The sequence below is a fragment of the Telmatherina bonti genome (assembly GCF_933228915.1).
Source record: "Telmatherina bonti genome assembly, chromosome: 15".
Lineage (NCBI taxonomy): Eukaryota > Metazoa > Chordata > Actinopteri > Atheriniformes > Telmatherinidae > Telmatherina > Telmatherina bonti.
In genome coordinates, this window is record NC_136613.1 from 16,933,523 (window position 1) to 17,077,701 (window position 144,179).

Sequence of the window (144,179 nt, forward strand, 5' to 3'; positions counted from 1 at the left end):
GTATTTGAGTTGTTTATGTTGACACGGGAAAATATCTAAACGTTTGAGATTTGTCATTTCTAGACAACAAACCATATCTAACTAAAACCTATTTGTCAGATGAGACTGAATTTGGTTGAAAACATAAATGTGTGCACATAATTTTGCTACTTGGACGTAAAAAAGAGTGCAAGTCCAGAGCCAAATGTTTTATCCTTATGCATCATATGCTAAGAAAATATGTTGCTGCTGGAGACTTTGAGATGCTGTTTGTCTTTTTAACCAATTTGTTTTTGCGCTCAAATGATAATGATGTTTGATTAATCAATAGAAGACATGACAGACCAATGTCCTTTAGTGGCGCTTATATCACCCTTCTTCTGTCAATTTACAACATTCAAGCTGGCGCACTAAAGCCTGGGCTGAGGGTGTTGTCGGTTCCAACCAATCAGAGGCGTCTCTGTTTTCTCTCTGACGTCAGACAGATGAAAGCCAAAAAAAGCGAAACAGAGTGGAAAGAGAGGAAAAGGGGTTGACAGTGAATGAGAAATATGGAAGACGTCCCTGAATCAGTGTAAAGAAGGAGGAGTACAAGAAGGGATAGTAGGAAGTAGAGAGATGTAGCTTCAAGAAGAGGACGATAAAGAACTCGAAGATGACTATGAGGAGGAGGAGAACACACATTTTAAAGAATCCACAAGGGTGGCAAAGAAAATGAGTGTCAAAATCTGAAGAAGCTCTTTTCCACACTGACTTGGCGCATGGGAGGTGTGAAGGTTGTCAATATCACACAATTTGGCAGATGGACATGTGGACATGTTTCTATGAAGTCACCTGTTTGTTTGTTTGTTTTATCTCATGTTGTTTTGCCCTGGCACAAAAAAAAAACAAAACAAAAAACCTGAAAAAACAAACAATCATCGAGCTGTTCATGCAGTTTAATTTGATTTATTTTGGTTTTTAAATAAGACACTTATAAAAAAGATTAATGCAAGCATGATGGCTTCCAGTTGCCTTTGATGAGGCAGGTAATTATTTCCAACTACTGTGTTTCCACGAACTTACAAGACAAGGCCTTCAACTGTGCAAATGATCTGCCATTTAACATGGAGATTTCACTACTGTGAGGCAGTACAATCAATTGTACACGTTGTTTAAAAGAAGACACACACACACACACACACACACACACACACACACACACACACAGCATGGATAGTGGATGAGTCATGTTAGCCAGCCCATACTGTTACTGTGATGGCTCCAGATTTAAGAGCCAGTAATCTGCATTCATCTCACAGATGCTCTATCTTTCCTCTTCCCTCTGTCTCTCACTCTTGCCTTCGCATGACTTGCATCTCCTTCACACTCACAAACACGCAAACAGGTAGGTATATAACCGAGGTGGTGTGAAACTGACAGCTCTCCATATGTTGCACACCGGTCCCCTCCAAGTATCTGACATAAGTCAGCCGTTCCGCTCCAACCTCTCAAGCTGAAGGTGATGACAATTATTTTATAATGCTCCTGGCTCGGCCCATGCACCCATACATCTACACTAGCCAAGAACAGGGAGACAGGTACACACATGCAAAAACACACAAACATTACAATCAGGGTCAAAGACAGCGTGAAACTGAACGACTACAGTAAAGGCAGACTAGACAATCGCACTCGAAGTAGGACATCTTTCCCCAAAAGGCATGATCACAGCGTCCTGCGGTGACATAATGTGAGAGAGCCATGAGTGATGTATGAATGTGCAAGCACCCGTAGCGATGACACAACAGATGTTTACCTTATAGCACCATGGCCTGTTTCAACTCTAGATAATGTTCCTACTAAAAATCTGCCCATTGCACATGGAAGTTTAGCTGCCATTAGTAGCAGATGCAGATCAGAGAAAAGGGTTTAAAAACATCAGACTAACAGATTTTATTTTTGTGTGTATGTGTGTGTGTGTGTGTGTGACATTTTGGTAATAAAAGAGCTAATTTGTTACTGACTGGAATCCCCAGGAGAGCAAGAGCAGGTGACTGTATGGTAGCCTAACATTGTCTCTGTGCAGCTATACCAGGCAAAAGGCCCTCATTCTTTAGCTCAAACTCAGTGGAACATGTTACTTTATCATCAACACAACTAGAATGACCTAAGGAATATTTTTTATGTGTTTATGTGTGTGTGTTGATGTTTTATACAGTAGTAACAGGTGAGCTCTCCATGGTGCTGAAAGACTTTTTTTTTTTTTGTTTTGTTTTTTTTTTTTTTGTAAAATCTTTATTACATTTCCTACGCTTGCATAAACTGCATAATAAACTGTTTTGAGCAGAAACTTATCAGGTAATCATGTCTTATCTTTCCCCCAAATCCAAGCCATAAACATTAAGCAGCACTTTCTTGGCTCTTTCTTCGTACTCACGCCCATTAATGCTGGCAATTATGGGTAAGTTAAAGGACGAGAAGATAAATACTATCATTTACTCCCGGCAGTTTAACAGTTTCACAGCTGCAGCCGTTTATTTCGCCATCTTTCTCTCTTCCCCTCAGAGTCAAAGAACAATTACCATCGCTTATGGAACCCACGTGCTTGCGTTAAACGCACAGCAGATAAAACGGGACCCACTTGCAGGGAAACACAACACTGTCTAACCAACAAGAGCATACCTTATGCATGTCTTATGCTTGTTCAGCTGTCCTGTGCCTGTTGAGGTCTTGACTTCTCTTCCACAGAGGTAAATGATTTGCGCATTTACAGTTATATTTGTGCATCACGGGACAGTTTGTTGCATGTTGAAAATAGGTCTTATCATTTTAATGACGATGTGAAAACGGTGTAATCTCCTATAACTGCATTGTTGTGAGTGGACTTGAGTCTACCCTGCACCAAAGCAAGATGTCGCCACAAGTGTGAGTTGGTTCCTGTCAGCAAAATATTGAACTACTGCAAGGAAGAGTTGAGTTTCCGAGCCAAAAAAAAAAAAAAAAAAAAAAAAAAAGAAAGAAAAAAAAAACACCTTAAAACATCAACACCTCTCTTTGGCCATCATCTCTCCCTTACCCTCCACGTGTGTTTATGTGCATGTGTGGTTTGGATACAGGTAATAAGCAGCTCCGCCACTGCGCAACGATGGAGCTATCGCAACGATGGAGATGACGCAAACAGACCCAGCTCTTCGAAAAAGTGTTTCAAGACGAACATGGCGGCAACTTAACTGCGGTCCAAGATGACAATGGCCATCAGGAGAACGGATTCAAGGCTTTCCGCTCAGGAACGGGACAGAGAAACCAATCTGCCTGCGTCGAAAGGGCTCCTTGCTCTCCTTTAGGTGAATCTGCGGAGCTGACGGCGGCAGACGCGCAGCATCAGTACCGCGAGGCTCGCAACAGCTGGTCTCCCCTGCGCCCCTGACGAGAGAACAAGCCCGGGGAGGGACGTTTGACAGAGGGGGGCATGCGGTCAAAGAGGACGCCGTTTCCCCCCGGAGAGCCATGGAGAACCGGGGTGCGGCAGCGCGAAGCTTAATCTGTGCGAGCACGCAAATTGGATCAGAATAGCGCTGATTGCTACGGGCGCGATCGTGGAGCGCCCTGGACCGGCGGAGGCACGGCACCCCACCGTTACAGAGGAGAACCAACCTGAGTCGATCTCCCAACAAGTCAATGAGTATTGTGGCAGAGCAGTCCCCGCGGTGGAGTCGGGCCAGGGCAGCACTTTCCTAAAATATGACCAGGGGTGCTTGGATGCGTCGGCAGCATGATGAAGGCTTAAAATACTGGTTTGCACCCCGAGAGAACGAGAAGCCATTTACGGAGTCGGAGAGGGCCCAGAGATGGCGACAGTCGCTGGCCTCTCTGCTGTTCATCACCGTCCTGCTCTCTGATCACTTGTGGTTCTGCGCCGAGGCGAAACTGACGCGAACCCGAGACAAGCGGTCGAACGAGGGGCTTAAAATCACGGACATGGGCGAAGACCCAAACTCCCTCCACCAACAACACCGTCCCCAAACATTACCCGGCCCCCACCGTCTCGCCAGAGAGCAAGATGTTATTTTTATAGGGAATTCTACCAAACCTCTGTGGCGAATGGACACCTGTCACCCGGACAGCGTGTCCAAAAACTGCTTTACTTTCTCAGACGCGAGGACCGTGTGCCTGGGCCTCTCTGATGGAGGGGAAGAGGGGGCACAGTCGGCGTACGTGAATCTGAGCGATTTGTACCTTTCTTTTTGTAATTCCTACTCACTTTTGGATTTGTTTTACGGGTTTACGAGTCCGGACGTTATGAATTGCACCCTGGATATGGCCATGGGGGTGGATCTGCTGGGATGCAGGGAGTGTGTCCAGGCTTATCAGCGCCTCGATCAGCAGGCGGAGGACAACTACCGGGAGTTTGAGCTGCTGGTACAGAAATACGAGACGGATGTTTACTCGGTTAGGACGTGCATGGAGGAGTGCAAGGTAGGACTAACGAGGCCGGGTAGCGCTCGCGCACACGTGCACGTGCAGTAAAGAAAAAAGCACGGGAGGGTGTGGGGGAGGATGAGTTGTCATGACAACCACATATTCTGTGGGTATTTATTTTGTTTCACAACAGTTCAGTCTACCTGAACACTATCAGTCTGATCATTCTGTGGGTCATCACGTGGCACGTCAGCGTTTGCATGCACGCGCACAGATGCAAGTTGTACACCGGAGGAAAGCTCCAAATAAACATCTTCCTCTCTGAGGACAGCTCCTCTGACTCAGACTGTTTTGTGAGTTAGGACTGTGGACGTGACGTTGGACATGTGGAGCGAGCTCCAGGCTTGTGTCTCCACAGCTCCGTGAGATTCAAAGACTGGGGTTGTTGACTGGTGCACATTTCAATATGGATAATAGCACTCTTGTGATTTCTGCTCTTAATCCAGGCTTAGTTTGCAGTGTCCTGAGTTTACTGGTCGCCCCAGTGGCACAGCAGTGGTACAGCACATGTTGGGACTTGCATCCAACCAATGGTAATACACAGCACAGGTTTCGTGCCTTTCATGTGTTGTGCTGAACAATAAAAACTTGTAGAATAACAGCGTGGATTATCAGTCCAGTCTGTTTCATCTGTTGTGCACAGGGCTGACTCTATGTTTCAGCTGCCCGTGGTGCTGAAATAGGCAGAAGGCTTTTAGATGGGAAAACCACTCTATTTAATCACATTTTAGGATTTGCACATATTCACTTTTATATATCATGCTCATTTGGTCGTGGTCATGTAGTTTATCAGTTCACCACTTTACTGGTGAAAAGACTCGGATCAAACTAATTTGTTACTTTAACAAGAAATATTTCTCATCCAGGGTAACTTGTGTCCATATGATGTTTGTTTTCTTGGCTTAATGTCCTACAGAGAGACACAATCAGCATGAACAGTATGCAGAATATGAAAATACAGAAAGCTGGGTAGAAAAAGTGTTAAGGGGGAATTCAAGATCTAGCAGACCGATGTATGGTCAATGCATCAATAAACTGCAGCTACTGCATTATAGCTTGTGTGTACTGTGTGTACTGTGGTAGGCTACTGTGTTGGATGCACTATACATTAACTAAATCTGTTATCTTCATCATTTAGATGACTTTGAAAATCCAGAAATCATTTTTCATATCTGATGTTATAATGATCCCACTAACAGAACCAATTTGTGCAAGATAGATGTTGTGCAGGGGCAGATGGTTGGAGTGTTTGACTGTGGATGCTGATAATCCATGTTTGTGAGGTAGAATAGCTAGTGCAAGGATGCTCCAAGGATAAGGCCTCTATAAAGAGATCGGGAGCCGTGGTGGCTTGTTTGCTCACCGTGAATCCTGAAATATTCTAATGGTTGTTTGTCAGAGTGCAAGTGCATATTTATGTTCATATACATTATGTATGTGTAAATATGCCTTCTATGGCATCTTATAGCCGCATTATTTGTACACCATTGAATCAGCAATGTGGTTTTTTGCACTGCAGCTGCTTGCTAATGTAATAAGACTCAGGCAGGGCTACATCAGCCTTTTAGCCCCTTAAGTTCAATCTGAATTGCTAATCCGCTTCAGCATTCGCGTGACCTTTGAGAAGGCACAGCACCCCACGCCTGCAGGCCTGCATCACAAGCTCCTCCTTGAAAAGCCACTCTGTTGGACAATAAAAAGAATTTTGGCAACTTGAAATAATATTTATTGACCCTTACCTGTCAAATTTCTTAAGCCATTCTTTGAGATACTTCTTCCAGCTCTGAAAGTTTGAAACTTTCTTCTCTAGCTCTAAGTGCCATATGGTGTCGGTGTGTTGTTCATTTTTGCATTTGCAGTATTAGATTATTAATGTGATGTGTTTAAAGCTAAATAACAAAAAAATACAAAGAAGGACAAAAATAGTAATGTTTCAGCAACAATAACAAGATACTGTACAGTACCAGTAATTGGAAGCGTCCCACAAGTAAAGGCATAACTAGCCCACTCATCTGCTTTAAACAAAAGGAAACAGTGCTTATTGTTATTCTAAAGAAGTTTTCATGTTTTCGTAATTCATACTGAGACTTTTTTTTTTTTTTTAGTTTGACGCAAAATCCAACTAGAAAAAAGACTTAAAAAGTAACCAAATCTAAGTAGAGGAAATGAATGCAGTCAACCCTGTGATGAAAAATCTCACTGAGCAAAGTATCTCACAGAGATCCTTTAAGACATGGACTGCAAGTTTCCACAAACTGTGCTAGGTTGATTCTACCATGGGCTGCTGTCATCTCTGTTGTAGTCACCCTGAGGCCAGGAGTTTGCTATCAGCAACAACTTTGGAAGTCTGAAGCCCACCCACATATGGATACATACTTTCATATATGACCACTGGTAAAATCAAGAGAAGCTAAAACTTTTGTACGGACTTCCTGTAATTCACGACTATTGGAGCTTATAAGATTAATGCACACAATGTTTTAATGTGACTCTGTCTTGTATACATAATGCAGAACTATCCCGCTAAATCCCTTATACGTGCTTAATCCTGAAACTTTTAATTTCTGTTGAATGTGACTTTAGACAAATTGAATTGAATTTATCTTTAGACAAGCACACTGATACACATTTAACTTTAATCAGGTGTTATCTTTGTGATATGTCTCTTTTGAGACACCTCAGAGAAAAACTGTTTGCTGTAGCTTGACAGGTAGATTCAATCAGTAGATTGTTGCTTTAATGCCTGACTTTCCCAATGAAGAATCAGTGGATAAGATTCTGAACCCTCAATGTGGGGGTTCAATGAAAAGCAATGGGGGGGGGGGGGGGGGGGGGGGGCAATGAAAAGGTGTGTTTATAACCGAAATGTCACTTTGGATAAAAGCATGTGCAAAGTGAAAGTAATGACACATGACATTGTCATTGTATTACACCGTGGATTACACATATTATGTACGCACACACAAACACACACAAGCAGAGCCTGATGTGCAGTGTTTCCTGCAGGTCCAGACCTGACTGTCCCTTCCGGTGTAATTTAATTTGCACTCCCATAATTCTCTGCTTCTCTAGTGGCTCTGTCTCCAGGGCTCAGTCTCAACATGTTGATCTCCTTTTTCCCTCCATCATCTCTCTTACTTTCACATCCTATCCCATCTATGTCAGAGCGCCGTGGAACCTTCATCACATGTACAAACATGTTTAGTATCTGTCTCTGCATCACCCTCGTCTATGTGCAGTGGACGTTTTTTCCGATCAGGACATGCACTTTTCTTTCTCCTCCGACTTTCTGAAAACCTGGATGTTGAGGCTTTTTATTCTGCTCGAGTAAACACTACTAATCTAGTTTAAGGTTCTTTCCTCCCCTTCAATTACAGACCTGTCCACACAGATCCTTTCCTGTGTTCTTCCACCGCAGCTTTCTGATCCTTTGCTTATTCAATAATCTTTACTCTGTTTGTGCACAACCGCTCGCTTTCAGTAGGTTTATGCGTTACCTCCACAGCAGCACCGAACGCAAGTTTATAGGGAATTGTTCTTTTTAAAATGTTTTCATTATTTATGATATTAGATTCTTGGGTCATATTGATTAAACTGAAATCTTACTGGACTCTACTGGACCACTGGAGATCCACCTACTGGAGGATTGATTTAGGCAACACTAGATCACAAGTCAGCTAGCTGAGGCAAAGTTCTTTGTTTCTCTGCATCACTTTGAGATTTCTATCCCTGCTTTTATCACCACTCATTTAGACCACTGCAATGCACTTTATGCTGGGCTTAGTCAGGTGCCACTTGCTCGACTACATGGGTTCCAAATGCTGCTCTTTGGCTTTGAACTGGTACAAAAAAACCACAAAGGCACATCAGTCCAATTCTAGCATTGCTACACTGGCCTCTGGTTCAGGTTCGAATTTAAAAGTCTATCGCTTGTTTTTAAAGGATGCCATGACAGGACCCAAAGTATCTGTTTGATCTGCTTCAGCTGGATGCTACTTCATACTCTTGTTGTTGTTGTTAGTTGTCTCTTAGACATAGAGGAAGTTTAGAGGTGACCAGGCATATTCAGCTGCTGCCACAAAACTGTGAAATGAATTGTCACTGTTAAGTTTTCAGGTTGAGGTGTTGGCTTTTGTTGTTACCTTTTTGTGTTGTTGTTTTATTTAAGTTCTTGTTCTTTCATTGTTTTGCATTTCACTTTTATCTGTGTAAAGCACGTTTACCCACAGTGTTGTTTTAGAAGTGCTTTATTAAATAAAGATGGATTTAAATGGAGCGCTTGAGTTTTACCAGAAACTTCATAGATACTTTTTTTTTCTTTATCAAGAAATATTCATCATGACAGTCTTCACAAGAATAAGCATCTGTTTAATTGAGCCGTACTGCTAACATGGCTTTGAGGTACTGTTAAAACAAATTGTGTCCCTTAATGTGATATTTACAATATCTATATTCTACACTAAGGGTTGACCTCAGTCATGCATAGATAATAACAGCTGAACAAAGCTTAATAGCACAGCAGTATGTGTTTGTAATAATATTTAAAAATTCATCAGCCTTTGAATCATTTCCAAAGGAACAACTTTTAAAAAAATGCAGGTTCCAAAGTAAAAGTTCCTTACTGAAGTAGTCGTAAATATACTTGTAACCGAAGTTAGAAAATCAGAGATGTATGAATACAAACTATTTGGAACACATTAACTTCCTTAGTTTTGGGGAAACTTTTTCTTCCTTCATGCATCAGGGAGAAAAAAACAAGACTGTCTGGACAAACTTGTCAGGTTGGTTAAAAAAAAAAACAGCCTAACAAATGCTTAAGACTGGGCTCACACATTTATTTTTAGAACAATATATCAGACAGCTGAAACACTGCAAGGGACACTGCAAAATGCCAACCTCAATGTGTGCAAGCAAAGAAGCCACAGTTGATCGTCTGCAAGAATAAAGGGGCTGAAGATGATGAAAAGATATCTGATGAAGGTTACTGTTCACCAGACATCTGTTACTGTTAAGCCCAGATGGAGTCCAGGACTTTTGCCATAACCCTACTAGGAGTACCGGACGTGACTCGCACTCCAGTTGGGGGCTGGTAATTGTTTCAAAATTGGTTCCAAGGTTAGATACTGATACAATGTGATTGTGAAGCATCTTCTATGCTTCTTGAAATGGTTCTGTACTTCCCATTGCAAGTCATGCTAGTGCAGCTAAGCGGTGGATCCAGATCAGCAATGCAAGATGTCAATTCATTCAAATGAAATAAGATGAGAGTCTGTTAAAAGGGGATGCAGATATGAAACCACTCTTATTGGAAACAAAGGGAACATCTGTTCTAACGAGCACCTACTGGTACCAGTATGTTCTGCCCTTAAGTAAAAGATAGACATCATGACCCAGCCAAGTGAATTTTGTGAATTAGATCCAGTACAACACTTTTGGGTATCCTGAAGAGAAAGGTAGAGCTATCCAGAGCCCATCCCGCATCAAAACATTCTGACTCTGAAGAATGGCCAAACATTTTTTTTGAGCCATCAAAAATAATTTTAGGAATGAAAGTTGGGATTACATTGTGTTTCTTCTGTAGGAGTCACTTGTTTATCAGAGTCTATACCCACATGTTAATATGGAGAAGTATTATAAATCTTTGAGGTCATTAGACATCTTAATGACATCACACTTACTTTTTTTGTTCTGCATGCAGTAAATAATCCAACGTAAAAAGCCTTTGCCAGCAATCAATGTTTGAGTTGTTCTGCTGTTTGCACAGATGGCATGGTCCAAGTGGATGCCCTGCACTTTTGTCCCCTCTGCTCAAATTCAATTATGACTCTGCTGCTTGTCTACACAACTCCCCTCCATATGATCTGTTGGTGTTTATTTCTCCCTAGGCAGGAGATAAGGATAATGAAGAACACAGGAGCACTCTGAATGGAACCTTCTGCATTCAACCTCAAACAATTACTGTCTATGCAAAGCAAAACATGCTTTTTGCAAGTTTTTTGCATGCGGCAACGACTGTAAAACATGGTCTTACTCCTCTTAAAACGTCAAAGTAGCAAAAATGTTGTCCACATGATCATTTTAATCAAATCATGAACATAAAATGTAGACTTTTTGCTTTCTATCTCTTCGCTCTTCTCCACTGTTATGCTGCATTAGATGACTTGATGAGTGGGTGATGTGTTATTTTCTCTGACAAACTGAAACGAGAAGGGGCTGGAGAGAGCGGAAATGGCTTCATCAATCCATACAAAATGCATTAAACACAGGAGCTATCAAATCGGTAAACAATGCGCATTTGTGCTCTGAGGAAAATGATATTTTGAGGTGTCTAACATCATCTATCTATTAAGGATCTGCCATTTCGATTTTATGCAGCTTTAGCTGATGGTGTGAAAAAAAGGAAGAATAGATGAACAACACCAGTAATACTAGGAGCCCGATTTTCAAACAGCAACCATCTGAGAAGTGCTACCAGGACTCTTTTGAGATGCACATGATCATTCAGTTCTTGTGCATCACACAGTGCTTGACAGTGATCAGACTCAACTGTTTATTCGAAGGGCTGAAAATTTGCTTTTCAATGGAATGAGTCATTGATAAAAATGGAACCCATTTTGTAAGAGGTTCATTGAAGCAGCTCTGTGGCAGCTATTTACAAAGCAGGGAGTTTAAGTGTGATATTTGTAATCAAGTCAGTGGAATTTAATAGTGTTATAGACATGGAGTTGTATTTTATCTAAATGTAAATTAGTTTGAATAAGGAATTAATTTGGACCAAGCTCTCTGTGTAAAATATTTTGATGTTGACAGGTTGAAGAGTAAACAGTTAAATGCTTATCTCATTGCAGGATTTCTTTCTAATATTTATGTCACTTGCTCATAAATCCCAAAGTGAGATGGAATGGCCAAATAGATGTTATGTTACTTGGTCTAATTCTAATGATTATGTGAAAGAGAAACTAGAAAAGTAGATTTTTCAAACTGTTCACAGTTTTTTGTCTTTTACCTTAGTGCTATTCACCAGCTCTTGACCTTGTTCCATGCAAGGGAACAAGGAGAAGATATGAAGAGGACATCTCAAAAGCTACACTTTAACCTAACTGTCTCACTGGTGGTGGGGTAAGATGGTCAAGTAATTTGGTTTGTATGGTAGTTTAACACAAGTTAAACATAATGACCACTAAGTAGGTATAAAAATATAGATATGTATATGTATATGTATAACTTGAAGTATGTAATGGCTTTATCTCTGTGTGCATGTGGATATGCATGTATGCATATCTGTGGTTTAAATGGGTATGTGAATATGTGTGTACACTAAGGTATGTAAACATATCTAATCTTACTCATTTTCTTTTTGTAATTTTTTCTACAAAAAACCCCAGTTTTTCTCTTCTTTTGGAAACTGACAAGGGATTAGTGCAACGACTAAAAGGAAGATTATTTCTGACTGTAAAGGAAGCAGGTGTAAATAGTTTTTCTTTTTTCTTTTACTTTATTCTGCTCTTTTTTGGACACTATAATAACTTTTACTTTAAAACTTTTTCTTATGCAACACAATTTGACAATTTTCAATTTTCAGTTTGATTGATTCAATCAATCAATCAATCAATCAATCAATCAATCAATCAATCAATCAATCAATCAATCAATCAATCAACCAATCAACCAATCAATCAATCAATCAATCAACCAATCAATCAATCAATCAAAGATGAGTGTTGTCAAAGTCTAAATTCATACATCTCCTCTAATGCAGTGGAAGGAAATAACGTGAAACAATATGGGTTAATTAGATTATAAAAACAAATGTGATTGTAATTACCTATAATAAGCATAAAAAATATGTAATTAGACTAACAAATTAATGCCTAGGTGATTACAATATATTCATTAGTTACGACATATTAATTTTCTTAGCAATCTGCACACAAGGAATAATTGTGGTGGTTTTCTTGTTTTAATTAAAAAAAAAAAAAAAAAAGAAAACTTCCATTTTAACAAATGCATTAAAGCCCTGCACATGTGTCGTTGAAATGACATGTTAACATTTAAACAAATAATTTGGAGCAATTGCTGCTATTAAGTGAATTATGTATGTTTGTTTGTGTGTGTGTGTGTGTGTGTGTGTGTGTGCGTGTGTGTGTGTGTGTGTGTATGTGTGTGTGTGTGTGTGTGCTTGCAAGAATTGGTGCCTCATTTTTCTTCCTCAGTAACTTTTTTCCGCATCTTATTATTATGTCTATGCTGAAATCCACATTGTATTGATATCCACAACAAGGAACCTCGCTATTTTCACCATTTTCAACAATGTTAGAAGGATTTCCACACTTTTTGTATTACATTTCCTCCTTTATGCTCCAGACAGACACTCCCCTCTAGCCACTCCTCCAGCAGGAAGGCTCCCACTGTGTTCTTGGGTGATGAGCCACTGCGGAAAAAAGACCAGACAGCTCATGACTTTCTCAGTCCTTCTCTTCATGGACATGATTTGCTTGCATATTTGTGCTCATATGTGCACGCAGGTGTATGTGTGGCTGGACTGTTTTGTGACCTCAGAAGACATATGAGCTGAAATATGAAGCATACCATAAAAATAACATCAATGCATTGATATGATGCCATTTTAGGGTTTAAAATACAGTTTATTGAAATTTTCAAGCAACAGGAGCTAAAACAGACCATTGAATGATCATTTACATGCCAAGTGTTGAAATAGTGTGGAATAGTATAAGAAAAAAATATGGGTCTTTAACTAGCATGAAAGCATACAAATATGCTTCAGTAGCAAGTCAAGAATAAAAGTGAACCTCAAAATTAGCACAGAAGCATCTGTATGCACCGTGAATAGTAAACACACAGCATAAAAACTAATAATCGCTGAACTATAAGATTTAAACATTGCTGTTATCTGCAAAGGAGTCTGCAGTAACATAAAAACTGGTCCTGCCACGGTCACCCAAGTGGCTAAATCTGTTTTTGACATGTTGTTGTCAGTCTATAATCTGCAGATACTGCTAGCATCATACTACAAGTCACAAGTTCTTCTTCTGTTATCTCTTTGTGAGACAGCCTTGGTTGCATTATCACCAGTTTCTGAGCTGAAGCACAGCCAGCTCTAATTTGCATGTGTCCTGGAAAAACCTGGGAATGCAGTCAGATTTAGGATTACGCAAGAATGAAATCCCATCAGTATTTTGCCTGCATGCGAGACTGCTGAAATGTGGCCACAAAAAGTGAAAAGGAAAAAACAAACTCTTTCCAGCAGTAGTGAAGTACGGCGAGAAAGCTACAGACTAAGCAGGGAGGCAGAAACCAGTCACAGCTCCCAGACGCTGGTGACATTCTCACATTACTGAATCATCATTATCATCATCAGTCGCTCACAGCATGTCCTGATTTGGAGAGAGCAAAGCAGGACAGAGAGACACAACACATGCAGACATGTTATAATGTCTGTAAAATTTTTTCTGTACAGTAGCACGGGAAGATTTATATTGTAGCATGACTGACACACAAAGGAGAGGCTGACAGCAATCACATGAAAGAAGCAGATAGAGCCGTGTTTGATAGAAAGAAAGAATGACTAATGAAGGGGTAGATCAGAGGAAATAGCCAGTCATGTGTGCTGAATGATGGGCTTGGGTCAGACAACCCTGACATACTGTAATTTCTCAGGGTTTTACACAAACAATTGATTTGAGCACCTGGTTCAACGTAATCCTTTCCCATTTTAATCAGCCTAGTGTCTTTTTTTTCTCGATGACTTTGTGTGTGTGTCTTTTTGTTGATAGAAGGAAGATGAAGGCATGTCCCTGCCTATGCAGCGGATGGCTGTGTTGTAACTAGACAAATAACTGTCGAGGAACATTTGATATGAAAGAAAATGTCCTACTCTGTGATGAAGCACTGAAAACAGCTGCAGCCAGATGTCTTTTAGCTCATTTCAGAGGGACAAGTGGAAGAAGGGAGGGGTTCTGAATTTTGCAGATATTTACTGCTTTTTGGGTTTACATGGATTAATGTCAAGTTAATTTTAGAGGTAGTCGCAGTTTCATTTTATCTGTGGGCAAAATATATATTTTTTTCATTTCAGGAGTAGCTACTTGAGCTTGCTCATGTTTTCCATACAGACATGAGCGTGGTATTGGTCGTTTCATCACATATTTACCAAGAAAACTAATAGACTTTTTTTTTTTACCAAGAACTCAGCTGTATTCAGTATGGTCTCAGCTATATTGAGTAAGGTATTAAATTATTATATGATCATAATGTCTTTATGATTCCATGAACTTTTTTCATTGTAAATTGCAAAATCAGTCTGATTTTTCTTCCTTGTTTTTTTTTTTTTTTTTTTTTTTTTTTCAAGATTGAAAATTGAAAGCTAAATCAGAGTAGGTGGTAATTAATCAATATTACCTTTCATTTAACATAACCTTTGCTTAAAAATACTAAAGGACATTTTTTCATATCACACTGGAAGCCAGGTGGACAAATGATCTTGTGACAGTTACAAGTGAAGACCCCACAGAGGAAGTCATGAAAAATCTTTAAACATCATAACTTTCACCAGATTAAACTGATTTACCACGCAGCATAAACATCCAAGACAACAGGCGTATGCTGTGAGTCTTCAGAAGAAAAAAAAACCAGGAAAATTTAGGCAATAAGCCCATTAAAAGAGGCGTTTACAATCTTACCTCAGAATGTACTTGTAATAAATAACAGGCTAGTAGACGTGTTTACTAAGATGAACAGGAAACTAGGTAAACATGACTACATTGAGCTACAGTGATGAATTGACCTGTTTCTATAATCACAGGCATGCAGCTGCAGCTGCTGGTAAGTTTTCTAGCTCTTTGGCTGGAGTTTTGCAAAGCACTGAATACACAATATTTCTGAAGTTTTCTTACATCTTGTTAAGATGCTATTACAGTTTCACAATTTTACTCTTTCCCTGTTGCTTAGCAACTACTATATATTCTTTTTCACTTTATTTGGTAGCCTTTTCCTTACACCCTCAATATTTGAACATCAGTTTAAACTTGACTTGGCACTGTGTACCTGAGATGATTTATATTCAGTGTGAATGCAATTCATCCAGCATGTAACATAGAGCTTCTTGATGGCCAATGTTAGGTTATTATGAGGCTCATTCAGATGCTTTTGACTGGTACTGTTAATTAACTGCCTCCAGCTGTGTGCTGCACAGACTGCAAGTTGCAGTCTAAAAGGAGGTAAAATGTACTTTAGCAGTGCAGTATAAAACGCAACATCATTATTGCTGTTGATAAAATAGAAAGTGTTTCCATTGGATAACACAGGTACCACACAAGCAGCTTTAAATGATTGTTTACAATGATTTCAACAACCAAACACAAATTTTACTGCTGACTCTAAATTTATAGTTATATCTAAACCTATTGTCAAGACAAAAGTTTTTAGCTTGTTCAGAGGTCTGCACGAGTTCTCAGTGTCCGGTAAATTGTGGTCCTGACCCCCTTTTTCTTTTCTGAAAACTTCCAGTTTTGTATCACCTTGGCAGTATATCACAACAGCCATGTTCACATAGAGATGCTACATGTAACGCACTGCTGTTTAGAAACCAGCAAGTTTTACATAAATTCATGGTGCAACTTGTTTAATTGATTTTTTGTTTTTTCATTTGACCCACATTGGTGGGTGGACCTTCCCAGCATGCCTTGCTGGATCTCTTGCTGTTTACACCTGTTTCCAGTGTCCTGTACATGGCAGCCCTATTAATACTGAAAACATTCCATATTGTACCATTTTGGTAGTGTCTCACAACAGCCATGTACACACAGAGATTATCCGATATGTAACTCTGACCTGTGCTATTCAAAAGCTTTTGAGCTTTACATAAATTCATTGTGGAACTTTACTTCTTATTGAAGCTACTTCCATTTACACTGTGTCAAATTACTTGATTTCACACATTGCTCCCAGCTGCGTGGTGCAACCAGCAACGTCTGTTTGTTACTAACTCAATCAGCACAGTTAGTATCAGGTGAAACTATTTGTAATTTATTTCTGAAAAATAAAATGGGAAGACCTTCGTATATCAAGTCAGGTCAGTACCTCTTAATAATACCTATTAATAGCACCTAAAAATAAAAATGTTTCTTTAAATGGCCAACAGATGGCACTAGACCAGGAATTAAAAGAAACCGCGTGCTTTTCAGTCTATGGTGCTTTTCAGTCTATGGTGCTTTTCAGTTGATCAGCAGGTCAATGGCAAAACAAATTGCTGCCAGGGTTCAGCTAAGTCTTCTGGTGGTATAGTGGTTTAATGAAAGAGCTGTGGATTGGAAGGTCACAGGTTTAAATTCTGGTACTGCATTATGTAAAAAAGCTATGCTTCTTCTCCTAATGGTTACACTTATGCTCAGAAAACCATGGTTTCAATCTTCTACGTCTGTTGTGCTACTTCACCCATTTAGATATTAAACTCCCCAGCTCATTCTCATAAATGTGCTTTAGCACTATTTATAACTTGCTGACTTATGAGAAAGTTCTCTTTCATAATATTTCACTCGATGTCTCACTATGGGATGCATGCCTCTGTGCAGCTCTCAGAAGCATTAATCTCATTACGCCAATCCTGATTGGCTGGTGAACGTGTCCGTCCGCACCAGGTAGTGCCATCTACCTTAAATAGCTCATGCGGACGGCACCGCCTCATTCAAACACCTCTTCTCACTCGGAGCATATCACGCGTCTGGGCTAGCTAGCTAAACTGTCCGCAGACTGACCTTTTAGCTTCGGTCGCCGGGCGCTACCTAGCCTTTAGGCACATTTTATCGCTTCGTTTGGTCACACCAGACCATCTCCTGTGCTTCCTTGCCCCACCACGGCTCGGTCGTCACCATTTTTCAGCCTCACCACGGCGAAAAATAAAATTTACTGTCGAGCATTAGCACACCAGCTAACTCCTCGGCTCTCACGGTTAGCACACCAGTTAACCACCTCAATTCCCCGCTCGCTCACCAGCTCGCTGGGAATGGAGGCAAAGAACCCTCACACCAGAGGTGATGGAGACTCTGGGGCCCGTTCCTGTCGATGCGGGAATAAAATTTCGAGCAGAGACCCACACCAGGTCTGCTCGTGCTGTCTGGGGCTGGAACACGCCCGGCTAGCAATAGATGACCCGGGCTCGTGTCAACACTGTGCGGTGTTCACGGTAAAAAGTCTCCGCAGACGGCTAGCTCGCCAAGCTAGCCTGTCTGGACATGACCCTTATTTCACCTCCACCGACGTTGCCGTCAAAAGGGGAGGGGATGGCGGGTCCACTGCGGTAGTGGTACCGGAGGCCAGTGTCAGCTGGGGCTCCCAGCTCGACCTGGCCACGGACCCCCCACAGGAGGAAGACGTCCTGGACCTGGACTATGGAGAAGATGAAGATGTCGCCTCGAGTCTCCTCATATCAGAGGACGAGGAGGAGGACGACATCTTTAGTACTTCGGCCCGGGCTGCAAAGCCCACGGCCTCCACCACCACTTGGGATGGAGGCGAATGTAGCACACCAGCTTCTCCCCTCCCCAGTTTGGACATGCTCGACGTGTGTAAACGCGCTGCTGCCCGTCTGGCTATCCCCTGGCCGGCTGTTGTAGCGGAGACCGCCAGGTCCCGCTACGAAGGGAAGAAATTACCCTCAGCTAAGAGTGTGGCAAAACAACTTCTCCCCGTCTTCCCGGAGCTGCTGGACGAGGTGACGCGCTCGTGGAGGGACCGCCCGTACAGCAGCAGGAGCCCGGTTCCCGGGGCCTCATCCCTCGACTGTGAGGCGATGGAGAGCTTGGGCCTGCTCTGGATGCCTCCAATGGAGCCACTCATGGCAGCTCACCTTCACCCCAGGCTGTCAGCAGTGTCTTCCAGGAGCCCCAGCCTGCCATCCAAAACTGAGCGGCTGCGCTCTCAGCCAGAGCGCTCAATGTTCTCTCCCTGCTCACAGCGTATCAGGCTGAGCTGTGTGAGGACTTTGGACAAACCCAGGACCCAGCAACGTGGGAGGAGATTCCGGTCATCACCGACCTGTGTCTCCGCGTCCAGCGCTGCGCGGTCCAGGCCACGGGGAGAGCGCTGGGAACTATGGTGCTGCAGGAACGGGCGCGGTGGCTCAACCTTGCCAACCTGTCAGACAGGGAGAAGGACGACGTCCTCGACATGCCCATTGTTCCGGAGGGAATTTTTGGCTCAGCATTGGCCTCAATGCAGCAAAGATGTGAAGCCAAAAAGAAGGAAGACGAGGCTCTCCGGCTCTGCCTTCCCCGAAAGCCTCCTGTTCCCGCCCCCTCTGTGCAGCGCAAGGCCCCTGCGCCTGCTGCCCCCCATGTTTCGCAGTTTAAAATGCCTAAACAACCGAAACTTCAGCCCGCCCCACCAATTTTGCCCGGTCGGACAAGCTGGCCTAAGAAACCAGCGGCTACAATCGCAGCTGCACCGGCAGCCCCCGCGCAGGCTGCCACTTTCCAGGCCAGGAAGAAGAAGCGAGCAGCCTGAAAGTTGCTCTCTTCACCGGTGCAGCTGGCAGTTTCCCGTTCGCCAGCTCCACCTGTTTGGTGTCCGAGTGTGCGTCCAGGGCTTTCCCACGCCCCCACCTTCTTGCTGCCACGGACCGTGCCGAAGCAAGGCGAGGGAATTGGACATTGGACGACAGAGGTTTCAGCGGTTGCTCCTCTCTCATGTCCACAAGCACGCACACACACACTTTTATTAAAGAAAATAAAAAGTGTTTCGCTGCAGCATCCAGGCAGAGTGCCGAGGGGGCAGCTAATAAAAAAGAAAACCAAAGCTGTGAGAATAAACAGCGTGGGTGCGGGACCCGCAGCTTCCCCTCGGAAGAAAGCTTCAGCTTTCTCCGGTGTGGGAGGGGCTTCGGCTCCGTCACTGCGCTGTCAGGGAAGCCCAGTGCCGCCGACGAGTCACTCCCCTTCTCCACCAAGAGAGGGCGCCAACGCTTCGCAGGAGTTTTCTCTTTCGGTGGGAGGCCTGCAGTGTGTGTCTCCGCTCTCCCTCCGAAGGGAGAGATGGGCCACGCACGGGGCGTCGCCCTGGGTATTAAGGACGATCTCGAGGGGATACAGGCTGCAGTTTGCCACTGTTCCCCCGAGCTTCGCCGGCATTATACACTCCCAGGCTCCAGGGGAGACCGCTCGAGTTTTACAAGAGGAAATTTCCTCCCTGTTAAACAAAGGAGCGATCTGTGTTGTCAGTCCCGCACAATGTCAGAGCGGTTTTTACTCCAGGTATTTCCTGGTCCCCAAACGGGGCTCTGAACAGACACCTGAGGAAATACAAATTCCGGATGCTGACACATGCATCTCTGCTGCGCCTTGTTTGACAGAACGATTGGTTCACTTCTGTCGACCTAAAAGACGCGTATTTCCACATCCCAATTTATCCTCCCCACAGGAAGTACCTGAGGTTTGCCTTCCAGGGGATCTGTTACGAGTACCTGGTACTCCCCTTTGGCCTGTCTCTGAGTCCGCGAGTGTTCGTGCGATGCACAGAGGCGGCGATAGCCCCGCTCAGGTGGCAGGGCGTCCGCTTGGCTACATACCTGGACGATTGGCTGCTTTTGGCACAATCAGAACAGGAAGCCAGGGCTCACACACAGATTCTGGTGTGGCACCTGTCGGACTTGGGTTTCAGGTTAAACACCGAAAAGAGCAGGCTGTCTCCGGTGCAAAGCATAATCTTTCTGGGATTATCGCTGGACTCGGTGACCTTCACAGCGCGCCTCTCGGCAGAGCGGGTGAGAGCTTTCAGGGCGTGCCTCGCACTTTTTCGTCTAGACAAATCTGTTCAATTCAGATTATGTCTTCGATTACTCGGACTGATGGCATCTGCAATTCTTGTAGTCCGACTTGGCCGCCTCCACATGAGGGAGTTGCAGCTTTGGGTGGCCTCGTCCGGCCTAGACCCCGTGCGTCATGGCGCACGGAAAGTGCTGGTCACTCCGAGTTGCGTCAGGACTCTGCGCCACTGGCGGGCTCCGTCCTTCCTGACCCGGGGAGTCACTATGGGTCCAGTTCTGTCCAGGAAGGTGATCACCACGGACGCAAGCCTGACAGGCTGGGGTGGAATCCACGAAGGCCAGCCTGTGAGGGGGCTGTGGAGTGCGGACCTCCAGAAAACTCACATCAATTTCCTGGAGCTTTTGGCGGTGTTCCTCTCCCTGAAACACTTTCTTCCGTCTTTGGTCGGACATCATGTTCTGGTCAGGACGGACAATACGACGGCGGTAGCGTACATCAACCACCAAGGAGAATTACGCTCCCGTCAGCTACACACGCTGGCACGCAAACTGATCCTTTGGAGCTGCGGCCAGTTTCTCTCCTTGAGAGCGACGTATGTACCGGGAGCTCTGAACACGGGCGCGGACCTGTTGTCCAGGGGCGCGCCGGTTTACGGGGAATGGACTCTGCACCCAGAGGTTGTGCAACAGATCTGGGTCCGTTACGGTCGGGCCACTGTGGATCTGTTCGCTTCCAGGGACAACGCGCAGTGCGCGATGTTTTTCTCCCTGCGCAGCATGGATGCTCCCCTGGGCATCGACGCGTTAGCGCACGCCTGGCCGCCCGGTCTTCTTTACGCGTTCCCTCCCCTGACATTGATACCTCCCACTCTGTCCAGAGTGAGAGAATAGGGTCACGACCTGATATTGATAGCTCCGCATTGGCCTGCGATGCATTGGCTGGCAGAGATATATCAGCTGCTGTGCTTGCAGCCCTGGCAGCTCCCGCTGCGCAGGGACCTGCTGCTGCAGGGGGGAGGGTCGGTCTTTCACCCACACCCAGAACGCCTGGCACTGTGGGCTTGGCCCCTGAGTGGCACAACTTGTCAGCCGTGGGGCTCCCACAGCACGTAATTTCCACTATACAGAGTGCGCGGGCCCCCTCCACTAGGTCATTGTATGACCGTAAATGGAGGGTGTTTGAGGAATGGTGCCGCAAGTACAGCCACATTCCTTTTCAGTGGTCGGTGGGGACGATCTTATCTTTTTTACAGGATCTGATTGACAAACGGAAAGCCTTCTCCACGGTTAAAGTGTATTTGGCAGCTATTGCTGCCTGCCACGTGGGGTTTGGAAAGCTGACGGCAAACCAACATCCGCTGGTCTGCCGTTTCATGAAAGGAGCACGTAGGCTTCTTCCTGTATCCAGACCATTGGTCCCACCATGGGAATTGGCCGTGGTCTTGGAAGGGTTGAAGGGTCCCCCTTTTGAGCCTCTGGAAGGAGCGGATTTGAAACACGTGTCTCTCAAGACAGTGTTGTTGCTGGCTTTGGCTTCAGCGAAACGGGTTAGCGACATCCATGCCCTTTCAGTGCATCCTTCGTGCGCTCAGTTTTTCCTGGGTGATGTGAGGGTAATTTTGAGACCCAACCCGGCTTTTATGCCCAAGGTGGTGGGCTCCTGTTCCCCTATAGACTTGGTCGCCTTTGGGCTCTCTGCGGGAGAACAGAGGTCGTTATGTCCAGTTCGTGCAGTCCGCACTTACATGGATAAGACTAAGAGTTTCAGAAGGAGCGATCAATTGTTCGTGTCCTGGGTTAATCCTCATAAGGGAAAGCCCGTCACGAAACAGCGCCTGTCCCACTGGATGGTGGAGGCAATCGCTCTGGCCTATACGAGTCAGGTTTGCAGCCTCCTGGGGGCCTGCGAGCACACTCGACTCGGGGCTTGGCTGCATCATGGGCCTTATTCAGGGGAGTTTCGGTTCAGGACATCTGTGCCGCAGCGAGTTGGTCCTCGCCTCTCACTTTTGTCCGGTTCTACATGATGGATGTCTCCGCCCCGTGCTCTTTCCTGTAGGTTGGTGGACGCTGGATAAGCTTGTCTGGCAATACGGGAGCTACCACATCCCATAGTGAGACATCGAGCGAAATATTATGAAAGAGAACTTTAGGTTATTTACATAACCCCGATTCACTGAGTAATATGAGTGAGATGTCTCACCAGACAACCCTTCTTGCTTGGGCGAGTGAGAAGAGGTGCTTATCTTGAATGAGGCGGTGCCGTCCGCATGAGCTATTTAAGGTAGATGGCACTACCTGGTGCGGACGGACACGTTCACCAGCCAATCAGGATTGGCGTAATGAGATTAATGCTTCTGAGAGCTGCACAGAGGCGTGCATCCCATAGTGAGACATCTCACATATATTACTCAGAGAACCGGGGTTATGTAAATAACCTAAAGTTATGTATGTGTGCTCTTACGTTAATGTCACAGTTGTGTGTGCATGAAAAGTATAAATAAAGGAGGAAGAGAGGGCACTTTCTTCCGGTTCAGCAGCACCGATGGATCAGTGTGTGTGATCTTTTACCTTTGTGAAGGACTAAGCTAATCCAGTTATCCTGCTCTTAAGATGACAGCGCCAACATAACTAGCTTCTTTACAGCAGTTTAGTTCAGCCTTTCCCTTTTAACAATCCTACTGATTACACACTGATGGAAGTTCTAAAAAGGCATTTCTGTGCAATTAGCAAAACTCTTCAATAGTTCTGCCAGTACCTTGAACATCCTCTTTTCCTTATAAAAGTTTAGCCTTTTTCCACACATGTATATGTAGGCAAAATAGTAGCCTAATATTTTTGAGACTGGGCCCTGGATGTCGTAGGTTCAAATCCAACAAGTAACATTTCACCGAACATTTCTGCACAGTACAACTTATCACCTTCTTCCACATTTAATTCATTCATTCATTTTCCGAACCGCTCAATCCAATTCAGGGTCGCGGGGAAGCTGGAGCCTATCCCAGCTGGCTTTGGGCGACAGGCAGGGTACACCCTGGACAGCTCGCCAGTCCATCGCAGGGCCACACAGAGAGACGAACAACCACTCACGCTCACATTCATTCCTAGGGGCAATTTAGAGTGACCAATTAACCTATCATGCATGTGTTTGGATGGTGGGAGGAAGCCGGAGTACCCGGAGAGAACCCACGCTTACACGGGGAGAACATGCAAACTCCACACAGAAAGGCCACTGACCAAACCAGCCAAGGATCGAACCAGTGACCTTCTTGCTGTGAGGCCACAGTGCTAACCACTGTTCCACCGTGCAGCCCCACATTTAATTCTTCAAGAAATTATTCTTCTCTCTTTTTGCAATTTCAACCACTTAAAATGTTTTTTCTTTGTTTCTTATACACTTTATCAGATTGGAAAAAATGCTGCATATCTGCAAGTTGCTGGGATGTGCTGCCACTGTTTTCAGGGAAGTCTTTAGTTTTTTGCATTATACATCAGTAATTACACATTATCGCATTCCCACTTGCTGTTATGTAATAACAGCTAATTTTCTAGTTGAAGTAGGCTTGCAACTAATGCTGCTTTATTCTTAAACAGTGATCTCTTTGTTTTTCTTTATTTATCTCTTGTTTGAGAAGGAGCAGAAGGAAGCCCAAGGCTTATTTAAATACTACTCCTTATTTACAGGAGGTAAGTCTTTAGGGTATATTGTGGCTTTATTAATGGTTTGACTCAAGATAACTAATGCTCTGCCAAGAGCTGTTTTCTAATTTAGTCATAGATTGTTAATTTTCAGTAGGGTTGGAGGAGGGTAGGGGAGTATTGGACTATTAGTTGATCAACCACAAGCTTTTCTTAAATCATACCATTTACTTTCAAGCTTCAACTTAGAAAAATACAGACTAAAAATGATAGTAAGCTTGCGTGCTTATTTAAAATGCAAATGTGTGTGTATGTATACACAGCTTTCATGGAAGGACTTTCTTATTTCAATGTGCAATGTCAACAGATTCGGCACGCATTATAGTAGCAAGGCTACTTTAAAAGGGCAAAAAACTAGATAGTCTGTAGTCACTTAAAAAGATTGGTACAATGCAGCATATGAATATGTAAAAAGATAATTGGAAGTATTGAGGAAGCAGCAATAATAGAAAAAAAGTAAAAGCACAACAACTGGTGTCTGGTTTTCAATGTTCCTTATATGGTGATGACAATAACATACCTCAGCTCTACAATGTCATGATTTATTTGTGCAATTAAGTGGAATTCAGTGTATTTCATCATGTCTGTATTTACACTCCACATACTTAACCTGTGATGATATTTGGACCTTAAAACCTATAAAGACATTGGGATTTTTACTGAAGCTGTTCTTGTTTCTGGGTCACAACGAGGCTGGAAATACATGAAACCACCCATTGATCTCAATGCTTCTAAAATTGTCCAGGTGGGAAAGAAAAAGCACCAAATCTGCATTTACGCCATATTACACTAAACACCTCTATTAAAAAACTGATGCAAATGAGTTTGAGTTGTCCTCCTCATAACCCTTGTCATGAGGCCAAAAGAGGCTGATTATTCACATCATTACTCCAGTGGCACCTGGCAACCACATCACTACACAGGAGCCTTTACAGATGTGTGATACAGACCTGTATGTGTGTCAGACGGAAGTTTGGTGGTCCGATAGAGGATTTTCAGAGAGATCTGAAGCTGAGCGAGCAGTATCCCCGGCACCACACCTCTTCTACTCTGACAGTAATTTGATTGTGGATGGAGCAGTGGAGGGCAGCACATTGATGGGTACAGATAGAACATGAAAAAGGAACAAAGAAAGAGAGAACAGGAATGGAGAGGAGCTTGACCTGATGATGAGGGTCTTATCAGCACCTCTTTATAATGGTTTTTCACCTAGTGTGCGTGCGGATATGTGTGTGAAGTGGGTTGAGGGTGGAAGGGTTAGTAGGGCTTTTCACCTGCTGAAGTTTGCTTTTTGGACTAAACATCTTTTGTCCAAAAACCTCTTTTGTCACCAGCCCTCATTTGTCAGTTACAACTTTTTCCTCACATTTGACTTAATATTTCACAGGGTTATTCTTTATTATTCTGCTATTTTGTCAAAACCTTTAATTCGCCAAAGCAACCTTAGTGATATGAATGGATCTTTGCCTTTGTCTCAATCTTTTATTATATTTTTTCTTTACAGCAACACCAACAACCACTTAGTAATTCCTTCTTAATCATTCACGTCATTGACAATTTAAAGCACAAACCTAATTTCTCATTTTCTCTGCTTCCTAACTTTTGAGACACTCTACTGTACCTCATCGTGGCACATTTGTACACATGTAGACATGCAAACATATACACTGTAAAGATTGCTTATGTGAAGACTGATGTGCACAAAAACCTAAAGAACCACATAGGATGTTACTGTTTAAATTCTTTTGGAAAGGTTGTCGTTCACTATTTTCAATATTCGAGAAGATTTAGCCATCTGACAGAAAGCATTAGATAGGTTTGGCCTCACTTTAATGTGATCAACAGGTGGGAGTGACACAATTAAGTTACAAAGTTAAGAGATAGGACCTATGTGTAGACGCTTATGTGACATAATTTGAAAAACTTGCAGCACTGTAATAAGGAAATAATTGCCAAACCCATTTTCCTCAAACGGTTTTCAATTCTGTGTTCTTTTTTGCAAGCTGAGGTCACAATTATCTTTGGTGGTTTTCTCTGAGTTTATACTTCATGCAAGATGTCTCTTTGTGATACATAGCTTTTTATTACAGAGCTACTTTGTTTTACATTATAGACTAATGTATATTTTAGCTACTCTGCCATGAAATTGACTTGTAAGAGCAACCAGCCGTATCACCTCTCCTTTCTGTTCATTGGCAGTATTGCCAAAAGCCCATTCGTCAATATTCACTCTACAGCTGCTCCAGTGCTGAAGCAGCACTGGCGAAAGAAACTGTTCTCAGCTGGTTCTACTTGTGAGCAGGTTTGGTCTTCTACAACCAGAAGGTCAAAACAGAGGCCCCCTACTACAAGAAATTTTTATGAATGTAGCTCTATTTGACCCATAAATAAATGTACACAATGATATAGTTTTTACCGTTGAGGTTGCTGCCCTGGACAACTGGGCACACCAGGTTAATGGTTAGTCATTAGGATAATTAGAACCAAGAGTTTAACCAAGTTTAAGACAAATGTCTGTCTAAGCATGAAAGCACTGTTTCTCCACAAAGAATCACTAATCCAAACATTGTATCACTCAAGTAAAGTCAGAGATTTAGACCGTTTACATTAACATGACTCATTTATGTGCAAACACCAGTTAAGAATTTCTGACAAGAGAAAAGTAAGCACATAAAGTAAACTAAATGGTTTAATTATGGTTATAATAGTATAAAAACATTGGGGGGGTATTTATCTTATAGCTTGAAAACAGAAGTTGGACCACAATCACCAATATGTTCTCACAAAACTTCTTAAAGTGGGTCTTAAGTTACACTGTTAGTTTTATATGAAAATCCTCTGTAAGATTTAAAAAGATACAAATGTTCCAAAAGAAAGAGACGCATGTTTAGAGTGATAAAAGTGGTTATAAATTATCAAATGGTGAGATTCTCATCAAATAAAAGCAGCTTTATTTATAAGCATGCAATTATTTTTTCCCAAACTTGGAAAGCAAGCAGCCTACAATGTTGTGTAATGAGCACATCAGGATGCACATCCTCACGGTGCAGTAGCTAAAGCGTAAAATGCTAGCTACATTTTTATGTCTCATTACATACTGTACCTTTTTCAGTTTGGAAAACAATGTGCAACCTGCTGTTTCTGTACTCATCCAGCATCTTTTTCAGAAGCAGTGCGCCAATGGATTGAGTCTCGTTTAAATAAAACCTCAAGGTGAGTCTGAAGATTGGTCCATGCTTTTAATAGCCAGAGGGTCATGGTAAAAAATTAATCTCCTAATAAAAGTAATAAAATAAAATGAAAAGTAATATATTTTAATTATTAAAGACCTCACTCAGCAGGTGCTTTTGGGAATTGTTACTGGGACATTTATGATATAATATTCTAGCAGGTGAAGAAACAAATCTGAGGGAGCTTTAATGTAAATGTTTGTGCAATCTAATGAGCTGGTGGTTGTTAATGGACTGAACAATAGAAAAAAAAACACAAATTCTGCCCTTGTTAGAATATTGGCACTCAAATATTCTAATGCGTACTCATCAGATTGTGGCATACAAGTTAATCTCTAGGACTTCAAAACAAGTTAGTTTGTAAAAAGGTTGGTAAATGAGGCCTATTGTTATCTTGAATATTCCTTCAAAACCAAGGTCACTATAAAAAAAAAAAATATATAAAAACAAAACAAATGAAAAAAACATACAAGTTTTTTTTTTTTTAAGGCACTGTTTATTCACTAGCACTGCTGCATTGCATCACCATTACCCCTGTGTCCTCAATCTGATATAGCACAGCTGATACCAGTTTTTTAGGTTTAGACTTTGCTGATTCAGCTTAAAATAATAATAATGATAACATATATATATATATATTCATTCATTGTCCGAACCGCTTATTCCAATTCAGGGTCGCGGGGAAGCTGGAGCCTATCCCAGCCGGCTTTGGGCGACAGGCAGGGTACATCCTGGACAGCTCGCCAGTCCATCGCAGGGCCACACACAGAGAGACGAACAACCACACTCACGCTCACACTCACTCCTAGGGGCAATTTAGAGTGACCAATTAACCTATCATGCATGTCTTTGGATGGTGGGAGGAAGCCGGAGTACCTGGAGAGAACCCACGCATACACGGGGAGAACATGCAAACTCCACACAGAAAGGCCACTGACCAAACCAGCCAAGGATCGAACCAGCGACCTTCTTGCTAACCACTGCGCCACTGTGCATATATGGGCTGCGCAGTGGTTAGCACTGTGGCCTCACAGCAAGAAGGTTGCTGGTTCGATCCTTGGCTGGTTTGGTCAGTGGCCTTTCTGTGTGGAGTTTGCATGTTCTCCCCGTGTATGCGTGGGTTCTCTCCGGGTACTCCGGCTTCCTCCCACCATCCAAAGACATATATATATATATATATATATATATATATATATATATATATATATATATATATATATATATATATAATGATAAAACTATGGTGTCCACAGAAGTATATAGAAGAAGTTCATAGAAGTATGTATATCCTTACCCAACTCCAACCTGAAGGGCACAAGATTTTTGGAGTAGAGACTGTCTTTCTGTTGCAATCCTATAGTGTCTGACATCAACGGTTTTCTGACATTTTCACCACACTGCCTTCTCTGATTCCTCTCCTCTCTTCAATTTTATCAAGGGGGTTACCCTTCACACATATGCTGCCCCCATTCGTCACCTCCCACTTCACTCGCTGTCTTGCTGTAACCTTTAATCCCTCAGTGTCTCCCACCCTTTCTCTTTATGGCAGGATTTAAAGCAATACCTTATCCACATCCCCCTTTTAGCACTCGTATGGTAGCTTCCACTGTTGCAAGGTCATGCTCTCTGGAGAGTATAAAATTTTGTTGCAAAATGAAAAGAAGTCCCCTTGTAATCTCTGAAAAACAACAAAATACCTTTTTGGAAAAAAAATTTAAAATGTGCTTTTGCTAAAAAATACATTTCTTTCATTATAAACGTGTCTATAGGCTGTTCAAATATCAATGTTATGGCTGAGGATATCTTCCCTTAGCTGCAGACAATGCCTTTATCTTTAGAAAAGCCAGATAAAACAGTATGATCTGCATGGACTATTTTTTAGGAACCAGTTGTGACAATTTGCATGGGGCGAGGTTAACAGTCAATTTGCATGTGCCACAGGGAACTGATGAAACAACATGTTTGTAAGCTAGGAGGCTAATTCTGTCCTTTAGTTGCAAGGCTGAGCAAAGGAACAAGCCTCTCTTCAAGCAGAGCAAACTGCAGGAGCCCGGTGATTAAAGTAGCAGCCCCAATTCTTGCTCAAAATAATAGTTCCTTGAGTTTGTTTCACTGAGAACCAGCTAGACTACCATCTGAGTTCTGAGTTGAGTGACTTCTTGACTAGCTCTTGGTGGACCAAGTTGGGGTCAAATTTAGGTAACCAAGCTAGTTGGTCTGAAGATTTCACTGGAATCTTGTGAGCAAAGTAAGCTAGTGTCTGACAGAGCCCTAGCATCCAAGCTTGAGGAGCTTGTTCTGGGTATGGCCTAGTGGTTAGAAAGGTGGACTTGGGGCTGGAACACCCATGTTAAAAACCAAACCATAATTTTGGTGCGTTTCATTCAGCTATATGCTGGCAAATAAACAAACAAATGAAAAAAAAAAGAACTCGTGTGTTGCCTGGAAGCTGACAATTAGGCTGGCTGCCTGAAAGCCATAAAAAAAACAACAACAACAACAAAAAAAGTTGATAACCATTCTGATACTCTTCTATACATTCTTCTAGGCAAACAGCAGAAGTAGACCCTCTGCTATTGCTGAGGTGGCCTAGCTGTGCATATCACAGCAGAACAGGTGATAATTTTCTTTACAATGCCAAAGAAATCTGGAAGTACACAAAGCTTTACTTCATGACAATTACCACTGTCTGAAGGACATGAGGAGGGCAGTGGTTTACACATGTTATCTACTAATGGTGGTGATGTGTGCATACAGAGAGCAGATGAGAATGACATGTCATGTCATGTCTCTTATGGTCAAGTAAAAACTGGATTTTATTTCTAACAACAAAATCACATAAACATTGGCAAACATTTGTCAGTCTGACACTAAATTGTATGTGGTTCCATTTCAGACTAGCTTAAACTGACACAGATAATGTTTGTTATGCTAGCTTGTTTATGCTAACAGACTTATAGACAAGCAGCTGTGGGGTTGCTGACAGTTAATGACTGTGACTCTGAGTTGTTGTGAAATGTGATGTTATTTGCAGCAATCAGTGCAACGTTATGACCAGAAAATAAAAATCAGTCAGTCCATAACACAAACAGATCATAAATACACAGTGTCATGCAACATCAACTAGCTATAACAAAATTATGTGAAATTCAGTCAGTCATTTATTTTCGTGAGCCCACCCAGTAACTGGCAGACGAGAGACAAGGTACACTCTGGACAGGTTGCTAAATCTTGCTTGCTAAATCTGATGTTTGAGAGGCGTATGAGCTGTACAAAGGTTTAGAAGAAGAATGCTGGACCATGGATGCATGTAACAGATAGAACTTTTTTTTTTTTTTTTCAAGATAGTTATTTAATTTTTAAAAATCCAAAGCTTTCCTGTACAGCTTCTGGAAGAGGGTCCCAGAAGCTAGTATCAGGGGATTTTATAGTCTGTCTTTAGCACACAAAAGTTTCAAACAGCTCTTCCATACTGACAGCAGCCATTACTGATGGTATTGCTCCTCCTCCACCTTAACGAGGCCTGATCTGAAGCAGCGCCGTCATGGGTCAGTCCATCAACATGACATCACTGTCATGTTATCTGCCCATAAAATGTCTTCAGGCATTTATTGGTTCAGTTGTAAAGCTTTGGCTTATGTAATGGTTACAGGGGTGCAGTACTCCGGCTAGATTGTTGCTTGCAGTTGTTTTGTACCTTCTCTTTTTCATTGCATTTTTAACTTTTGTTGATGTATCGCAACAAAATATTTGTGCTGCATTAACCTGAAATGTCCCTTCCTTATATGTACATGATTAAAAAAATGTATTTATTGTAGTGAGAATTTCTAGTTTGGACCTGGAAAATGTGTAAGAAAAAACATTTTGAGGTCAGAATATTAACTTAAAAATAAAAATTGGCCTTGTGGTATAAATCAGTCAGTCCATAACACAAACAGATCATAAATACACAGTGTCATGCAACATCAACTAGCTATAACAAAATTATGTGAAATTCAGTCAGTCATTTATTTTCGTGAGCCCACCCAGTAACTGGCAGACGAGAGACAAGGTACACTCTGGACAGGTTGCCACTCCATTGCATCATATATCTGACAAAATAAAAATGAAAAACCTTTACAAAAGTGTGAAACTATTTCTTTACCAAAATTTGATTACTTATTACAAGTTTTTTGTTTTATATTCTAATTTCTGACAGATGAATCATGATGATGCCTAACAAATATGAAAAACAGATTTAGGTTTCCAGATAAGACACACTTATCAGTAAATGTAAAACACTATGTTAACATTGTTGTGTCCAGATTTTCCTGCTGACTCAGCAATGATGATGCAACAAACAAAATGGCTGCCAGAACAGTCTATAATGTCTTTCCTTTCTTTCCCTTGACTTGCTCTGTAATTCAAATTTACAAGTGAAAAGCTCCAGTTTGAGATCTGCTGAACAGAACATTGCGTACCCATAGAGAGAGAAAATAAGGAAGGGGAATGTCCAATAGAGATTTCGGTAGACTAGAACAGGGTAGATCCCTGTTCAATGAATTAGGCAAAAAGGGAAATCAGTGGAAAGTATCTTAAGGCTAGGAAGTTTCAAAATAGATGGATAAGAAATCTGAGTTAAGAATAAATAAATATTAGCTAGGCCCTGCAATGGACTGGCGACCTGTCCAGGGTATACCCTGCCTTTCACCCAAGGACAACTGGGATAGGCTCCAGCTTCCCAGCGACCCTTCATTGGATTAAGCGGTTAGGACAATGAATGAATGAATGAATGAATGAATGAAATATTAGCTAACAGTTCAGGCTGTAATGATTTATTTTGGAATTTCTGGTATTGCATTTAATGAAAGGAATTCATAACACATTGTGATTTTCCTATTTAAGATCAGTACTGGTAACTCTAGTATGTACCCTATCACCCGATAGCTGCTGGGACAGGCTACAGCTCCTTGCAGCCCTTCATTGGAGTAAATGGTTATAGATAATGAATGAATGGATGGAGGTTAGCAGCATTGGCTATTGGATAGCAGAAACTGGGAGATGCAGTCACTGAGGAAAAAGAAGATGTGATGAATAAAGATTGGAAACTAAAACAGATGGGAGGGTGGATCAGAAATTCTCAAAATAGTTATATAAATGATTTGACATGCAGGACACACATGTAGAGATAAAGTGAATAAACAAAGGACAGGCTGGTCGTGGGAAGTGTAGGGGCTTGACATCACATCTTCCCCTCCCGACCTATGATTTATGGTCTCAGTTGTGGCGCACCGATGCTGGTAGCACAACTCTGGCTGAGAAAATGATAGTGATTGATTGAGAGGGGATGATGAAGGTCATATCCTGCACCGAGGACAGCGGGACTATTACCGACATAGTCACTTTGCCTCTGTTTCTCTCTTTCATCTCTTTCTCTGTCTCAATCAGTCCCCTATTCACTTGTATCAGGCCACCATGCCATCATTTCCTCATTCCTGCATGTTGTACCAACTCAGCCTCTATTATTTCCTTAGTTTTTCTGTTGTAGAAAAGTACATAAGCTACTGTTCTGCACAAAAACTTAGACATTATTTTTCTTTACATATTCTTAATTTAAAGAATGATTCTGAAATTGTGCAATATGCTCATTGACCACCTTACAATATCTACACCATCTTGTTTTTGTCCATTATGGAATCATAGAATTATTGCTTTTCCTTGGGAGGGTTTGGGGGAATTTCAATGCATTACCAAGCTGGCTGAGAGACATAATTCCTCCCGCATATCGTAGACTTTTCACATGTACAGGAGACATCCAAACCAGATGTCACCAGCCACCTCATCTGGATCACAGATGACCAGGCCTCTTGCCCTGTCTCTAAGCAAGAATCTGCTGAGGAAACTCCCTCTTGCTGTTTGTATTCTGTCTGTCACTACACACAGCTTTTGTGACCATATAGATGAGGGTGAGAACCTAGATTGACAAGTAAATTGAGAGCTTCACCTTTGAAAATCTATTGTCTTGCTTGCTAAATCTGATGTTTGAGAGGCGTATGAGCTGTACAAAGGTTTAGAAGAAGAATGCTGGACCATGGATGCATGTAACAGATAGAACTTTTTTTTTTTTTTTCAAGATAGTTATTTAATTTTTAAAAATCCAAAGCTTTCCTGTACAGCTTCTGGAAGAGGGTCCCAGAAGCTAGTATCAGGGGATTTTATAGTCTGTCTTTAGCACACAAAAGTTTCAAACAGCTCTTCCATACTGACAGCAGCCATTACTGATGGTATTGCTCCTCCTCCACCTTAACGAGGCCTGATCTGAAGCAGCGCCGTCATGGGTCAGTCCATCAACATGACATCACTGTCATGTTATCTGCCCATAAAATGTCTTCAGGCATTTATTGGTTCAGTTGTAAAGCTTTGGCTTATGTAATGGTTACAGGGGTGCAGTACTCCGGCTAGATTGTTGCTTGCAGTTGTTTTGTACCTTCTCTTTTTCATTGCATTTTTAACTTTTGTTGATGTATCGCAACAAAATATTTGTGCTGCATTAACCTGAAATGTCCCTTCCTTATATGTACATGATTAAAAAAATGTATTTATTGTAGTGAGAATTTCTAGTTTGGACCTGGAAAATGTGTAAGAAAAAACATTTTGAGGTCAGAATATTAACTTAAAAATAAAAATTGGCCTTGTGGTATAAATACAGTGTTGTCCAGTGATGTTTGGGCAATGCCTAAACTTTACTCTGTCTGTCTAAAATTCTACATCTGGATTATTTCTGCTTTTGGTCCTCTCACACATGGCACCACTGCAGAAGTCCAGTGAAACTCTACAAAGGAAACGATCACAGGTGAAACACAATGCACCTTTACTTGTAGAGCTTCAACCCCACTTGTGCTTATTTGTTGGCATGTGTAGCTGCGATTAGAGTGTGTGTAGTGTATGTGTCTCTGTGTAACAAAGTGTGTTCCTGTGTGTTCTTGGGGCTCAATATAATCACAGCTCTAATCTGTCTGCTAGGATTCTGTGTGTGGGTGACATTAAAGTTCTCATTAGCACTGTAACTCAGCACCAGTGTCACTGTGAAGACACCACCGACACATCCACTGCACCAAAGTCTGTACCCACTGTGTGCATGCGTGTGTGTGTGTGTGAGGAATGGAGACTTTAAAAGCTTAATTTAACAGTTTGAGGGATCCCTAGCACATATTCTCCTCATCCTTTCCTTAGTGTGTTGGTGTTAATGATTTCACTACTCAGATGGGCAGTTTAAAAAAAAACACACCAGTGTGCTGAATTTCCTGGAATTGTGTTGTACCATCTTTCAGTTAAATAACAAATCCTGTATTGATATATTTATGTGGTTTATGCTAAAGTCTAGTTGAATGAATGATAAAGAGGAGGTGGAAAGAATTGCAGAATACTTTGGTAAGGGAAGAGTTGGGTTGCTATAGTAACAGAAAATGGGTTGGTATTGAGTAACAGATGTTTTAGAGTAGAAACAACAATAAATGTAAATCATTACATTGGGAATTTTGGTGCTGTTGTAAACTGAAATTACTGAACCTTTATGTATTTGGGGCAATTTGTGCTTCACATGAATAAGAAATGCCATCCTAGTTCTATGTGTATCATTTGGACTTACTATTACGTTGCTGAGTGCAAATACTGAGCATGACTGTGGGCATACACTGTGTTGGGTTTTTGATTTTAAGTAAGTAAAATCAAAATTACTTGTAGAATGTGATCAGGGGAACAGCACTGTGGTCAGTTCTCTGTTAAATCCATTGATCTCAGCTAATTAGATCCAAACACTTACAGAAATGTTCCTTTTATTTTGAAAGTCTGTTGCTGTGAATGATATTATCCTGTTTTGACAGCATTCCTGTAAACAAACTGGAAAATAATTGGAGTATATTCACCGAGCTATTGTTAGATAAGTGAATGGGACTGCAGTGTTACAAATACCATGGCAACATGCTCATAAGGTTGGACAGAATGTAGTATGTAACTGCACCATTTATTATTTCTGTGTGAACAGTTGCAGTGGATTATGAGGTCAGGTGTGTTTCTCCAAATTCTGTATCTGATTTGAGTTTTCCTTCTAGGAACTCAAGACATTATTACACTGTCATGCTCCACTAACCCTTGTAATTATTGCAAACATGCACTACTAGCTTTAATTTTGAGCACAGAAAACATGCTCCTATTTCACCAAAGAGCTGTTTCAATAGTAGATTGCGACTAAGTTACGTCAATCTCAGTGATAAGCATGAGATGTTTTCCATCGATTGATTCTACAGAGTAGCTCTCAGCCCTCTCCCAGTCGGCTAGCTGGCAGTAATGCACTTCTAAGCTGGCTGCTCACCAATAAGAAAAAAACATAGGGGAAGACAGAAAAACATAATGACTACTGGTGGAGTGCGGGAGGAAACTCAGATGAAACATAGCAGAGAGTAAGTATAACTAAAGAAAGATACAAAAGACAGAATAAGACACGCTTCTTTTTTAAATCGTTGAAATTCACAAAAACGGCTCCACTGAGTCAGTAATATATAAAATGACTGGATTTGGAAAACATGACGATGAGTTAAAGCAACGTGCAAACTTTTGGCCCTTTTCCATTAGTATCGGCTTGTCTCAACTTAACTCGCCTTGGCTTGGTTTGCGGGGGTTTTCCACTAGGTTTTCTTTTACCCATTTACCAGTAATTTTTTTGTAACACCTCAGTCTAGGTTCTAAGTGAGCTGAGTCGGGTCGTATGTGACGTCGCCAGACTGCATGTCGCTATTGGTCAGGGGCGCGGCCAACCATAGGTCAGGGTCAGAGAGCGACATCACTGGAAGAAACAAGACCAAGCTGTTGACCAAGTTGAGACAAGCTGATACTAATGGAAAAGAGGCATTTTTCATTGGTTGATGAACACTAAAATGTGAAAGAATTTCTTTAATCAACTGAAAAAATATTCAATGAAAGCCATTAAAATGCCGACTAGTCAAAGATCTTAAGTGGCTGCCATGACGTAATAAATATTCAAAACAATTTATTCTATAAAACATCATAGAATACACACATTGCTCAATGTATTTATAAATATTGCAGTTAGTTTAGCAAATTCGCAAAAGAAATGTGGTGGATTGCTTATGTTTTAGTGCCAGTTTCTGAATCAGTATGGTATTCATGTCCCAGATGGTGAGAAGCATGATAAACCTAAACTTTCTCTAAATCAGAGGTGTCCAATTTAGTCCTTTTAACTGTCTTGAAATGTGCAAAATAAAAGTAAAAACTTGCTTTACCTTTGGGGGCAAAGTTCTACTGATTTTAGCTGTTTCCTGCTCCAACATACCTCGTTCAAATTTAATGATTCCCCTCAACAGATCGCTGACAAGCTTTGCCAGTGCATATGGCTCTGATTCAGGTGTGGTGTAGCAAAAAGCATCCATATCCTGTTGGACTGTGGCCCTTGAGGACTTACTTTGGACACCCCTGATTTATATATTGAGTAACTGAAATACCTGATAATTCTAACATAGTCATATAAGCAGGAAATAAATTCAGGTGCAAAATAAACAACAGCTGATTAGAATGAGAGAAAATGTTGTGAACAAAATGAAACCAAAACAAGGAAAAGCCAAAAACATGTTTATAACTTTGTTTCATTTATCTAAGATGAGCACTATTACATTAAAGTGCAATTATATTTAGAATTAAACTTGAATTGAACATTACATAAATGGATAATATTTTAAATTAATTACACATTATGAAGCAGTGGTTAAACATTAACACTCAATTCATCATTTACTCAGCATAAGTTGAGAAGAACAGTGATAGATTTTTTACTCATCATTGATAAGATCAGTAGTTACAATTAAAAATTCCTGAAATTCATTTATAAAGCAAGTTTCTGACATTAATACTCATTGGTAGATACTTTATGAACACATTCTAAATGTTGGCCTCTGTTTTAATAAGATTATCTACAATGTGTTTATTGATTGTATTTTCATACTGTATTTTTACTATTTTAACTGCAAGCTGCGTGTGTTTGAACCTACAATGGATATTTTCCAATTTTAAAGAGGTATTTATTGTGTATCACTGTTGTCTCATCTCATCTTATCTTATCTTATCTTATCTTATCTTATCTTATCTTATGCTTTTTTCTTTAAAATGACCGTTTTGGTGAAAAAGGCCAAAAAATATGTTAGTGAAAAATGAAGGGGATACCAATGGCAGACAAGTCTCTTGTGTCCTTGGTTACACAGATCTGCAGTTTTCTGCAGCAGTAACAACAGAGGGTGAGAGACAGAAAGAAACTGTACATTTCGAGGGTCAGGGACTGAGACAAACACTGTAGCTCAGGGACTGAACATTCAGCACCTGTGGTGGGACTTGGCTGCTGAAGTACCTTTTTTTTCTTGAAAGAAATGGGGTTTCTGATTTACACTATGCAGCATACAAGCTGCAATGCCAGCTCTGCTGCAAAGTACAAAGTTAACAAAAGTCAGCTTTGTATTTGCTGAAATATAGATCAAGGGTTTTACTCAGTGTCGGTGCAAAAACCAATAGAGCTCTCATTTGGCCTTGGTGCTGAAACCACTTTTGCTCGTGTGTGTGTGTGTGTGTGTGTGTGTGTGTGTGTGTGTGTGTGTGTGTGTGTGTGTGTGTGTGTGTGTATGTGTGTGTGTGTGTTTGTGAGGGAATGGGGGTGTAAAGGCTTATGCTGCAGTTGAGAGACCTTTGGCTGAGATTAAAGGATGAGAGCTGAAAACTGAAGCAAACTCATATGGGATTAAGTATTTTTGTCAGTGTAATAATGTATTTCAAACAAAAGCAAAATGCAGTCACTAGGTACCACTGTTTTTACTCACAGTATTCTCTGTCATGAAACATTGTTTTCCCTTTGTAAAGGTAAATGAGACAGGAAGTAGGTCTATTTAGTCATGTAGAGTGAACTAAATAAAACCCAGTGAACTAATTTGCTCATGTGCTGAGTAGTGCTCTTGTTGCAGCAGCATAGTACACTTAAACACTTCAGTCAAGCATGCAAGCTCGCCCTTGCTAACAAAACACATATTTATATCTAGTGGACTTAAGTAAAATTTTCACAAATCTGAAGATACGAACACAATATACGGTATTACACGGTACAAAATAGATGTTTCTAATTTGAATATATTTGCTCTAAAATTGTTGTAGATGGAAATTGTGTTGAACGCAAAAGGAAATATTGTACATAATGTGCACATTCATAGAAAGCATGCTGTTTCTGAGTCTTTATAAAAATGTAACCAGCCATTTGTAAGCTAATCCAGTCAGTGGGTCTATAAATGGACCACTGAAAACTTTTCTTTAATTAATAAACGCTAATGCATTCACGATGAAGCACTTAATCCTCCAATACAAGGTTGGTTGAACATTCCCTTTTACTATGTTTGATATTGCTTTTGTAAATATTTAATGCAGAAAATGAAGTCAAACTTTTTAATGGTTCTCTGGGCGTTCAATAAGACTTCTCTCCTAAAGAATAAAGCGTGTTATTCTTCTTTCTCCACTACTTTATCAATACAAGTATGCAGATTAAGCTGAGTTTGAAAGAGGATCAGACACTGCAGGCAAAAATGGACACATTCTCACCATCAACAAACATGTCCATTAGAGATGTTGGGCATCGCTGACCTGTTTCTGAAACTGAAACAGGTCAGTTTTCTTCTTGATGGGATCTCAGTTTATAAGAGCCAGCAGAGTCAGTTGAATAGAAATAGTTTTTTAAACCTGTCCCAATGAGGTATAATCTCACCAATTACTTATGTGTCTTAAAAAAAAGAGCCAAATGGACTATTTTGAGAATAGAATGAAAACGTGAACTCTTCATGCTAGAAACTGAGTCGTGTGATGACATACAGTCTAATCTAAGATCATCATAGTCAGGGGTGTCCAGCTCCGGTCCTCGAGTGCCACAATCCTGCAGGTTTTTGATACATCCACACTCCAACACTCCTGATTCAAATGAATGAGTCACTGTGCAGAACTTCATAAGCTGTGTTCCAATTCAGGTCCCACTACATAGGCTACGGAGTGTCCAACGTAGTCTGCACACTTAGAAGCGTCAAAACCATTAGTGAAATGAGACAGCCTACCTAGTGTACAAGAATGATCCACAGTGCTCCAGTCCCCCATTTCCTAGTAGCTGCAGATGCATTGTTTAACCAATTATTCCCAAGCACATGGAAATATAAAAAAAAAACATGAAGGAGGCGGACCTGATGATCTTTCCCCAAACTGTGAATACGCCTTGTCAAGCTAACGTTAACGTCAGAGTAAAAAAATGCCAGTGAGACCCGGCATGTAATTAAATTCATTTGTTGTCACCACAAGCCAATACTTCTGCCATCCCAGCTTTTCTGTCCATGGTGGCGGATCGAACGGAACTTCATTTGATTATTAAAACCTCAATTACCTCAAAGTAATGACTGAAGTCGGGTGATAGAAAAATAGATAGATGTTGCCCTTTTACTGCCTTCTGGATCCTTGCAGAGTGATAAAGCTGAGCTAAAAACTCCTTTGAGTCAAGTTTAAATTTAAACACACCCAAATGTACAGATATATCTCTGTTTTTGTCTACATCCATCAGAGGTGCATTAGACTGGTTTGCTTCTTATTAGTCGGCAACACACTCATAACAGTAGTGACTTATATGTATTTATCCTCCGCTTGGTTGCAGGTGTGTGTCACTGATGCCTATTGCAGTTAAATAAGTTTTGTTTCCTGTCATTTATGTAGTGTCAGAAGTGAACAGTGTGGAGTCCAATGGCCAAATCGAAAAGCCTGATTTATTTATGCTGGTAGCAGAACAGAGAACATCTACTGTTCATTTACTTTCACCAAAGCATGACTGAGTAATTACTTTGACATAGTGCTTGCTAAATTTGATGAGTATTTTGTCTCAAGGAGAAACATAATCCATGAACATACCTGCTTCCATCAGTGATGGAGAGCTGATGGAAGCAGCTGATGCTTTAATTCGAGTCTTTTATGGTCATAGATGACCATATTTGTGACTGTAATATTGTTGGAATAGCATAAGGATATTTAAAGGAGAAGACTTGATGCTGGTGCTGACCATAGAGACTGTCAGGCAGAGGTTGCTTCACAAGTGAGCATGCAAGGAGACACTCACTGCATAAAGTGCTTGAAGCCACTGAAAAGTTCAACAACTTCCCCAAACTTCACGGTAAGCCATAAAGGAAAAATAATGAACAATGTGGAAAATGTGGAACAACACGACACGGTACAGACAAAAACTACATGGTCAAGAAATCAACTTGAAAACATGCAAAAAAAAAAAAAAAAAAAAAGTAATAAAAGGTTGGACATTGCACTCTCCAGCAGATGTGTAGAGATTAGAGATGTGAAAGAAGTCAACCAGAGCAGCTGCAGCCATCTTTCTTGGCCGCTGTGAACAAAACGGAGGGGTCATCAGAGCAGTGATCTGTGAAGCTGATTATGGACGCCACACCAGCTGAATTTAAAAATGACTAAAGAGACTTAAAACTCGATCATCCTGAAAAGAACAACGTTTTCAGACATTTCTCTGCAAAGCCTAAGTGGAGAGTGACAGTTTGCAGGGCGAATCCACTGCACTGTGACTGATAAGAGGAAAAGCTATCCAGCAACAACATATGCCATCCACGGCCACAGCGTAAACAAGCATCAGAGGACAGAGAGACAGAAGAAAATCCAAACACTGACCCAACCTGCAGACTCTGTACACCTTTGGCACCCATCCTTATAAAGAGTGCTGGTAAAGATTGAATGTGTTGCTCTGGAAAAGCTGAATAAGGCTGTAAAAACTACAAACAGCACTTTTTTCCAACTGTCGATGATATCACAGCTAAATAAAGCTTTATGCCTTACTCAGTTAATGCAGAGAGCGGGGTTTTCCAGACACGTTCAGACACCTGCAAGCTCACCATCTCTATTGCAGCATTTGGCAGAATCATCTTCAAATGGCTGTTTTTTTGGTTTAGCAAATACACCTGTAATCTTTCAGAGGAAGATGATGGAGACCCCACAGCAGTGAGAAAACAGTGAGCTGCCGTTGAGGAAGTTGACAACCATCGAGAAAAAACTTATGCAGTGTGCGTCAGCTGGCTCCAAGCTTAACAGTGAGAAATGCTCCATCAGACAGAATCAGCTGCCTGATGGTCTAGCAGACCTGCCAGAAATTTGCCAGGAGCATAAAGAAAAATTAAATTATATTTCCCTTGAATCTTTAGGCAACAAGTCAGGAGAACATAAGCCCATGGAAGAATGCTGCTTTCTATGTTATAGTGGGTCTGGGAAGAGAGAAGACGTAAAACAGGGGTGGGCAACTCCGGTCCTTGAGGGCCGCAGTCTTGCAAGTGTTAGCAGTTTCCCTGCTGCAACAAACCTGACTCAAATCAATGGCTAATCACCAGACTAGTGAAGATTTTAATGTCAAGCACTGCACAAGTCTGCTAATTAAATCTGATGTGTTTCCGGTGTGTTGCAGCATGGGAATCCTGAACACTTACAGGACCCGAGGACCGGAGATGCCCACCCCCAACATAGAACCTCTGACATAGTGATGTTATCCATTAAGCTGGATGTAGCTTAAAATGCAAGCTCACAAAATATAGTAAATTTGATTCTAATTTTATTCTCACACCATGCGCCCAGTTAAGTTTACATTAAATATCCAGCGATAAGAAAAAAAAAAAGAAAGAAAGAAAAAAGAAAACACGAGGAGATGATCTTTCTAGTTGAAGGTATTCAAACTACAACATTGGTAATGTCTTTTTGCTGTAACCCCTGACAACAGGACTATTCTTTGCCTCTGTCAGGAGAGTCAAAGCTCCATCTGCTTCCCCAGGGGAGGCTTTTGAAAGGGTTACTGTATGCGCCTTCAAAAAGGTACATTGATTTCATCAAGGTCAATTGCAATGATTTCCCAGTTAGAGTAGAATCTAAGATAAGCTGATAGAATTTAGTTTTTAAAAACTGACTTTTTGTATATTTCATATTTAGAAATGTATACCTTTTCATTAAAGTATTAATAATCAGAGGAAAGAGAGAAAAATCTAAAGTAATTTGAGCTGAAAGAGATAAAGAACGTTTTAAATGTTTTATGGTGTGATGTGGGGGGAATTGACGTTTGTCCTTTGATCAATGAACTTCTGGACCGATACCTAGTACACCATGTACCAATACTGTTGTAAAGATGTTGTATAACTAGTACTTGTATTACAGAGTGCAGACACATAATTTCCTCCATACAGGTTACATTTAATGAAACCTACAAGTGTGATTCACTGACTAAATGACTTGAACTGAAGGCACAGCTGTGCACATATCAGATCAACCATATGCTGATGATTTTCTCTGTCATTATTTGCAGGGAGCATAACCAACTAGTCACTAATATTTAAAACAAATTAACAGCACGGCTGCAAAAGAGAGCAAAGAGCTAAATGACAGTGAGAGTCAAACCTCGGTGGTCTGTCTGTTGGCAGTCTGTCTGAAGTCCTTTTTTTGCTTAATGTGTTGTTCACTGCAGTTCTCTTTAAAATGGCCAGAAATGCGAATAAACAAATATCCTTTGAGGCAGGGTTGCATAACTATTCAAACAGTTTTTTTTTTTTTTTTTTTAAATAAAAAGCTCTTATTCTTTGTTGAATTTTTTTCACTGACTGGCTGCTGTATGGGTTTAGGAGCTTAACTTATGAAGTTTATTTTTAAATATTTTCTTTTATCAACCTTTATTTTATCAGCCAGATGCTTGAGATCAAATTATCCCTTTCATAAGCATGGACTGACCACCATTACAGCAGTAACACAGAGAGGGGTTTGCAAAGGACAACACCTTACCTGTTACCTGCTGCTGGTGTAAGTCTCATTGAGGATCAAAAATGGCAGTAAACTGGAGTAATTTTAGAGTTTAACAAGTTATCTGCTGAACTGCCAAATGAATTCGTATAAAGTTCATCTGAAAAAAACACCAATTAAAAAAAAAAATAAAAAGATGACAAAAGTTCTGCTCGTTAAAAATGATCTAAACAATTAATTACTACTGTGTTGAAATGTGTATATTATAACTTCTTCTCTCATAGAATTAGTTTGGTAATATATGCATAATAATAATAATAATAATAATAATAATAATAATAATAATAATAATAATAATAATAATAATAATAATAAACAAAATTATTAAAATACATGGATGAAGTTGATTACCGTAGCATTGGATCAAGTCTCCTTTTGTTTAACCTTAAAGGCCACATAGAACAATACAATGAATTCTTAGATTTATTCTTTAATTCATTTTCTACACTGCTTTGTCAGATTCAGGGTAATGGGGAAGCTGGAGCCTCTCCCAGCAATCAGCAGGGGAGAGGCAGGGTACATTGTGGAGAGGTCGCCAGTCAAATTAAAATCTACTGCTGTTATAAATGGCATTAAAAGTGCAAACCTCGTACATGGTCAGTTCACATTGACTTTATTTTTTGTAAGTCATTTAGCATGACTCATGGGAGCATGTACACAGTAGTTTTTATTTACCCGACCTCAGGGGTTGTTTTCATTCCAGCAGATGCCGACTAGAGTGCTTCTGCTTCACATACAACTTTTCTCTTATCACCCTAACATGGCATGTTTTCCTGCAAATTAAACAAATTAGCTGCTAAAAATTGGAGTATTGGTTTTTGCCTGTAATATTTAATATAGTGAAAAAGCAACATGTTAATTGTCTATTTTTCTCACCCACCTGTGGCGGTACACCAGATGGAACCCTAATTTGCGGTGTTAAACACATCAAATTGTGTAATTCTAAAGGGACACTAACTAACCAAGATCCCATATTTTTAAAAAAAATGTCATGCTTTGTTTGCTTTTTAAAACAAAGAAGAAGTTATTTTTATTTTCAAGACCATGTCTTTATGTTGTCTTTCCAAACATGTCAAACAAAAAATTATGTTCATTTGAGCTGAACTGTGAGAACGTGCACTTCCCTCAATCTGCATTTCTTCAAGTTAGTCCAATATTCATTAAGTTTATATTTTTGTTCACATTTTTTAAGTTTCTTTCATTTTCTTGCTGTAAAAAGAAGGTGTTTGACAGAAAACAAGACCTGGAAATAAATCCTGAGGTCAGGTTTCTTCTTATTTAACTGGGTTAAAGAAAAAGAAAAAAACACAGTCATTTGTTATGTACCTTATCTTGTACACGTGTTTAAAAGATACCGGACAAGCAACAGGTGTGGTTATAACACCTGCTACTGGAAGGGATGCATTAATCTGTCAGAGGTCTGCCCTTGTAAGTGTCTGTGCAGGGGTGTTTTTTCCTTTTTGCTTTTTGTGCTCTTATGTTTGTTGCTTGGCACAGAAACTGCCAGAGACAGATCCAATGTCATGTATGCACCTGTGGATGTTTTGTCCAGTGTCAGCATGGCCCCTCTGAAGGCTGATGTTATCCACCTCTGGTGATGAAAGGTAGATTTTTATCATTTCCAGGTGCGCTCTTTGAAAAGAAGGAGAAAAGGAGGTCTCACAAGATGGCCACGTACCCTGCTGAACATGTGTGGCTGGACTGTTATAAGTCCATTTTCATGCAAATTTGACCTGATGTTCTGGTGTGATTTAGTTAATTATTAATCTATTTGGATATATTATTTGTCTTCTGTGTAATCTCCTATCCAAGGCTGTGTTTGAATTGTCCACTTGTTCACTGTGCAATAATTATTGCTGCTGTTTGAAAGTTTAGTTTCAATTTTTCATGTCCTTGTGCACTACAAGCTTACCATGTGATACACTAAAATAAGAGTGTCCAGTTTCAATCCCAGATGGCCACAATCCTGCAGGTTTTCCATCCATCCCTGCTCCAACACATCTGATCAAACAAATGTGTCATTATATAGAACTTCATAGGCTGTTGGATCTATTTAGTTTGAGTCTAGTGTGTTATAATATGTATACATGCAGGACCAACTTTGGACAATACTGCACTAAAAGTTGTGCTCAGAAGCTTCACATGAAATCAGTCTACCTTCAAGTCAGGCTACTGCTACCTTCCAGTAGCAAATGCTACCATTCAGAGCTTATTCTTAAAGCGGTTAGTACTGAAGTTAGAAGACATGAAACTACGTTTTTTTTTCATATATATTTGCATTTTATAGTTAAAAGGAATTTATATCTTACACTAAGGATACGTTTATCAAACAGTTGCAGTTGCTGTCAGGACTGTGAATGTGCTGGTTGATGTAGTGCAATTGATAAATTCTGGTGCACAAAGACTGATATGGTCAGGTTTTGTGGTATAAATGAAGTCAGTGTTGTAAAGGGAATTGATCATTATCACATATTATTAAAGAAAACAGCTGATTTGTGCAGTCAGTCTTTTCAAATATGGTAATCTGCTGGGTTATTTTAGCAATATGTAAGAGTACCCAGCCCATAATTATGCAGCACTACTGGAATCAGGTAGTGTGTGAAATGCATCAGCAGCTGTCAGCTCCATCACCCAATGAGCCTTATACCGAACACTATAGTGATTGAGTGAGTGAATGTTAGTGTGGACAAGCTGAGGAGACACATGGAAACGTTTAGGAAGGGCCCCTAACAGCATGATCAGTCATAAATATGAAATGACTAAAAGTCCCCTTTATTGGTAATAACAGGAGAAAGTGGAGTTACTTCCCCTTTCTGTTCAGCAAGAGTTGCTTCAGCAAAGGCAACAACTAAATGAATACAACAAATCAGATACTGTAGCAGGAAAGTAAGAATATATGTAGAATCTGATATTACTGATGTGAAATTAAATCCTACAGGCCGTCTGAATCCAGTGCATAAATGCTGTAATAGAAAACTAAAGTCCAGTACCTATCTCATCCAGTATCTAATTTTATATAAAAATATCAATAGTGGTGTATCCTATTTCATTTTAAAATAACTTATCATTTCCTTTACATGAAAAATGGGTTCTGACATAAAAAGGCAACATACAGTTTTTCTTCCTTACTGTTTTCTCATTTTAAAAATTAATTCCTCCCAGGAGCAAGGCAGTACACAGAAGCATTCAGCAGGGCCTTTTTCATCTGTAATAAACTCTTTGTCCTGAAAACCTGTCTTTTGTGTTATTGCCTGACTTGCCCAGTTGTTTCCAGCTTCCCACAGATCCAACAAAGGCTTACCAGAAACACACAAACACAGCAGATATCTAAGGATCAAGAAAGATGAGAAAATGATGAACAGAGTGGATCATTTTAGGACAAGGAGATGATACAGCGCACACTGCAGCATTCACATCTGCACTGTTTGAAGTGATTGATTCGACTCGAGAACCATGACCACTTCTAATTAATTTTACCAGGAAGATGCCAGATGTTCAGATGGGCAATTAAGTGCCCCTGTTGTTTTCTTGAGCCTTTACAGGTGCCCTTTATACGAGCTAGATGAGGTTATGTGCATATGTACCTATGATATTATATTTGAATTTAAAAATAGCGGTTTCGATTAGATAGTTAGTTTGGATACAATATTACAACCACATGGAATGTTCTGTCAAGAAAAGATTAAGTTTACAGAGATTTTTTTAAAGTGTGCGATTATATATAATTGGAATTTATTTGTATGTGTGAGTCAGCGGTTTATGTGGTCCACAATTGGAGAATAGGTGCAGAGAGCTAGTTGGATCTCAGGGCTGCTGGATCTCAGTTTGCTAAAAGATAATTAGAACTAGAAAAGAAAGTGTGCGTTTCCTAATGGAATATGCTTTAGGGGAGACTTCTTTTTGCTTAGATTAATCTTCAGTATGTTCTTAGCGGAAATGGGCATACAATGCCTTCCAGGGAGCTGCTAAAAGGTTTGTGATGTAAAATACACATCCTGACTGTATTAAGCTTTAATTGAAACCAAATTTAAGGATGGAGTTTACTGATGCAAACAGAAAATTTACATTTCTTTGTGCAACATCATGAATAATGCATCTGGAAAATATGGCAGGGAACATGCACTGTATGTAGTGATTTATAATCCTTTGACTTTCCAGCTGAGCTAAGTATTCAAATGGTTCACGTGGATCAAGAGCAAAACAAGTGTAAAGATATTTAAAGTATGATAAAATAAAAGGAAATTAAACATAGTCTTAACAGGAAAGTAAAAAAAAAAAGCCATAGTTTTCAGCAAGTTTTATGTCTTGACTTTTTAGCAAAACAACTATCACTTGGGAAGAAAAGTTCTTGTTGCCTTAACTAAACATGGTTTTGCATGTTCAATTTTTATATTATGTCACAAATCCTCATGATTTCTGCACTTATCAAGTAATTCAAGAGATTTATTCTGATATGTATTAACAGACAAGAATAGCATCTGAAATCAGATTACCACGTATAGATTTATGTGCAATACTTCAATGTCTTTAAACACAGAGAAAGGTTGTTTAACTCACTCTGAGTCTAGAAAGAAACTGGGCTAAATTACGCGGAGCTGCGCAAATCTGAGATTTTGATTCAAGAAAAGATGGTGTACTATTTTGTAAAAGATGTGCCAAAGTTCAATACCTGGAGTCACTATGGCAACCGCTAACAAAAGAATAGCTTGGAGCAAGAGGTCTTTATAGAAGAATATGGGCAATACAAAGAGGTATTTCGTAAGGAAGGGAACACTGCTGCAGCTGCTGATGCAACAGAAAGAGAAGCATCTTGAATGAAAACTGCTGCCAGAGTCACTTGGAAGTTGAAATCTGAACAAGTGAATTAACACTGGTTCATGTGGGATCAAATATATAACATATTCTAACAATGTCTTGTGCTCCATTATATATTCCAGTCATGCATTAGGTTTTTTTTCCTGTTGTCAAAGAAACCCCATAAAGACCAGTAAGTTCTTCACATAGAACTAAATCCTTGTCAAGATGTCTTTAAAATTCAGTCTCCTCCCCTTTCTTAGACACACGTGTCCCTTCTGTCTTCTTGGAGAACCAGCTGTGGAGGTGATCTGACTTTTTTCAGCTACTTTTCTTTGATAACGCTGACGAACAAAGCTGTGTTTCTTCTGAAACACAGCTGTCGAGGGTAACAAATGAACAAAATACCAACCGTCAGAAAGCTTTTTATCTGCATAAAAAGGCATGATAGGTGATGATTTGTTGGTAATGAATATTTAGTGCAAACTGGGCTGCATAGTCTGTACATAGCATCGCAGCCTCACAGTAAAAAGGTCTCTGGTTTGGCTGGGGAGGGGTGTAAGAGTGGTCTTTTGAGGAGTTATTTGTATGCGTGAGTTTTTCAACTTTCTCCCACCATGCAACATGCAAGTTAGGTTAATGGTTGCTCTAAATTCTCCCAAGTACCTAATGCAAGTGTGAGTGGTGTCTCTCTTTGTTGGCCCTAGACCAGTCTAGTGTGTATACCCTGCCTCTCGCCTATTAAATTGCTGGGATAGAGTCCAGCTGCCCGACAACCCTGAAATAGACTAAGCAGTATAGAAAATGTACATTATGTTTCAAGTAAACCTCAGACCCCCAAGTGTCCCTAAGATTTTGTTTTTCTATAACATAATAATCTACTGGATTCTCTGATAAAGAGATAAGCAGCTGCATTATCGTATCATGGATAAAAAGTGTAAATAAAGAATGTTAAAAAGGTTTTATTTCTGTATAAACACAGAGCACCTACACAGAAGCTGCCTCAAGCACATTTGACCCAAATGTATCCGACTATCAGCCCACAACCAACGACAAATAGAATCAGAAAGCTGCTGACTCACTGTTAATGTTGATGAATGATGGTCAAAAAATCATGTTCTCACTTTCAATAACATGGTTTAGTTCAACGAGGCATAAAAAACCTCAATTTAACCTCTGCCAATGCAACCAGTTAAGGAGCTGTTCTGTTGGAAACACTGACGTCATCAACTACCGCAATTTCCAGGCTATAGAGCAGACCTGAAAATAAGTTGCATCTGAATGTGAATCACACCTTTGCCAAGCTTGCAGAAGCTTCCATTTCCATCTGCAACAGCCACATCAGTCGCCTTTAATTTGAAGGCTGCATCAAATGCATTTCTTTGTATGTTTTTCATGATGAGGGTGCTCACATAAAATTCTAAATGACATGTAGCCAGTAAAAATCCATACATTGGTAATATCGTTGTTTTAAGCTGCAGGATTCAAAACATGTAAAAAAAAAAAGGAAAAAAAAGTGGCTTCTAGCTCAGAAATTACGGTCATTTCATAAATGTGACAAGACAAACTGATGAGGTAGTGAAAGAGAAGTTTTACTGACATGTTTTCATCAGTTCATAAGTTCATGAACAGCTAGCATGTTCACTACTAGCATGTTCACAGCTAGCATGTTCACTGCTAGCATGTTCACAGCTAGCAAGTTCACAGCTAGCATGTTCACTACTAGCATGTTCACTGCTAGCATGTTCACTGCTAGCTGGCTCCTGTGGCTCTGTTGGCTTTGGCTATGCTTAATGGGTCTCAGACAATAACCTCTGTGATGTGAAAGCATTGCAGCTTCGACCATCATTGGTCCTGCAGTGGCATATGTCAGTCGTCTTTAGGCAATTGGCAGCACCTTTTGCTTTATTTTTAATCCTGCAGTTTCTTTGCAGCTCCTCTCTGACAGGTAGCTGCATCCACTGACACGAAGGGGATCTGATTGGTTCAGCCTGGTGTTGGTTGAGAAAAGAACCACTGCACTGCAGATAGACGTGTTTATGGGCTGGGTGTGAGAAAAAAAAAAAAAGCTTGGTGCTGACTATTAGAATGAATAAATTACTTAGACACAGGAACCATGGTGAACAGGGATAAAATTTAAGTTTTGACTGGGTTGGCTGTTTAAAATGACATTGGACCATCATGAAAATGCCAGGTATACCAGATGGTCAGTGTTGCAGTCAGTAACAATAAAGTTGTGTTGTAATGGCATGTTCTCACCTGTACAGAATATACCTTACTGAGTACCAGAAGACAATTTTTTCCAGTACATTTCTAAAGACTGTATGGATTGTCTTCAGTTTAATTTAGCCAATAAATATAAGTCAACAAAAAAGAAAAAGATACACAGAATAAAAAGACATCTTTTCTTCTATTGAGGCTATAAGTGTTGACAGAAAAGTGAGACGTCATTACCCTGCAACTGCGTCTTTGTAGCCAAACTACCAAATTTTAAGACTGAATGTGATAACCTGCTTGCTCCTCTGTATCTTTGTTGCTAGTAAGTGCTATCCTGTGAGATAGCCTTGGTAGGTGGTAGCCAACTACTGTTCAAGCTACCTTTTCTGGTCTTACTGTGCACCCCCTGCTGGCTTGGCTGGTCTGGAAACCCACCTTAATATAGATCAGACACCTGGGAAAACAGCAAGGGGCCTCGGCCCTCTGGCCTGTTCCAGAGCTTTATTGATGGGCACTGAGCCGAGCTGCCAATATCACAGCAGCACATAGACCTAGAGGCTGTCATTTAGAGTGTATGTATGTGTGTGTGGGGTAGGCTGTGAGGAGGGTGTCCTTTGTGTACTGCATACTTGTGTATGTATTGTGTACTGTATTGTGACACTTTTACTTTCCTCTTTTTATGTTTTTGTTTTCCCATCTTTGTGAAAAAAGCCCCCGTTGGGCATAGGAGAAAAATGCTTTTATAAATCCTAACCCATCCCTTCACCCACTCGGATTTACAAAGACATTCATACTTATATCAGTCTGGCATTCACTGATCATAAGGTTAGTTGGTGTTTCCTATAAGCAAGCGTGTATATGATTAGATTTACTTTTGTCATTTTATATGTTTTTCTTATCATTGAATGGCATATGGGGTTGAGATTTTAAGTCAATATCAAAGGAAATGACTTTACAGAATACACATAAGCTGAGGATTTACTCCATTTTTACAGTATCCAAGAACATGAAACCTTTTTGGAAAAACGGTGGTAAATAGGATGGCATGAAAAACTGAGAGCAAAGCGTAGAAGTGGGCAGACAGAATGGGAGGAAAATGAAGAGGTGGTTAATATTTCATTAGTTAATTAGAGACTGAGCTGCGTTCTGAGTGAGCATGCTGTACCTCTAGGCTCCTTGGTGTCATTGTGGCTGGCACACTCATCACTTACTGTACAAGTCTATTTCCGATGGCTTCTGCTTGAAAAACATGTACAGCATTAAGATGAGAGGAGTTCTTTCAAGGTAAACAGATAGGACAGTCAAAGTAAGTGCTGTTTTGATGTCACATAGTTTGCACCAACATATTAATCAAACCACTGATGGGCCTCATCATGGTTTTATGTTACGAGTCACAGATGATACAGTATATAGTTCCGAGGTGTCTAGTTTATTGTTAAACTGGTATTTTACAGACGCAACAATAAAATTTTATTACCCAGCAGCATTTTCTGCAGGTGTTTAAGCACAACTGGTAAAGTTTTAACCAAGTGAAATGTGTCATGTAGTGCTAAGTGATGGGTCCTAAAGCTGTTCATCTGTACAGGACTAATCTGATTCCTAGAAATACTGTACATTTATGAATCACTGACATGGATGTTCGACCAATACTATAATTAGACTCTTTTTATTGTAAGATTAAAAAACAAACGGGCAAAATTATATTTATATATTATATGTAGGGTGGTTTGAAGAATTAATTAGATCCAAACTGGAAGATTAAACATGCATTTTCACAGGTTGGAGTGTTGCAGTGAAATGCAAAAAACAGGGTGAGATGATCTTCTTTGAATTGTTAAACAGCAGACAGAGAGCTGTTAACTCAGCACTCTTATGAATTCAGTAGTTTTACCATCACAGAAATGTGAGAGCACACACTGAGAGCAACTGTGCCACTGTAAATTACACTGAACCAGTAAATGAAGGGCTTTTCTGCCCAACAATCTGCCACCACAACAGCGTCAACATACTAAGGAGAACTAGACAGCTGTGGATAAGAGCACATGCTGTGATGTGGTTTAGTACTGAATGCATAGGTTTTAATGTCATTGCCTTTATTCCACACTGCAGGAGAATATATATGTTATTTACATCTATATAGTATTTATCTGCACTGACAAAATTGCAACAATTAGGAAGCAAACATGTTCATAGTTTGTAAAATGGCAGTTTCTTGTTTTAGGCAAAGATCTATTAAACCTATTACAAGAATCTGTTTTTACTTTCTCAGCAAAGTCAAGAAAGAAGGCAACAACTGTTCTTGAAAAAGCTTTAGTTTTTATTTTATTACTTAACAACAAGGCCTTGGTACGCAGGGGAGATTGAAGTGAGGACACAAGGAAAGGATAATCAAGGACAGACGGGCAGTACTGAGAAAAGCGGTGGGAGGCGTTTGCTTCCTTTGAGAAACCATAGAAATGCCACAAGTTACCTCAGGCTTCTGGTGAAGAGCACTGAGGGAGAGAAAAAATAAAAAACAGTAAGAGTGCATGTTGTGTTGATGTAGGAGTGAGAAGATGACATATAGGAAGATTCTAAGAAACAGACTTAACTAATGAACTAAATACATCTAGGAAAGACGAAACAAGTAAGTTTCTTTTTAGTTAAATGTTTACAAGCTCTTAATTAAATCTCAACGCTGCATCAGGATAGAAGTCAGAGGTGAGAGTGTGTTGTCTCCTTATGCCGTGAAGTGAAAATGTCACTCTGGGTCCAAAAAAATATGGTGTTTTAATCATGACTCATAGATATTGCAATAGAGACTGCACATGGTGTTGAATAAATAGCTCCATATAGGAACAAGTGGTCTACCAGTCTCCCACTCTAGCATTACCAGACTCACTGAACTACTGCAGAAGATTACTGTCACATCTAGCCTTAGCTACAAGTGTTAAAACTATAAAAGGGTACATTTCAAACCCAAATCACAACCTTTTTCTGAACCTATGAAAGAGTTTTGTTGCTTAATTCTTAAATACTGACCCACTTTTGCTGCTTTAGCCTAATCACACAGGGATTAAAACTCATAATTTATGCTTAAAACATACTAACAGCATAATGGTGTGGAAACAATTCATGTGTTGCAACTTAAACCAGTCAGATGCCTTTTACTGTGGTACATGTTTCACACTATTTGACATTTCCTGTTATTGATAAGTTACACTAGTTTAAATTGTAGTGTTTTTAGTTAAGTTTAATATGTTAAAAATTGGACTTTTACATCGCTAAAATTATTTATATTACACAATTAATGACAATATGTGACTAAAGACATTGATTTGATCAATATTTTAGTTCCTATCCCTTTCAGCTATTGGATGAGCTGCCTACATTTGACTTCTTACCTGAGAGGACAGCAGTTGGGTGTATTTGTCAATCTCAAGAATCAACATTCATTTGTCTTAAGTGTTTGACACCAGAAAAAGTGAATTAAAAAAACCCTTCCCTTTTTCACGAGTTATATTCATATTGCCAATTTCCTCTTCTTCTCGTGTTTGTTGGAGGTTGGCAGACAAAGTGACGATGCGTTTCTCTCTCCAAAATGAGCAGTTTAGTCAGTCTGTATTCTGTCACAGTAGACCTGCAAAATGAGAATCTGTTTGTCCACAATGGCAAAGCAACAGCTTAGTTGTTTTTCATTTTTATTTTAGTTTTGTATCGTATCTCAGTTCTGAAATCATGAGCAACAAAAGACAGAATTAAACAAGTAACAAGGGATCCAGCAGCGATCAGTGAGAAATGACTGGACCACAAAAGAGTAGCCAACATGCACAGTGGAGAGTAAAGGGGTCCAAGCAGTGAACCTGCAACTTCAGCTTCATGTTAATGAATCATTTTAAGTTAAAAGCAACCTCAGAGCACATGTCTCAAAATCAGGGGGGGGGGGGGGTCTTCATAGGTTTTCACTTTTTTTAAGTCAAGGCTTTCAACAGCAATTACACATAACCATGCTTTAGTCAGAGCTCCCAAATTAAATGAGACTATATTTGAAAACTAATAATAAAACATCAAAAAAGCTCTATTATATCCTGAAACTGGATTAAGCAGGCATAGGACAACTGATGGATGGATACTAAATAAGCATTATGACATTGTTTCATGTCAAACTATATTGACTATTTTTCTTTTTCCCCTCACTTTTAGGATCTAATTGCTTTAAAAACACAAATCTGCGTGCTTAGAAGAGTATAAATGCATTTGCTTTTTCCACACATCCTTTCCTCTGTTTTTTTCTCATTTAGAAATGTTAGCTATTTTGAAGAAAAAGATGTATATGGGCCATTTCTGTATATGTAGTGTGCCTGCTTAGGCAGCTTTGGATGGATATACAGTAAATATGTGCCAACAAACCTCACTGCACAAAACCTTGGTCGCTAGTCCTCTGTGCTGTAACATCTCACAAGTTCTTGAAAAAAGACTTTCAGAAGAGCAGAAAAGAGAAAGTGATGCAAATCAGCTTGGATTCTTATCAACCCTCTGGGGTAAATAAAAATGTTTTTCTCCAATTCAAGACAAGGCAAATCACAGAAAGAGTAGGGTTTATGTTCTGCTATTTAAACTGTGAGTTTTATCAAAGCAAAAGCTGTATTTAGGGTGTAATATCAAAATTTAGCTGCTGTAAGTGTCTGTGATTGGCCTAGGGCTATTTTTTTCTCTCTCAGTTTATGTATGTATTTCAGTAGACCTAAATGTATAGCTGTACTTGGACAAAAGGCATGACTAAGTTTTTGTAAGAGGTTCAGGAACATCATGCAGGCAAACCATCATATGGTTACAGTAGAATGTATCTCAATGACTTTAACTGTGTGAATTTGAGCCCACTTTACAATTCAAATGAATTTCCACTTAGATCCAGTCTGGCAAGACTCCAGCTTCTACCTGCAGTGTGTCACTGAGCAATGTTTGTTTTACAATGAAAAATTAACATTCTACTGTAGCTTTCATTCTCACATTAGGGTGTTGTTGCTGCTGTTTTTAGAAGCTTTCACTCCTACACTCCCGCTTCCAGCCAGCTATGACTCAGGACTACTAATTGTCTTTATGGTATGAAGGAACCCTCAGGGGTATCAGAAAATAACCTTAAGTGATAACTCACGTTCATTTTTCTCAGCTTAGACCTGTGCTTCCTGGTATATCATGTGATCAACAGAGCAGGATGCCTGCTGTTGGTCTCTGTGAATGCACGAGTATAGATTATTTGAGGCATTTTTTCACAAAACATACACTATTGCACTTACCGGTTATGGTCACTAAGTTCTATTACATTGTTGATTCTTTTGCCTGCAGTCAGAAAAGCTTCAGAAATTATTACATGGATTTGAAGAACAATGGGCAACATTACTAACGACTTATTAAACTTGTTTTTAGGTTTTCTACAAAAACCCTGTTTAATATTCATAAGCTCATTCGACGACAGGAAAATTGGTGAAGGTCAACCTTTCATGAATTGAAAGTACAGACCAGCTGGCCCTTTTCTTGCGTAAGTAAATAACCTGAAAATATCCATAAAAGATCAAGACTTCCTCAAGTTCTGTGTAGTCAAGTTCAGGGCCATGTGCAGCAGTAAGCCAAAGGGGGGGGGGAACTGCAAAAATAAAGAATGAAAGCAAAGACATCACAACAAGTTGTCTTCATTTTTAAATCAATAGTCATACTTATAAATGACCACACTGTGAGATTCCAATCTTTATATGCAAAATGCATTACTGCTAAGCTTGGACAGCAGCCTGCCTTCAGGACCCATGCGTGTGTCAGGAAACATTTTCTTGCGTTGTCATGGCTAAAGAGGAAAGAGGCACACTGTGCCATAAACTTTAATTACATAGCCAACTGTACCTTCTACAGTTTGTAAACCAAATTGCCCCCTGCTGTGGCATCCTTTCAAGTTGTGTGCACCAATGAAGCAAGTGGTGCATCTGATGAAATGAAGCCTTCCCCTGTGAGTCTGATAGTCACTAGGGTTGTAACCAGGCGACCAGAGCATAATGTTGATTTCCTTTTTTTTTTTCTTCTTCTTAATGCCGATATCCTGATAAAACTAATTATGTTTAATCATTAAGACACAGTTGCAATAAATTCTAATTAATAACTAACACATTCAGCAGGTGGAGAGAGAGTGACAGAAGACTTTGGATACTTACGGAGTGAAATTCTTGCAGTTGAGGGAATGAATACGGTGTGCTTTAATTTTGTATGTATGTATATACATATATATACACATATATATATTCTTATATATATATATATATATATATATATATATATATATATATATATATATATATATATATATATATATATATATATATATATATATATATATATATATGTATGTGTATATGTATATATATATATGTATGTGTATATGTATATATATGTATGTGATCTCAAAGACCAGACTTGGGCATACCTGATATAAACCATTGTAAAGCTACACAGTTGTGTTTTAATTTGCTGGTGTGCATAATTATTTACAAATTGAATACGACCTAAAAAGGTAGTTCACATTTTTCCATTTGTGTATTCATACATTTTGGAGAAATTGGGAATATTTTTTACTGTTGGACAAGACGATGATGACCTGGCAGTTGCATGTTTGGCTGAGAATAATCTCTGGGCCTCTCCAGCCTTGTGCTGTAGTGATTACTGACTCCTGACTCCTGGCACACTCAAGCCAGCTGTGGGCCAAGGCAGCGCCACCCCATAATCATTATTGATTACTGATAATGCAGTTAGGGAAAGTGGAGATGCCTGTGTTTTGCCAATGAGATAGACAAGCTACCTTCTTTCAATATTGCTGATGCAGGAAAATCAGGCATTTTAAAGCTCCTTGAAGACAAACAGTAGTTTAGTTCATTGGTTTGCAGTAGTGGATATTAGTCGCAAGTCACAGAGTTGTTTCTCTATCACAGCTGGATGATATTTACAGTACTTACAGTATTGTCCACAGTATAGCCTACATGGCATTATTGTGGAAACAAACATCCGTGTTAAGTAAACGTAACAACACGCTAAATATGATCATCTATTTTAAATCACCATTTATATAAGAGACCAAATCCAGTCCCTCTGAAGGGACACGTCTCATGTCAGATGAGACTGTAATAGTGATCTGTTATCAGAGGATAATTTTCCACATTTCTGTTTCATTCATTTATTCTATGTGGCTGGCAGAAAGCTACAAAATAGGAAACAGAAAATAAGTCTAGTAGGTCTAGTTTTTTGTTTTTGGTTTTTTTTTTTTTTTTTTTTACTGATGTCAGCTTGTAGGCATCACATATTTAGAAAATTTTTAGACAGTTTAGTTTGAACATTATTTGAAAGTGCCTTTTAATTTCCTTGCAAATGAGAACAATGTTCACATCTGGTGTTACTTACCAGATTGTGTCCTCTGCTGTCTGGTGGCTACTCAAAGCCACAGTTGCCTTCAGGTGTAGTGACACAAACGTGGATGCTAGCAATGGCCTGTCCGACCACCACCACACATTAATACACAAGTATTACCAATGCCAGATGTAAGGTGTGGGAAGTGTCTTGGCCACACACAATGAAAAAAGGACTGGGATTATATTGCCAACTATCCAGTTATTAGATGACCACCAGCTCTCCCACCTGAGCAAGCACCCAACTCCCCTCACTGCCTTCATCTTTGCATGTTTCTTTGACTTTAATGATTGAACAATTCAAGTAAGATGCAAAAGACACAATTGTGTGATGAAAGAAGCTTACTTTTAGAGAATTTGACAAACATGGCCTCCACTTGGATACTTCTGTGTAGTTTTAATCAGTTTAGAACTCTCTTAATCAAAAATACTTCATAGAAAGTCTTCTTTTACATCCATGTTTACTGGCTGAGATGTTTCTTTGAGCTTTTTTAGTCCATTCTTGTCTTTCTCCACATCACAACCACAAACTGTTGATCAGTTTATTAGTGTCAACCCAAGAGCAGAATATGGTTCTCTGCTACCACGCATACATGCATGAGTGCTTTGACATGACTTGACATGACACAACTTCAAAGTGGTCGGGAAGTCCAGGGGCAACGTCTGATACATGGAGGTGAAACAGCTTTTCAAATTTGAAATAAGGTTTTAATACCATGCTCCACATCTGACTGCTATTGTCCACTCAAAATTTAATACTTCAAGAACAAAGCATTTGCATGATAGACTTCAACAGAGTCTGAATGTGTTTCTGGATGCCAAAAAAGCTATTACTTTAGCAGATAAATTAAGCCTTCAAGGTTTGCAAAGGTCTGTATTCTTTGTGAGAGTTTGAAAGATGGTTCAGCACTGAAGGCTGTTTGTTTGCAGCCCCACATTCTGCGCAGTTTGTGTCTTTTATTTCTGAGCGCAGTTTATAACCATCAGATTAAAGAAAAATGAAAATAGATTTAGCATGAAGCATGAAGGAAGAAAGCAAAACAAGAGAGAACAGATAGGTTAAGAAAAGCTGCTTCAGTTAATCTCCAGTGTGGGAGATAAAGAGGAATGGAAAGATGTTCTGTAGGTGTGTGAGGCTAAACTGGGTAAGACAGTAACACATGTTTTTGCCACACACAATCTTTTGCTTTTTGTTACATACGGAGTTACAATTAAAACTAAGTTTCAAAGACATTTAAAGAGGAAAAAAGACAACTCTGACAGATTAGAAACTAAATGCCGGTTCACACAGTTTCTCGAATGCATTCCCTCTATAATGGTTAAATTGGAGGAAGCAGGTTTCTACCGCGCTGCCTGGCATAGTCTTGACCATCAACTCCCACGCTCTGCATCTCCACAGCATGGAGCATTCACTGTCTCTCAACACTCTAATGGGAGGCAAACTAAACAACGCAGAGGGAATGGGACAAGAACATACACAAGTTATACAGAGAAATAAAAAATGTTTTCACTGCTAACAAGATTCATTTTGAAGAATGAAATTGTTATGTATCACATGCAGATAGCAAATCATGCTAATTATAAATCCTGTTTCAGACAGTCTATGTTGAATAGCTGAAGTGGACTTTTCGCTCTTTGTGTCAGGTTTTAGCATAATCACTTGAATGCAAAGAGGCTGTGTCATTTGCAGTGCGAATATGAGTGCTGTAGCTTGGTAGCAAGATGAGGACAGGATCAAGAGGGTCATTAAAGCAGGACTGTTAAAAGCGAAAATAAACAGATGTCCTCAAGAACACAGCCTATTAGTGGGCTGATTTAACTGCATATTGACATTGACATATTAAGCCTTTTTTAAAATATTGTCACAGTTCAGTAGATTTTATGGTGCGTGCATAAAACTGAAGAGCATGAACACAGTGTCACTGTGTTTGTTTCAGTGCACATTTAGTGAGGAGAGTGAGTTATGTGATTGCATGCAGACGTGCTGCAGAGCCTGATCCTGCCCTTGCTGTTCTCAGCGTATCGGGTCCCGTTGGAGTCCGAAGGCAGAGATGACAACTAAGTGGACTCTAGATTGATGTTCTCCTTCAGCAAACCACTCAGAGGCCTGACTTTTGCTCTTCTTACACCACCCTCCTCTGACTTCACTGCTTCTCTACTTGTCTGCATTGCACCAGTTATGTCTCACCTCCTACTGAACATCTCCTGTCCTATCCATTCATTGCTCTGGAATCTTTTCGCCTCGCCATTATGTCCCTCTAGCTCTCTTCTAGTCAACACTGCAGGGCTGATTCACTGTATTCAGGTGAGTGTAGTCTCCAGGGTAAATAACACCTTAGCACTATTTTTGCAGTATAACAACTACTGTGAGTGAAAAGTGAGGTTTGATGTTATGGTTGTTGTAATACAGACACTTTTTTCTGTTGCTTGTGTTGTGTGTTGTGTTGTTTTGTGTGTGTGTGTGTGTTCGTGTGAGTTTATTAAATATTGGTCTGAAAAGTGTGGTCTATTGCTGATGCTTTCCTCTTGTACCTTTTTTATTATTACATCTCAAGGAGACATACGTGTAAATACAGAAAGAAGAAATTGTTTCATTTTATAAATACAATTTTATTTCAATGTCATTGTAAGCACCAAAGTGACAAGTCTATTAGGACTTTTCGGAAATAATTTGTGATGAATGTCATGTATTAGGTTAATTAGAATGCATTTCTATGACGAGGAAATGATGCATCTTCCATCATTCCTTGGGTCATCAAAAGTTTCCAGTCGCCCAGAGGACTCAACTGCAGTGATCAAATCCCAGCTTGCATCGTGGCAGCAAAAAACCGAGGGTCTCCCTTTTTAACCAACAGACACTTTTACTGGCTTTCTCTGCAGCTTCTGAGATTACACACATGGCTTCTCTTTTTGTTTCTCTGGTTACACCCAACGTTGTCAGGGCTTTACAGAGAGATTGGCTCAGGAAGCGCCAGCAGCCTACTTCCATGGCAATACAGATCTCCACAAGTTCCTGGTATTTGGTTGTCTTCCTCCTCTATGTGCTCCTCCCACAGCAGAGTGAGAATCTGAGAAGATGACCAGGTCAAGACAGAGTGTTGTTTAAGTTATGTGCTCAGGGAATCTCAGCTGTCTGCCAAAGGCCACCTCGTGTTGCTAGTCGGGGGGATGTGTAGAGCATGGGTGTTTCCATCTGGTGTGGTGTTGGTTTTCACCAGGATGCTTATGCAATTCGTAAGATCGCCCCTGGATACATGCACAAAGTTTACAAAATGAGATAATTGTCTGTATTCAGTATAATGATAGTAAACAGCAACCACTGAAAATGACATTGTTGGGATAAAACTGCCACCTGCAACACTGGATTACACTCATGCAAAGTCTCACCATTTACATCCAGCATAAGGATAGTAAAGAATACTACTGAATGGGCTATCAACAAATAAGGGCCATTACAGTTTAAAAAATAGCTCAATTACAAGTAACTAAACACCAGACCTCTATGAAATGTCTATAAACTGGCATTTTTGCAGACAACCAAAATCATGCTGACATGCGGCACTAGTTTCTTCTTTTTGATAATGTGATATTCTATATTTAGAACCACAGTGGTGAAAAATACAGGCAGCGGCATTACAACTGTAAAAATGATTAGAAATCTAATACTTTTACTATAATTTATAAGTTTTGCCATGTGAAAAGCAAAAATTATGACATACTTTTTTTCTTTATTTTAAATGAGGGCATTATCAGAGTAAGCTCAAATGTTTAAAAATTAATCTGATTGATTCCTTTAAATGACCCTTTTCCTTTTTTAGTTCTGAAAGGAGAACTCTCATAACTATTGCCTTTAGCCAAATTAAAATAGGCGTACTAACGAATTTTGTTAAATACCTGATGTTGCCGTGGTTGCCTAGCCGTGTACAGCAACGCTGAAACTCTGAAAAGCACAGTTCAGAGCACGAGTCTGTAACAGAAGGTTGATGCCTGCTTTCATAGCTGAGCTGAGCTTAGATGTAACTCGTCCTCTGCATCACTGAGACCAGCTTCTGGTCCTGAGCTTTAAACAGCAACACTCGGCTTTACACCATCAAAACCCCAAGATTAAATGGTTAAGTGAAATAAGAGTGGAGAGACGCAGATGTGTGTCTGTGTGTGTGATTGGACATGATGTGTTTACAGCACGAGGTGGGGCCAACATAAATCAGGCCCCTTCTTTCCCCCGTCACTATGGCAATGACTTCCTGATCCACTCTGGGCTGATTTAATGGTCCTGGGGGACCTCTAAACACACGCTACAGATGCTCTTTGGGCTCCGCTCACCAGGCTTAGGCTTCCGTAAATTCAATCAGTTACCGGTTAGAGCACCTGTGTGCACTTGGGTGAATATGAGTTTGTCTTTGTGTAGTTTAACTGTGTGTGTTTGCTTATTTTTGTACCAAACAAAATCTGCTTTAGGAAGGAAATGATGAATTTTCATCTTAAGCATCACTGCGAGCTGCCACTGCTGCTCACGTCCAAAAGACACAAATGAAATTATTTCATGCTTTCATATTTTATTCCATTCCAAGTTTGACTGAGCTTTTGTTTTAACTAATATTGAATAAAATAGCTCTCTTGTTCGGGGGGCGGAGATTTCGTACTTCATTCTGCAACACTGTGCAATACCTGGCTCTAGCGTAAGTCCTGAGTTGCAAAAGTGGCAGAAATCAAAACCTCACCTTGAATGGACCCAAGAGAATTAACCCCTTGAAGTCTTGAACCATAAAGTCTTGAAACAGGATGAAGAGAAAAGAACAAAAGTGTTTTTTTGTACAACACTTACATTTAATGTCACTTTTAAATGTTGACCTGGCAAAGTTTTTTAACTGCATGTTTCTGAACTAATCATTTTAAGAATATTTAACATCCCTTTCCAAATGAATCTTGTAAATTTAAAAAATGTGGGAAAATGCAAGGAGGAATTGATAGATGGGTGAGATATGCAAACACATGAAAATGCTGTAATGTTCTACAATAACATTATGAATCCTGGCTTTTGGATTGTGCAGTAATGTAAACCTTGGCTCTGCATCTCACGAGCGCAAAAGAATTAATATCAGTAATTTTGAACAAGTTTAGACTGACATACAATGACATAATGTGCCTTTGATGATGACATTTCAGAGTTCTTTACTATTTTGCTTTAATTAATTATTGTTTCCCGTTAAGAAAAAATAATCAAGACAAAGGTTTAAAAAATCTCAGAACCTTCACTCTATGCTCCAGACCCACACTCCCTCTACAGAGTTACGCTCTAACAGGTAAAGATGCCGAGCGTTACCACCACGACGTGAAGTCACTGGCAAGACTCTTTTCCTCTGTTGTTCCATGGTGATGGGACGACCTGCCAAACTCTGTTCCACCTGCAGAGTTCTTTTCTACTTTTAAGAGGAAGCTGAAGATTCAGCTGTTCAAGGAAAACTTCCATACTTACCGTAGTGTAACTCAACTTGTCAGAGGAGTTGGAGAACTTGTCCTAGTTCTTTGCAACAAATATAGTGGGATTTATTCTTTGTAATTTTACATAGGGAATATTTTGGGGTAGGAAAAGAGGAAAAAACTGCCTGTAGCACTACATGGCAACACCTGCGTCCAACTGGACTCGCAGCTGTCCGAGCAGCACATACCTATGATGTCCTCTAGTGTTTGATTTTGTGCTTGTTTTGTTCTCACTCTCATATGTAAGTGGCTTTGGATAAAAGCATCTGCTAAATGACTGTAGAATAGAATAGAATAGAACAGAATAGAATAGAATAGAAATGCGCTTTGAATTTCCTTAAAGTGCAGAGGAGAGAAAAATATGTAGTAACAGCAATGTTTGAGCCTTTCTGAAGCAACACTGTGTGATGTTATTCCTGCCATTCTATAACATAATTGAGCTTTATAGTGAGCAAATGCTTAATTACGGAAGGAAAGATCTGGTTCTTTAGCTGTAAAAACCTTGATGGTGTTCACTCGTTTACTCTGAAGCTTGCTGATGAGCATCTGGTGTACAGCAACCGTATGAGACCACTCTGAAAAATGCCTTGAGTCAAAATTTACAAGCTGACTTACTTATATAGGAATATATAATCTGAATGTCATGTTAGGTACAAAGTCTAATCAAGTAAATGCTGACCCAGGATATGTTCATTTGTAGAAATCGGACTACTTTTGGGCATTTTTTTATATTAGTGAACTAAAGGTACTGAGCATACAGAGAGTCTAAAAGACAAAAATGTAAAACATACTATCTAAATGATGTGCAAAAATAGAATAGAGAATGAACTAAAGAATGTAAAAACACAGAGGGTATGATGAAAGGCCTGCAGATGGGGAGCAAAAACCCAGGATTTCTCTCCCGGGTGAGTCATAACTCATGAGAACCAGGTGTGGATGGGATGGAACAGAATAAAGGTGAGGAGTGACAAGCAGAACAGCTGTGGAGCAAGAAAATATGACACAGAGCTAACTAAAAGCACAACAGAAGAAATACTTTTAAAATAGGGGAGAAAGTAAAGATACAAAGATACAAAATGTGACCAAAGGCCAAAAGCACAACCAAAAATTTCTCATGTCTGTATGAGCAAATGCCCCTACAGCTGGACTACACCAGTTGTTATAACATGTGTTTCTATGTTACAGTGTTATATCCTAAAGATTTACTTGAGTAAAGTTATGTTGTCGTATACTAGAACTTTCAAAATATTGCAAACAAGGACTGTGCATATGTTCTCATAGACAATAAATTTAGCTTTTCATCGTTGGAGAAACAAGTGCTGTTGTTACAACTAGGCCTAAGGTTGTCATGGAGACTGCTGTATTCACCTCATATGTATGACTGTTTCCTGTTAGGTCTCCCCACAGACGTTGCAGCTCAATCGCTTGGAAAAAGGCCAAATATGAAAATACGAACCTCAGTTGGCAGCAGAGACTAAATTCCACTGCAGGAAGAAACTAAACAAACATGCACCTACTTGACTTTTCCTCCTGTAGCTGTGCAGCACATGCACGTGTGAATTTTAATGGAACAAAACAGTATAACTCTGACAGTCTCTGTTATTGTCAAAGCTGTGTCTCTTTGCTTGGATCACTTTGATGGAGTTGGACATGATGTCTTATTCAGTGTTTGCGGTATCTGACCTGCAGCTGTCAGCTGCTGGTCCTGAAGGTGAGATCTTTCTGTCTAAACTGGGAGTGATAGCCTTGGGCCTTAGGCATCTCACTTGGAGCTTTACAAAGAGCTTAGAGGACCCTGTCAGTTTTTCTCCACCCACTCTGATGCCAACGTTACAGATTATAGAAAAAAAAAAAAAAAAAAGAGGGTATTGTATATCCTAATTAGCCTGTTTTAACTTTTTAGAACATTAAAATTAATGATTAATTTGTTAAAAATTGATCTGTAATTTGAGATTCATTAAAACAGTTCTCTTTAAAGACCCACCACAGATCTTTTGCCATTTTTCCCATCAAGCGTCTCCTATCGACGACTAATTTGACATCCATCTTGCAACCTACTCAGCCTGTTTGCTAGTTCCAGCCAGTAAATGACAATCTTAAAAAGGCTTCTGTTTACGACAGACTCTCAGATCAGTGAGAAGGTACGGAAATTTTACTTGATGCAAGGAGTTTACACAAGCCAGCTGACAAAGTAACACCTTTATACACATTTCTCTCCCAACCCCATATGGGAACACTGTTATCTCAGATCTTAGTTTGGGACCCCCAGAGTGAGGTTTACAACAACAATCTCCTGCAGGGGGTTATAATGTCCTTTTTTAGTTGTTCTCATTCCAGACACACTTTGAAGTAGGAGAAAACTTCTACAACCAGTATTCTGATTAAGTCTTTCTCACTGTCTGCCCTCTGCAGAGGCTCACAATAAGTCCAAGATTTGTCCATCACATACCGTACTGGTCATTGACTTCTTCCACCTGGGCCTTTGGAGGCCTTCAGGATAACTTAATAAGCACTTTTATTTTATGGTGAAATCAAAATGAAAAAAAAAAAGAAAACAATCCACCAAAGGGAAATTTGTGAGTAAAGGAAGGAATTACAGAATTTCTACAAATTGAACGGTGATGCCAAAGGGATTAAATAAGGGTTTGTCTTAGATTTGGGAGTACACATCTTTTCTTTAGAGGTTAAAGAAAGTAAGTGAAAAGTTGGTGGAAAAAAACAACAGCAACATCAGAAAGAAATCAGCACAGAAAAATAGATTGGTTTAAAAAAAAAAAAAAAAAAAAAAAAAAACTACCAGGATTTCAATAAACTGGTTGCTGGTTGTAATCAGTGATGTATCATTGGTCTCTTTTCATACTTTGACATCTGACCTTCTCCCAGTAGGCTGCAATCCAATCACAGAAAAACAGGAAGAACATTGCCTCTGACAGCAGGCGTTATGAGTGGCCTCATGGGAAATGTAGTGCTGGCAATCTAAAGCGGGGTGTGAGTCACCATCTGTCTCCCTCACTCAGTCATTACACAAATGCTGCACATGCATGTTTGATGTGTGTGGATGTGTGTTTATCGGCATAAACCATGACTGCCCTGAGTGCTTATTTAACACACTTTGTGCTAGAGTTTGAATCTGCTGCATTTTTTATGATGAGGAAATTCTAAGTTGACCTTGTAAGATGCTGGGAGAGTCTTGAATTGGGCTCTTTCTTGAGTATGAGTGTGTGTGCGGGTGGGAACTGCTTCAAGTGCTGGTAGCTTTGACATATACATACAGGACACACACTACTACACTACTGAAACACACACACACCACCTGAAGGCTAAGACTGTCCGACTGTGTCTCTGTACTGGCAGCAGGTTTTGGTATTCCAGGCAGTGCTGACAGGGTCTATTGACATTCCTGTCTCATTGCTTGCTCCATTGTGCATTCTGTGAGAGCTAACCTCCATCCCACTCTCTCTCTACCTCTCAGTGTCTGTACGTCTCTGTCTCTCCCTCATTCTTCAGAGCATCAGAGGCATTATCCTCACTCACATTCGGCTTTGGAAACAACAATGCATAAAACAGAAAAAGACGCATCAGCAAACACATTCACAACAAGAGATTACTTTCCACAAACACTCTTTGAAAGGTTCAAGGATTTAATGACCCCATTTATGAAACTTGTTGACTGATTTGTCAGTACAGTCTGTAAATGAATCATGTTGATTTCTGTTTCACCAGTGCTGATGTCAAATCTCGGTTTCAGCTCTTCCGAATAGAAACCGAGTATTGAGCAAGACTCCACAGCCACATAGCAACCCTGTCAAAGTTGCTTTGACTCATGGAGAGCATGCTAATGTGCTCATAGCAGAAGCAATGCTAACACGCTAATTCAAAGACTACAACAGCAGAGTTTCATGGGAAATCTGTGAAATTATATCTTATTTTCTGTGTGGATCCACATGAACTGCCCACTTTTGTTGCACTCAGCATGACTCTAAAAGTAAAGTATTCAGATGAAAGTGCCTTTTAGTTTTGAACTAAGTTTTTTTTATGTGATTATACTTACAACCTTGGCCTTTTGAAAATGTCATCTTTAGCCTGTATTAACTGTGACACAACAATGACATTTTTGTAAACCAATGCCTTATATACCCAGTCATGGAAATGATGGCTTTAAAATAAACATTGTTATTTTATTCGGTATCAGATAATCTAATAAATGACTCCTTCCATTGTTACAACAGCTGTACTATTGCTGATCATTAAGGGCAGCTAATCATAGTTCCATGCACTGAAACTGTCTTCATCTGACTGGGAGCTCAGAGGAAGAAACAACATCATAAGTGGTAATGACTCACTAAAAAAAGAGTAAAGTATCATATCAGACGTGGCCAAATGTGCACAAAGCCAAACTCATACAATGACCAAGTCATGCAAGCAGCAACAATAAGTCGAAAGAAACAAAGGAAGAGTTTTTAAACAACTATCACATACATTATTTTTTCTCTCACAGAGATAAAAGACAAAAACTTTCAGTGCTCATTAAAGAAAGTGCTTTTCCACCTTGCCAGTTATAATCATGAGAGCTAAAACATCCAAGCAGCCTAAGTATCTTACTGTCTACGTTCTTTCTGTTAGTAATTTATTCTATTAGGTTTATATATCATTTATTTGTCATATAGAATCTTCAGTTTTGTAATGAATTATTGAACATATGATGGAATTCAAAGTTATGTTGAAGTTATGTTAACAAATAAAAGTAACAAAAAATTACCTGGAAAAAGTATTTTAATATTTGTTGAAACTCCTTTACTAACTCAGTTACTTTTTGGGGAAAGTAAATAGCAACTATAACTCATTAAAGTACTGTGCCCAACACTGTTTAAAACCTAACATATCAGATGTTTCGCTTCTGACTAGAAACATCTAGAAAGTCTCCTGTCTAAACTGTTTAGAAATGGGAAGACTGAATTTTGCATGAATGGAAAACAGGAGCCTAAAATTCAACAATCAGTTGAAACCTAAAAACTGACTGTGAAAGTCAGTTTTTCACTCAAACATAGACAAACAGATGATCACAAACAACATGGGGGATTGACGTGTTAGGATCCAACTTGCATTTTGTCTCTTCTCTGAGCTCTCCGGCCGTTTAAAGCCAGTTCAGTGTTGAGTCTTGTTTGATGTCTTCTTCTGTCATTTTATCGTTGTTTTCCTCACTTTCTTCCACTAATATCTTGTGTTTTCATGTTCAGCTATGGCTCATGTTCAAAACTGTCAGTAAGTTGATACCCAGTTGCAGGCTTGTGATGTGGTGCTATAAGGCAAAACACAAGTGAGACATAATGTAACAAAAAGTTGTGAAGTGTGGTTTGTCTGCCTCAGCATGCTGCAGGGCAACAGTGGCTCCGGGAATGTCAGTCTGCCATTAAAACGAATCAGAAGTGCTCTCAGTGTTCAGGATGGAAAGTTATGGAGTGTTTCTTTAAGCTGTTGGTGCCAGATGTCCTGTGGGCGAGATGTGACAAATTAACATGCATTTTACTGCATTTTACTCAGCCTACCATCCAAGTACCTACATATGTTATATACCATTAGAAAACTAAAGAGATTTGAAAGATGCACGCCACAAAAGTGGCTTGGCCAGCCTTGGGCCAGCCTTGTACCAGTTGACACTGCCATTCCTGCAACTGTGCATCACACATAAAAATGCCAGGTTCCTTTGCAAACACATTCCTTACATGGAAATAAAATTTAGTTTGGAAAAAGTTCCTGTATTGTTGTTATTACACATTTATGCCCTTGAGAGGCTTTACTGATTCTACTAAACAGCAAAAAGCATCTGTTTGTTTCTTTTGAACAACCAAAAACATGTCCTTAATGTGCTAAAAAAAAAAAAAAAAAAAAGGATGAGTAATTATGGTTTTCCCTGGAGATGCTCCATGGTGATACTCTGTTGTAGTTTTAAAGGACTGCATTTCTTAAACTTGTGGAAACTGAATATAACAACTGATATTTTTCATGTCATGCAGAATACTTTAGTTAGTTAGTTAGTTAGTTAGTTAGTTAGTTAGTTGTTATGTATCAGCTTTGTCATCTCACAAGAAGAAGGTGTCTCAGCGGTTACTCTGGCTTCACCCCCACAGTCCAAAAACATTTATTGTAGCTTAATTGGATCTAAATAAACCCTTGGAATAAGTGTGAGTGTGCATGATTGGTTGACTTGTTTGTGTCTTTGTTGGTACGGTGATAGATGCATCGATCTGTCCTGTCCATGGAAGGTGGAACCATTTTGCCCAATGGCAGCTGAGATTGTCTTCAATGACTGAATAGAATAATGCAGGTATAGAAAAAGGTTGGAATCTGTCTTGATTTTCATCCCAGCCCTGCACCAAATACACAGCAATTGTCAGGATTCAAGTTTATAAAAACTTATAACCACTTTTTTTTCTCTTTTCACCGATAAATATAACAACTTAAAGAATAACAGAGTAATATAAATATCATTGAGTGTAATTGTATTCTTATTCTAAACTGCAAGGTAGATACATTGTGAGGATTGCACACATGTGAACAGAGTGTTGTTTTTACACTCCATCAGGAGCTGGAAACAGTTGATTTACTCGCAGGCTGGAGTTGGTTTGCTTATGTGTGCCAAGGGAGAGATAACCTGCTGTTAACAACATGAGCTGTAACATCTCCAAACTGCCAGTGGCAGCTCACACTACAGAAATGAATGGGCAGAATTCGCCAGTGTTTAGTTGTTTGTCAGCAATAACATCTTTGAAGCAACTGATCTCTGTCAGCTTGAACAGCTACCTTGAGTTCATTTGTAAGAAACACACTGTCGTGTGATCCTTCTACCATACACACAACACAACTCTCTCCTCATTTGTCAGCATTGTCAGTTGTGGGGAGAAAATGCTCATTCCTTTGAGTTGCTTCCTCTTCGTGCAATGAACATTTTTCCTGTTTTGCAGCCTATTGATCAATTTGGTTGAGCCATCGAACATATCAAGGGAATAAAATACACAGCAAAAATATACAAGTTAAATATAAAAGAATGTGACAAGCCCACAACTTTAAATGAGATTACCTTTTCTCTTTAAAGAATACTACCTTTTATTTCATATTACAAGAATTTACACTGGTTACTGTGAAGACTAGTGGGACTATGAAGTTTAAAATGTTCATCTGGGATGTATTTGTTCTTTTTTAAGGCTTCGAATGGAGGTGAACAGCTGACCAATGTGCAGCTTAGGGTTCTGTAATCACAATGATGTTTTTAGCTTATTGATCAGTTTTACTAACTTGGTGAATTTGTTGTCTGATTGAAACATATTGCAGATCTCCTTTGTGGCTTTTCCCAACATGACCAGCGATGATTCTGATTTTTTCAGACAAACTTTAGAAAGTTATAGAAAGAGTCAACAATGTTGCTGCCAGCGGGAAGGATCTTCCTGTTTACTGCCTGTGTACTGAAGATTCTTGTTGGTGAGAAGCAGCAGGCAGGCTTAGTATCTCACACTCATGCAGCGGATGTTCCACCAGTTTGGCAGAGAGAAAGTATTAGTAAGTAGACCAGCAACCTGGTTGCTGCAACCACTACACAACATGTGTTGACACATCTCCAACACACACACACACAAAAAACATTGAAATTATCAGGTTTTTCTAACTTTTTGTCATCATTTAAATATAGTAGAAATTGTTGCATGTTGCTCATAACAATGATAAGGATTTTGTCAGATGATGCTGAATGAATGAACCATAGCTGAATGGGGTATTTTTCAGTTAAAATGCTTGTTTGACAATAAAAATATAATATATGTGAATGAGAGTAGTTTTAATGGGAAATTTAATTATAATAAAATACAGAATGTCCAGCATGCTGGTCAGGTCCAGAAAACTTTGTATTACAAACAAACAAATAAAAAAAGAATTCAGATTACCAAGTGGACAATTATATCTATGACGCTCCTGTTGGCAAAGCCAGTTCGCTTAGCAGAACACAGCACCCTGACCATCGGCGATGACCAAAACAAATGTTAAAAACTGCAGAACGCTGATCTGATGTAATAGTGACATCAATGTGCTGGAGTATGACTAAGTCTGTAACGTCCACAAAATAACACAGCTGAGTTTTTAATGTCACTAAAGTGGTACTGAAAATGAATAATGAATGAAGAATAAGTCTGATGATTTAGATGTTGTAAAGATGATTTTTATTAATACATTTTAGATGTATTGACCATTAAAGATAAAAAAAAAAAAAAAAAAAAAAAAAAAAATCTCACAAAATGAGACGCTAAAGGCAAAATCTGCATATATTCATTAATTATATAATCACAACAATATACGATGATGGATAATGTATATGTAATGATATATACTATATAATGATAAATGATATGACTATTTCCTTAATTACCTGTTTTGTTTCTGCTGTGAAATATGAGTCAAGAACTGTAAGGATGCAGGAATCTAAAGTATTTCCTCTTGACAAAATGGCATCAAGGACGTCCATTTGGAAATCAATCAAGTCGCCTTTAAAACTTACGGAGCCATTTTCATCCCCGGTTTGACCTGGATTCACTTCAAGCACTTCTGTTAAAAATATTAGAAGCCAAAGAGGTCTGTGAGTGGGCAAACCGATCAAGACCTCAATGTTGTTGATAGAAGAGATTCAAACAAAGAAAAAGCACCAATAGAGCTCTTTCAGTGAAAACACATGTAAGAGGGCAAAATGACAGTAAAACCTAACAAGTTATATACTGATCAGATGAGACAAAATTATTATTTACACGGTCACACACATACATGCCAAATAAACATCTTTACAGTACAGCAAGACTTGTCTCCAATACTAAAGCTACTTTGTAATAATATGCATTATTTCAGAAAATAATGAAGAGCCTGAGTACCCAAAAGCTGCTAAATCTATCTGTCACAATGCAAACGTCCATTTTCTATACTTCAAGCTTAGGGTCACTGAAACCTATATTGGTAGAGAGATGGGATATACACCATGGGTACATCCTATTATAGAAAAGAGAGGGAAACTTGGGGAGTTTCATTGTTTAATTCAGGAGCTGAAGCTGGACCATGGCTGCTTTGGGATGGACTTTAAGATGTCCTTTGGACAGTTCAAGGATCTGCTTTAGCAGCTAGTTGCTTGCTTTAGAAAGCAGAGAAGAAGTAATAAAGGTGCTCGGCCATGATGATAGGAAGTTTGAATGAAATAGCAGCGACAAAGTGACACCTGCATAGCTTGCAATCTGTGATTAATCAGTCAACGTGCCTTCTCCGATTGGTCGATTATATATTCATCAGATGCGAATATTAAAAATAATCAACCTCAATTAAAAAAAAAAAAAACTCGCCAAACAGCTGGACATAATTTTGCTACGTTCTCAGTGACTTTACACTGATCCATTAAAAATTATTCAGATGAAATATTGGGAGTAAGTGTGTCAAGGCCTTCATGCTAAACTAAGATTCTTTTTGTCGTAGTTGTTTTTTTTTCCAAGCTGTCATTTTTGTTCAAACGTTGCTTTCAGCATTTCCATATTATGGCATGTGACACTCATCCAGATAAAGATACTGTGCATAACTCAAAGAAGCAGAGTAGCATTATTTAAATGCCACTGGGGTTATACATTATACATGTAAAACTCCTAACAATTTAATATCTTATACATTAATGAACACAAATATCACCAGCTGAATAAAACCTAAACACACATATTGCCTTCAAACACACATGCACACATGCATATGCCCACCAAGCAGCAATAAACTATTCAGCATTGATCAGAGTCCCAGAGAGTGGACCTCTTAGCTCTTTTATTAATAAGTGGTACATGCTAGGAAAGCCTAGGGTGCTCATCCTTACTTAACATATTAAGGCAGGAACCTTTCCTTCAAGGCTTAGTGGCAGAAGCCACTTATGGGAGGTTTGTGGCAACTGCATTCGCATGCTGATGACATTTAGCTGAGCAGCGACTCGAGGGACCTTATTTACATGATTGAGACATTAAGACATAGCTGCAAGCTTGCAGACCAAAGTCAAAAGATCAAACTGAATAATGTAGAGAAGAAGAGTGAATCCTCAAGAGACAAGTCTTTTTCCTCTGTCATTCTGAATATTTGTCATCACTGTGTCTAACAGAGGTAGTGGAGAAAAAGAAAAGACAGAAGTGCAAAGAAATATAACAATAAAAGAGGGCTTAGCCCAAATAGCTTCTTTCTTAATTAACGCAGGATTCAGCATTTTCCACATTAGATAGGACGGCGCTGTTTCATTATGTGTTTTTTCAGTTAGATTTCCCTTCTCCCTAATGCAGCATAATTGCACGGATATGCTCCCATGGTGAAAATCACAATGATTCAGAGGATTAGATGCAGAGTGATTGTAAAGTCAATGATAAGAGAATTGAAACCTGCTGGTGTTTTTGCTTTTGCATGCGGTTCGGAGGGCCTGCAGGTCAGAGCTGCCAGATACAGTAAGCAGTCGGCAGAGGAAGGCTGTGCCAGTCACATACAGATTACACAGTCTGCCATGATGCCACTGAGCTGGCACTGTAATAATACACAGCCAGACATTGCTGTTATGTAACTGTGTGTGGACTGTGGAACAAGCAGGGATGCACAGCACCCATGGAGGACATGTCAGACATATTTGCAAACACCCCAGATGTTTTTGGTATCCCGTCATGAGTCACGTCATGTTAAAGAACTGCCCTAAACTTAATGCAGTATTACATCTGAAGTCCCAATGCCTTTTCTGTTCATGTTTGGACGCTTCGGTTGAAGATTCACATAAGTGTTTAGCTAAAACATTAAAATCTAGATAGAAAAACCTATTGTTTCATACATTCCACATAAATCTGGTCAATGTGAGTTTGGTGCTGAAGAAAGAAAATACTTGGAGAACAAAGAAACACTCTTTCTTTCTGTTGTGTTTCTGGGCTTCGAGTTAGGTTTTGCTTCACCATGCTTGGTCCAATGTAGTATAATGTACCATAATGTTTTAAATAAATAAATAAATAAATAATAATAATAATAATAATAATAATAATAATAATAATAATAATAATAATAATACATTTCCTTTAGTTTTTGAATTACAAAATTCTCTCAAATAAAAAACGTCAGGTATCTTCTGTTTCTTTCAGCATATCTTTTTTCCACATACTGTATGTGTGCATTTGGTCAGTCATTATGTCATCATGATTTGGACTATTCTCCCCAGCGTTCACCTATAGGAAAGACATTTGCTTTGTGATGGATGTAAACTTTAGCACAGCTATAGGAAAGGCATTGTGTTGTCAGTTCTACCACAGAGTATTACTGAATGTGTGCATTGAATTTCTCAGAAGAACTGCATTTGTGATACTTGAGAAAAAAAAAAAAAAGGTACGTTAGAAGCGATTTGTCTGCTTTGTACAAAACTTTGGTTCCAAAAACATCAGCAGCAACAACAAATAAAACACATGCACTCTGTGTTTAGGCTCCTATAATTTCCACACCAACTGGGAAGACTGTTAAATTTAAAGTTAGCACTTTCTTAGTTGGTTGCTAGTTTGTTTATACAACATCCTGGCAAACCAAATGGCATCTATTTATAATGTTTTGCAATGCCCATGAGGAAAATTATGATGGCATTCAAATAAAAAGATGAAGGATGAAGAGGCAAGAGGCAGAAATGGGGAAAGATGTCAGGCACCTGGTATTAAACAAAACAAGACATGTTTCAGGAGCAGTCATTTTCTTATGAGTTATTGCTGTATTCCATTGTCAGGTGGTCATATTTACTTTTTATTCAGTTCACAATATAAAAGAGCCTCACAAAAGATAAGCCTCTTTTAAGCGTCTTTAATAATCCATTATTTGAACTACTGCTCTGCTTGCTTCTCTTTTTTTCAAGCTATATTCTTAAAACTGAGACATCTTTCTGAATGAGATGCTGAGATGGATCTTTTGGACAAAGACAGAAGGATGTTTCACAGGAAAAACAAGATCATTGCAGGAATACATCAGGTGTCCATTCATGTATCATAATAATCCAAGCCCCATCATGAATAAGGAGCCCACTGTAATATTTGAGGCTCTTAAATCAGATATGGTTAGAGGAGTGGAAAGTTTACCCCAATAATGTAATACAGGAACTGCAACATGAGAAAATAAACCAATTATACAAGTCCTACCTGTAACAGTAGCCTGCTTGGAAGCTAAACCTCTGTAGTTAAAGTCAGGTCATGCCCATACTTGGGGGATTGTGCTATGTGCAGATTCATTTAGTATTTTGTGTCATTTTTGTTTATCTAGTGATTAGAAAACATCTCAATACAATGTTTAACTGGGTATCCAGACAGGAGGAGAAGGATTGATACATAACACTCTGACGGTGTCATGTCTGTGTGGAAAGCTACCTTTTTTTTCTCAGGTTAACTGAGTCTTCTTAAGCACAATTTCTCATGTTAACACAGTGTGTCCTCAGACAGCAGTCTCTTTCCACATAATAAAGTCATCAGAGGACAGCTCACCACAGTGCAGGTCTCACTGTGTTTGGCATAATGACAACACAGATCTTATCCTCTCATGACATGACGTTGTGTGTATGTTCCAATGTGTCCACTTTGTTTGTGTACAATCGCACAAAGGTTTATCTGCATCCCTTTGTGCACCATATACGGGGGAGGAAGAGGAGGTGTCAAGCACACAGTGGTATCCAGGAAAAGATTGTTCTGTTCTTGTAGATGTGTGTGGGAGGACATTGGAGTGGAGGGTCATCTTGCACTCTTGATACTCAGGGAATTAAGGATTTGCTTATTTTATTTTCCATTTAGATGCAAATTTTGGAAATGTGAGCTCATAAAAGAGAATAGTGAAGATGAAAGTGGGCTACGTGAGTGCCTACAAGGATATTTAGAAGCTTACCCATAATAGTCTGTTGTTGGTGAGATCTCCAAGTGCAAGACCCGATGAGATCATTACATTACTGTGACTGAACCAGCTAAAGAAGGTCAGCCTTTTGTTTGTAAAAAAGAAAAAAAAAAAATAAGAGATGCATTTTTGAAAGCTGCTTGTTACCGACTACTCATAATGTCTAGGTAACGCTGTTATCAAGTACAGTCTCTGTTATCAGTCTAGCTCTGGAGCCAGTGGAGGACAGCCTATGTATGGGCTCTGTAATTGTCTTCTTCTTATCTATAAATTCCCAGAAGCATCATTTACATGGTGCCTTAGAGCAGACTTAGTGAGAAGTGAGATTCTCTGAAATGTCAAAATCTTTAATTTCATCAAGTTCAGTGTCTGATTGAACCGTTTTCCAAGTGCGTCATCTATGAAACTTCACTTTGATTTGGACTTGGTCATCTGTTTGTTAAAGGAACATTAAAGATCTTAATAAGCTAGCTAGCTTTGCAGGGACAATGACTGACTCAGCGATGTCACTAAAGATATTTACTTGCAAAGATGTGAGTAACATTCAAGAAAAGATAAACATACATGCGGGGTGTGAAAACCGAACGGTCAGATTTAATCAGAAACACTAAAGTAAGAGGAGGAGGGTTGATTTTAGTAATGTCTAGGCAACAAATTTCTGCACAATGCAGTTGCTGTTTCTAATGTAGTGTTTCAGCTGCTGCTAATTACAGTTTGGCTTTTTTTCATTTTTTGTTCATTATTATTTTTGAGTGGAAGCATTTTTCTTTCACTGCCAATAAAAAAAAGGAGCTGAAACGTCTGCATTTACAAACCTCCTGAGTTTGCCCATGAAAACTACATTTAAACATGGTCTAACTAACACAGTATTCACTCTGGTTTGGGCCGTGTTCGTCAAAACTGTTGGGTTCTGAAAATTTCAAACATTCATGTCCCTAGCAGAGATGAATGGGCTTTGAGTTGTGCGCTGCATTCAGGGAGCATTTTGTCAATGTTTGTTTCTTTCGTTGTATCTGCTGACAACCACAGAGCATCCCCCTGCTTGACCTGTAAAGCAACAGTAAATCTGAACTGAACATGCTGGAGCTGCAATCCTATCACAGCTTGCAGCTAGAGCCCATCTTCTTAGAAGATTTATGTAAAAGGCCCCTCAGCTCTAATGTCTAGTCGAGCAGTCCCCCAAACTGCTCTGAGATATAGGCTATCAATGATTTAAAGGAGATATGGGTTATCTAATTTTGCTGTGCACTGAAAAGCATACTTCATCACATCTTGGTGAGACTTTTGTTCGTTAAGCGGGACATCTATGAGCGTGATTAAAGCTGAAGAGGACACATGTACTTGATAAGGCTGGAGTATTGTAATGGTTTTTGTGACATGGAGCATGTGTTTAGCAGCGGAGCAGTGTGCAGGAGGAGTTCCTGTGTTTGCTCCACCTCACAATGGAGGCAACAGAGTGGAAAATCTCTGGATTATTGAGAGCCTGACCCAGGCACATGTACACATACATGCACACCGAGCTACAAACAGGCTCCACCCACCCTATTTATGTAAAACTCTCCTGTGCACCTGCACTATACACAAAACATAGTGATCATGAGTGTTGCAGTGTTGCTATTATGGGAAAGTGCAGCTGCCCCAAAGGTGCTCTCGTCCCTTCTGCTCTCATCTAATCCTCTCATATATCAACTCCCCTAAGCAGTGGTGAGCTGGGCCCCTAGGCTAGCTCTTTTCTACCCTGTGATGCTCTTAGATGGCCCGTTTTGTCATCATAGCCCAATGGAATTGCAGCCATGATCTTTGTCAGATAAATATTGGATGTGACTAAGGATGCCTTTAAAGAACACAGCTCACTGCTCCTTCCTCTGCCATTCTTACCCATTATCTCCTTTTCTCTTGTAAGACCTTAATGCAATTATGTGATACATATGTTGTGATTCATTTAACACTATGGTGAAGGCTGATGATACAAGGTGGCAGGCATGACATTTAAGTGCACTTGAGACGTAATAAGCGAGTAGGTATTGTGACACAGCCATGTTTCCATACTACCTGTTTTGATGTGAGTTATGCCTAACATCAAATAATGTGTAATTTCTTCATCTCAACAGATAATATAATTGTAAGTTTAATTTTAATGACTCAACAATAATAATAAAAATAATAATAATGATGGAATGATTAAATATTTTGTATGTATGCTTCCATAGTATTGTTGTCGCTTTTGTGTGATAAGTTTATCATGGGCATGGATGCAAATGATGAATGCATTTTGGGGCATACCCTCGAACCTTGAATGATTAACTGCAACATAATAGTATTGTTCAAGCTACCATTATAATTCAGTGCAAAGTCAATGTGTTTCCATGCAGTAGGTCTAAAAGCGATGCAGCAACTGCTGCGCTCTGCTGTCTTCTGCCCACACAAACTCTCATTCATTCCGTGATACGAGGAAGGAGCTTATTCTGGCAGCAGCAATCAGATTAATAAGTAAACAAGCAAGTAATTGGACTCAATGAAATATTCAAACGATACGGATGTTTACTACAAGGATGCTCATCCTGAAACTTCAAGCATTAGCCACCTATGATGATGTGACATGCCATTACAACTTCTGTCTAACTTATTGACTTAATGGGCTTAGAAGTGCACGGCATGGCTGTGGGTGGGACATACTCGCATTTTGTCTGCCTATGCTGCAAACAGTGAGTAATATGTGACTTATTTTTAACTGAAAATAGTCAACATTCAGTTTTTTTTTTTTTTTTCAAATGGAGCCATCTCTGTATCCCTGGCATCAGTGTATTTATCATTGCCTGCATTATATTTCTTTATTATTTTTATGCTTGCAGCTATGCATCTAAGTGCTCATGTGAGCTTTTGCGCCTCTGATCTTGCTTTCTTTCTGCACGCAGCATTGCAGAGCACAAGCTGCATACTAACCCAATCATTAAGACATAAATGAGAACATCAGAATCTATCTGCAGCCTCGCGCACAGTAATCCTGAGAGAGGCAGAGGGAGGAAGAGAGGTGGCGGGAAGGGCTGGCCAATTTATCTTCAGCCTCTCCTTCCTCCTCTTCTAATGTTTGCAACTCCCCATTTCTCAGCTGCTCTCCCACTTCCTTTCTTTCTCTGACAGATAGAAGCACAGGGACGGGCTCTGGCCTGGTTGAATACACCAGACTCAGACTTTCCGCCTGTAGGTTTTTAGTCTAATTGGGAGCAGCCAGGCAGCTACATGTCAAGCTTGGCCCAGACGTTATGACCCCATCTGAATCTGCCATTCCTTTCTAATTTTGTCCTGAATTTCAAACACCGGCCACTGCTGGCCCACTTTCCTGCCCATATGTATCATGAAAAAAAAAATAAAAATAAAACACATAGGTAACATAAGTAGACAGATAAATTTATTTTTAAAAAAAAAGGTGTGAGTCCAAATGTGTATTCCGTGGATAAAGATCTTTGAAATAGAAGATCTTTTTGTGAATTTAGCTGATAAGTATTGATCTCTGTGTCCCATGGAGGCCAACAATGGGTCTTTCTTTACCATCTCAACAGCTGAATAAAAATTCCTCTTTCTTTACAAAACATAGCATAACATTGCCATTTCATTTTACCCTTCTCTGTGAACTAATAATTAAAATCAATCTTTTAAGGTGCCCTGCTCACAAAGCACACTTTGTTTGACCTGAGCTTGAAACAAAATCTGAATAATCACACACTTTCCGTCTGTTGAAATGTAATAGTTCAAAAGATCACTGAGATTATTACTCTTTAGGTTATTGCTTCAAAACCTAAATTCTTTAACCTCTATGTAGAAAACAAAACTATTTCAGACAGAGATGAACACAGAAGCAATTTTGCTGGACCTTTTAATTTTCCCCTTTTTTTAAAAAAATACATTTTCTCTCATTTCTCTTTGAGATCCATGATTTAGAAATTGCTAAGCCTGTTCTAATTTTATTTTTAGGGAAAACGCATTAAAAACACTGACTGACCTTGTCTAACTCAAACAAATGAAATGCACAAGGTCACTAAACAGACTTTCCTCTTTGTGCAGGTAAAAAGAAACTTGAATTGAATTATATCCCACTTTATCTTAAATAGAAGCAGGTTCATGCAGCTGGCTTGCGTAGGCTTATGTTTGCTTGCCTGCTGCTGTGCCTTTGCTAAATCTTTTTAGAATTGGGCACAGTAACCAGAATAATTGAACTTTGGGAATAATACCCACTGTAAGTTTTAAAAGTTTCTTAACTGTGTTTGTTGACTGTATAGTCATATTACATAAAGAAAAATGCCAATTTATGTTTCAGTTGGATGATGGCTCTTATGTTGCCTAGTCATTCAGTAAAATTTTATTTATTAGCACTTTACAAAGTTGATAAACGTGATGGACAATAAATGATCCTCATTTTAAACATGAGTGACAACACTATTATAAGTCAAAGGCTGATCTAAAAAGGTGGGTGTTTAGCCTATAAACAGGAGCAGGCTAGTGATGGAGCTCAACAACAGGGCAGAGAGTTCCAGAGGTTGGGCATAGCCACTACAAAGGCATAATCTGTTTCTACCTGGGTCATGGGACCACCAGCAGTTATTGTTGCGAAGAGAGGAAGGTTGTACTGGGCTGTTGAGGAGTCAACATATAGCAAAATAAATAGTGCAAGGCCATGAATGGAGGCAAAAACAAACACAAGGATTTTGAACTGAATTCTGAGCTGGATTGAGAGCCAGTGAGCACAGAACAGGAGTAATGTGGGCGTGTTTCTGGGTGTTGGTGAGGAGCCAGGCAGCTACACAAGTGTTTTCAGTCTATGAACCAAAAGAATTAGCTAAAATTGCATCAAATGGCATTCAATATTTTTACTTAAAGACATTGGGGATATCTTTGTATGCTCTTCACCATCGTGGACAATAATTTCATAATTTGATAACCTGTATTACATTTGAGCCCAACACTGAGGCAAGTCGCCACATCTTCCATTAATATTACAGTTACTGTCCCTCAAATGCTCTGCGATTCACAGAGTAGATAAATAAAAGTGAAGACGCCAGGCTCTAAAAATGTTTTAGGTTTTTCTTCCCATGTCTGCATGGTCATCAAATACAACACATTTTAAATGTCAAGTGACACAGTGATTATGGGAGCTTATGAAAACGTTAAATCGCTGGGTTTTAAGATGTCAGCTGGACATCATAGATGCTAAATGAAAATACTTTTGCAGTTTTTAATTAATCGCGCCGATGTGTTCGAAGAGTGAGTGGCAATTTCTCTGAAATTGTCTTTTGTAAATAAATGTCAGGGTAATCAAATAGAATTGTGATTTGTAGACGACTTGCTTTCACACCATGAAATTGCATCATTTACAGCAATGGGTTTTAATGCGTCACAATTTAATTAGACCTGCCATTTAATTTGATCACGGTTTTATTAGATTCCCCTCTCAATTTGCTCCTGTTAGTATTTGATCATTTTTCAACTTCAAAACAAATTTGAGGATGTTGTGGATGGTGAGGTGGTTAGTGCTGCTGTCTCACAGCTAAGCTAACAGTTCCTGCTGTCGTCTTCATCTGGGGCCTTTCTGTGTGGAGTTTGCATGTTGTCTTCACAGCATGTATAGGTCCTCTCTGACCACCCCAGCTTCATCCTTTAGTCCGAAAAGATGCTTTAGTGGAAGGTAGTATGTCCAAGGTTAAACAAAAAATGTTGAAAATATGCAGAATCAGCAGTCAAGGAATTTTGTTTAAGATCAACATTTCATTCTCCATCAGTTGTAGAATCCTTAAAATCCACCTGGAAACATGATAAAAATTTCACTTCTTTCATCCCTCTCGCGAGCTCCATAAACTTACTACTTATGTACAAAATGAGAAACACACTTGTTGAAATTTAGCCTACACCATTTCCCAAATCACTATCCCAGTATCTTTACTCTTTAGTAAACAAATCAAATTCCTTGACAAACAAACTACACAGCATGAATATCCGTTCTAATACCTTACTTCATATTAAGTCATACATTTAAATAAAGAAACTATTAAAAAAAAGAAATATTCCACTTGGGTTTACCTTATGAAGTAATCTGTGAAGTGACTCACACCTGAAATGAGGAAGGGCTGGTTTGGTCACTCCCAAACACCTTTCCTGCAAGCTGGATCCAAACAAAGAACAATGTAAATATTAATTCAATGACAAATGACAAGTGGTGAACAGTTACAGTCTCGCCCACTTTGTCACAAACTGGTGTTTCTAAATTTCCCCTAACTCTGAGTGTGTGTGTGTGTGTGTGTGTGTGAACTTGAGGGGCTGTTTTTCTGTTACCTTGACCCTGTGACAGACTCAGGAGAGACAATAGTTATGCATTGAGCAGGTGGTTTTGTTTTTCTATGACGTTTTGTACTAAAAAACTTCTTATAGTTGGAGCTGACTTCAGTGCAGTATCCATTCATTGGTTCACACGTGATTGTGACTGGACCAGCCCAGACGAGCTCTTAATTATCAATAACTTCTCAGTTCTGTCAACTGTTTTTCTGATAATTAAACTCTGCAAATTATGATAGTCTGCTGTGTATCAAGAGAGTGTGGTTAAACATGTATGTGCTTGTGTTTTTGTATGTTATTGTTCACTGTCATCAGAAAAATGTGTTTGTTTGCATCACAGATGAATTTGTAGTAGTAAAATCCATTTCTAATGTAGGTTTTATATTGAGAACCTTGCTTGTATAACTCAAATAACATGTTTTTGAGACAGACAATATCATGGACCTTATTTGTTGTCTTATTTGTTTTACATGGAGTAGCTGAATAATGAAAAGTGATGACATTGGAAAAGTTCTTCACATCCTCTGTGTGCTATTTTTCAGACCTGGGATTTTGAACTTTTTGTCTGTTAGAAGCAGTGAATTCATGAGCATCTGAAAACAGTCATGATCATGTCTGTTTTTGCTATACTGTAAGTTAGACATCATAGTGGACAAAATTCCAGCAGTGTGATAATTTTTCTGTTGAGCTGAGCCTGATCCTAAGCCTAACCAAACAATGGTTAGACTTGTTTTGTCAATGGTAAATCTAATCATAGTAAAAGCTGACTAAAACAGGCTGAATAAAGCAATAAAAAATAACATTATAAAGCAATCAATCCAATGTATCTTTGGATGAATTATCTATCTATCTATCTATCTATCTATCTATCTATCTATCTATCTATCTATATATATATATATATATATATATATATATATATATATATATATATTTAGTTGAACGAATGGGTCCGAATTATTTTTTTTTTTCTGTGACACCAATTCAAATTATTAAAGATGAAGTGTTGGGAAATACTAAATCTTTTCCTTGTGACAGTTTGCAAATTACAACAAAGCAAAACAACGCAGAATTTTCAAATACTTTCAAACAAAAGATCAAAAATATATCAATAAAAAATGATCAAAAGTTATCCACCCGAGACGTGCTACTCTGTATCTCATTATTCCTTTGTGTCCCTCTGATACAGTAATTGGTTGGCAGAAATTCATGCAAAGAAAGAGTTCCTCGAGCATAATGTCTACAAGTGTTGAGAAATAGCTTTCCTAATGTGTGTCCTATGTGCTAATTAGCCATGAAATATTCATCACTCACCAAACACCAGACGTGCACGGACGATGCTTTTATGGCTTAAGTGGGTCGGTCATCCGAGCTGTTACATAGCCAAATAAAAGATGTTGGCCTATGGGTCATGTTTAGACATCTAACACCAACCAAATTTAGCCCAAAAGAAGACGTTGAAATCCTGGTTGTGTTGAGCTGTCTGACACAGACTGAGTTATAAATTTGGGCCTTGTTAGGATGTCCGACGTGGACTAGATACCATCTGTTGCATACACCACAGTAACTCCTCATTAAGACCATGTTCGGGAAAAAATCTGTCAATAATGAGGTAGTGGTTCTGAAGTAAAAAATATTACAAGGTTAATTGAACAGAGTATAAGAATGACAGAGTATTATAAATTGAAATTCGGAGAGGTCATTCAGAGATCTTAGCAGAAGTCTGGAGGAATTCTAAATGGGTCCTAGACTAAACCTTCTTTTTAACACTATCATAAAGGACATCAATTGCATTTCAGAAATCTATGTTAGTCCAGATAAAGGACCATTTTGTTGCTTCTTACAAGAGGTCAACTCAACCGCTAAAGGGTAATCTTCTCTATTGGCCCTCAGCTGTCTGATCTCCTAACAATGGATACAGTTACATGATGTTTTTAATTCGGGATTAACGGATTCTCCTACGAGTTTACATGAAAACAATAATTCCGAATGAAGGTTTGAATAAAACACATCCTCACTTAATTCCTCTTTTGAGCGACAGGTTTGGAAGGATTCTGATTGGACAGAGAGTGCACGTGGCGTGTGATGTATACCAGAAATAAACAAGTTTGTTCCCTGCTTCTCGTCTTTTCAGTTGTAACTTTTAAAAATTACATAATAAGCATCAGTTTCGCCACTATTTTTATGATAAATTGAAGTACCAGTTCAACACCAGCTAACCCTAACTATGTGATAGGAAGAAGGTGGCGTCAACTAGATCTGAAAATTCTGCTTTATTATATGTGAGGGAAAGTAAACATTTAAAAAATGCCATTGCAAACCTATATTATTTATTTATCCAGTTTAAAATGGACTTTTAGATTTTCCTCTGTAAAAAGTTCAATCCCAGCCTCAGATGAGGCAACACGGTGCAGCATCTTCATAAAATAATCTGAAGTGATTGTTTGCATGTGTTACTGCATTTTACCTTTCACCAGAAGATTCACAAAAATGAGCTATGTAAGTCACAATGAGCTGTGGTGTAATACTTTGATATATTGTACATTTACTATATTGTACATTTACTATATTTTGTTATTAGTGCTTGTTTGTTGTGGTCACAGATTGTGAATAGAAATACTCGCTGCATCCATCAGCCCATCCACAAACACAACTAAAGTGAAGAAAATGTGCAATTTTTGAGAGAAAAGGAAAAAAAAACATGCCAGACTCTTCAAACAGTGAAACAACGGAAGGATGAGGTGAACCATGGTAAGCAAGTCTACCACCGCCTTCCAGGTCTGCAAGTCCAAACTGACCAACCGTGAAACAGTGGAACGAGAGTCAGAATTCAGACAGAAACGCAAGAAGAATTGAAGGGAAAACTGACAGAAATATTCAAATAAAGGCTGAAAAATGAATATTTACAATGAACACCAAGACAGCAGCAGTGGATAAAGCCTCTCACAGTAACAGACCAATATGGGAGCTTGGTATAGTAAAAGATGGCTGCTCAGTCTCCTACTCATAAGCTTAGTGGCTCAGCTGATGGCAGGGCTGCTCAGAGGCCGGTCAAACAGCCATGAAATGTTCCAGAGATTGCACTTGAGACTAAAGGCTGCAGGCTACAAGCACTGTTTGGTGGAGGCCTGCAATGAGCAATTGATAAAAGCCAGTCACAGCCATGCTCCAAGACCAAGATGAGGGGAGACAAAAGACCACAAGCTACTTTAGGCGTGTTTCCTTTCATTTTCCATTCATCTTTACATGAGTTCAGGGAAAGAAATATTTGCTTAGCTGTTTTTCACCAAAATGCTTTTGATTATTTAGGAAATTAAAAAAAAAAAAAAAAAAAACAGCTCTTCTTTGAATCTAAAAGTCTTCCCTGTGATGGGGCTTGTTGACAAATAAAGAAAGACAAGATGTAAAATGTGCTTTGCTTCTTTTTGTGTGTCTCTATTAGAGAAAAAGTTTGTCATTTTCCATAATATGATCATTTTAAACACATTGCTTGTTTCTATTACATGATGCATTAAGTAAATAAATTAGAATTTGTCATACCTTTCTATGAAATGTGTGGTTTTACTTTTTACAGTGCTCTTTTGGACCACTCTGAAAACAAAAACGAGCTTTCTTTGTAAACTCACAGGGGTGCAAATCTGTTTGTCTGCTTTTTAGTCTCTTCCTTTGTGCACAACTTTTTGTAGGTCTTATGGGAATTGTGTGCTATAATAGGAATATTTAACAGGCGGAGAAAGATGTTTTTATTTTTGGATAAGGCAATAATTTTGTTCCTCCTACTTCTGTTTCAGCTTGATATGTAATAACCAAGTAAATTCTTTGATTTTTTTTACCTTATTCTTCTGTACCATCAATGAACCTCACCTCTATATCAGCTTTAAATTAACAGATTATTTTTTTCTGCAGTGGTGCTTTGAAGAAAGCCCTGATCCCCATCACCCAGTCCAACGGCGAGATAAACTTCAGTGACACCCTTTGAAGATTTATCCTTCTTTCTCTTTATTTCTCATGTCTGTACCAGATGAATATAGCTGGAATCAGATCTTATTTGTGCTCAATCACCGAATTAAACATCTAGAATTACATGTGCATGCACCAAGTATGCCTGTTTGACCACTATTTGTATCAGTCCTTAGAACTAAATTCTTACAGCATAGATTTCTCTTTAGTTGTTTCATAAGGAAATTTTTAAGCAGCAAAAACTAATCTTTGTTTATTTGTTATCACTTCATGACTTCAAATGGTTTGTATGCATTTACCTCATTGAATATCTTAGCATTATATGAAAGGCAGCCTCACTCTTTCACAGCAAGATTCAACTGGAAGTGTGTATTTTTTGTAGAAAGGGATGAAAACGGGCTCTAAAATTTCAAAATCAGGATCAAGTAACCTGGCAAAGCTTGAGGTTTTTTTTTTTTTCCAGAATATGAGTTGCTTGGAAGCTTTATTGCAAGAGTAAAGAAGATCCTTCCCTCCTCTGTCGTCCGCACTATTGTTTCATTAGTGATGCTGCCAAACCTAAAACAGCCCCCCAGCCTTCCAAGAAATTAGTTCTTTTGCTTTGAGCTTGTTTGAGTCTGTGGTTTTACTGTAAGATTGCAGAATTCTTTGAATATTTATGTGTTGTAGTAAAAATCAATTGGACATATCAGCTATGTGTAAATATCAGACTATAGATCTGAAATGGACTCTGTTTCTAGCAATCCGCTCAGAGGAAACTACATGTGGTCTAACATCACATGCATGGCTTATTCATTAGCAGCTATGGGAAGAAAAAACATCCTATAAGACACTGTTAAAGTTTTTTACAACCGTTTAAACAGATTTTGTGAAAGCTGATTCCCTTCTTTTAAAACTAAAGCCCAACTTTTATGCAACATTAAAAATAAACTCTCACTCATCAAATTCTTTTAATACCTCTCTTATTCACTTTGCCTTCCCTTTTTTACATTACTTCTATTCATTCTAGGTTTCAAGCATCAGTAGTCAGTAGACTTTGAATGGAATTGGTTTTATTGGCACATTTATAACAAGTCTGAATCATTTTAATTTACCGTGTGTGACCTGGCACTCACGGTCTATCTGTGCTTTATTTTTTCAACTTGTGGTCGCTATCACGCATCAACAAAATGCATTGTAGTGACTCAGAATGTGTTGTGACTTATTAAAAAGGGGGCAGATTAAATATGCAAACTGTGTGTAACCCTCTTTAAAAACCGTGAATGGCTTTGTGTAAAGAGTGCCTGATTCAGATGATCCGTAGCAATATCACAGAAAAACTGAAAGAGAGCCACCACAGTGTGTGTCTGAAGGTGAATGTGTATATCTGTTAAGCTTCTGTTGGCAACCTTGCACCCCCCCCCTACCCGACCTCCCCCCAGGCCATTTTTCATCCAGCTGCTGCAGTACACACTGCAGAGGTAGACAAGGGGGGGCAGAGGAGGGGTGATGAGGGGTAGAGGATGACATGGATCTCATGGTGAGAAATTGCTGCACTGAAAAAAAAAAAATCAGTGGGGGTTGGGGGGGGTGTTGATGTGATACAGAACAGTTATGGGGAAGGGTTGTCACTGGGATTTGTTATGTTATTTAGCAGGTTTGCATGGCTGAGAATGTAGTGGTGAAGTTTATAAGTTAGCTGCAGGAACACACACACAGTTCATTGAGGCATGTATGGCATGGTGGCGCTAACAACAGGCTGGATCACTGCAGTGGGTGCCGATTCATCACTCACAGTTACACAAGGCCCATCTTGCTGATAATTATCTTTGTCAAATTAATTATCAGTGTAGGTGTCAATCTGACAACGCCGATGAATTACATCCAGATGACCTTGATTAATCAACAAAATTAGCTTTTAGCCAAATGTTGTATGCATATGGATGTTCTTCCTGCAGAAAATGTCCTCTCCCATATTCATCCATCTTCATCTTTTCACATCCACATTTCTCCATGCCTTTTGTTCACAACTTTATCTGATCGCTTTATTTTTGTAAAGTGTTAAAACAAAACTGTTTATCTACAGTTAGTGCCATCGTCACACAGAACAGCTGAGCTGTGAATAGAAACAGGTCCAGACTGCAAACAGCTATTGCAAAGACTGTCATGAAGTGGAATGATAAATCCTTGTGACTCTGATGATCCATGTTGCTTTTCCGCTGAACCAATATCTGTTTTAAGTTTGAAAACACGCATATTTCAACAAAGCCTCGTTTATAACTTGCCAATATGCTGATGCCTTGTCAGCAGTTCTGCGTTTCAATTTCCAATACCAGGGATAGCTTTTAAGTGTAACATTTCAAAACAGATACAACTTCATTCCGACAGTTCTACTTCTGCAGTGGTAACTGAGGCACTGGCAGAACAAATATTAAATCCTGTCAGGAAACATTCAGCAGTGCTCGCACATCAGCAGGTAGAAGATGATCACTGGGAAGGCATAGCATAGTCCTTTGATTTAACATAAGATGTTAAATCCACATGCAGTTGTTTTTTTTTCTTTTCATTAGTAGTTAAAGTCCTTTACTCCTTATTTTGACTTAGATACACTTATTAAAGTTATTGCTTTTTACATAAGTGAAATCCCCATAAAGTCTTCACAAGAGGCATGGTGTTATGTCCATTGCAGGAGCAGGGCTCGTCACCTTGGTAACCCTGTTAATTATGACACTTGTTGCTTTGCACAATGCAAACAAATAATTTAAACATTTGTGTGTTACTGTAACGCCAGCTATAAAAGATGAAGATAATCACCTGCTTTACATTAGCAGAATGCCATATTACTGCTAGCATACAAACATATTCCCGTTCTTGTGAATTAGAACTGCATGCTATGACTACAAGTGGATCGGAAAACTTGGAATAACCAGTTCGGGTTTTTGGAGCATTTGGGGGAACTTTTTGAAATAAAATCATTCCATCCAGAATAAGCATGTTGGCATCTACGGCAAAGATTAGGTCAGTTATTTATAGGCTGTGTAGAAATGAGTTTCACAGTAAAGCAAGTGAAGCACTTTGTCTTTCTCAGCCACATCCACGAGGCCACAACAAACATATCTCACACTAAGAGATCTTTGGGAAACTTAATGTTAACACCTTGGTTAGAAGTTACACCGCTAGTTATTACACACTTCATGTTTACAGTATGTGATGGGATATCAAGTTGACCAAATGGTCCAGGTACAGTGACATGCTGACAGAAGGACATGAAGGAGACCTTTTTGGAGTCTCAGAGGGCAACACAGACCACCACCTGACATGCTCTTGGAGACTGAGAACACCACTGCATGGAGGGAATTCATTCTTTCATTAATAATTCACACACTGTCATGGCCGTATCTTCCATTCATTAATTTTTCATGTAACCTCTGTCCTGCTGATTTTTTGTGATTCAGTGCTCATAATGCTTGTTGTAGTCTCTTTTTTTTCCTCCTCATTGACAGTAAAGCAAGTGAAGCACTGAAGCACTGTCTGCAGTTTATACTACACTAAAACATGGCCTGTCAAATCAACATATCAGTCTGGTGAACTTGCTGCTGAATGAAGTCTGAGGTGATTCTGTTTTTACCTGTGTTTGTCTGCAGTTTAGATGTAAACTGTATCTTCTCCTCTTGGTAACCTCATTCAGAATGCCTCTGTACATCCATGGTGTGGGATAATTATGTCAGCACAGCTTTTTTGTTTGCCAACATTAAGACATAGGAGGTGAAGTTAAACTGCCGCTGCATGTGTGCTGTACAGCATTTGCAAATGTTTATGTCAGCCACAAACAGCAGGTGGACCATTCAAATGTAACACGATCATAATTGAATAGGCGCCTCTCGATGGGTTGTATGAGTGCTTTCGACTTCACTTCAATCAATGTATTGTGATGTGGCTTTAGCCTTTAGCCAGCATTTCTTGTGCTTATTTTTTTTTCCACTCTTAGATTTTTTTGTTGGCTCTTCCAACCATCTTGGCTCAACCTGCCTGTTTATTTCATGTCTGTCTTGTTGTTTAGATCATTAGTTACGTTACATTTGCTCTAAATAACTGCTGTTGACATGACTTGTATGGTTGCCAGCTACTGGTGCCTAGGGCAAGTCACTGAATACACAGGAACTGATTTACTGTACACACAGGGGAATCCGCATACATGTAACAGCCTATTAAACGTTATCTGCTTTGGTTAGCATGACAGTTAAGAGACCAGATTGATTACAGATGCACTTCCTTTACAGGGATCAGTGCTTTGTTTTTCTTTTGTGTTTAACTTCACGGTTGATCAGATTAATTGATTTGGTGGTGTGTTTACCCATGCACACATGTTTTTTTGTGGATGTGGATGACGCTTTTCTGATCATATTCGTTGTAACCTTTGCTATTTTACCCTTCAACTGCATATTGTTATGGAGCTCCCATGAGACACTGTCACTGCGGCTACAGGAGCTAAGGCGACAGTTTACATGCTGACTCCTCTTGAAGAACACCCTCTATTTGACCCCTCATATCTGACTGCTTTAATGCCACTGCTTGAATGGATTACTCATTTCATCCAACACTGTGATAAGAATACAAAATGATCTTCTGAACTTCTATGGACACGACAGTTTTCCTTTTAGTGGGCTTGACGTAGTACATCTACTATTTACACATTTTTAAAAATTAAAATATTAGTTTGACTATTTTAAAATATTATTATTATTATTATTATTATTATTATTATTATTATTATTAATAATAATAATAATAATAATAATAATAATAATAATAATAATAATAATAATAATAATGATAAAGAAATTCACTCTGTGAGTGCTGTTCCTGTTTTTTCTTTGCTGGTTCCTTGTCGTTGTTTCATGTAATGTTAAAGTGTATCCAGAATAGTGAAACAGTTTTATTACGTTTTGTCATATTTAAATAATCTTAAAAGCAGATTTTGTCTCTTAAGCCAGTACAGACCAGCTGCCTTTCTGTTCTGCCATGTTGTGTTTTACAACAGCAACCTTTAGGAGACAAACTAAATGCGGACTTTTGATTTGAACTTTTGGGTTTTTACAACAAAATTAGTTTTTTTCTTCATGCTTGGACGGGAAGGCTGACGGGGGAGGGATTCATTTGGATGTATTTTGTTGTCTAACTTCCTGAATGACCCTGCATCCTACACACTGGACAAGTCAGTAAATCCATTTAGGAAACAAAATTCTTTGAAAAGACATTTTGAAGGAAAATTATGAAGCCAATGAGAGTCAGATCCTAACCTGTTCTGAAAAGGATGATAATATCTAATTCAGTAACACTTAAGTAGATTGACTATCATGTTTCCTCTTCTTCTTGAACTTTAAACCTTTTCAGTTCTGGTCTGCCAGCCAAGTCTGAAGGTTTTTATATTAACTATACAAAATGATGGGCACTGGGTCTTTTTTTATTTCTGAAACCAGTTATGTTTCACAATCTAATAACATGAAAAAAAACAAACAAATTTTCTCCCAGGTTTAAATGGCATCAGTGTAGATTATGTCTTTGGCAGTCTGAATGTCTTCTGTCCATCTCTACTACGACTCTCTCTCTTTTTATACCCAAGGACAGATAGTGCAGAAAACATGTGGCTTTATTCACACAGTGCTTAACAAAGTAGCTCATCTGCATCCAAACTTGCTGCATGTGATCCTGACAGAAACTTTGTAGTCTAAAAGTGGAACAACAGCTTTCTATCATGGTGGATGATAAATATCTGTCAGGAGAAATTTATTGTAAACTCTGGGTGCATAAATGGACTTGTTGTCTTATTTAAATAGCTATATATGTAGGAAGTAAACATTTGGGGCAGCTGCACAGTTAGCACTGTGGCCTCACAGCAACAATGTCACTGGTTCAATCCTTGGCTGGGACAAGGTTAGGGCAGTGGTCTTTCTGTGTGGAGTTTGCATGCTCTCCCCATGTATGCGTGGGTTCTCTCCAGGTACTCCGGCTTCCTCCCAACATCCAAAGACATGCATGTTAGGTTGATTGGTTACTCTAAATTGCACCTAGGTGAGAGTGGCAGTTTGTCTCTGTGTGGCCCTGCGATGGACTGGCGAGCTGTCCAGGGTGTACCCTGCCTTTTGCCCAAAGACTGCTGGGATAGGCTCCAGCTTCCCCGCAACCCTGAATTGGATTAAGCAGTTAGGAAAAGGAATGAATGAACATCTGGGGCTTTTTTTCCATAATTAAGCCATACAGCAAACTCAGAGCTGCTGCTAAACATGGTTTTAAATATATATAGACAGATTTCTTGCCATTTTTTTTACATTGGCAGTCAATTTTTGCTATCTATGTTTTTCACTGTGGGAAGTGTTGTGGGAATGTTAGTTTCACTGTGATCACTAAACAAAAATGCCCATGCCGACTTAAGAAATTATACATTCTTCAACTAACCTGGAAAAGACCAAAAGAGTCAGTAGATTAGTTGGAGCTGATTATATTGTTAAAATTGAATAATTTACTTTAAAAGAAATTTATTGCCAAAGATGTTTTCAGATTTAGAAACGTCACTTGACAATAAATTGTAAAAAATCTCCATGCTTTAACTGTTTGGCCTGCTGGAAACCCACTGTTCATATACAAAGCTATTGTATGATTCCAAATCCTTGCATGCATATCATATTAGTCTCTCTGCCATAACAAGGAATAAAGTTAGATAACACTGGATTTTCATTTTTGAAACACAAAGTGGGTACTGCAGACGTTCCAGCATGAAGGTTAGCTCTTTTACTGGTCTGTATCTGCTTTATTCTTATGGTAAAAGGATGTAATCTCCTGGAATACAGAACATATTCCATCCATCTTTTCTTGGTGGCTGGTGCAGTTAACTGCCATGTCCTTGCTACTTAGGAGCTTGTCTCTGCCAAATGAACCAGAATGAACACTGCTCTCTGCCTTGTGCATTCACCTTTACAATGATGTTTTCTCCCATATAAACGTTGCCAAGTAGAATATATATTTTAGGAATAATTGTGATCAGTCAAAGAATTTTGTCCTTAACTCTACACATCAAATGCATTCATTCACTCATCCATTCATTCTTTTTTTTTTTTGTATTTTAGCTGCCATTAGATCAGAAAGGGTGGAACCTACGTATGCATGATGATATGCAAATTACACAATGAAAAGCTCTGCCGTGGATCTGAACCATAAACCTTTGTGCCATTGATTTTTTTTTTTGTTGTTGTTGTTGTTATTTTTGGGCAAACCAAACTTGATTGCTTGTGCCAGGAACTTTCTGCCTGTAGTTTTTGATGCAAATAATGGCTCCTAGCTTTCAGACCAACTGAATGCAGAATGTCTGTGTGGGTTCTCCTTAAATCTTAGTAGATGCTAAAAAAAAAAACGGTTTATGCAATAATTTCATATCAACATTATGGGCTATATTTATGCACTATTGGCTTTTATGATTGATATGTCTCGAGAAAGGTCTTTGTGACTGAAAAGGTTAAGCTTTTTAAATAAATCAGTGGAGAGTTTAAGTGTGCGTGGGTTCAGTGCTTTTTCTTTAAATAGGATATTTAGACCTCCACAGCTGAAAAGATTCTGCAAATGCTGTGCATGTTCCATCTTAGTCATAAAGTCAGGTTGTGAAAAAGGTAATGCTATAAAAAAAAACGTAATGTATTGTTGTAAAAAAAAAAAAAAAAAAAAAAAAAAAGCTTTAGTTTCAATTTATCTGCAGTTTTCATCACTGTTTTGCTGTACTTCCATGCTCCAGTCTAGCAGAACTAGAGAGGAATTTAATATCAGCCCACTGTGTTGCACACTTGTCCTGGTGCATTATTCATGACCAGGACTACTTAAATAAACAATGCAGAACAGAGGATGAAAGAACAGAAGACAGGCTAAATGCAGTGAAGCAGAGAATTGCTCTGTTAGTTGTAAAGGACAAGGCAATGGAGCTCCTGAGACCCTGCGTGTGTTTATACTGCTGCTGTATGGTACTAGAGGTTGGAGACGGGTGAGTTTCAGTTCAGTTGTGCCAGCTGTGCCTTTTGCCTCTGTCAGCAGTTTAGTAACAAAGTCCAGATAAAACATTAAAGACGAAGCTCTGACAAGGCAGAGCCATTTGGGGCCACTTAAAATCAATACCACAGAGCAGGGTTTAAATCCTTCCATCAATTGTAACCATAGAAGCCTAATTGTTATGAAATAACCCAATCCAATAGACGGCCGGGTCTGAACTCTACCAATTGCCGACAGGGAAGTGAAATATTGAGCAGGGTGTATAGAAATGGGTTGTAACGACATTTTGTTGAATGAAACATTTCAACAAATGTTGAAATTTATATATATATATATATATATATATATATATATATATATATATATATATATATATATATATATATATATATATATACATACACACACACTGCTCAAAAAATAAAGGGAACACTAAAGTAACATGTTGTAGATCTGAAAGAATGAAATATTTGAATTGAATATTTTGTTCTTTCCATAGTTAAATGTGCTGACAACAAAATCACACAAAAATTATCAATAAAAATCAAATGTATCAACCCATGGAGGTCTGGATTTGGAGTTATATTCTAAATGAAAGTGGAAAAACACTACAGGCTGATCCAACTTTGATGTAATGTCCTTTAAACAAGTCAAAATGAGGCTCAGTAGTGTGTGCAGCCTCTGCGTGCCTGTATGACCTCCCTACAATGCCTTGGCATGCTCCTGATGTGGCGGCTGATATTCTCCTGAGGGATCTCCTTCCAGACCTGGACTAAAGCATCCGCCAACTCCTGGACAGTCTGTGGTGCAACCTGGCGTTGGTGGATGGAGTGAGACCTGATGTCTCAATTGGATTCAGGTCTGGGGAACGGGCGGGCCAGTCCATAACATCAATGCCTTTGTGTTGCAGGAACTGCTGACACACTCCAGCCCCATGAGGTCTAGCATTGTCTTGCATTAGGAGGAACCCAGGGCCAACCATACCAGCATATGGTCCCACAAAGGGTCTGAGGATCTCATCTCGGTACCTAATGGCAGTCAGGCTACCTCTGGCGAGCACATGGAGGGCTGTGCGGCCCTCCACCATGCCACCTCACGCCATTATTGACCCACTGCCAAACCGGTCATGCTGGAGGATGCTGCAGGCAGCAGAACGTTCTCCACGGCATCTTCAGACTCTGTCACGTCTGTCACATGTGCTCGGTGTGAACCTGCTTTCATCTGTGAAGAACACAGGGCGCCAACGGCAAATTTGCCAATCTTGGTGCTCGCTGGCAAATGCCAAACGTCCTGCACGGTGTTGGGCTGTAAGCACAACCCCCACCTGTAGACGTTGGGCCCTCATACCACCCTCATGGAGTCTGTTTCTGACTGTTGGAGCAGACACATGCATATTTGTGGCCTGCTGGAGCTCATTTTGCAGGGCTCTGGCAGTGCTCCTCCTGTTCCTCCTCTCACAAAGAAGGAGGTAGCGGTCCTGCTGCTGGGTTGTTGCCCTCCCACGGCCTCCTCCATGTCTCCTGATGTACTGGCCTGTCTCCTGTTAGCGCCTCCATGCTCTGGACACTACGCTGACAGACACAGCAAACCTTCTTGCCACAGCTCATATTGATGTGCCATCCTGGATGAGCTGCACTACCTGAGCCACTTGTGTGGGTTGTAGACTCCGTCTCATGCTACCACTAGAGTGAAAACACCGCCAGCATTCAAAAGTGACCAAAACATCAGCCAGAAAGCATCGGAACTGAGAAGTGGTCTGTGGTCACCACCTGCAGAACCACTCCTTTATTGGGTGTGTCTTGCCAATTGCCTATAATTTCCACCTGTTGTCTATTTCATTTGCACAGCAGCATGTGGAATTGACTATCAATCAGTGTTGCTTCCTAAGTGGACAGTTCGATTTCACAGAAGTGTGGTTGACTTGGAGTTACATTATATTGTTTAGGTGTTCCCTTTATTTTTTTGAGCAGTGTACGTATATACATTTAAAATGAAGGGAACTAATAAATGAAGTCTTCTCTATACTGTTCATGACACATACTCAATGTGTTTTATATTTATTAAGTAATGCATATCAATGTCAACATTGATATAGCTACTCTTACCTGATACATAATGAGGCTGTGCCATATACAGTCTATGGGCTGTACACGCATGCACACACAGCAGCAGGAATTATAATCTTAATGGGTATCCAATTAGCTTGCTATTATTAGCACATTATCTTTTATAAACACATGCAATTGACACAGCAACTAGCTTCTCTGATTCGTTCAAACAGGACAGTAGTACTTAACACCTGTAAATTTGGCTAGAAAAACGTCGGCTAACTCCTACCTCAACACACATAAAGAGTAACCTAAGTTTAAGCGCAGGAGCAATCAAGAGGACTGGTAAGTCCTCTTGATTGCTACTGGTAAGTAGAAGTTAAGCATTTTGCAACAAATGCTGGTTAAAACCAAACACTTAAACTACTATCACGGTTCAACAACTCAAGCAGCACATCAATCAGCAGAGAGCGCTCTCCCTGCACATATGGGATGTATATGTGTAAAACCAGGTAGTGTATAGTTTTTACACTTTTATAGTTTTTTTATTCTACAAATGTATACACTAAAAGAAAAAAACAAATCAGATTTTAGGGGCGCTTTCCTTCAGTCTATGGGTGCTTCAGCACCCCCAAAAATGGGCCAAAAATGTCTATACATATATATATATATATATATATGTATATATATACGTATATATATATGTATATATATATATATATATATATATATATATATATATATATATATATATATATATATATAGATATAGATATAGATATAGATATATTTTGCTAAAGGGAACAGAGATATAATGAGCATCATAAAAGTAAAAAAAAGAAAAGAAAAGAAAAAGGCCGGAAAGTTTTCACTGCATAACCTTTCGAAGCCAGAATGAGGCCTTTACATCAAACACCATCATATCAGATACTGACCTTCATCACCAATTGTCCTGGTTTTATACTAATTAAACTTTAATCTCAGCTCTCATATGCTTTAGTTATATTTTCATTTTGATGCTGCTTGTCTTCAGTAGAAACTTACACATCATTCAAGTGTACCTGCTTTCCTGACAGTCAAACATATGGATTTATTGATCAACTCCAGAATGAGCCACATTCATTTTCCATGTTTTCATTTCTTCCCATTAAGTCTTCTCCTGAGTTTAAAAAAGAAACAGTTGTTTCTTTCAGTAAGTTCATGTCAACACATTGTGCTTAAAAGTAACAGAATTTCTCTTCATTGTTAGATTTTGTTTAAAGAATTATGTGATAATCAGCAGATTTCTTCATTGGAGAAGAAATTCTTTTTCTTTTTTTTATCTCTATTCAAGAAAGCTTGATAACACTTTCTTTTCATAATGAAAGAGAACATCCTTTATATTCCTTAACTGTCTTGATAGAACATGCTTCTCTCCTCACCTCCTCATTTGTTGTCTCAAAGATTTCATCCAGGGACAATGAATTACTGTTCATCATTTCACAATCTCATGGTTTAAGGAATAAAAATTCAGTCGGCTACAGTAACAAACTAACTGAGTGCAAAAAGACAAGCATGTTGAAAAATAGCAGTGAAGATGGTTTTTACTCAGCACATGTCACCTTTTTGGTAAGTTTTTAGAGCACATTTTGGTGTTTGAGTCCTGCAGTATCAGCAATTTATTCATTTTGCATTGCAACACAAGATGAATAGTCAATTTTAAAGTCGCTCTGTCTTAATGACAACCTTTTTTCCAGGTTTAATGCTAAAAAGTTGCTTTGAATGACATTTAAAAAAAAAAAAAAGAACTCACCAGCTGTGATGTTATTGATTATTCATCCCCTCTTCATGTTTAGTTTCAGCACAAATGACCAGACATACTTTGTGTTCAGCATGAATTCCTGAGAATCAGCAGAGATGTGAAAATGCCCGATGAATACCAAAACAAATACATCTTTACACTCTTTGCCCAAAACACGAAAAGTCAGCATTTTACTCAGTTAATTTAAATATTCCAATGCTGTCAAGAAAATCCTGAAGGAAATCAGTTGTACAACCACAAAGTATAAATGTATTTTCATGTACACAGCATTTCATTTACAAAAAGACTAAAGTCTGCTGATGAGCTTAAAGCTTAGTTAAATAATACTATGAAGGATTTTATCAGTTGACTTGTACTTGAATGCCATTTTTTAAAGACCCTACTTGAAAGAAATAAGGTAACAGAGATTTCAATTGTTGAAGAAAACACATTTTCTCACCATTTTAAACTAAGTGACTATCCTTGGCTTCAAATTGAAAATGTCAAATCTTTGGAGCTCTCCAAAGATTCACCCTGACATTAATGGTGGGTTTTTTGTGATGACCACACTCAAAACTTCAACATGGTTTTGTGGAAGAAGTCAGTTGTGGATTAGAAGTGTGTATGGGATCATTCTAGCGTGCTTTAGGAGCCATCACTTTGTCATTCATGACTACTTTGGAAATATACTTCTACACTTTGTAGCTCTTTCATTGGTTCATTTCACCTGTAGAATGTTAATCAGTAACTAGAACAGAAATCCAAAACATGGTTAAGGCATCCTTGTGCTGAATAGTTGAAGAGATATGATGTTCTTTATAATCTGCAACAGTTTTTCTCCTAATGTTCCTTTAAACATTGTGTATTCTACTTTCACCTCATCAGTGCGTGACTTCTTCGGGCTTATTTAGACATTCATTGATGTGCAGAAAAACACAGTTTTCCTTTTTTTGTTGTTTCAGTGTGCTCAAGCAGTGTGAAAATGTTTTGTCCTAAAGTGCTTTTTTTATTTGCTTTGCTAGAAAATCAGAAGAAAGTTTTGTGGAAAAGTTGGCATAGACTTCTGTTTGACCAAAACTGTTTGGGTTGAACACATGATGATTTATATTTTATTATATTTTATGAGTTTTATGGTTTTCTTAATCGTTCAGTGGCTCTCCTGTATAAGTCATTCACAGGGGCCATTTCTAGAAAATGTAAAGGGAGGAATATATTATCAACATACACATCTTTTTTGTCTTCACATCCACCCACTCTGACAAACAGCAACACATAAACATAGGATAGTGATTGTATCTGTGGTCTGGTTCACTGTTTTTAGGTGTGATGATTAACTCGGAGCAGGCGCTAGCTTGCCTGACAGTCCTCTGAGACCTCCACAGGAAATACCAGCTAATTAATGCAGGTGATAATACCACACAATGAGGAGATCACCTTATCATTTGACAAAGAACGGCATGATGCTAAGTAAATCATCTGACCCATTTTACTTGTAGTGTTGAGAAAACAAGAAAGAAAAATTGGCTAAATCCTTCGATTTCCTGAAGATTTGAGCTGATTTGGCAAAATCACAACATGTCATGTTATTGACATAAACAAGCAGCTTATTCTAAACACACTGAGATGTGAAACTGGTTTTAGACGTTTCCAGCTACTTTGATTATGTGTTTGCATGTGTGTGGAATGAAGGGAAAAAAAAAACTATTAGTGGAGCGCCAACATTGCAATTCACCATGGCAACGGGTAAATATGGAGAGCCTCCATTTTATTCAAGTGTTAATATTAATGTGTAGCAATGCACATTTATCTTATACACAGCAGCAGTGAGAGCTGCTGCTGGAGAAAAGAATCAATATATTACCACCATTTCATTTTAGTCACTGTAGTCTACTTCATTCATCATTTAGCAAGCCTGAATTTCCTTCTTGAGTGATAAATAGTCTGAATTTTACTGTCGATTATTAGGAAAAAATTAAATATTTTTGATCAGCATTCTTACAAATAAAAAAAAAAGGTGCAGTAACTCAAACAGAAAAGACATATATGATGGACGTAATCTGACCCACTACAACTTTCGTCTATTTAAAAATATAGTCTGAATTTAATTTCACAATTTTTTCTTGTGCAAAATCCTGATCTTTTCGGTTGATAGTCACATTTCACAATATACTGCCTGTAAACACACTGAATAGGATGAATGATATTACTGAGCACATTGCAAATGAACAAATACTAATTCTCACCTGGAGTTTTTATAAAAACAGATATATCAATGGTCTTTTAAGATATGTTTTATGCAGACACAGTGTCCTTTACAGGTCTAAGACATTGACTTGATTGTATTTAGAATAGACAAACAAAAGTAAATATGCAAATCTTTCAGAAAACACATAAAATGAGGGTTTTTTTGGTCTGTAAGGGGACCTGTTGCATTCATTTAGGTGATAACTGCTTCCAGTGTTTTACCATTTTATTATAATGAACAAATTCACACTATTAACTCTTGTGTTTAATAAAATTGGGCCTTATGGGTTTTCTCTTTTGCCTTTGTATTAGCTCAAATATGTCATTTGTGTTGTTCAGTAAGAAAAAAGGAAACATTAGGTATTTTAGGTTTTGGTTTTTTTATCTTATAGTTCCAGCCCCTAAAAACAGAAGTTAAGTAGTGAAATCAGTGCAGTGGAGCTACGGGACAAAGCTGAAATGGAGGTCAGGTAAAGGTGAGTTGAGTAATACTTGGTATTGACTGACAAAGTGATGACTGCCCAGCAACAACCACATTCATTAAACAGTGGATAGTAGGATCACCAGGATATCTGCTCAGTCCTGTGGGAATCAATAGCTGTAGAGGTCATGATGGTGCACGTGCATGGTGTGAAAATCTGTATGTGTGTGTGTGTGCATATCACCCAAAGCAACCCTCACTTACTCATCAATATCCTCTCACCTCTCTGTCTTCCACCCAGATGGTTTATAAGCCCTGGCTGTGTTCTCAGTACTTCCAGACCACCCAGATGCACTGCAGCAAGCGAATCCCCTGTGGCCAGTACTGCCTGGAGGTGCAGCAACGGTGCCCGTTTGTCCTGCCTGACAATGATGATCTCATTCACGGAGGCAGCCCCAGTTTTATATGCACAGGTAAAAATGAATCCTCATAATATGCAAAATTCGGTTTGCACTTTGAGTCTTTGCTTTGACACTTTGCTGCAGCAGTTGTGCATCAGCAGTTAGACTGGAATTTTTTTGTCGACCAAGGTTTAAAGAGGTTTAAAGAGCACAACTTTCTCAAATCCTGGGATTTAAAAGTAAACCACATTTTTTTTTTCTTTTATATACTAAGGCTGCAATCTCCAAGTAGGACATAACCTTTACAATCTGGAAACTCTTGCAAGCTTACTGTTACAGATTGTTTGGTCCAATTAGGTTAACAAGGTGAAACATCAGAAATGATATTGACCATCAATCACTGCACCAGGGGGCGATTGCATAACAGAGCATTGTGACCAGATGTTCACATGACATCCCTGCATTACACAACCCGTAGCTATTTAATATCTTTTCAGTGTTCCATGTAAAGAAATCCTGGACCCACTGGCAAATATTTAGCACCAAAGCAGTTTGCTTTTCCAAAAATTTTCTAAATAAGTCGTGATTTATTTTTGAATAACATATTAGTTCTTTTATATTTTGTATCAGTGGGAACAGCCGACCTCCATCGTATCTTAATGCTGCCCTCTTGTGGTTGGATGGAGCATTGTCCTATGATGATTGAATAAACATTTTATTTTGAACGTATAGATAAGATACAGATAATAAATCATTCAATGAATAATCAAAATCAGCAAAGTTAAACAAACAAAATTATATTAAATCAAAAGAAAATTATACTAAATCAAAAAATTATTTGTTATTTTTCATGACTTGATTCACTATTATATCATAATCACAATCAGTTAAAAATTTATGTTTATATAAACACAATGAACCAACCGAACTCTATTCATTTTACAAATACTTATGCACACATATACATTCCATGTGCGCACATACATAGCTACCCACATATATACATTAAGAATGAATAAGTGAGATATTTAATAATACAAACAAATAAATAAATGATTGATTATTTGCTTTGTTACTCATGCACGATATGTATAGTTTGGCTGTGAAAAATAAATTATTAAAGTGCTGCAGTTTAAACAAAACCATTTAACAACTAAAGTCCTGTTTCCTTCAATGGTCAGACAGGAAGTGATGACTATTTTGACCAGTCAATAGATGGCACGTCAAGCTCCACCTTTTTTGGTATGATTGGTAAGATTGCATCACCAATGTAAGGGTTCCAAAAAAATTATAAAACCCTAGTTCTGTTTTTTTTTTCCTGTACAAAGCTTATCAACCATACTGAACCAGACCCAGACCCACTGGTGGAAACTAATAGGGTACCATGTTTTTCTTGAAGAAAACAAACAAACAAACAAAAAAAAAAACAAGTAATGGTTCACTTCCTTTGTCTGTCTCCCTTTTTATCTCCATGCCCCCTCCTTCCCAAAAAGGGTTGCTGGAGGACTATCCATCAGGTGTAGACCCGAATGCCGAGTGCTGCGACGTTCGATGGGACTTGAAAGTGGACAACCGTTCCAGGGGGACCCTGAAAAGAACTCACCCGCCATGCCAGCATCGTACCTCCCTCAGCTCCTCGGCAGCCTGCAGACTGTGTAACAGCCGGCTCAAACTCTGCCTGCTGGTCCTCGTCCTCCTACACACTGTTGCCAGCCTCACTGCATCCCATAATGCAACAGGACTGGGCCTCCCCACAATCACGCCTCTGGAGGAGAACCCCGCTAACGAGGAGTGATTGAGCTGCCAGGAGGAAACAAGGTTGTTAGGGTGGGGGAGAGGATTCCCTCACCATGGCAACAGAGGTGGAAAAATACAGCAACAGTTGTGCAAATGGCTGGAGCTGTGTGCCTGTGGACAATTCTGCGACATTTTTTTTTTTTTTTTGGCAAAAAGAAAATGTGGGACGTTCTGAGATGAAAGACTCTTAAATCAATCAAAACAAATAAGTAACTAAACAAAAAGACATACTAAGGGGTTTAAGAAGTCCCTTGGGTAGAAAAAGGGGACAATGCCACAGCCTTTGTTGAGAGGGATGGTCAGCTTCCTTGTGGCTGAATGTCTCTCACTACGCTTTTTTACACTGTGTTCCAATTCTTGGTTTCTGTTGCACTGGCTGACTCTGAAAAAACACAATCATATTCTGAACATCGGCTCATCTTTTGTCTTTGTTTCCGGCTCCTTTTACAGGAAATGTGTTCTCTATTTAAGAAAGATAATGTGTAAAAAGATAATAATTAGCTGCAAATTTGTGTGTGCGTGTTGTTTTCGATACTTAACAGTATATGAGCAAGCATGTGTCGGCATGTCTTACACATGTGTATGTGTGTGTGCGAGAGAGAGAGTGAGCGAGAATGAGCACATGTTGCTATCCTAAAAGTCTACCTAACAGGCTGGTGCAACTGATGATTTTATGGAGACGCCCCTGAGATGTCACTCAGCTCCACCACGCTGGTTTGTTAGCCACAATAAACTTAGAATTTAACTGGGGTTAAAATGTGTTTCTAATTTCCATAATCTGTGTTTAACACAGGATTTAACATTTTCCCTTCACTTTGTTTTGTGAGATACTGTTCACCTATAAATTATGTTTTTAAAGATGGAACCATTCCGTACTTAGCATAGTTAAGAAGCTAACAGCTTGCTCAGGAAGTGTTTCTCCTTTTTTTTACCAAAGTCATGCAGTAAATGGTCATAACTTCCCTGCTGGATCACCTTATAAACATGTAAAATATTGAAACAAATTAGTTTAATTGGTTAAAATTCAGTTAAAGTGGTGCCAAGTTTATCCAGATTCATTTAGGATTATATTTCTCAACCTCTTTTTTGTTTTTCTTATTTTGTTTATTATTTATTACACATAAAAGTGTGAAGCTCTTTGATAAAGAAATCTTGAATGATTTATTTACAGGGATCCATTGATTCAAATTAGAGCAACATTTTTCTAATGAAGAGAGATACGTAGCTGGTCTGAAAGGCGCAGACATTTTATTGAAGTTAATAATTTTCTTTGTACCCTGACTAAATCTATCAATTGCAGTGTGCTTCTAAGACTAATATTTCAAATGCAAATGGAAGAAAACAGCATGTAAAGATCAACTTCACATGTAAAGTGTTAAATTCAACTTATCTAAAAAGCTAACAAAAGTAAAATATCAGTAGTAAGATAAATTTCCAAGAAGATCGCAGCCGGATATGTCGAAATTATATACTATAAAGACTAACAAATTTACATTTTTATTAAACTACCCAAACTTTTTCCATGAGAAATTGCATTTTTTCTACCTAGAATAAACTTTTCTTTAAGACTGGATTCTCCAGAAAAAAAACACTGAATTTGTTCTTTTTCATTTGAAACTGAACCAGTTCAAAGCTACAAAAACTGTGTTGGAATTTGGGATAAAATGCTTTAAAGGGTACTAAACCCCAAGAAAAATGGGTAAAAATGTTAACCTCTGAAACCATTCTAAAAAGAAAATCTTTTGATTTTGAAATTATGATTTGTTGAGTTAAAAAAACAAGCAAAAAACTAAAACTGGCAGTCAAAACTTCCATTGTCACCCTCATGTAAAATTAATTTATTTTATTAGGATATCTTAAAGCTATAGCTATGATAGGGATAAGCCGTATGAACAACATAAAAAAATAAGGAGAATTTTACCTGTCTTCTATATTCTCTATGTGTGAGGAATGATCACAGTTTAGAAATACTGAACTGAAATTATTAGAGTCATTATACAAACTGAAGACAAAAAACAAAGCCAAAGTACCCATAAGTATAAAGTCTTTTCCCAAACATACTGCGAAGAGCAACTGCAGAAATTTCACTAAAAATATTCAAATTAAGCCTATTTTAACAGCCTCCAGGTTAGCTTAACAATCAGTGGCAAAACCTAAAAAAAAACTAAAAGAAGCACACATAGGATGAGCTGATCTCACCAAACAGAAAAAGGGTAACACCCCCATGCTTGTTTTAACTAATCAGGAACTTAACCAAAACCCCAATTGGACCCTGTCACATTTTAGCCTCAATATTTAACAAAGCTTGTTAGATAACACTGGAAATGTGCATCTAATTCTGCTGCTTCCCTTAAAGAAAAAAACCCAACATTTTTGTTAATGTTGTGAAGGTAATATCCAGTCAAATCTGCAGCAAATCATCCATTTATCCTCCTGTCCTCTTTCTTTACTCGCTTGCTCTGATGCACGGTGCAGGTATGCTATCAGGTTTAAGGTGGACACCCTGGATAGTACACCATCTGTAGCAAACCAACAATAGGTAATGTAAATGTTACTGTGTCCCAATCACACAAAACTTTGGCTCTTCTCTTTCGCCTTGATGCAGATTGTCAGTAGAAAACGACTGTTGTTTGAGCCATGAATTTCTTTAATTCATATTCACTTAATGAAAAATTCACAATTTGCCCCTGAATCAGGACTACCAGAAGTAGATTTTCAGGCCTTTTTATTCAGAGACAGCATGATGACTGGATGCTACCTTTCATGACTTTGCAGAAATGGAAAAGTATAATTCCACACTTCCATGTTACTTTATCCCCCCTATAAATGCATGGGAATTATACTTTTCCATTTCTGCAAAGTATAATTCCCATGCATTTATAGGGGGGATAAAGTAACATGCTACCTGCAGGTATCCAAGTTTGTTATGCTTTAATCCCGCTCCATGACCCATTGCACTAAGCAGGTTTCATACAGTACATGCTGAGTGGCATACACATCCCACTTACAACAGGCCCATTTAAAGCCTCTTTTTGTCAAATCAGATTCTGAGAAAAAGTACATGAAGTGCGCGTGGAGGCTCTACAAGGTTATGGCAGCCTCTTTTACTGACTATCCTCAGCTCCCCTCGTGATGTAAGAATCATATCTAACCCCAAATCAGCTCCTGTAGCATGTCCACTGTCTTGTGTTTTTCTCCTCTAAACATCAAATAATCTTTCATTACGTAAAGGGCTTATTATGATATACAGTACAAACATGATCATCCGCACATTCAAACACATTTAAAAAAACATTTGGAACTCAGTTGCAAACAGACAAAGATGATAAAATGGCTCATATCTCGTTTTTGTGAAGTCACAACAGTGCAAAAGACATTCTGCTAGCTGTTATCGGAGATCAGGAACAGAAGCAAGCGCGAGGAAAAAAGCATGTCATTGTGTCTGTGAACAATTAGTCAGCTTTGTTTCTTTCATAAATGTTGACCAGTGTGTGATCAGAAAGGAATGGTGTGACCTTAAGGGCTGACTTCTTTTTCAGTTTCTGTTTTGTTTTGTTTTTTTCTACGTCTCTTTGTTAAATATGGCTGTGAGATCAGGTGTCTGCTAAAGACGAGCAGATACCCCCCACAATCCCCCACACACGCACACTCGTGTACATTTAGTGATGATATGAGATGTCCAACCTAGTATCTGATGTCAACAGTTTTATTATAAGACTTACTTATAGATTTAAAAAATATCATTATTTCAACTATTTCTAAAAAGTAACGTTTGCATTGGCTTATTTTGACTGTTTTAGACCCAACCCCTGCTCTACACATCACTTTTCCTGTTTGCATGAAATGTAACTCTCCCCATTCACCCCATGCCCATTTCTACTGACTGCATTCAGTTTTCAAATAAATTAAATTAAAATGCTGCTATACCAATGCCCACTAGATGGCGATGTGTTGCTTCTCTGACATTTACACAGCTGGTGAAGTTTTACATGGACTGAAAAAAAAATGCAGGTATCAAGACATCTGGAAGAAAAACAAATCTCCATTCTTTTAGTTTGTGGGTGAAAAGGTACATCTGTGTGTGTGTACCTCCTCATAGATTTGTTCCAAGTCTGTTGCTGGTTGTCATTTGTCCTGAGGAGCTCACAGGTGTTGTCATGACCTTGGGGATGTGCGACAGATGTGACCAATCACACTGTCTTTTGACAGACAGGAACTTCCTGTGTTAGCACCGGAGCCCTGAAGCTGCATGGAATGTAGCTGGACACTCAAGTACCATGTGCTTAGTAGCTGATTCTAACCAGATTCATCTTAACAAAATGTTTAACTAATATCTGAAATTGAAAAACTATAGGGTATGAAATGTCTCAAAAAGGCCAGAGAAAGTAATGTGGACAATGACCACAAACTGGTATAAAAGTATACTTACTGTTGAGTGGAATGTAGTTAAGTCAATTATAATAGTTTGTCATTATAAAACTAATAATGATAAATACATGAACAGTGTTATAGAAAATATGGTATGTTAGCAATACATAAATTGTTCCATTTCAAAGTACAAATAAGAGATTTCACAAGACAAGAAATTAACACATGATTTCATTCAGCAGATCATGTCAAAAGTTGCGCTGTGATGCAATGGCCATCACAAGCAGTCTGTTTGACATGCATTACACACAATATACCTGCATCTGGAAGTTATGCAGAGAGCATGTTTTGCTTTAAGCATCCTCACTGTAGTTGCATGGGTGTGAACGCTATGTGTTGTCTGTCATACTCCTCAACACATATTTGCACCAAGGATGGACATTTTTACGAGCAAGCTTTCTTCCAATCATTACTAGAATTAGAAATGTTTGTAACTCTGTATGTTGACTTTTGTTGGTAATGCAGGCATGCACGCAACAGTAATTCTATTATTATCTGGGGTTTTTGTTTTTTTTTTTGTTTTTTGTTGTTTTTTTTTTAATTTTTGGCTTCTAAAAATTATGCTGAATTATAATGAAAAGAAATTATTTGACGTCTAATAGATTCAGTCTGACTCCCTCACAATGGTCTGTAGCAGTCATAGGGAATGATCTGTCACATTCCATAACACACTTACTTACAAATCCTATTTTTGTGTTTTTTCCCTACGCTACAGACGATAAATGCCTCTTGGCGCTGTGCACCTACTTTCACAATATTGCCCCCTTTCCTTCTCTCAGCCTCTCTCTGTCTTCACAATAGTTCCGTTCTCTATCCTGTGGATCTATGCAGAAACCCATTCCTTTTTGGTTGTAAATATGTTCCCTAGTATGCTGAACAATGTTTGTCTCTTCTGGTGTAATTTGAGTTGATTCATGATGTTACTTTCGTCCTTCAACTCCTTTTATTTGAGCGTCTGAAATCATTGATTTAAAGAGTGTGGTGAGGTTGAACGAACAGATCTGTCCTCAGTTTCGCAGCCTTGTTGTGAAAGGCCTGCGGTTCTGTGTGTGAAGACAAACAATTTCTGATATTAGAAATGAAAAAGGTTTAAAGGCATATAGAAATATCATTGCGATTATGATCATTATGATTACTATTATACTACCAGTATATTGTAATATTATAGATGCTTTAGTTCAAGTGACTTCTTTAATTTTTTTACAAACAACTTTGATGAAATGATTTATAAAACAGTCTCACAAGTCATGATCTTTTCAAAAAGTATGAAAACTACTGCTACAATGATTAAAGTTGTGTTCTGATGAAAATAAACACAGACATATAATCTGTTCCTCTGTTGTGCCTTTGCATGATGTGCCTTTCTTCCAGTCAAAATACACACGCTGTGTTGAAGACTATTAACACTCTATGACTCAGCAAATCCAACAATCATCGCTATGTGAAAGAGATTTCATCAGTGATATAAACCACATTATTCGTTTATTTGTTTTGTTTTTTTTCCTTCATATATTACTCTTATTGACTCACTTCATGTAACAGATTTGGTTGAAATAGGAACTAAATTAAAGTAAAAGTGACAGATAAACTTAAATAATTTAATTGAATTCATGTCCTCATCTAATATTTTGTAAAGCAACAATTATTCTGACCGCAGGGCCTTCTTGGCCAATTGCTGAAACAACCTGCTGATGTGGTTTGTAACCAGACATTTATCCAGCATAACATCTTTGCAGCACTGTTTACTTTTCTAGAAACAAAATTCTGCATTAAAAATGCCATGATGTCTCCGATATTTGTGATAATACACACAGTGCTCGGTAAAATGAAGAAAAAGACTCAAGATAAAAGGAGCACAATTCTATTTCATCGATATTTGGCTTTGATTGTGTCACACAGCTTATACATCACTACAACCCATTTCTTTCACTGATGATAAAAGAAGGACTTTCAGTAGCAGTTGAAAGGCTGCTTGTTCCATGTAGCAACACTGCAACCAACCATGACCTCAGTTAGTGTTAATCTCATCAATGAGGTCATTTTGATTGACACTGTCACAGAAAAGATTTTGCAAGTTTTAACAGATGTAACTAAAATGAGATCAAAAATGTATAATAAAAGCTATTAACCAGGCCAACGACATCTTTCCCAGACTTCCCTACTGCCTACATTTGTTTGAACAGTATTGGAAAGGCCTTTTCACATGGGGAACTATGCAATTCCAATTAAAACCATGAGATGGCAGTGAAAGCATTCTTAATTGAGCATATGTCGGCATAAATCTGATGATAAAAATAGACCTGTAAAAATGTTGGCAGCAAAACCCCTGGGATTATGAATGAACCCCCCAAAGACATTAACTGACTGGATTTTCATCTAAATTCAACACATTTTCATGTCAGCAGCAAGGTTACTGTATTCATATTTATCATATTGCAAATCATATTTTTGCTTAGTGTGTTGACTCTAAACTGCAGCTGCATGAGGATTTAATATATATCCTGAAATCATAAATTATTGAACCACTGAACAAGGCCCACGGAGGGCAGGTGGGTCAATTGCATGTAATCGTTTTTTAATATTTAATGTCACAGCACTGACGTTTATACAGATGGATATCTAGTCTCAGTGGTTGTCCTGAGTTTGGATAATAAGTTGCAAAATATCTCATAGGGAAACCACAGATGTCTCCATTCCTAGTTTCTGCAGTCCATCATCCATGTCACCATATGTGGATTAGATTATTATAGGTCAGTGGGGTGAGATGGGCTTCCTGAGCTTTATTTTGCAAGAGCAGAGTATAATGCTACCAGACATCCAGAAATAAACAAATAAATAAAATAATACCCTAAGCACTATTATAATGTTGGATTATAAGATGGAAGCGCAATAACACATTGCATTTTCTTCTGTGCCTTCCGCCGTGGGCCAGTGGCCCTTCCACCTCAGATTAAAGCCTTCATTTCTATTTCAGCTTGTTGTGGGGATGAAGTGCTCAGCTGACTAATCCTCAACTAGCCCGCCAATAGTCAGCATCCAATATTCCATTTGCCATTCAAGCCTCAGACTCTATGTGAATGTGCAGTATTAAAAGGTCCTGTGTTTTTTAGAGATGAAGCTGACTTCTGGGTTTATAACTGATGGATGTGAAGATTAATGGTGCACTGATACTGGTCTTTAGGTTCTCAGTAAACAATAATTCCATCCCTATAGTGCAAAACATAATGTTTTGGTTTATGCATTATTTATGATCCATATTTTGAAAATAGTGGGTCAAGTCTGCGCTTTCATACAACAACCAGCAGATGTCAGACTGTGTGGGTGGTAAAAGGAAGATTTAACAAACACTTTTCCCCTTGAGGCACTAAAACCAATCTGACCTGTGCAGGACATTTTGAAAATGTCTTACAGTGGTGGTCCTTTTAGCTCTACAAAGTGACCCTTAGAGGCCAGCGCCATAGAGGTGGGTCTCCGCCATGAAACAGTGAGGCTGATCTGCAGCAGTATTGTGGTGGGTCAAAATATGAATGTCAGAACCAAAACAGTTCACTTTAGATCATAACTGTCCTTGCAGAGCAAAGCATCATGTCAAATAATCAAAGCTGCACTATTCAAGATCAGCTTCTCTTAATAAAAGTTGGAGGAGTTCACTTATTTCACCTATCTTGCCTTATTTCAACTTCACACTCAAACTCCACGAATGGTTGGCAAAAGGTATTAACACTGAGACTTAAATTTAAAGAGGATTAAAAGCTTCTTGTCTAAATTAAATCAGAAAGGAAGATCAGGTACAGACGATACTTTTAGACTCACTCATCAAGTAAAGATGAACAATGAAGATTTTATAAAGAATACATTTTGTTGGTCTAAAAAACGCATATATGTGGAAGGAAAGGCTGTCTATTCAATGAACAGACTCAGTAAGGGGTATGGATTTAAGTGACCATCTGATATTACTAACTGAACCCAATCCTCCCACAACACGAATTCAGCTTAGAATATTTAATAATATAATCAATGATATCTTTATGAATCAGACATAAAGGTGCAGTACTTCATGCTCATCATGTATGCAGATGACTGCAGGGATCAGAAAAGAAATGAAAAGGAAGGGGAATGATGATGCAAGTAAGCTAAGAAAGATTAGGAAGGCTTTTCTAAAGGTTAAACAGTAGTCATAAATTAGAGATTAAACTTCCAAGCAGTGAGTCAAGCTACATACACTTTACTTGAAGGTAGATGAGCAGAAGCTACATTATAATTGCATGTTATGACAAAGAAAATAAGGAATTTAGGCATATGAGCTAGGTTTGATGAGCTTGAGATGGTCATGTGTAAGACTTAATAAGATTGTGTTTTGCTTTTGTGGCTGCTGCATAATCCAGTTAAATTAAATGGGAAAAAAAAAAAAAAACATCACCCTTACCTATTGCTTTGTAGCAGAGGTCAAATTCAAATGATAGCCTGTTGTGTAGAAGGAAAAACATATAGGAAAATGGACAATGAGATGCCATTTTTGTTCAATCATCTTTCATCTGTAGCTTTCCAGTGCATTTTCTTTCTCAAACATGAATATTTGGCTCCAGAAGATCAAGATGGTTGCAACTAAATGCTGTCATTACAATGACTTTGCCTTTCATTTCACTATATGTGTGTTAGTGTGCCATTAAGCTTCTGACTGAGTTTGTCTTTCTATCTTTCAGCTGATTGGCCAAACAGCTTGGTCTATGTAAGGCCTGTGACAAGTGTTCTGGAGGGCACCATCCTTGCCCAAAATATTGTAGCATTATTTTGTGTCTTTAGTTTTTTTTAGTTAAAAAGTCTCTGTTTTTCCTATTTTTGGTTTTGGTTCTTTTGGAGAGCAGCCCAACTCCTACGGCCAACTCCTCAGCTGGTTGGCGGTCTGTCCCCTTCTTCTTGGCAGGAGCTCCCTCCTCTTTTATTATATTTGGTTATATTAAACTTAATTTTTAAATGTTGCTGCTTTGGTAGTGGTTTTTTATGTTGTAGTCTCTTTGTGTTGATTGGTGTCTTTTTTTTGGGGGGGGGGGGGTTACAATGTATATCAATGCAAGTATTTTTTTCTCTTTATGTACAGATAATAACTGAAATCTAAATGATCATTTGACCACATAAGTATACTTCCCATAATTTCACATTGGTCTTAGCACCCCATTAGGTGGGCATCTGTGTTGAAATAGGTAGTTTACAGTTAAAGTCAACCAATAAAAAGTAATTATACAAGCTTTTTGGCTATACAGTTTCAAGAGTAAAGGTGAGAATAAATGTTGATGTTATGTTTTGTAGATTCAAATTCTTTTCTTTTTTAAAAAAAATGTGGATTTGATGACATTAGTAGGAATTCTGGATAAAAATAAAAAGAAATGTGAAACACTTATTTGAAAAGATTTGTTTGAGCTTTAACAGACAGTAACTGTGGATGTAAAATAGCCATTTGACTAGCTCTGGCACATTTACAAGAATGTTTATTAATCCACAATATCCCTGTTAAACAAAAGAAATTTTTTTTAAAAAATCAAGCAACAAAGGAGTAATGGATAAATTATGGAGATGACACAAATATGTGCATTGTTGCTGCAGCTTGCAAAGCAAGTTTCTGCTCTCCAGTTGCTGCATTGACTTTGGTGTTTTAAAGAGTTCTCAAACTGTAGCCCAAAGTCACAAAAATAACACAAATAAACAACAAATTTAAGCAGCAGGAAACTTCTTCAGGTCCTTTATTGTTGGAGAATCAAAAGTATTTGTGTGTTCTATCTGACAGCTTTCAGCAGAGTTTAGATGGAAGTAACAACTCTATTATGAGTCAGAGATGAAGCGGTGAGCGTACTCTAAATATAGTCTGCAATTAGAATAATAATGATATTTTTAGATGGGTGTAAGTCACAATAGCTGGAGAGGATGTGTTTTGCTACTGACCCCATTTAAAGCAATAAACTGTTTGGCTCCTTTCCCAGAGTGGTGACTCTTGCAGAGAGACCATTTTATCCCTTTAAATCTGTGGACTTGTTGGTTGCATGTTGGAATAAATTAAAGTGGATTTGAGAAACTGTGCAAAAATAAAGTCCAAACTTATGTTGATCTTGTTGTCTAATCATTTTCATAGTAAGTAGAAAACTGCAAATAATCCAAGCTTATTAGAAAATATTAAGAAGCTGATTAAGATCACTTCAATAAGCAGGCGAATACGTTCCCAAGTCAGGAGAAGACCTTTCATCATGAGGTGCAAACTGTTCATAAACATTCTCTAAGAAGATCTTGAAAACAGGATTTAGATAAATATAAAATCAGTCTTCACTGATGGAAGAAAAATCGTAAGGGGAGTTTGGAATGAGTCATAATCACAAGCATACGGCATCATCCATAAAACACATGACGGCGTCTTGGCTGTGAGTCACAACGGATTATTTGTTATGTGAAAAACATAATTTGTAGCCAGAGGAATTCTGTGGAATTTAGTGTGCACTCAGATACAATAAAATGCTGCAGAAAGGTGGACAGAGATTTACCTTTAGCCTGCAATACAGCAGATCGTATTGTTGATTTATTAGTCAAATACTAAGCGAGGACCAAATCAGTTACTTATTGCTCAAGTTATTGCGGTGAATTTCACTCTCTGCAAACAAAGGCAAAGGCAGGAAAACCCCTCAAACAATCTGCAGTTTAAGCAAATCCAAGGAGAAATCTGATTATTTGGACATAGATACAGCTAGATACAGCTACTCCTGAGATGCTACTCACCTTCTTTTAAATAATGTAACTTCGTATGTTTCAGTGGCCATTCAAACTTGAATTTCTCTGTTCAAATACTTCAGAATCTAAAAGTATATTTGTGTGTAAGAACCTGAAATGTTCATTTTCCAAATGAATGTTTAAAAACCTCAAAGCACATGGAGTTTTGTTGTGAATTTCCACTGACCCCGAGGTGCTCATACATCTAATACCAAGCCAGTGTGGAAGTCAACCAGCATCTTTATGTGTCCTTTGAGCACAAGCCATTCTGCCTTATGAGGATGATGAATTAGCATCACACAGCCAAGTTATTTAATGATTTATGCCCAATGTTGTCATGACATTTCATAAGTTTCTGAGCTAAACTGCTGAATCAGATGTTGATATCGTCTTTCTCAGTAGTTTTAAAATATTTAAACAGGAAATTGTGTCATATGTCAACCTTGCTTTATTCCCAAGAGTTCCGACATGTCAAATGGAGATGCTGTGCGTCACTCAGTACAGTTACATGAACAGCTGAACTTAATTATTGACCAAAGCATGACTGGAGGCACTGGTGGACTGCAAAAACATTTATGACATTATGAAAAAATTACATGCAAGCTTCACTAAACTAACTGGACATGTACTGTTCTGAACTTACCAGAATGGTGGAGTGTTTCAGGTGATTTTCCAGCTGAAAAGTTGGGATTTTATCAAAGGCATTCACTCTCCAGGAACTTTGAAGTGTGTTTGTAAAGGACCAAATAGATCTAGAAAACGTACTTTTTAAGATCTCAAAAGATTTAAATGGATGGATTAAAGTGATGGGATCTGCATTAATGATTGTCCCATCTGCAGCTTGACTTATGGGCTGACTGAAGAAACTTTATGTTCATCATTACTCCCTCAGAAAGGCTTTCTGTAGCTGCATCTGATAACTTCTGACTCATCATTCAGCAGTAAAACATAATTGCCATCATTAAACATGACATTAAATCTAATATAATCAATTACAATAATTTGCCTGTACAAATCATATTTAACCAGCTCTGGTTTTAATTTAGCTGTAACATATTTTATCTTTTATGGATGCATTGCTGCTTAACCTCCTCTTGAGAGAAGTTGAGCAATGTCAGCTTGGTTTAACATTTAACCAAGTTAAAGCTTCTAAAGCCCTTATGTAAAGACCCCCATAACAGTTTTAAAGCCAAGCCCTGGCACGTCTTCAAGTTTTTTTCTCTCACTTGTTGTATCTGCCAAGTGTGTGCACTGCATACATTCATGTTTTATAACAAGTGGGAGGGAAGAAAAACAACATTAGATTGATGGGGATTGAAGGGAGATGATCTGCGAGGAAATTCCAAAACATCAGTCACTGCAATGACATTCACGTCATTCCTGATTAATGCTAAACATATTGGACTGTGATCATGGGCATACTGGAAAATGTAAAATAAAGATTAATAAAGTTTGTATTTGCCATAACTTATAAAAAGGTTGGGATCCCAATTTCTTTAAACTGATTATACACATATTCAGATTTGTTTTATTTCAGGTCAGTAAGTAAAAGGGTTTGCATGCGTGTATAGCACGTCACCACACCGCATAATCACAGTTTTAATATATCATACTTACATATTTTTAAAATTTTCAGATTGATAGTTTTTTTTTTTAAGGCCAGTGAAAAAGCAAATATCAGCTCTGCACATGTTCCAACATTTGGAACATTTGGAAACACAGTTTATTAACCCATTTGTACAGCAGGGATGCCAAAGTCCAATCCTCGAGATCATCCTGCAACTTTCAGATTCAACCCTTCTCCAACAAACCTGAATCAAATAGCAGAATTCCTCTTCTGCATGTAATCCAGCTCTGCAGAGGCCTGGTAATGAGACATTAAATTAGGACAAGGGTTGTATTTAAAATTTGCAGGGTAGCAGATCTCAAAGTCTGAACTTGGCCACCCCTGTTGTACAATCTTTTGCCTGCAAGTCTGTAGCACAAAGATTATATGTCTGAATGTGTTACCAGATAATCACACTCAACCAGGCTAAGTGGTGTCATTAACAAAGAAACATTTCCTTTTAGGAGTAATAAGGAAGATTGGGATCACTGCTGTATTCTTCACTTCCTATTCAAACAGCAGCTAGAAAAGATCATGGTTAGACCTCCAACATATTTAATTTCTAAAGCATTTGTAACTTTTACAACAGCTAGAAGCGCCATGTCCTTTGGACACAATAGTGGTTCATATCTGCATGTATTCAGTGGGAACAAGGGCAGTGCAGTAAACATGTAAAACTTTGTGCAAATGCTATCAAGTAAACCAAGCAGCAATCAGTCAGGCAAAAGTAAGTGATGAAAGTAAAAATGAGTTTTTGGATTCAGAGCATCCCAAATGAAGTAGTGATATCAGAAAATGTTTCTAGCCTACTTTACACACCAGGTATAAATACATATGCAGGATGATGTGGAAACCATTCCTTGCCCTCATCATCCCATCACATTATCAGAATGGTAGCACTTCAAAGAGCTGCTGAAATGTGCCATAAGAGCTCCTTAAGAGACTCACCTTACGGATGAGTCATGTAAATACTTCTGCATTGTGAGCACAGATTCAATTTTACATGCGTTAGTGTCATTTATTGTATGTGTGCGTACTTTCTGCAAAAATGTTGCAAAACAGGACAATGCTTTTGTCTAACCATGAGACATGCAGTGTTTGAAGGACATGTCTAAGAGCTGGATGTAAGAAAAGGTGGAAAGAAAGAGGTAGGGCTCATTAACATTAAAGATTTTTATAGTCACCTTTCACACTGTTGTGTATGAAAAAAGAGCAATAAATTGTGTTACCCTGACACATAATATGAATTAATAATACTAGTGCATTAACCTCGTCTCGTCTTCGTGCCGCTTATCCGGGGTCGGGTTGTGGGGGCAGCAGCCTAACCAGGGAAGCCCAGACTTCCCCACGACCCACAGCTCATGACCATAGGTGAGGGTAGAAACGTAGATCGACTGGTAAATCGAGAGCTTCGCCTTCTGGCTCAGCTCCTTCTTCACCACGACAGACCGACGCAGAGTCCGCATTACTGCAGACGCCGCACCGATCTGTCTGTCGATCTCTCGCTCCATCCTTCCCTCACTCGTGAACAAGACCCCGAGATATTTAAACTCCTCCACTTGAGGCAGGACCTGACTCCCAACCCGGAGAGGGCAAACCACCCTATTGCAGCTGAGGACCATGGTCTCAGATTTGGAGGCGCTGATTCCCATCCCGGCCGCTTCACACTCGGCAGCGAATCGCTCAAGTGAGAGCTGGAGATCACGACCAGATGAAGCCAACAGGACCACGTCATCTGCAAAAAGCAGGGACCCAATCCTGAGGCCACCGAGCCGGATCCCATCAACACCTCGGCTGTGCCTAGAAATTCTGTCCATATAAGTTATGAACAGAATCGGTGATAAAGGGCAGCCTTGGCGGAGTCCGACCCTCACCGGAAACGAATCCGACTTACTACCAGCAATGCAAACCAAGCTCTGACACCTGTCGTACAGGGACCGCACAGCTCATACAAGGGGGTCCCCATACTCCTGGAGTACCTCCCACAGGAGCCCCCGGGGGACACGGTCGAATGCCTTCTCCAGGTCCACAAAGCACATGTAGACTGGTTGGGCAAACTCCCATGCCCCCTCCAGGACCCCAAAGAGGGTATAGAGCTGGTCCACTGTTCCGCGGCCAGGACGAAAACCGCACTGCTCCTCCTCAATACGAGATTCGACTATCTGGCGGACCCTCCTCTCCAGGACCCCTGAATAGACCTTACCAGGGAGGCTGAGGAGTGTGATTTCCCTGTAATTGGAACACACCCTCCGGTCCCCCTTCTTAAAAAGGGGGACCACCACCCCAGTCTGCCAGTCCAGCGGCACTGGCCCCGATGTCCACGTGATGCTGCAGAGGCGTGTCAGCCAGGACAGCCCCACAGCATCCAGAGCCTTAAGGAACTCCGGGCGGATCTCATCCACCCCTGGGGCCTTGCCGCCAAGGAGCTTTTTGACCACCTCAGCGACTTCAGCCCCAGAGATAGGAGAGTCCACCCCTGAGTCCCACAGCTCTGCTTCCTCATCGGAAGACGTGTTGGTAGGATTGAGGAGGTCTTCGAAGTACTCCCTCCACCGACCCACAACGTCCCGAGTTGAGGTCAGCAGCTCCCCATCTTCACTGTACACAGTGTCGATGGAGCACTGCTTCCCCCTCCTGAGCCGCTGGATGGTGGACCAGAATTGCCTCGAAGCCGTCCGGAAGTCTTTCTCCATGGCCTCGCCGAACTCCTCCCATGCCCGAGGTTTTGCCTTGGTGACAGCCGAAGCCGCATGCTGCTTAGCCTGTCGGTACCCATCAGCTGCCTCCGGAGTCCCACAGGCCAAGAAGGCTCGATAGGACTCCTTCTTCAGCTTGACAGCATCCCTCACTGCTGATGTCCATCAACGTGTCCTGGGATTGCCGCCACGACAGGCACCAACGACCTTACGGCCACAGCTCCGGCTGGCCACCTCAGCAATAGAGGCACGGAACACAGTCCATTCGGACTCAATGTCCCCCGCCTCACTCGGGACATGGCTGAAGCTCTGTTGAAGGTGGGAGTTGAAGCTTGCTCTGACAGGGGACTCAGCCAGACGTTCCCAACAGACCCTCACAACACGTTTGGGTCTGCCAGATCTGACCGGCTTCCTCCCCCACCATCTGAGCCAACTCACCACCAGGTGGTGATCAGTTGACAGCTCCGCCCCCCTCTTCACCCGAGTGTCCAAGGCATGTGGCCGCAGGTCCGACAATACGACTACAAAATCGATCATCGAACTGCGGCCCAGGGAATCCTGACGCCAGGTGTACATATGGACACTCTTATGTTGGAACATGGTGTTCGTTATGGACAATCCATGACGAGCACAGAAGTCCTATAACAAAACATCATTTGGGTTCAGAGGGGGGGGACCATGCCTCCCAGTCACTCCTCTCTAGGTCTCACTGTCATTGCCCACATGAGCATTGAAGTCCCCCAGCAGAACTATGGAGTCCCCAGAAGGAGCACCCTCCAGCACTCCCTCCAAGGACTCCAGAAAGGGTGGGTACTCTGAACTGCGGTTCGGCGCATAAGCACAGACAACAGTCAGGACACGTCCCCCCACCCGAAGGAGGAGGGAAACTACCCTTTCATCCACTGGGGTGAACCCCAACGTGCAGGCACCAAGCTGGGGGCCGATGAGAATGCCCACACCTGCTCGGCGCCTCTCACCATGAGCAACTCCAGAGTGGAAGAAAGTCCAGCCCCTCTCGAGGGTACTGGTTCCAGAGCCCAAGCCATGCATTGAGGTGAGTCCAACTATATCTAGCCGGAACCGCTCAACCTTGCGCACAAGCTCAGGCTCCTTCCCCACCAGAGAGGTGACATTCTACGTCCCCAGAACCAGCCTCTGCAGTCGAGGATCGGACCGCCAGGGTCCCCGCCCCTTGCTCCCGCCCAGCTCACACTGCACCCGACCCCTATGGCTCCTCCTGCAGATGGTGAGCCCACGGGAGGTGGGGCCCATGTAACCCTTTCGGGCTGAGCACGACCAGGCCCCATGGGCGAAGGCCCGGCCACCAGACGCTCGCTCTCGTACCCCACCTCCAGGCCTGGCTCCAGAGGGGGGTCCTGGTAACCCGCGTCCGGGCAAGGGAACATTTATGCCCAGGTTTGTCATCATCATAGGGGTTGATGAGCCGTACTTGGTCTGGTCCCTCCCCTAGACACCTGTTTGCCATGGGTGACCCGACCAGGGGCATAAAGCCCCTAACAACATAGCTGCTAGGATCTTCGGGACGCACAAACCCCTACACCACGATAAGGTGACGGCTCAGGGAGGGGGTGCATTAACCTAATAAATTATTAGGTGCATTAACCTAATAAAGTATATTAGACTAAACATTATGATGAATGCATTTCTCTTATGAGATATTTGTGCTTTCTTATAAGTTATATTCTTTCTCCATGGCCTCGCCGAACTCCTCCCATGCCCGAGTTTTTGCCTTGGCGACAGCCGAAGCCGCATGCTGCTTAGCCTGTCGGTACCCATCAGCTGCCTCCGGAGTCCCACAGGCCAAGAAGGCCTGATAGGACTTATTCTTCAGCTTGATGGCATCCCTCACTGCTGGTGTCCACCAACGTGTCCTGGGATTGCCGCCACAACAGGCACCAATGACCTTACAGCCACAGCTCCGGCTGGCCACCTAACAACATAGCTGCTAGGATCTTCGGGACGCACAAACCCCTCCACCACAATAAGGTGACGGCTCAGGGAGGGGGTGCATTAACCTAATAAATTATTAGGTGCATTAATCTAATAAAGTATATTAGACTAAACATTATGATGAATGCATTTCTCTTATGAGATATTTGTACATTCTTATCAGTTATATGCTGTGTGTAACAAATGATTACCCTTTCTGTCAGACTCAGATTTAAGGAAAGTAGAGGTGAGTGATGATGATGATGATGATGTTATAATAAAGGTTTGCTTGACAGGTTTGCATAATGGTGAAAAAGAATGATACACACTTAAGTTCTTAGAATTAAAATCCTCTTACTGACCTTGCCGAGAAGCTGCTGACTCCCTATGCTAATCTGTTATTCTCTTAATTTCTGCCGCTGTGGGGCCATAAGGGAAAGTATACTTGTGGATAAAAAGGGCTCTTAGTACTTAACTCAGAGGAGTCCGGAGGAAATTAAAATAAATAAACAGAATGTACAAAGGAAAAAGAACTTTAAAATCAAACAGAATCTAAACATATCTATAAGGTGTGTAAGGAGATCTAAATTTGAAGTAAGACAGAAATAAAGTTGAATGGGCACCAGAACACAGAAGTCAAAAAGACAGAGTGGACGTGAGAAAAAAAGAAACTATAAGGAAAGCTATGAATAAATTGGAAGGGCGCTGAAGACGCTGAGGATGTCACACAGATGTCACTGACGTAATGCATTTTTAATTCCATTTTTAATCCTAAAACACTTTTTTAGTTTAAGCCCCACTTGGTGTGGTCTCAAGAAGCTGTCTAGTAAGGTAGCCCTCCCGTCCTCTGCCCAAACAGCTGTTTAGTAGACTGCTCCGACAAACACAATGGTCTCACATGTATTTAGCACACGCACACAGATACACAGGTTACACAGAGTGTCAGAGATTAGACCCAAATGGAGCTGAACCCTGACTGGCTGAACATCTCTTTCTCTTGCCATCTGCTGCAGACATCAGTCACTGTCAGATGATGGACTGGCTATGTACGGTCTGTCTACGCCATCCACAAATGCAGACTAAATCCAAACAGCATCCAAAAATACTGTCCTCCTTTCTGCACCAAAGCTTGTTTAAAATGGACCCAGGTAAAGTACAAAACTGTTCTGAGGTCATTCAAATTGACATTTGAAATTCATTTTGGAAACCATGGATGGTGCATCGGCCTGTGTAATGGTGAGAGGGACCACTCAGCTTGTTATTAGCACTTAGTTAAAAAGCCTACATCTGTGACTGTATGGGGGTGCATTAGTGTCTTTGGAATTCTACAAAGAGTGGCACAACGTTCCTCTCCCCAAAATCAAGCAACTTATTTCCTCAGTTCCAATGCATTTATTAAAGGAGGAGGAGATGCAGACACGGAATGCTTTCTATGATTTCTTGTGAATAAAACCACTGGTTAAGAAGATTTGCAAAGCATTCCATAATTTTTCATTTATTCTTTTTTATTTATTCTTTGCACAGTCTTTCAACTTCTTAGAAATTAAGATTCTATTTGAAATCATGAATTGCAAGGATCAGATTTGCTCCATTAGTTATAGTTTAAATATAAAATCCAGGTTAATCCAGTAAATTTGTCACATAGTTTTTGAACCAGCTTACTCATTTTTCAAATACTTCAGCGCTGGCTTAGTCCCAATGTGAAGATGATCAGATGGCCCTGTGGTCATTGATTGCTTTGAACTGCAGCGACCCTGGTTGACATGTTGAAGCGTCCTTGGTTTAGTTTCTGAATCCCATACTTGCATTGTACAAGTGCGTGTTCAGATGAAAAGAAGACAACACTTTGGAAGAAAAAAAACTTAATTGTTGTGCATGTATGCTCACTGTTACACTGCCTTGAACTACTAGTCATTGAAACAGGAGCATGGTGGGATAGTGGTTGGCAGTGTGGCCTCACAGCAAGGAGGTCACTGGTTCAAGCCTCAGCTGGTGGAGAGGTTTAGTGGCCTTTCTGTGTGGCGTTTGCACACTGTCCCGGTGTATGCGTGGGTTCTCTCTGGATGCTCCACTGTCAAAAAACATGAGGTTAATGCTCTGGTTAATTAATCACTTCTCATATGTATGATGCTTTGGGTAAAAGCATCAGCCAAATGACTGATTGTTAATGCTTATACACTGCAACAACTGCTATGAAAAGGTCTTAGAATTAGACAGAAATAGGTACCCTCTTCAATTAAATGCCAGATAGTAGCATAAGAGGACTTGATGATAGCAAGCTGTTCAAATAACCTATTGAAATACAAGGTGCTAAACACCCAGAGCCATGATGATAATAAAGCTGTTAACAATTTGCTCTGAAAACGCTAGAAGAAGAAAAAAACAAGTAATTGCACAACCCCACTCTGTATGTTTGTTTAATGAATGATATGAAAGTCCAGTGTTGACAATTCTTATAGCTGTGGGCTTGGAAATCTTACCTGCTAAATATTTCACCACATTCACAATATTTGCTCGTCCAAATTAAATTATCTGAGAAAGCTGCCACCTGGTTTCGATGAGGGCAGCAAGTCTGAAACAACACATTTTCATTCTGTGCTATAATAATATAATTACAATGATCATTAAATTTATTTTCCTTCTGGGTATCAAGAAGTATAATTTGCATCAATTCAACTCGAAGCAATTAAATTCAGTAAAAGCAAGACATGAAGCTGAAAGACACATAACTATGTCATGGATGTAACACACAGACATTTGCATAATTACTTCAGCATTCCTGAATCGAAAAATACTGAGAACAACTTGATGGACATTAAAGCTGATTTTGTAAACACCACAACCCGTTTTAAAAATAACTTGTCCCTTTCCTTGTTTTAGTGTTTGTGCTGAATGTTGTATTGTAACAGCAAAGTCTAACCACTGCTAACTACTGCTGTAATTAACTATAAATCTGGGAGGGTAAAAAAAAAAAAAATCTGAATAAATCTTTTGAGCGGATTAATCAGCTTAATACGATGTGGATCTGCACTGATTTGCACTGCAGCTAACAGCTAAATCTCAATTCTGAGACACACGGCAGCTGTTTGCAGCTTGTTCTTTTCTGTTTGGTACTTTTTATTTGGTTACTTTCTACAGCGATAATAATTACCTAAAGAAATGAAAATTTGATTTGTCACAATGCACTTCTGTTAGTCCTGGCTTGGCTTTGCAAGGCTAATGGAGAAAGAGGTCAGGAGCTTCAGTTTATATTCGATGTGGTGATGGTTGTTAAAAATAGGTGTTTGCAGAAAAATATGCCTCTACATGCAGTTAGATAAAAGTTTTACCAATCAGACTAAACAAAGCATGTCATGATAACGTGCCATAACCATCACATTACCTTTATTATTTTTTTTTTTTACAGTAAATCTGCTCCAAATTGTACAAGACACACATCCTGCCAGAGCAAATGAAGGCTGTTCACTTCATTAGTTTTCTCCTTCCGTGTGATTTGCTAACATGCAGCTTTGTCACAAGCTCATTAAACAAACCACAGTTTTTCATTTCATGTTGGCTGCATCTGCCAGGGAAGACACCTGAGAGGTGGATGCATCAGAGCTAATCACCATCTGAACTTCTTTTAACACGAATCACAGGCTACATATTCTGTCACACCAACTGTGTGATAAGCAGTAACAGAAATCTAAAATAAGCTGTGAAAATGTATGACGTTTGGCTCTCTTTCAGGTTAAAACTTCCTTTTAGTACAAACTTTCCCACACCAAACTCTTACTCACTAGACTCATGCTATTAATAACTGGATATTATCCTAATCACAGTGATGGGATGCCTGATCATGATTAACTAATTAGCCTGTATGAACCTTCACCTTAAATTGAACCTGTTTGCGTCTGTAATTTGAAGGCTGCCTTTAGCTCATTGCAGTTCCTCTGTGAGAGCACTGAGCCATGGCCTGAATACTTACTTTTATTTAAAAAATGTCTTAATTAAAAAAACACCACCACATGAACATTTTCAAAAAGCTGAAACAAAATGGATTTTGAGCACATCTTCAAAACAAAACCAAAGCATTTATGTTTCTTTGTGCCGGACAAAGAAACAGTTTATAATTGTTCTACAGTGGTTTGGTTTACAGACTTCCCAGCTAAATTCGCCCCCCTGAGAACACTCAGGGAATGCTGACTTCAGCACACTGTGTATAACCCAAAGTACACATGTTTTCATTATAATATAAAACATGTCTTGGATTAAGGAGGGGGCTGAGGGGATTTCAGTTCCCCTGAAAAGCAACTGAACTTCCCAAAAGCCCTCAGCGCAGACATTAAAGTGTTTTTTTTTTTTTTAAATAGTCCACCTTTAGATTATATTCAACTTAATTTTCAATAAGGTTGTTGGTCCTTCTTGAAGAATAGCAATGATTTGTAAGCAGTTCCTTTATCGATTGTGTTGCAGATACTTGAAAGACACTGAGTGCTTCATACAAAGGGAAAACAGATAAACACATGTGTGCTATTTTGATTTACTAGATGAAATTAAATTGTTTCTTCTTGGGCGACTAGTGGCGCATAACAAATTAACAATGCTGCTGTCCACATGATTAAATAAATGGAACAGACTGTCATTCACAAACTTTCATGTGTTGAATAAATAAACATGCTGAAAAATTCCAAATAATTTAAGAAACATCAGGAGCTACTGGCAGCTCAGGTGACTATTTCCAGGGGAATTCATCTAATTTCCAGTGATTAGCTTCTTTTTAATGTGTAATTTAATTAAAATTGTAATTTCATGATTCTGATGTTTCTGAACCAGGATGTAGGCATTTGTTCAGGAGCAGCAGAAATGTTTTCTTTCTGCCGGCTGCACAAGTTATGACTTTACAAAACTGTTTTTCATTTTTATTATAACCAAAAAGTGAAAAATGAAAAATTAGAAGACGTCAAAGCAACTTGAGAATAAGAGAAATAAACAAAGACTTCAGACTGCAGCAGTAAGCCTGTTTTTGCCTTTGCTACTATGCTCTAATATATATGCTTATGCAGGTGACTTGGCCCAAAAAATATTTTGTGGCTGGAAGCTGCTTTGTCTTTCTGCTTTCTGTTAGGTTTTACTTTTCTTTATGTTTAACAATTGGACCGTCAGGGATTGCTTCCTTTGGACCGTCTTAATCAAATCCATTTATTTATGCCCAGGTTTTGTTTACTCTCTATAGAGACCCCAGTGAACAAGGGCTATCTAATTTAATTGTTCTTCACAATACTTTTGCATTCCCTTAATATATGTTCTCTCGCAACAAGTTTTCTGTTACCACACAATAAGGGATCATCTGACAGGTAACACAGCTACAAGGTGCTCGCAGCATGTTACAGCCATGTTTCTGGTCTGCATTACTTCCTCTCAGCATCAATAAACTTCAATTTCTATTCATTTTCATGTAACTGCTGAGCAGGAAGCTGTTCATTACTGAGAGTTAATCCTTCATTACTGAGAATTAAGACATTCATTGCATCAAAAACAGCCCTGCATCATAAAACGTAGGCTAATGCATAATACATTTTAATGGACTATTTTCTTGCAATGGAATTTTTTAAAGTAACATCAATAAATCCTTTCAATTTAACTGTCTAAACACAAACAGCCACAACAGTAAAGCATGCTTGGTACAATTCTTGATCACAGCAATATTGATCTTCTGCACTGCTAATCTGCGTGCCATATTTTTGCCAGACAGATTCGCTCTGTCAAGGGAGACACCTCATGTATATAGCTGCCCTTGATAATCTGAATATTTTTATTATTATGATAATTATTTTATTTTATTAATTTATTTATTTATTTATTTTCCTTTTATCATTTTGCAATCATCGTCAGTCTTGATATGGCCGAGCTGGACCTGGCAGGGAAAGAGGAAAAAAAAAAAAAAGAGGAAATGAAAGGAGGAAAAAGAGAGACAGAAAAGAAAGGCGTGTCTGAGCTGCTAAGGTTACAGTATTTGCAAAGCAATATAAATTACTGAAAAAAATACAACAAGACATAAGTAGGATAGTGACAATATTCAAAAACAGACAAAAAAAATGAAAAATAAAAGTAAAAAAAGTAAATGAATTAATAAAATAACAATTACAATACCAACCGTTATTAAACATACCTACAGAGAGTCATCAGCAACATTTAATAGGAAGCAGATGGGAAGATGAGTGCTTTGTGGGCGTGCACGTGTGAGTGTTCAACCTGTGATCATGCAATCAAAGATCAGCTGAGTGCTTGTAGGGGAGCACGACCACGACCCGAGGAGTAGGGGAGGAAGCCAAGGCCCCCAGGGCCCGGCAAGCCCACCGCGCACAGAGCCCGGGCAGGCAAAGCAGAGAGAGCCTCCGTCCCCCGAGCCCAGAGCAGTGGAAGCCCCCAAGCAGGCGCCACCCGGCGCAACGAGGCAGGGGCACCGGGTAGCACAGGGCGACGGCAAGCCGGCCCGGCGGGCGCCGGGCGCTGAAGCGCGGGCCGCACAGAGAGCTGGCAGCCCACAGGCCCCAGGACCACCCGTTCCCCCCGCCAGAGCCCCGGCCAAGACCCAGCGGGCCCCGCCCACCCAGAGCAAAACCATCGCGGGCCGGCGCCGCCACGATACCAGGGGCGGGGTCCCCAAGGACAAGGACACGTCCGTAGACCATCCCCCCAACAACCCCTCCCCACAACCCTCCCGCTGCTTCCTATCCCCGCTCCAGCACCCTCCCCATCCCTCTCCCTCCCAAGCCCTACCGTCCCCAACACTCCCCCCCCCCCCGCCCCACTACAACATACTTCCACTGCTAACATGGTCATATCAGCTGTATGTTATTTTGAGTTGATGCTGACAGGAAGACATGCAGACCAGAAACATCTAAAGACACAGTTCCGTACTCCATGTCAAAGGACTTCTGCACCCTCTCGTAGCCGTGTAATTAATGTCTTTCAGATTATCCCTTAGAGCAAGGGTGTCCAGTTCCGGTCCTCGACGGCTACGGTCTGACAGATTTTCCATGTATCCCTGCTCAAACACATCTGACTGAGATTAATCAGTCATTGTGCAGAACGTCATTCACTGTTGGATAAATTTAATGGAAGTCAGGTGTGTTGGAAGGGGGGTACATGGAAAACCTGAAGAACAGTGGTCCTCGAGGACTGACTTTGGACACCCCTGCCTTGTAGCGTTGTAACACAAAAGTATAGTGAGGCAACACAAAAGAAAACACTTCCCCATGTCCCTCAGGGGGTTCCGTAGATTTCTGTAGGTCCTGTCAGTGTTACATCTTCCCAGTTGGACAATTGTCCTTCACCTGCCTTTCCTTTAAGACTGACCTGTGAGTCTTGGTCTGGGTGCAACCCTCACTACGACGTGTGACAACATAAAAGAAAAAACATAAATAAATAAAACTGTACTTGAAGCTTAATATTGGCAGGATAATATGGGAAATGATTGTTCACTATGAAAGGTTATTCCAAATTCTGCACATGTGCAATACTCACAATGTGGAAGAATCAATGCAGGCTTTCAGGAAGAGAAGATACCAGTACTAAAGAACTCAACCATCACCACTTAAGGCTTTCAGCTTCTAAAAGGGAGAGTAAAAACTACTGTTAGTGCTGTCACACATCAAACAAACTGAGGCACCATGCCTCCGCTGACCAAATGCGGAAAGTTATTGGCGCTGTTCCTGCAATCCCTGCATGTTGTGCAACAGACAGAATATATGAAAACACTACCAAAAGCAACATCAGCTGCTTGTAGAAGTAATAATGAGACTGACAAAAATCTACTTGACACTTGCATCAGACAAATGCACATAATGAGCTCAGAGTGAAGAGACCATTACAACAGTCTCCCCAACTTTGCACATAACTTATGAACATTTGAGAAGATCTAAAATGTCAAAGAAAACTGCAAATAAGACAAAAACAACTGATTTAAACATCAGATAAGAAGTGGTAACATTAGCAGTGAAGCTTGACAAGAACCCTGCCCCTTAGTCTCTGTGATACATCCAATCCCAAGATAAAAGCAGACATTATAACTCCAGGACTAAACTTATGCATTAATGGCTCCACGTTGCACACCAATTAGACATCCATTTTTGGATGTAAGAGAGAGGAAAACCTTGTCCATATCTGAGCATCAGGCTTGAACAGGAAACAGGCATGCACTCAGCGTCAGGGAAGACCTCCAAACAGCCATCAGCTAAGTGGTTTGTTCATTGCAAAATAAAGTTTAGAAAACAAAGACTAGATTAGAACATAACTACAAAACATATGTCTTATTTCTCAGTCTCAGACAACATGTAATAATTGCAGCACATCATTAAAATGTGTTTCACCAGTAACAGATTTAACAGCACAGCTCTGCAGTTGTTAAACCAAGTAATGCAGTTTTAAGCGCTATGGAGATGTATACGTCTCTGCTGGTGTTGTTGTGGTTGTGTGAGAGAGATAAAATGTATTTAAACTAGAAAAGCACTTGGAGAGTGTGAACCTCCGCCAAGGGCCACAGTTCTCCCCATATTGTGACATGCACAATAAATATTGGGCCTACATTTATTGGATTCAAATTAGTCATTTTCACTATCTTTTTTTTTTTTTTTACCCTTTTTGTTTTATCCTGTTTCCTTTTTTCTTACTATACGCTCTCCATCATAGATAAAATATTACAATACATTTTTTTTGCTAAGTGCTCCAACCATTTTTGTTGGAGCTATGTGCACAAATGTTGAAAATGGCCCTATCTCACAATGTTAAAGAGTCCTTTAAAAAGTTCCTGGATCCAAACAGTGATCTGGATCACCACCAAAATTTAATATGTTCCTTTATTTCACATTTCCAACAACTCCTGAAATTTTCATAATAATCTGTCCATAACTTTTTGAGTTATCTTAAACACAAACAAACAGACAACCAGATAAACACCAGTAAAAATGTGACCTCCTTGGCGGATGTAATTAAATTGACAGAGCATTTTAGCAAGGGCAAATAAAAAAAATGACATCACACAGAAAGCTGAATCCATAAACCATGTTACTCTGTCACTTCTGTCAAGATGAATGGTAGCAAAGCTTTCACATTTTTGAAATGCAAACTAAATCTAATAGAAGGTCAGTTGGAGGTCTCCTGAATCCAGTTTGGTTCAATCACCTTGAGTATTTTTTTTTTCTTTTTGTTTTTTCTTCCCATACATTAAAGCCAGAAAACAATAGATGGTACTTTACAAACCACTTTTGCTGTTGTAATGTTCCTGGCATTACTTGATGACAATTATAGTGGCAATCAGTGAGGTGATTGTATGCAGTTCCGTCAAGTTTGAGATCTAAAGCTTGGTCTGCCAATATGTTTATTTAGAAATTGTGTTTGTTATAGAGTTTAAAGCAAGCTTGCCTTGGATGTGCTTTTTAAGTGCTTTCAAGCTGTGTCACATAATGTGTTTATGTGTAACTCAAACAAAATAAGATTTTTTATATTGATTATGTGTGGCCTTTTTACTCCATCTATAAAACCAACACTGAACACAAGTACAGAATGAAAAGGAAATGTCAGGCTCCAGTTAGCCAGCAAGGCAGCATCTCTCATAAGAAGAAATTTTTAAAGTAAAAGTGCAGCCCTGAAGCTGCATGCTGGTGTCAGTAACAGAATTATCTTTCTTGTTTGGAAAAACATAAAACTTACAACGAATTGAAAAAGTCACAGAACATCTCAAGCTAATGGAGAAACTTCTTGTTAAGTGTTAAGATCAGTTGCAAATATGTCTTTTGTGGTTTGTTGAAATTAAACCTATAGAAATGAGTTAGTTTAGATAAGGATCAAAGTTATTCATCATGGCAAATTAGTTTAATGCAGCAACTAAATAAAGATAAATAAATAGGAAAAAACTGAAGTGGTCAGTTCTACAGGTGAGCTTTACAGAACAAAAAAATGATATTGCCAACTATAATCTGCAGCATGAATCATATTAGTATAATGTTGGCGACATAAAAATATATACGAACTGAAAGCAGTTTAAAGTGTGTACGTATTTTCACATTAATGAGAAAAACCTTTAATTGGTTACAAAAGTAGTGGCGAAGAGCTCATTAAACAGTTTTGAAAAAAAAAAAAAACATTTAATCCCTCCGTGTGAAGACTGAGTAATCAAATTCTTTTTTCATTTGCTTTATGGTTTAAAATTTTCAAGCAACTTGGGAAAAATAATACATATTACTGTGTGGATTGTTTAAAAACCCCTGCTATGATCTAAGTATATTTTTTACCTTTTCCTACCTTTAATATCACTTTGACCTCTGCTCATTTGAAAACTAAGGAAATCTCCATCAAGCTGGAATCTGGATGACACATTGTAACCACATAACTGTGTTGATGATGTAATGATTTTTCCAGTCGGTTAAATGCAATGAATGTGCATCAAGAACATAAATACTGTGGTCAAGACCACCTGGTATCATTCATACAGATAAATGTTTGTTTCTCATTCTGAGAATCTCTTTTTGCAGTTTTTTGACACTGTATAATTATAATTATTTTAGCACAAGACGACCTAAACCATTAACATAGATTCAGATTGTCTGTAAGGCACATACACTTACATACACAGCAAATGTGTGTGACAGTGATGACCATGGCACCATATATGTATGAAGCTGGACGTGTTCTTGTTTCTTTTACTTGCTGTATTGAGCCTGTTTTTAAGCCCAATCAGATCTGTGTGTCAACAAGGGATTCCAGTTAGTAAGCTGCTGTGGGTGGACGCCTACTTGTCTAGGCCAAGCTTTGTCTCTGACACACACTTTTCTCTCCAGAAATGGAAACTCTATCGCAGATCAAGACCTTATCAAAGTTTGCAGCGTGACAATCAGTGTTTTCCATCAAAAAGGCCAATGAGAGATCCCAAGGCCATATTGTTGTTATGTGGGGGGAGCACACTGAAGGCCGAGTCTGTGCTGTACTAAATCTCTATGAAAGTTTTCCCAAATCACCTGAGACCAGAGACGTATTGACCATCTGGCATGCTAGGCCAACGTGCTTTTTGGGCCTACGCACCTTTTTGGTCTGACTGGTCCATGAAACCTGGAAAACTAGCAGTCCTACAAACACTGGTCTGGCTCTGTCAAAGTTTCATGCACAACCTCCTTTCACTGTGATCCCTGTACCCATAAAACACAATCTGTGGTCCACTGGTTCTGTTTAATTGTTTTGATAATATATTTATATAAATATTTATGTTTGAAATTAAAATTTCAAACAAATATTTCGATTTTACTGATTGTACCAGAGCTACATCTAATATGTCCCCTGGTAGGGCATAATAAAAGCCGTTCAAATAACACATAAGGTTACCAGCCACCCAACCAGAAACACACATTTTTTTCAGCAGTGTATAAAATATAAAAGACTAAAATTTAGAGTGATATAAGTTATTTGTTACAGATTTGAGAGGTTTTTAGTTAAGAAACTGAATGGAAATGCAGATGTCATCTGTTACTGCAGTGCAGTGGCAGAAAGGTACATCACACTTATACATGAAAACTAATCTGGTGGCTCTTGCAGTACTAGCAGGGTAACAACATACGATAAACATGCAGTGGCCCGCCCATTTAGGATTTCATATACCTGACTTAAATTTGAAAGTGGTCTACAGTTTTTAGAACTCAACAGGGAATGTTTCTGAAGAATCTTCCAACCATGGTATTGAAGTGATTCCTATCAAACATTTTTATAACTTGTTTATATAGTGAGGTCTGATAGTTGATTCATTGGCCAGTTCCCAAATAGTGATACAGTATGAGATGTGTGAAAAAAAATATGAGAAAATGTCTGTAGTGAATCTCCTTCTAGTTTTACAAAATGACACCTTTCATCTTACTGATATAGAGTCAGAGAAGATAGATCAAGCCACCCTTCAACAACTTGTGAAACATGAGTAAAATTCTCAGCTGCTCACTAAGTGGTTTTTGTATATTTGTAAAAAGCATTGTCAGCAGTCTCATCAAATAGTACTATGTCTATTCCATGACAGTGTTGTGGAAGATCTTTAGACCTAACAGCACACTCATTGTGTTCTTAGTGTGATTGCAATATACATCTGAAGCTCATATTGAAGCTAATTTGAAAAATTACCTGACGTGAGCAAAGCTTGTGTTATGCTAAAGAATTCAAATCAATCAAAACTTTTACAAATTAAATTTTCTGTTTCTTCTGAATTTAAAAACTTTTTAAAGTCTATCTCTAAATTTATCAATTGCCACAAGTTGTGACCAAACCAAGGTAGATTATCTCTTTTTATGGTTTGTCTATTCCTTAACAATAAACTTCTCTAATAGATTTAATCTTTATTGTAAATAAGCCAGAGATGAAAGCTAACATTAAGTTGCATTCTTAAATATGGTTTTAGTTCATTTCCTTTTATGCTAATGTAGCAGCTTACTTTGTGACTTTTTGTGATCCTTGCTGGTTAATTGGAGAAGACGAGATCCAACAGCGTTCTGGAGTTCTTTGAAATCCTGGTTGGGACTTTAATCTGGTGTTATGAGTTATAATTATCTGAAGTTGTTTTAAATGTGTTTCTCTTCACCTCATTTTCCCAATTTAGATTAAAGTCACCCATAAAAATACACACTTCATAACTGACACTGGGCTAAAAATATGTAAATTAAAAAAATAAAAAATGATTGACAGTTTGACTGCAGCTCGACCTTCACGATGGATGAAGATGATGGTAGAAGCTGTAGTAAGCATTGCTTTCATGTCACCAAGGTTCTCTGTAAAGTGAGGAAAATAGTCCAATTTTCATCTTTTCCATCCTGGAGCTTCTTCTGTTTAACATTTACATGTTACCACTGGCACAGATCAAAATGAGGATGTCTACTGGTGGGGTTTGGTCATTGTGATGCATTTGGGTGGGTTTGGGTTGGTAAAAATGGGCCCAGGGCAGGTCCATGTGGTGTGTAGAACATACGTTTACTGAAAAGAAATGCTGTTGGTTTTGTTTTTCCTTCAACCCAAACAATATTCTGCATTACTCATTCTTCTTCTTGATTCTTCACTGTGCTTGGAAGACATATTTCTCCTTCTGATGATGGATAGTAAGTTTGCAAACAAAATGAGAGCTTTGAAAACGGACTAGAATTGGCTACTTCGGTGTGCATCAGAGGGTTGATGTTCACACTGCACCAAACGAATCGCACCACCCCTGGAAGCAGACCATGGTACATTTAAAGCAGAGCAAACAGCTAGACTGAACGTGCTTGGGTACCTGCTGCTCGTTCAGAACTGAGCTCCTCGAGTCCACATCAGTCCAACTCTGAGATCTTTACCCTCATCCATTTCCAGAATCAGAACCAGACATGGAGCAGCAGCTTACAGCTTCCATGCTCTGCATGTTTGGAACAAACTCTGAGAAAGCTTCAGATCAGCTAAAACATTTAATATAATCTCCTATTTCTTTATATTTTAACAAAAAGAAAAAAAACATTTTGATGTCATGCCGACATAGTTAACTGGAACATCACTGACTCGTATGTTCTTCTTCTTTTGAAAACATTTCAAAAGTTACTTTATAATCACTTTATAATCACACTAAGCTGAACTGCTTATGTGATTTTTTTTCTTTTCCAAAGAAAATGGCTTTTTGTGACTCATTTTCTTTTAGTATTGTCTTCTGAAATAAACCGCATTTTCATTTCTCCATTTAAAGCCAGTGTCTTTGCAGGTCTTCTAAAATCCTGCACAAGCTGCTTGTTCTATTGTAACACTTGTCTGTGTACACATCTGCACTGATAATTAACTATTCTGTTGTCACAAAATTCAGGCCGTGACCTATTTTTTGCACAGGAATGGCAATTGCATTTATCCTTCATCATAAAAATGTTAGCAGTTTTATGAACTCAGAACATGTATTTAAATAAGTTTTTGTTTTTATTTGCAAAACTGCAGACTGTGAGTGTCCTCAGAGATGATGGAAATCTTATATAAAAATACTCTAGACACACAGGGAAGTTTTTGTCCTGTTTGTACCAGAGCAATTTCTCTTTGTACCAAAATGGGGAGCTGTTGATCCTGTCAAGTAGGAGGAAAAAATGTGCGTGTTATATTTCATGCTTCTGATTTGAGTCATTCTGAGTTTATCTTATGTCATCAGGACCTTTAAAATATAAGCTATGATATATGTCAGTAATCCATTTCACATATATCCTTCATAAAAACAAAAATGTCAAAGTAGAATACAGAAAGACGCTATCTTGGTGTTATGTACCTGATCAAAACCAAATGAATGATTTTCCACCCCATAGTTATAAATTTCTGTGTGATATTCATAGTACAGCAAATGTGGTTGTGGTTAAGGGATCACAAAAACAGAATTAAGAATGAAAATGATTTATACAGAAAAATAAATGATGAAATTCAGTGCTTGAGATCACAGTTTGAAAGTTCTAAAATCTAGTGATATAAAAGGAAAAAGAGATGAAAAAGCTCCCGCCAAGTTGTGATATCATTCTTGCTGCTTTTCCCCCTATTCATTCCTAACCCTGGAGGCTCTGAAGGGGAAGCCAGCAATTTGTGCTGATAGATTTGATTACCTGAGTTGTCAACAAGCTGTGTGACTGTAAAAGCAGCCTCCGGTTATCAAACCTCTAAGGACAAGAGTAACAGGGCAGAGGAGATGAAGAGCCACAAGGTTAATTTAAGAATGATGAGTTCTTTCATGCCTGACGCAGAAGAACATTAATGTTTAATAAAACAAGGCACCCTGGCTCCATCATCATGTCTCTGATTATCTCATCTTAATTACCTGTTGCAATGGCATAGCTGGTACTGTGTATGTTTTCCGTCCCCATGAGAAAATTTCGGTCCTGCAGACAACTTCCACAGCCATGAGACCTCAAAGGTAGCTGTAAGTGTTACCATAAATAGAGAGACACATTGTCTGTTTTTATTATTTTAAAATAAAATGTACATATATATTTTTGCCAACATAAAACAAGCAGAACAGTTGTGGTCTTTATTTCTTTAAATTAAGACGGCAAAAAACGCTTACAGAACAACTGCAGAGTGGATGAAGGAATGGACAAAATGCTGGTCCTTGCTTCAGCCATGGAGTCGTTTCCCTTGTAAAATATAAATCATTTATATTAGTTAAGTAGACGTTTTGAAAAAATACTCCATCTATGTCAGAGCTACTCTACTCAGGCAACTCTGTCCCATAAGGAGCACAACCTTGTAAGCAGTGGTGTAGTCCAGAGTATACGCAGGTATATGGAGTATACCAACTTATTTTTCAGTCAGCATTCAGCATACCCACCTCTAAACCCCTTGCTATGCTGCTTTTACAATTACAAATGTCCCTACTTATCTACCTATGTCAACCAGCAGCTCGGCTGAGGTTAACTATGCTACACTGGGGCAGTTAGCCTTCAGCTGCATTAACTTTACTTTGCTGAACACAGACATAATTAAGATGTGTATATATACAGTTTTTATGAGCCTGATGCCCTGAAGTCCTTTTGTTAAGAGGGCATTTCTCTCCAGTGTGGACAGGATAGGGCTACAGCAGCGGTGGACGGGGTAACAAACTTTCACTGGGAAGTTGGCCCCGATACAACACTTGTGCAGTTTTGGATGAAGACGCAAAAAGCAAGTATGCCTTTTTGTGTTGCTGGGGTCCACAGAAAATGGAAATGATTCCATACCGGGAAGGAAAAAGGAATAGTTTATTAAGAATGCACAGTTGTCACTGGTCTGTATTGGTTTAGTCATTTCATCACTGTTTCTCCCTGAGACTAAAGAGCAGAAATAACAATGAGCAAATACACTGATGGATTTTTGGGGTAAAAGTAGTCTTACATTTGTATTTATGGGCTACTTTTCAGTTTTTGGGTTTTTTTTTTTTTTAAAAAAAAGAGCAAAAACCTGAGACTTAATGGATCAATACTACTTGTAGGTTTTCAATGCATCTCTGATTCGCTACTCCTGACCCAGAACAAAATGGCTGCAACAGCTTATAAAATTCTGCACAATGACTCATTAATTTGAGTCAGGCATGTTGGTGCAGGGGTAAACTGAAATCCTGCACCGCTGCAGCCCCCAAGCTGAATAGTCCTGATTAATGACATTGAAATGTAATAACATGATCAATAAACTTGTGCCATCTGTTACATTTCCGTCTTCAGTCGAGCTTTGTCAGGGACATTCTGTGTAGTTGATCTCACTTCTTTCCTTGATCTAAGATGGAAGAAGTCCAGAAGCTCCTGTGTCTTTGGACCACTGTAGTCATCTTCCACATTGGAAAGGCTCTTTCAGGAAATGCATAACTGGTTTCAGGTATGACACACTAGCTTCACCACAGAGTGGCATCTGTAAACTGCTGAAAAGGACGCAGGGCATTGTCGATTGATTCAAGCAGCTCTGTATCCTGCCAAGGGGACCAAGATTATGTTTACTTTTGCCATGAGACAGAGCCTGAGACAAAGCCTTGCTCTGTTCCAGCACCCACCCAGTCGTTTTCTGTCTTGAGCTGCATCTTGTTAAACACTCTATAATCAGCGAATGCTCAGGTTAATTGCTGCTGTGCCTCACTAAGTGCAGCTGTTTTTTGTTTTTTTTACAGCTATGTAAGAAATGTTCAACCAGTTGTTTGTAAGTTCCTGCAGCCCAGCTAAATCTTCTGTTATCTTTCACAGCATTTCCCCCCCAAAAAATATAAATGAATAAAATAAAAACAAACGTTAAAACATGATCAACCTCTAACTATAAGTGTAGTCCGCAATGCAAATCAGCCATTTGCAGTAATGGGAGAAACGCTGCTAAATGGTACTACTAATGGAGTTACTGTTTTTCAGCAATGGATAATCTAAATACTCTTTCCGTTGTTAAAACACTGTTACCACTGACAATAAACTGGTACTGAAATGTTACCATTGCAAGATGAAATTCTTCTGTTTTGGGTAAATGTTTGTTTTACATTTGTTGGGACTATATAGTAGTGGAGAAGAGTCTGAATGATACGGCTGAATGTTTGAATAGAGGAAGAGTTGTTTCGTTCTGCTGTGGCAGCAAATGTTAAATCCATGAGGTTTCCCCGAATGATAGCATCAACGTGTAATTCTGCACAGTAAAGCCATCTTCATGTAACTGGAGGTTTTGGGGAGAGACAGTCATATAGACATATGATATCATCATATGGCTTTGTGGTTATTTTTATTTGGCAAGTGAAGTTGCGCCTTGACCTCCTCTTTAATGATAAAACTTGCCAACATTTAGACTCAGCTAGAGGTTTTATTTCATCAGATGCATGCTTGCACTTACTGTCTGATGACTTCATAAAATGAAAGTAGCCCAGCTCATACTGGCCATGTTTACATGGGAGTTTTAATCCTGATGATGCTCTAATTCCACATGTTTTCCCACCTGTGTTTGGTGTTCTATTTTCCTTCTCCTTCTCAGCTACTGAAAAAAAGTGAAGCTTGTATTGAGCTGGTAAATTATCATCAAATTAATGGCAAAGCTGGTACTTATGTACTTTTCCATGTTACGACAGAAAGAACAACGAGCAGAAAGAAAACTTTGTGTTTTTTCTGGATGTAAATATGTCACTCCGGCCGCTGTCCAATCAAAACCTTTCTCAGTAAGGATGTGTTTCCTAAACCTCAAATCAGAATCATGGTTTCCATGTAAACATGTAGGAGAATACTGTTACACCATGTAACCATACCCCTATCAAGAAACCATTATCAACAAGCTATTAAACTACAGATGACAACGCAGCAACCCCCACAGAACTTTTTGAGAGATTTAGGGAAAATGTTTCTTATAAACAATCTCACAGACATTCATCTTTCATTTCATTAACAAAAACAGGTTATTTGACTTTGACTGGATGAAAAGTGCTTAAAACAATACACAGTTTATATTCATTAGGCAAATAAGAAAATATCTTTTAAAAAAAAAAAAAAAAAGGAAGGTAAAGGGTCCCATGCTTGTTTGCTTTGGGTACCAAAATAGACAAAAAAAAAAAAAAAAGCTTCTCTTTAACTACAACTATGAGGTCTTCAACAGCTTACATAACTTTGGTTTCTCTATGATCAAATAAGACTGTTAATAATGAACAATGTTACTGTTTTGATTTTTTTGCTGTTTATTTATTTATTTATTTTTTCGTCTTGTCCAGCGTTTAAGCCAGCAGGATGATTATCAGGATGCTGTATTCTGCTGAGCAAATTTAAGGGGAGATAATGATATAAAGATATCATAGCTCCACTTGATATTCTGGATTCTCATTTTATTTTTTTATTTAATTTGCATAATTGTTTGTATTACAAAGTTTGTATTGCTGGACCGGGCCATAGAGGATAAAGAGGGACTCAAAAAGACTCAAAAAGAAGAGAAAACAGAAAAACACCTCGTAGAGAGAGAAAGAGAGAGAGAGTGAAAGAAAAAATAAGAGAGAGAGAACAGCCTACATAGATATGCATATACAAAAGCACACAGCCTATATATACACATATTCATACACCTGTACACATTAGAATCATGTTCCCCCTGCAGTACGACAAAACCATCAACTGTCAGGAGAACCAGGAATTGATTCATTCATTATCCTAACCGCTTAGTCTGACGAAGGGTTTGCAGGGAAGCTGGAGCCTATCCCAGCAGTCATTTGGGCGAAAGGCAGGGCACACCCTGGACAGATCGCCAGTCCATCAAAGGGCCACACAGAGACAAACAACCACTTACACTCACTTCTATGGGCATGGGCAATTTAGAGTAACTAATTAACCTAACATGCATGTCTTTGGACGGTGGGAGGAAGCCGGAGTACCCGGAGAGAACCCACGCATACACAGGGAGAACATGCAAACTCCACACAGAAAGGCCACTGACCAAGCCTTGCCCCAGCTGAGGATTGAACCAGCAACCTTGCTGTGAGGCCACAGTGCCAACCACTATGCCACTATGCAGCCTGAACCAGAAGTTAACAAGCGAAATCAGAAACATACAAAGAAAACTACCTGTTGTTAGTCAGTAAACCTGCAGGATGACTCATGACTGTCACATGCAGAACATATAGAGTGGAACGTGTACAGAGAAGAGTGATGCCAATGTGACCCCGCCCCCACAAAGCAAGAGGCAGCCACCCCCAAGCACAGACCCCATCCACCCAGCTTCGGAGCCAGCTAGTCACCCACCAGGAAGTGGCAGAGGGTCCCCAGCCAGAGTCCCCCACAGTCAGGGGGAACAGGCCCCAGCAGGCCCGGACCGGCAAAGCCCGGCCCTGCCGGGCAGCAGCCGCCCACACCAGACAGAGCACGGGCCCCAGGGCCCAAAAAGTCCAAAGGGAATGTCACTTTGTTTTAGATTTTACTTTTCCACATTATTCACTGATGATTTAAGATGGTTATGTAAATTGCATGTTAGATTAAAGTGAAAACAAAAGTGGTTAATAAAACTGCTTGTTCTGAAAGATTTTTTTTTTTCAACAAAGCTAAATTTGCAGTTGTATCTTATCTAGTTCCTGCTATGTAATAATTTAACATAAAAATAGCCCAGATCACGCTGATCTATGCCCTCCTTTGTCATACTGGATTTTACAGCCCTTTTTTTAAAACAATCGCCAGGGGTCTCTGACATCTCAAATCATGAAAGTCCTTGAGAGACTGCTATTGGCTCACCTCAATAAGCAAGTGAACACCTTTAAGGGACCTATTACAGTTTGCTCTTCGTAATGAGCTTCTTCAGAGAGTCCACTTTCATCTGGATGAATCGTGCAGCACTTGTAGGATCTGAAGATTTCTCAAGTGCTTTAAATCAAATTCTCTCATCTGCAGAAATACTCCAATTACTTTGCATTTGTGCATTGTAATCAATCACAAGGGAGTACTTCTGCATTGCTGTGTTCACATAGGATGCATGTCAGATCCGAGGAAGTGCCTCTGTGGATCTACGCAGAGCTTACAGTGGTTGTACTTCTCCTGTATTGACCCAAACCTACCCAAATACATGCTTTCCAAGTGTTCCAACATGTAATTCCATGTAATTCTGTATCATTTCAACTGTGTTCACTTTATAACCAGTCACAGCAAAAAGCTGCAGTATTACCAGTATGATTCCTGAATGTGGAAACATATTAAGCTCAGTAGCTCAATGTGTTACTGAGCTTATTAAGCTCCCCTAAACAACATGCTATTCGGAACTTTTTAATGAGTAAATATTGGTTTCATTGTGCATGTATGGAATTACTCACCTTAATTTTCGGAATGTTTTACGCTGCGCCTGCTTGTGTCAGGGAAGTTTATCTTGTCTGAGCATGTTTTGCTTAGTCCTAAATTAACTACCAATTTCCCTTTGGTATAAACAGTGTCATTCTTTAATTAGCATGTTGAAATTTAGCTCTGTCAATGCAATTTATCAACATCCCAAAGGCAGACAGAAAAGATATTGAACGCATGAAGCAATGTTGCTCTTGCTTCTGCTTCACTTCCTCCATTTTTCGACTGGTTCCTTCTTCATATAACTAATGTACTTTAGCAGTCAATATACTACTTTCAGTACCAAGTACAATCTCTTATCTTCACGATAACAACGTGGGTTTTATAGATAATTGGAGCGCTTTTTGGGGAAAGCCTGGTCTTATTAGGAGAGATGGCATCCATCCCACGTTGGATGGAGCCGCTCTCTTATCTAGCAATATGGACTCTTTTATTAGTCAGCTAAATTGACAACTCAGGGTTGGGACCAGGAGGCAGAATTGTAGTCCTACACACTTTTCTGCAGCTTCCCACCTGCCGCCGCCCACCCAAAACCCCATTCCGACCTTATACAACTTCCCAGCAGTAAGAATTAAACAACACAAAAACACTTCTGGGGTTAATCGTGAAAACCTCATAAAAATAAAAACAATGGATCTAATAAAATCTGAAAATAAGACAATAAAGTGTGGCCTACTGAATATTAGATCCCTCCCAAATAAGTCTTTATTAGTCAATGACTTGATAGGTGATCACCACATTGATTTATTCTGTCTTACGGAAACCTGGTTACAGCAAGAGGATTATGTTAGTATTAATGAAGCTACGCCAGCTAACTATTTAAACTTTCACATTCCTAGAACTACAGGCAGAGGAGGAGGTGTTGCAGCTATTTTTAAGTCAGAATTTTTAATTAATCCTAAGCACAAAACTAACTATAAATCCTTTGAATTCCTGACATTAAATTTATCTCATCCAAAATGGAATTCAGAGAAACCGCTCCTTTTAGCATTAGTGTATCGCCCACCTGGACCTTACTCCGAGTTTCTGACCGAATTCTCTGATCTCTTGTCTGAGTTAGTGCTGACTACTGATAAGGTCATTGTACTAGGTGATTTTAATATTCATGTTGACGTTGAAAATGATAGTTTAAACATTTCCTTTAGCTCTATTCTAAACTCAATTGGGTTTTCACAAAATGTCAATGGAGCCACTCACTCTCATGGCCATACTCTTGATCTTGTTCTAACATATGGTATTGAGACTGATAAGCTCAAAGTATTTCCTCAAAACCCTGTCTTGTCCGATCACTTCTTGTTAACCTTTGAATTCACTTTGATTACTCACTGACCAAAAATAAATTCTACTATAGTAGATGTTTATCAGACAATAATATTACAAAATTTAAACAATCAATTGAATCAATTTTTTCACATCTACCATGTGTTAGCATGACTGAGAGTCCCCCTTTAAGCCTTACTCCTGCTCAGATTGATCAACATGCTGTTACTATAACAGCTTCAATGCGTACAACCTTGGATAATGTTGCTCCCCTAAAGAAGAAGAAATTAGGTAAGATTATAAAGGCTCCCTGGTTTAATTCCCAGCTTCAAGCTCTAAAACAGGCATCAAGGCGTTTGGAAAACAGATGGCGTTCATCAGGACTAGAGGAGTCTCACTTAACCTGGAAAGAAAGTTTAATCGTATACAAAAAAGCCTTACGTACGGCAAGAACAGCTTATTATTCATCATTGATAGAGGAAAACAAAAACAACCCTCGGTTTCTTTTCAGCACTGTAGCTAGGCTTACTAGGAGCCGGAGTGCTGTGGAGCCATGTATTCCTTTCTCACTTAGCTGTGATGATTTCATGTATTTTTTCAGGAATAAAATTGACACTATTAGAGATCAAATTCACAATACTCTTCCTTCTACCTATAATGTTGAGCCTGTTGTGGTCTCCGAAGCATCCTTAGAACCAGGATCTGACTTGTGTCTAAATAATTTCTGTCCTGTCCAACCCTCTGAATTAACTAAAATAATAGCTTCATCTAAACCATCCACCTGTATCTTAGACCCTCTCCCAACGAGCCTCTTTAAGGACATTTTCCCTTTAATTAATACATCACTACTAAGTCTTATCAATATGTCTTTAGTGACAGGATATGTACCACAATCATTTAAAACTGCTGTAATCAAGCCTTTACTTAAAAAGCAATCTCTGGATCCAGAGGTGATAGCAAATTATAGACCTATATCTAACCTCCCGTTTATGTCCAAAATTGTGGAGAAAATAGTTTCAGCTCAGCTACATGCCCACCTGAGCAGAAATAATTTATGCGAGGAGTTTCAGTCAGGATTTAGAGCTCATCATAGTACTGAGACAGCATTGGTGAAAGTTACTAATGACCTTTTTATGGCCTCAAAGGACTTGTGTCCGTACTTATCCTGCTTGATCTTAGTGCTGCATTTGATACAGTCGATCATAACATTCTGTTACAAAGACTAGAACAGGTGATTGGAATTACAGGTACAGCGTTAAGCTGGTTTAAATCATATTTATCTGATAGACTTCAGTTTGTTCATGTAAATGACAAGTCCTCCTCCCAAACTACAGTAAGTCATGGAGTTCCTCAAGGTTCTGTACTTGGACCAATACTCTTCACGCTATATATGCTCCCTTTAGGCAAAATTATTAGACAGCATGGAATAAACTTTCATTGTTATGCAGATGATACTCAACTATACTTATCCTTTAAACCAGATGAAACAAATCAGCCCAATAGGCTACAAAATTGTCTCATAGACATAAAGACTTGGATGTCTAGACATTTTCTCCTCTTAAACTCAGATAAGACTGAAGTAATTCTCGTTGGATCTGAAAAACTCAGAGCTAAATTTTCCGGTTTTGTAATGAACCTGGATGGCATTACTTTAGCTTCCAGTGCTACAGTGAGAAACCTTGGAGTAATATTTGACCCTGACCTGTCCTTTGGCCCACATATTAAGCAGGTTACTAAAACAGCCTTCTTTCATTTACGTAATACAGCCAAAATTAGGGACATTCTGTCTCGGAGTGATGCAGAAAAACTGGTTCACGCTTTTGTTACTTCGAGACTAGATTACTGTAACTCTCTATTACTGGGCTGTCCTAAATATGCCCTGAAAAGCCTTCAGCTGATCCAGAATTCTGCAGCCAGAGTCCTGACCAGAACCAGCATGAGAGATCATATTTCTCCAGTTTTAGCCTCTCTTCATTGGCTGCTTGTTGAATCTAGAATAGAATTTAAAATCCTTCTCCTTACATATAAAGCTCTCCACAACCAGGCACCACTATATATCAAAGACCTCATTGTTCCTTATATACCAAGTAGAGTACTTCGTTCGCAGACTGCAGGCTTACTTGTGGTTCCTAGAGTCTCAAAGAGCCGAGCAGGAGGCAGAGCCTTTGGTTATCAGGCCCCTCTCTTATGGAATAAGCTCCCAGTTAGTGTTAGGGAAGCAGACACCCTCCCCACCTTTAAGACTAGGCTGAAGACTTATCTTTTTGATAAGTCCTATAGCTAGGGATGGTTAGCATCCCTTAGTTATGCTGCTATAGGTTTAGACTGCTGAGGGACA

At 39.3% G+C, this 144,179-nt stretch overlaps 1 protein-coding gene across 1 annotated transcript; it reads left to right on the plus strand.

The window, feature by feature from the left end:
- Positions 1-3,702: 3,702 nt before the first annotated feature.
- Positions 3,703-102,867, plus strand: nalf1b (NALCN channel auxiliary factor 1b; the record flags this gene model as incomplete). The annotated part of the gene is made up of 3 exons (XM_079254056.1): positions 3,703-4,437; positions 100,973-101,144; positions 102,566-102,867. The coding sequence occupies 3 exons, from the start codon at positions 3,703-3,705 to the stop codon at positions 102,865-102,867; spliced, it is 1,209 nt and encodes a 402-aa protein (XP_079110182.1).
- Between the last annotated feature and the right edge of the window lie 41,312 nt (positions 102,868-144,179).